Raw genomic sequence first — 110,013 nt, 5'->3', positions numbered from 1 at the left:
ATATGATTTAACTTATTAGAATTAGTTTAGAGCTAATGTTTTCAGTCACACCATAGTCTCCTTTTAGTCTGCAGGTGGCCATTTTGGAAAAAAATCAAAATTTGTTAATGTCATTAAAATTAAATGACATAAGATTTCAGAAGGTATCTATATAATTAAATACTTCAGTTTTCTAGAGTCTCCAGTCAAGTTACTTAGTATGTTAAAGCTGTGTCACTAATCTTAGAAGGGAACTAATAGTATCCTACCAGACGAACCGAGAATTGAAAAAAAAGTGTTTTTGAAGAGTGATTTAAGACTGAACAAAACGGATAAAGCAGACTTCAAGGTCATCCTAGTGGTCTTCATAGCAAGTTCTAGGCTGGAGAGATGGTTCAGAGGTTAGAACACTGGCTGTTCAAATTCTCAGCACCCAAATGGCAGCTCACAAGTGTCTTTATCCTGTCCTTTTGACTTGTGCAGTTAAATGAAAGGTTTATAGACATTCTCCAAATGTATAGACCCTGTTTAGATGCCTATGTTAACAAACCAACTACAGAACTTTTGAGCCCTCATGGGTTATTTAATATAAAGAAATGGTAAACAGTCTAACTCTTGAAGAAAAAGCAAGAGGTTTGTGGATTTGAACCTGCCTGAGCTACATAAGGCTCTCCCCCCTCCCCGTGATAGTTTATATAGAGCGTATTGGCACTATATTTGTATACTTTAAGATTCTAAACCTAAAGTGATCTTGAACTTGCTTCAGAGCGTGGTAGGCAGAGGAGGGAGGTTATCAGTACAATGCACTGATTATTACAATTGGTAGAAAATATCAACTAAGAAACCTGGGGTCATCTATAGCAGCTGGAGATGGAGCTTGGTGACTTCAGTACTTGCCTACAAATGTTTGTGAAGTCAATCTCAGTTCCCAGCACTAAAAGAAACATTCTGAAGGCAATAGCTCAGCAGATAAAAGCACTTCCTTATAAGCCTGACTTCAGTCCTCAGCACTCACATAAGAAACCAGATGTGGTGGTGTGGATCTGTAATCTTGGGAAGACTGGGAAGCAGAGACAATAATCATCTGGAAGTTAGCAGGCCAGCTATCCTGGAGTATGCTGTGTGGTGGCACAGATGAGACAACTCCATCTCAACAAGATGGACGGTGAGAACTGACTCCACAGAGTTGTCCATTGACATCCATATCCCTTTGCCCCAGAAAAAGAATGTGCAGATTTGCTAAAGGACTTGCCTTGTTCCACAGATCTCTGTTGTCACTCATAGCCCTCAATTAAATAAGGTTCAGTCCAGTCTGTGGAATAAGCAGGCCCAGAGGTAGATCAGTTCCAGAGATGTCAAGGTCTTCAAGGAAACTTCTCGCAGTTGATCCATGTTCTCTTTCTTTGAGAATGAGCAGTGTGAAGCTTTGGGAATGGACAAAATGCCTTTGTTCAAGTGCCAACCACAAGTAAATGGTTAGGGGTAATGGATGTACAGTGAAGTCAAGTCCCCTCAGTTGACATCACAGATCCCAGGGAGTGGGCTATGTGGAAGAGATGTCAGGAGAGTCATGGAATAGTAGCTCAATCTTACATACCAGTGCTGGGGTGTATAGCTCAGTTGTAGAATACTTACCTTACATGTGCAAGGCCCATGGGTTCATTGCCTACCAATGCAGAAACAAAAACTTAACCTTCCAATCTGATACAGAGAGGAACTTAAGGTTGGAGAGATGGTTAGTGGTTGAGAGCACTGATTGCTCTCCCAGAGGACCTGGGTTCAATTTCCAGCACTCACACCTGTCTGTAACACCAGTTCCGGGGAATCTAACACCATACCAGATGCACATAAAATAAAGTTAAATACTTTTTTTTAGAAAAAATAAAACAGGAACTTAGCATATTTGAGCAGTGTAGCTTAAGCAGACCTTGAAGCAGTGCTGCCTCCGCCTCTGGAGTGCTGAGATTACAGGTGTCCACCTCCTCCGCTAGCTTTTAAATCAGCACACATATTCACTAGGTTCTAATACTTAGTGGAAACTGATACATAAGTGGGACCCAAGATACAAAAATGGCATTTTAACAGATATGGCAGAGATTGACAACAGGAAGTCAAACCTCTGCTTCAGTAACTGGACTGTTATCACCCACCTATCACACGCTCTTCTCCACCCAGCCTCACAGGGAGCAAATGAAAAGCTGTCTTTCTAAACTGAAATGACCTTTCTAAAAAGCATCCTGAGTGTAGTACCAAGTTAGTGCAGTGACTGATGTAACTACAATTGAGGCTTTGAATGACCAAGTCATTAGCTAGCTTCCTGCCTTTTAAGATACTTGAGAAAAGTAGGCTAAATCCAAAGGCTTCACTGGAAATCTTCAAGGACAGACATATTTTGAACAGCCTTCCTAACCAACTTTACTACATCAAGAATATTTCAATCTATTCTACTACAGGCTATGTCTGGTTTAAAGGACAAAATGTGGGATGTAGCTTGGTTGATATTGAGTTCTAGACAAGTCTAGGACACAGGAGATCCTATTCTTAAAAATGAATGAAAAGTCTAGGGAGATGACTCTGCAGTTAAGAACTGGCTGCTCTGGAGGACATGGGTTTGATTTTCAGTACTCAGTCACAAACACCCAGCTGTAACTCTAGTTCCAGGGAATCTGATGTCCTCTTCTGGCTTCTAGGGGCACTGCACACTTGGAGTGCACAGACATGCAATCAGGCCAAACACCTATACATATAAAAACACTTAAAAAAAAGAGGAAATCTCCGATTGCTGACCCTAGATGACAAACAATTTCAAATTCTACCCTTCTGTGGTATTGGAGATGAAACCTATAACCGTGCTCATGCTGGAAAATTGCACTAACACTGAGCCACACCCCAATTCAGCCTATTTCTATGTTACTATCATCATTATTATTGTTTTTTCAAGACAGGGTTTCTCTGTGTAGTCCTGTTTATCCTGGAACTCACTCTGTAGACCAGACTGTCCTTAAACTCAGAAATTCACCTGCTTCTGACTCCAGAGTGCTCGGATTAAAAGCATGCACCACTACTGCCCTGCTACTTCTCTATTATTAAAACAAGTTTATCTAGATATTGAAGAGAGATAGTTATACCTAGTATGTGATAATGCATAATCTGATAAAATATTACTTGTAAGCAAAATTAATTTCAGCAGACTGAAGTAAATCCAATACAACAGTTTCCCTTATAAGCCCAGAAGATCTTACAATGCTTCTAGTGTGCAGCACATTATTGGGCTGGTGACATGGCTTAGTAGTTAAGAGCACTGGCTACTCTTCAAGAGAACCAGAGGAAACTCCCAGTACTTACATGGCAGCTTGCAACTGTCTGTAACTCCAGTTGCAGGGGACCTGACACCCTCACAAAGACATACATACAAGCTAGACAATATGTCATTTTAGAAAAAGCATACTTCTAAAGCTAACTGCCTTGAAAAAAGAGAAAGATAGTGGTGGACTTTGATTCTGCTGTTCCATTGCTGCTTCTCTGAATTAAAGGACATCAATCAGACTTCTTGATGAAAGAGCAATAGAACAACACAATCAGATTAGCTTGTTATTCAATAGCCATTTATTGTTTCTGTGTGCAAGGCACTGTATTAGGCGCTAGGAGAGAAAGGAAGACAACACAAACATGATCAGAGTGGACTCTGCTCTCCAGGAGCGCACAATCTAGAAAGAGAGACCAATTGCATACAAGTGACAGCATATGGAAAGTTGTGAGCACTTTTTCCCAGGAGACAATACAGAGGTTTAAAGTTAGACCATATCAGAGGCCTCTGGGTTCTTGCTACATTCTCCTCTTGAGTAGCAGGCATGAAAAGGGATATGACCCAGCATAGAAGCACCCAATGGTAGTCTGCACTGGCCAGGCCCTCAACACTAAAGCTTTTACAGCGGGCACAAGAAGACAGGAACTGAACTGGAGTTCAGATGTCCACACTCTGAGACCTGTCTCCATCTTGGAGATGAGAGTGCTAGAATGTAGAGCCTCACCGGTCCCCTGCAACGCTCATCACTGTACAGCAGCACTGTAGGCACAACCACTTATGGCCAGTGCTTGCTTCCTCATTTTCAGGGTTTATAGAAAACACCCCTTTCCAAAAATTCCAGAGGAATGACTCTCCCAACCCCTTCCTGGCTTTGATATACACAAGCAATGTGAGAGACAAAGGGGTTTTGTCTGTAACTAGTGTTTGAGAACAAAGTTTGGTTATTAAAGACTAGGCAGCTTGTGCCTGGCAGACAAGTGACAGCCCAAGGGTGCTCCATTCATTGCTTCCAGTCTGGGTGAAGAATACTTGGAGAAGATGAAACATTTTAGCCTAAAGTCCTTCACTACCTTGGAGCCACTTGAAGTATGATAGCCTGTCTCAGTTCTATGAATTCTCCAACAGTTCTGCTTGGGAAGCTTGAGTAACACTGACAGGGAATGGCAGGTGGGCTGTTAAGCAGAAGGTATCCCAGGGAGAAAAGTAAGAGAAAGGTAAACACAAAGTAACTGTAACAATGTTACAGCTTCTTAGCCAGTTCCCAGGCTGAAACACAAGATTACTGTTGGGAGAATTTCCATGATTTCAAAGTCCCAAAGATCCGAATTTATTTTGCATCCCATCCCAAATCTTTTTGTCCAGTGTAGACAGAGCACCTCTCCCATTCTGACAGGGAATCTCACTTCCTGGCTGGCTTGCTTCTACCAATTCTCACTCAGTAAGACAGGCAACATTTAAACATTTAATCTTCTGGGAAACCACACAATGTTTTACCACCAAGGTTCATCATGCCAAAGTTAACAGTCATGTTTTCTTAAGTATCAGTGCTTAAGATACCAACATTAAAGTGCAAATAGGACTGAGGAAGAGTTGCCAGATTCACGCTACACTGCAAGATATGATAAACAGAGTAGGCAGTTAATTGCTTCTGCCTGAGCCAGAGTTTAAAGAGGGCTTAGGTACTGCCGTGTGCATGCAGTGGCTTGTACTGGGTTTCCCAATCCACACAGTGATCAGGCAGAAGAAAAGGAGGTGAGATTAATTCTGCACCAAGTGAGCACTCACAGGTTGTTTCACTAACAATGACCAACCAGTTTCCTAATTCTGAGTGACTTCTACCAAATCACCTCTCCAAACCCATTAAAACGTATTACTAGAGATGAAATACAAACGGAACAATTATGATGTCTGAGGGTGGGGTGGGGAGGGAATCATGGAGATACAAGCTTTAAAATGAAAGCTCTTGATAAAATCTTGATTTTAAAATTTATTTTTCCTTTATATGCAGGAATTACATTGTACCTGGGCACATGCCTTATAAGGTTTCAAATACTGCAAAGAAATGTATTTTAAAATGTCATTTTCTGTTGAAAGGCTTAGCTGAAAAGTCCTCAAAATCCTTAAGCCACATTAACATGAAGTTGCCATGATATAAAGAAGGGGTGATTAACTTTCTTCTTTTGTTCAGGTTTTGCTCTCTGCTCTGGCTTTTCAGACTTCAAGACAACCCAGCTCATTTAGTAAGGGCTCTTTTAGGTGTGTCCTTTATCTCTTTGGCATGCAAAACTGGCACACATTCCTACCTCTACCAAACAGCCACAAAGGACACGAAACACCTTCATGAATCAGAAATCTACAAAAACTCAATTCATTTTTTGTAAATACTTTATGTGGTAAAAATACAGCAAAAATACTTTTTTTGTTCAAAGACCAAAATATATACTGCTATGGTCATGGTTTTAAGGGTAGTTTAAGTAGTCTCTGGCTCCTCAGTTGTGCAGTGTAGTGTAGGTTGGCTTTAACCCCGACTTCTCCAGCTTCAGTCATTTATCAAAGCTAGAATCATACTGTGGAAAGAAGAACTGGAATTACTAACGTTTCATTAGGACTCTCCTGGAATCCAGTCTATTCAGCCCTGCATCCCCCAGGCTCACTCACTGCAGTCACTTAAACCTAACAGCAATACTCAGATAAAAGCTTCTAATGTTTTCACTAAAACAGTAAACAAACTGAGATAAGAGGAAGAGAGTAAAATCTAAAATCAATTTGGTATTGTCATTAAAAAATAAGTAGGGGCTAGAGAGATGGCTCAGCAGCTAAGAACACTTCGCTCTTCAGAGGACCCATGTCAGGTGGCTCACAACAGCTACTTGTAACTCTGGCTTCCAAGGGCACCTGCACTCACATGCACATATCCACATGCACAAGCACTCACACACACTAAAAATAACAATAAACTCTTTACAAATAAAATATGGCCAGGCACATGCATTTAATCCCAGCACTGAGGAGGCAGAAGAAGGAGATCTCTGAGTTAGAAGCCAGCCTGGTCTACAAAGCAAGTTCCAGGACAGTCAAGACTATACGGAGAAACCCTGTTTCAAAAAAAAAAAAACAATAAAAATAAAATAAAAGCTAAGGCCAGTCAAAAACCACCACCACCAACCACACACGCTAACTCCCTATCCAGGTGTCTGCCTTGTGCAGAGTCCCAGCAGTCTGCTATTAACCCAGTAGTTTCTATTCACAAGGAGCCTTGGAAGCTGACCTTGTTCATGTTCCTGTGTGGTCTGGCTTGCAAGCTAGTAGTGATTAGTGAGCTGTGAGGACAGCAAGACCCAGGCCTCCCTCTTTCATTCTATATACTACTCCAGACTGTAACTGCCAACCTCAATGCTTTCACACAGGAATCTATGTGACATAAAGACAGGAAATACTCAAGAAAATCACAATGAAATATAATCCTTCAATGACAGGGATCAACCTCACTCTTGAACAACTGATCAAGATCAATCTTGAACAGACCAAAACTACTGCAATGCTCAGAAATAACCTTGGTGTTACTAACAAATAGGCTTATCAAACTTACTCAGTATACACTGCAGATTAAAGGCAGTTGCTAATATTTTGAAAAGATTTTTGAATTTACTATAGGTAATAAACTTAGGCACTTTACATGCACTTCGTTCATGCTATAATCCATTAGGTAAATTAGTAACAGCCCATTTCAGATGAAAACCCAAAGCACACAGAGGCTAAGAAGCACTTCCCAAATCTCACACTAGGTAGTAGACCCCAGATCCCACTAGGTGAACACTTGGACCTACAAGCCAAAGGTCCATTGGGCTCCACCATTCTTTAAACATGGGAACGTTTTTTCCAAAACTTTAATTCCATTTAACAATCCCTGAATGCCTGCTACTGTGGCAGAAGTGAGAGAAGCATAAAACCCCTGAAATAAAAGCTGATAAATTGGTAATACAATCACTTTTGAACAAAAGCATCCATTCCAACCCTTTCAACTATGAATGACATTCAGAGGTAAAGAAACAACAATGTGGCTAAAAATGACAAGCTTTTAAGCTAACAAGGAGAAAGGAAGGATAAAAAAGGGGAGAGCACTCTAGACAAGAATCACACAGGCTCTAAAGAATTACATCTTAAACCTGCCCCTAAAATGCTACTTCCACTTTTTTGTTTTCTTACTTGTTTGTTTTGGGTCTTTTGTTTTTCTTTTCAGTTCAGGGTTTCTCTGTGTAACAGCCCTGGCTGTTCTGGAACTTGATGTGAGGACGAATTCATAGACATGACCTTCCTCTGCCTCCCGAGTGCTGGGATTAAAGTTGTGAGCCACCACTGCCCTTGTTTTCTTGTTTTTGAAATAGTATCTTGTTATAACTTACTAAGTAGTCCTGGATGGTCCTGAATTTGTGATTCTGCTGACTCAGCCTCTCAAAGGCAAGGATTATAGATGTGCAACACTATTCCTGGCTAAAATAATGGTTTTTAAAAACCAGTATCTTGGAGCTGAAGACATGGTTCAGTGCTTAAGAGCACTTCTTGCTCTTGCAGAGAACCCAGTTTCAGTTCCCAACACCTATATGGCAGCTCCTAACTGTAACTCAAGTTCTAGGGGATCTGAAGCCTTCTTCTGAGCTCTAGAGCACCAGGCACAAATGTGGTACTCAAGCATAAAAGCAGGCAAAACACCATACACATAAAACTACAATAAATGAAAACCGCCGGGCGGTGGTGGCACACACCTTTAATCCCAGCACTTGGGAGGCAGAGGCAGGCGGATCTCTGTGAGTTCGAGACCAGCCTGGTCTACAAGAGCTAGTTCCAGGACAGGCTCCAAAACCACAGAGAAACCCTGTCTCGAAAAACCAAAAAAAAAAAAAAAAAAAAAAAAAAACCACAAATAAATGAAAACCAAAACCAAACTATTATCGTCCCAGAAATAGAGGTTCACACCTATAACACCAGCACTATGGAGATGAGATAAGAGGATTGCCTTAAGTTCTAGGTCTGACGGACTACAGTATGAGTTCTAGGATAGCCAGGGTTACATAGCAAGATCCGGTCTTAACCAAAACAAAACAAACAAAAACCTACAAACAAACACTTTAAAATGTTTTACTTATTGAGTTTTTTTTTTTTTTTTTTGACTGCATCTATGTCTGTGCACCATGTCCATGCCTGGTACCCACAGAGGTGAAACCGAAGCTAGAGATGGAGATGAGCCACCATGAGGGTGCTGGGACTTGAACCTGGATCCTCTGAAAGAGCCAGTGCTCTTAACCACTGAGCCATCTCTCCAACTCCCTTTTTCTATTATTTCTTCCCCCAACCCCCGTTTTTTTGAGAGAGGATCATACCATGTTGTCCTGGCTGGCCTGAACTCACTATGTAGGCCAACTCAGAGAACTGCCTGCCTTTGCCTTCTGAGTGCTGAAGTTAAAAGCATATAACACCATGCTAATACTATGCCTGGTAGAACAAGAGTTTCTAATCATTAGAAACACACACACACACTTCCATAGCTTTTTGTAATGGAACAGTGAAAACTCTTAGCTAGATTTTTTTTTTCTTCTTGGTTTTTCGAGACAGGGTTTCTCTGTGGTTTTGGAGCCTGTCCTGGAACCAGCTCTTGTAGACCAGGCTGGTCTCGAACTCACAGAGATCCGCCTGCCTCTGCCTCCCAAGTGCTGGGATTAAAGGCGTGCGCCACTACCGCCGGCTTTTAGCTAGATTCTAAGACAGAAGATGAATAGCAATGACAGTTTTAGAACCTGTTAATAGCCTCAACAGTGAAGGAATAGCTTAGGTATTATAGAAACCTCTTTTAGGTTAGATAGAACCCTAAATTAATGATATACATAAAAAAATCTCCGCAGACACAATAAATTCACATAATCCCCCCAAAGTTTTACAATGCCAGTACAAAATCTTACAGTACAGTAATACCTCATGAACCAAAACAGCATCCAGTATGCTGTAAAAAGAACTCTAAACTTACCTGTAGAGATACATGAAGAAACAGAGCAGGTAGAAACCAAGCTTGATCATGGCTTCTTTCATGTGTGACTTTAACTGCCCCCGATTGTGTATTTCTGTTGGATCAAACACTCCCATATTACCACTTGGCACCATAATGAACCTGATAAAAGATACATACATTAGAAGGAAATTAAATATCAGCGTGAATACTGAAAAACAGTAATCAACCTGCAAATGTAGACCAGTCCTTGCAGCCTTAAATTCAAACAAAATAGAGCAGTATAATGACATCTTGGGCTACCATTTGGCTTCCCTTTTTTCATTTAATTTTCTACCCACTAAAACAAATGTAGTAATAATACCTAGTAAATTCTGAGAACTCTTCACACATCATCTGTCTCTCTTTAGCTCTTTCTCATTAGATATAAGTTAAAAGAGGTTCCAAAACCAAATTAATGTTTTAAAGTTCTCAGAAACTTCTTAGGGTTTTTTTTGTGTTTGTGTGTGCGATGTACATGTGGAGGCCAAAGGTTGACATCAGGTGCTTTCTTCAGTTGCTCTCCACATTCTGTATCAAAGTAGGGTTTCTTGCCTGAACTCTCTAACTCAGCGTTTAGATAGCCAGCGTGTTCCAGGGATCACGTGCCTCCACCTGAGAGTCAGGATTGCAGGCAGGCCCAGGCCAACATGCCCAGCTGTTATTCATTTGAGTGCTGGGATCTCAATTTCAGCCGTCATGCTTGCATTTTGACCACAGAGTCATCTCTCCCTAGCCCGTTTTTCAGACAGGGTCCCACTCAAACTGGCCTCTAACTCACTATACAATCAGTCTAGCTTTGAACCTGAGGATTATTCTTTCCCAGCTTCTTGAGTGCCGAGATTCCAGGTATGTATCACCACACCTGGTTCTCAGAAACTTGTTAATGTAAACTGAGAAGGAAAACTATGCGAGAACCGACGCTTATGCCTACACTTCATCCAGACCGTGCCACGTGTGCAACACACGTCTGAACCCAGCCCCATAAACAGCCTCCTCCTGCTTGCACGTCCAGGCTTCTTGATTCTGTCGGCCTTGCCACATACAGTTTCTCAATGTCATTTCTGTGACATAAAAAAGCCTCTCTGAGCTTCACAAGATTTAAACTCTTCCCTAAATCCTACTGGCCTAACCATACCTGAATAAATACCTACAAAAAGCTTCCAAAAGATTAAAATTTAGAATTCCATTACCTAGTTCCTTGGTGATCCTTAAGGTTTTTTCCAACCCCAGTTCTTGCTCTCTCCTCTATACAGCCAGCATACTGAATTCTTGTCTTTTGTCACCCTTTATAAGATAACTCTTTTTCATTCCCGCTAACACAACCCTTTTCCAACAAAATGTTCTCTTCGTTCTCTGAACTGCATTCTCAATATACTGGCCCTTCTCTATTTTATACTCGTGAACACTTCTCTATTCAATACATACTGCTTATGAAAAGTCTCCCTCAAGTTACTCAAAAACATAAAATGTAGGGTGCACATGTGACTCAGTGGAACAGCTTTTTCCCATCACACACAAAACCCTGAGTTTAGCTGGTGGTGGACATACCTTCAACCCCAGATTGGGGGAAAAAAAGAGTGCTTATACAAGCTACAAATAAACTTTGACATGCTAAGAGGCCAGTCAGAAAAGACTGTGCACTCATCTTTATATGTGTCTTTCCAGAATCTGTAAATGTAGCAGTCAAGTAGATAGGGCTGTGGATGAAATTCAGTTGGCAGAGTGCTTGCCTAGGTTGCACAAAGCTCTGGGTTTGGTCCCCAGCACTAGTACATGCCTGATATCTCACCACTTGGGAGGTAGAGGTAAGAGAGATTCAAGGACATCCCTCATCTACTGTGCAGCTAGTTTTATGTCAACATGATTGTCTCAGGATTGCTAGTGCTGATGAAACACCATAACCAAAAGCAACTTGGAGAAGAAAGAGTTTATTTGGCTTATACTTCCATATCACAGTTCATCAATGAAGTGAGTCAGGGAAGGAACTCAAGCTGAGTAGGAACCTGGAGGCAGAAGCTGATGCAGAGGCCATGGAGGAGTGCCACTTTCTGGCTTGCTCAACTTGCTTTCTTATAGAACTCAGGACCACCAGTCCAGCGGTGTACCCATCCACAATGGGCCCTCCCCCACAAATCACTAATTTTAAAAGATGGCCCACAGGCTTGCCTGCCTTTGGCCTGATTTTACAGAGACATTTTTCCCCCTCTGAGACAGGGTTTCTCTGTGTAGTCCTGGATGTCTGGAACTAGCTCTGTAGACAAGGCTGGCCTCAAACTCACAGAGATCTGCCTGCCTCTGTCTCCAGAGTGCTGGGATTAAAGGTGTATGTCCCAATTACCTGGCTGACGAATGTTTTTCAGTTGAGGTTCTGTCCTCTCAGATGACTTTAGCTCATGTCAAGTTAACATAAAACTAGATGGTACACTGATACAAGATAGTCATTTCAGAAGAAGGAACGTCAATTGAGAAATGGCCCCACCAGATTGGCCTGTGGTGCATTTTCTTGACTAATGATGATGTGGGAGGGTGGTCCAGAGAAAGCAAGCCAGTAGACAGCACTCCTCCCTGACTTCTCCATTAGTTCCTGCCTCGGCTACGGAAAAGTTGGCCAGTCTTTGTAATTCTTTTCTATATTATTTAATCTGTACTGCAAAAACAAACAAAAACCTCAAAATAAACAAACAAAAAAATCCCAAACACAAATTGTGTACTTTGCAGGTACTAAAATGCAATTTTCTTTATTTCCAGTATTATAAAGACAAATAAAAGGCCGTATTTTCTCAAGCCTTTGACTATTCTTAGAAGAAAAGGATTTGAGACAGGGTTTCTCTGTGTAACCCTGGTTGTCCTAGAACTCATTCTTTTTTTTTTTTTTTTTTTTTGGGTTTTTTTTTTGGTTTTTTTTTTTTTTTTTTTGGTTTTTCGAGACAGGGTTTCTCTGTGGTTTTGGAGCCTGTCCTGGAACTAGCTCTTGTAGACCAGGCTGGTCTCGAACTCACAGAGATCCGCCTGCCTCTGCCTCCCGAGTGCTGGGATTAAAGGCGTGCGCCACCAACGCCCGGCCCCTAGAACTCATTCTGTAGACCAGATTGGCCTCAAACTCAGAGATCAACCTGCCTCTGCCTCCCAAAAGCTGGGATTAAAGGCGTGTGTTACCACCACTCAACTAGATTGCTGTGGAAATATACAGCAGTGACAACTAGTGTTTAACAAGTCAACTCACTTAGGGAGCCCCACTTGGCAAACTGTAGGGTTATTGACAGTGGATAACTAGTTGCTCCTGTCCGTGGTTTTCTCAGGTACCACTGCTATGCCTCCCTAATAAGAATAGTTGTGGGGTTCTTTCCACAGCCCTTTGGTGGTGTGTTTTATACTTATTGGGCACACATAGCTATGAATGGTCAGGAAGATGATCCTGATGAATAGAAATAATACTAGGATACTTTACATTACTCACACTGACAAAGGATTCTCAGTCACAAAGACAGACTTTTACATAGACAAGCTAACTTTAGAGCAGATTCAAAGCAGGCTGGTTGACCCTAGAGACATATACGCAAGGTCATTTTTCCATGAGTTGCTTTACTGATTCAACAGCAGAACTTGAAGCAACTTTAGACTGTATTTACTCCCCAACCTCAAGATTCAGCCAATTGTTTACTGTCTGGGAACTCTCACCAACTGAGAGCTGTGTAGGGCCATGGTTGCTCACTGTCCAGTCATTGTGACATTCCTAGCCTGAGAGAAACTACGTGACTTATCTTGGGTTTTGGGAAGAGGGGTCAGGCCCTAAAAATGTAACTTTATTGTCCAGAGTTTAGGTGTGAGAAGGCAGTGGAGGCAGAGAAGGAGTGGCGAGGCAGAGACATGCAGAAGGGGCTGCTGTGGGAGAGAGAAGTGTGAGAAATGAAGAAGCGTGAGACGCCAGGTGGGCAGTGGTGGTGCACACCTTTAATCCCAGCACTCTGGAAGCAGACAGGAGGATCTCTGTGAGTTTAAGGTCAGCTTGGTCTATAAGATCTAGTTCCAGGACAGGCTCCAAAGCTACAAAGAAACCCTGTCTTGAAAAACTAAAACCAAAAAGGAAGAGGAGGAGGAGGAGGAGGAGGAAGCAGCAGCAACAGCAGCAGCAGCATGAGAGAATGAATGAACGATAAAGAAGTATGTGTGAGGGAGTGAGTGTGAGGGAGAAAGAGCTATGTGTGGGAGCTGTTGCTCCACAGAGGAGCTGCGCCTAGGATCTGTCCAAAGTGCTGTATGGGAAGAGGATATGTAAATGAGATGTCTAACTATGTCTGTGTGGAGATTTGTAACTGTGTGGAGGCAAGGAAAATGAAGCTGTATAGAAAAGAGATGAAGAAGAAAAATGTATGTAAAAGATATGCAGTCATGTGATAGAGATATTGTAACTGAAATACATAACTGAGCAGGAGAGAGATGTATGTATGTAAGAGAGATTATCAACAGATTAAGATAAAGTAAAAGAGATTAGCTACCATCAGGAAAGTGTGTGCTTGTTCCTTTTTTCTTGGGTTACCAGCAGAAAGCATGTTTCCTTATTTACCCCCAGATAAAAAAGTCTAGCCCATGCCGCCTTGGTGGATTTTCCCACATACCCTGGTGCTGACTGGGAACTGCCCCCCAAAGTTAGCAACAGATCGCTCTTAAACACGTGACTGAGTCACGCAAACTACTATCTGTCCAATATACCAGATTAAACAATGATTTATTCTGATTTCATAAGTACTTTGTTGTTCTTTATTTTATTCACTGGAATATTTTGTGGGGGAAATGCTCTTAATTATTTTCTTTTATCTAGGATTTCATGTAGTGTAGGATGTCTTCAAACTCACTAACTGGCCAAAGCTAGACTCAAAACTCCTGATCCTCCTAATTCTACTTCCCAAATGTTGGGATTACTACCAGACATGTACCACCATGCCCAGCTGTTAGTTTCTTTCTTCTTTTTTTTTTTGTATTTTTTTTAATTTATTTATTTATTAAAGATTTCTGCCTCCTCCCCACCACCGCCTCCCATTTCCCTCCCCCTCCCCCGATCAAGTCGCCCTCCCTCCTCAGCCCAAGGATCAATGAGGGTGTTAGTTTCTTAAGAACTACTGTCACAAAATGGTAAACAAACTATACTTACCTATATATATTCCAAGTGGCAACAGGTAAGTTGAGAAGGAAGATGAACCAGTGCAACGAAACAAGCATCAGCACAGTGACAAGGGCGTGGCCAATCACCTCTGGTATTACCCACTGCAAGTGAAGAACAAGGCATTACACCTCTGATCCACCTTTCCTGTCTGAACATGACACAGAAGGTAAACTGACGAACGTGCAGAGAATTTTTAGCTTAGACTCAGAAACCCCAGACAGGGCTATAACTTCCTACCCTAGGCACATACGTCAGTTAACAGCTTTACAATGAAATCTTTACGTCTCAGTTCTATTTCACCCCAAGCAAAGTCTCAGACTCGTCCATAAGCCAGTCAGAACACCTCAGGAAGAAGCAGAGTAACACACACCTTCTATTCCAGCATCTATGCCAATATGCTAAAGCCTCCTGCTCTAAGTTAGTGTGGTTCGTATCCATATACACATACATGCCTTTTCAGTTAGAATGTTCATCTTCAAATATTTCTCCATTCCTTGCCTCCACCCCGCAGAAAAATTCCTCATCTCCATTTTCCCAAGGAAGCAAATGCCATTCAGAAAGATAAGATTAAAATAATTAGCGGGTGTAATCATAAGTGCCTGTGGTCCCAGCACTAGGAAGGCAGGGGAAATCACTGCAAATTCAAGGCCAGCCAGGGCTACCTAGTGAGGTGCTTCCTCCAAAACAAGAACAGAAGTTTTAAATAGGAGGTTGGTGAGATGGTTCAATGGTTAGTGCACTGGCCCCTCTTAGAGGGCCTGAGTCTGTTTCCTAGCAGCCATAGGGAATGCCCACAGCTGCCTATAACTCTGAGGGGATGCCTCTTCTAGCCTCCTCAGGCACCTGCACACATGTGGCATGAACTCACACAGACACATAAATAAAAACATTATTTTTTTTAAATCAGGGGAGAGGGCGAACGTAGTCCCTCACTACCACAAATTATGCAGTCGAGTTTCCTACATTTGGAGAAATCTCAGGGGTCAGCACAACCAGAGTGCAATGGATAAGCCTTGCCCTGGAATACCACCTTCATGATCATGGTATCTCCCCCGGCAGATAAGTATATAAATCACTTTTTAAATTACTAAAAAAAAAAATAGGACTGGAGAGATGGCACAGTGACTAAGAGTTCATCCTTACCAGCAGGTGGCATCCATCACATCAGGTAGATCACAACCCCATATAACTCAAACCCCAGTGGGAACTGACATCTCTAGCCTCAGCAGGCACCTGTACTCACTAGCACATATGGACATACACATAAACATAACTAAAAATAAAAGGGTATTAACTTGAATAGCAATGGATGACAGAAGATTACTAAGCAATGTCTTTAAAATTCAGAAAGAAAAAATCTTGCCACACTATAACCCCGTACTCAGATAGAGAATCAAGGATTCAAGTAAGATATGTTCAAACATTTCAGAACTCCAATTCCGACATGTTGGCTGTACCTCAAGAAGCTACTCCCCCAAAATGAAGTTGTAGCCAAGAAGGAAGACACAAGATTCAAGAAGCAGGGGCTCCACAACCAAATGAGAACTATGAAATAGCCTCAGAACAGCCAATCAGAGGGCAGAATGACATGCTGGCCTGAAAAAGAAATGGTTCGGGGCGGGGCAGGGAGGGGGGAATAGGGGATTGATACATCCTTTTAATCATTTACTAATTCATTTTGGGGGAAAGAAAGTAGAAGGGGTCTTTCTATGAAGCCCAGGATGGCCTCAAAATCATGGCAGAATTCTGGCCTCAGCCTCCTAAATACTGCCATTACAGGTACTGACTATCACAACCAGCATGATACCATGTAGAAAATAGTATCAAAGGGCGGTAAAAAGAAAACTAAGGAAATAAGAAATGTGACAATTATTCCCCCCTACACACACACACACACACACACAGCTTTTTCTCCCTTTGTTCGTTTATTTGTTTTTGAGACAAGGTTTCTCTGTGTAGCCCTGGCTATCCTGAATACACTCTGCAGCCCAGGTTGACCTCAAACTCTGCCTGCCTCTGCCTGCTGAGTGCTGGGATTAAAGATGTGCACCACTACAGGGGTGGGAGGTGGGAGTCTAAGGGACATATTAGCACTGACTACTCTGAGGCTCAGCAATGAAGACTTATATTTTTACAAGAGTAGGTCGTAATGACACAAATACTGAAACATCAACTTACTCTGAAAAGAACAAAAGATGGTACAACAAGCCAGGTATGCCACAACAGCAATAAAAATGAGGAAGCAGGTGTTTTCAGTAAGGGAATAACTAACAATCAACTCCTTTGAACCTTGTTTTTTCAATAGACTTAAGATACGAAGTAACAATGGTACTGTTTTTTAAGTCAAGCAAAAAGTGCCCCTCAATATAGTTTTACATGAAATTTTATCCAGAAAGCTTCTTTATCCAGCTCGTAAAATGGATCAGGGACAAATGGTTTTCCCCTATCTAGATTAAACTCCCCACTCAGAGAACTTATGTCAATATAAAGTTATTATACTAAATATGAAATGGCCTTAAAACAAACTAACTCACCAAGTCCATTTTTTCCCACAAACCACACAAGAAAGATCTTTCACTCAACAAAAGGCAGACTGAACATTTGTTCCATGAGTGGGAGGTGGCAGTATGGGCAAAGAAAACCAGAACAATCAGCCTCATGTAGACAAGAAGATCAGAAACATGCATAGGAAGAAACAATATTTAAAATCAGATCTAGCATAATTTCATGATCTAAAATACTGTAAAACACAGCAGTTCTAGCTATAACATTACAATAAATAGCTAGGAATCTAAAAGAAAAAAATGCAAATTCTGATGATCTATAATAAAACTTAATATGAAAAGAATTGACTTCAACCAAAAATGAGCAATGTCTTACCTTGTTTAATTTTGAGCAACATGATCTAGCATTAATGTAATCACATTCTAAATCAGACAATGTTATGATCTGATGGTTAAGATAAGGAATTATATACATAATTCTTGTGTTTGTACAGTCTATTATGTGCTCATGTATGCACCAGAGGTTGGTGCTGGCAATCTTCTACTTCTTTCCACCTTGCTTTTAGTCTCTGACTAAACCTGAAACTTGTTGTTTGACTAGACTGGCCAATAAGCCCCTGGGACTTTTCTGCTTCCACTTTCCCCAATGCTGGGGAGCAGAACTAGGTTCTTTCACAACAGACACTTACCCTAATGAGCCGTCTGTCAGGAGCACACAGACTTCCTGTTTAACAACCAAGCAGGCGGATCTCTGTGAGTTCGAGACCAGCCTGGTCTACAAGAGCTAGTTCCAGGACAGGCTCCAAAGCCACAGAGAAACCCTGTCTCGAAAAACCAAAAAAAAAAAAAAAAAAAAAAACAACCAAGCATTATATATGTTTCAGAAAGCAATTCCAGCACTCAGGAGACTAGTGGATTAGAAGTTCAAGGCCACCCTCAGCTACATAGTGAATTTGGGTATCAAGGGCATTACAGGATACAATTAACACTCTCTCAAAAAAAAAAAAAAAGGTAAAATTTAGTAAAAAGTAAAATGTTCTCAACCAAGTATCACCTCTTCATCACTTTCCCCACAAATTCATAACCAAACAATGCCAATACCACAATTAACACTATAGTTCAAATTCAGAAGAACCTCTTCCCAATAGTTTTATCTCCCAAACTCTCCTAGATTTACTCTGCAGATTCAGCTTCCTAATAAACTGTTGTATTTTGAGCTTCTAAAATAACAGAATTGCATGTGTTTATCATATATAACATGTTTCAAATAATATATACATTGTAGAATGATACAACCTGGCCAGGCAGGATGCATTATCTCACATGGTTACTTCTGTGGTAAAAAGCATGCAACTTTCAGTCTTCCAACTTTTCATAAACAGGATACATTGTTAACTGCGGTCACCATATGAATGCATTTCCCCTACTCTCTTGGTCCAGCACCTTATCTGTTCTATGGAGGTGCTCCACCATTGAGCCACACCCCCAGATCAACAAGAGTTCGCTGGAACTTATTTCTAGCAGAAATTGTGTATCTTTGACCTAAAGCACTTCCTTAAGTCAAAGTTTGCAGTGATGGGGCTGGAGAGATGGCTCAGTGGTTAAGAGCATTGCCTGCTCTTCCAAAGGTCCTGAGTTCAATTCCCAGCAACCACATGGTGGCTCACAACCATCTGTAATGAGGTCTGGTGCCCTCTTCTGGCCTTCAGGCATACACAGAAAGAATATTGTATACATAATAAATAACTAAATAAATATTAAAAAAACATTAAAAAAAAAGACCTTAAAAAAAAAAAAGTTTGCAGTGACTCACTACTGCCCTCCTCATTAATCTGATCTAACTTCCTTCCCTACCTGATTTCTTGCTACAGCCTAAAGCAACCATGGTGCTCTATAACCATCACCCAGAAATGAACATGCCTGCCCTGCACCTTGCTCGGGCCAGTACTGTAAATATCTGTCCCCTTTTCCCTGCAGGTTTCTTCACTACTCAAACTCCCCACACTCCTATAGTCTATATAGTCCATGAAGTCTATTCTGACCGTTCTCCAACTATTCTCTGTCACACTATTACTGCAACTATCCTACAACACAGTAATGTGTTTTCACCAAAATGCACCCTGAATGTGTAACCAATGTTAAACATTCCAGTTAACATATACATACATACATGATCTGGTATAGACCAAGACTGTTTTAGATGATCAAATCTAGTTTTCCAAATTGCAAAATAATAATAATAATAATAATAATAATAATAATAATAATAAAAAGCGTTTCAGATTGTCCAACAACTCTGGTTCCTTTTATCACAAGCTAAGCAGTGGTCATCAGAACTGCAGCAAGAGATGTTTACCCTTTTAGTCAGTTCCTCAAAGGTAATAAAACACAGGGCTCTTTTTATTAGAAATCATCAAAGTAAAAACTGATGCTAAATAACTGCAATACGGCAGACAGTGCTGGGTGTTTAACACAAGTTCTCATTGTGTGTATCTAGGAAACAAACATCTCCAATCCTAAAGAAACGGGTAAGAGACAGTGAAGAGCAATGATTTCTAATTCCAAATTTTGTCCCGTCCTATTAAAACAAACTGTTAATTCACAACAAAGTGGAAAATATACTCTGTGCTGCTATCCTAAAGTTGCACAAGATCAAAAAAGAGACTAAATTTGATCAGAAAAAGGGACGTGATTTTGAAGGAAAAAGGGTAACGTGCAAAAATCCTAATGCACTTTTCTAGTCATAGTTAATTACTTAAAACTGGACTGTGGGCTGGGCAGTGGTGGCGCACGCCTTTAATCCTGGCACTCGGAAGGCAGAGGCAGGCAGATCTCTGCGAGTTCGAGGCCAGACTGGTCCACGAACTAGTCCCAGGACAGGTTCCAAAACTATAAAGAAACCCTATCTCGAGAAAGAAAAAAACAACTGGACTGTGTATTACACTACAGCACAACACTGCTACAAGCACTATGATCCCCTAAGACCTGGAAGAGATGTAGCCACACAGCTACTACAGTGCTAGGTTGCTGAACATAATTTGCCGATCCGGAAAATATTGTTTGAAACCTTCATAGAAAGTACTATAGAAAACACTGACTTTTAACACGAGCAAGGTTTTTGTTTGCTTGTTTTTGTTTTTGTTTCAAAACGGGGGTCTAAATCAAATACAGTTACTGAATTTACAGATCTCCCACTGCCGAAGACAACCAAAAACAGTTTGTGGATGCTTCTGAAGAAACTCCTTTTTAAAAACTCTCTAAAGGGCCACACGTGAAGGAAGCACATCGCCGGTTCTTGGAATGAGTCATCTCCTGGGTGTGGGGAGTCCCCAGAAGCGCAGACACCCGCGAGGACAAAGGGGCAAGGGTGCTACCGGGGACGAGAGAAGGCGGCAAAACCTTCCGCCCGCCAGCACCGGCCCCGGGCTGCCTCGATCTCCCGGGGGGCACCTGCGGGCGAGAGCAGACGGAGGGGCGGCTGAAGGACGCTGGCTTAGGCCGGCTAAAGACCGAGCTCGGCTCCTCCGCTCCCGACCCGGGCCCGCGCCGCCGCCCCCTCACCCCACACCTGCCAGCGCCCGCCCGGCCCGCCCTCCGCCCATTGGCCCGGCGGCAGCCCAGGGGATGAGCGACAGCCCTAGCCCGTTTCAAGCAAGGATACGAAGTAGACAGAGAGGAAGATAAGCGCGCAACAGTCGAGGAGCGAGAAGAGGAACACCGCCGCCTCCATCCTCCGCCGCCGCTCCTCCCGTCAAACCAGCTCCGGGCCGCGCCGCCGGGACAGGCGGCATGCCGGGAGTTGTGGTCCAGGAAAGACTCCTCCCGGCGCGGTGCATGATGGGAAATGCAGTTCGCTATTCTCCCTCTTCCCTCCCCCCCACTCCACCTCAGTGGGTGACAAGCCTTTAGAAGCCAATTATTCACTCATCCATTTATTTAACTTGTGTTTTATGAACAGTCTACGAGGCACTGCTCTAGGCCTCAGAGATACAAGGAACAGAGACGAGTGTGCCACCAAGACTGCAGCTTGCATGGGAAGGGGTGGGGGAGACAGAAGGTAAACAGTATAGATTTAAAGCACTTCTAAGCACTGTGAAGGGCATGAGGAAACACCTGAACACCAGCCGAGACCAGGCTGAGGAACTCAGCATTGAAAACAATAGCATTGGGAGATTTGCAAGGGATTGAAAAAGTTCAAGAAATTGAGTTTTAAGAAGTCAAAGGAAGCCGGGCAGTGGTGGTGCATGCTTTTAATCCCAGCACTCTGGAGGTATGGCCTGGTTTACAAGAGCTAGTTCCAGGACAAGCTCAAAGCTACAGAGAAACGCTGTCTCAAAAACAAACAAACAAAAGCAGGACAAGGTCACATGCACCTTGAAAACATTTTTTTGTGTGTGTGGGGCGATTAGCTTTCTGTAACTTTTTTTACATTTCTAAATTTAGTGTATTTATGACTCGGTAGGTGCACACGTGGAGGCCAGAACTAACACCTGTAGGAGTTAGTTCTCTCCCTCTCCCACATAGATTCTAGGGACAGAGCTTGCACTGTCAGGCCCCTTTGCTTTCTGAGCCATCTTCTCAGCCCGTTTAACTTTTACCTGAAAAACCACCCAAGAGCTTTAAGACGCCAGGCGGTGGTGGCGCACGCCTTTAATCCCAGCACTCGGGAGGCAGAGGCAGGCGGATCGCTGTGAGTTCGAGGCCAGCCTGGTCTACAAGAGCTAGTGCCAGGAGAGGCTCCAAAGCTACAGAGAAACCCTGTCTCGAAAAACTGAAAAAAAAAAAAAGCTTTAAGAGAAGTACCTTGATCAGATTTACTTTAAAAATAATGGCCATTTGGTGTATTAAATGTGTGAAAAAGCAGAACGAGTTTATCAGTAAGAAGGTCACTTAAGAGAGAAGCTTGATAAGAGCATTATAAGGAAGCCAAAACAAACTGGATTTGCTTCACGTCGCAAATCCATAGACTCATTAAGGGTTCATAGGTCAAGGCTACAGTACAGTTAAGATTTCTGTACCAGATTATCACTATGCTCCCACTGTACCTTGCCCATGCCTCTATCAAATCAGCTCTCTGACATGTGTGTGTTAGTGTCTGCGAGGCACTGTTCTAGCCTTAGAGATGCAAGGAACAGAAATGGAAGGTGCCCACAAGACTGTACCTTGCATGGGAAGTGTTGGGGGAGACAGAAGGTAAACAGTGTAGATTAAAAGCACTTCTAAGCACTTGGAAGGGCATGAGGATTCACCTGAACGCCAGCAGAGACCAGGCTGAGGAATTCACACAGCATTGAAAATAGCATTGAAGATTTGCAAGGGATGGAAAAAGTTTAAGAAATTGAGTTTTAATCATAGGAGACCAGGCAGTCCTGGCACATGCCTTTAATCCCAGCATTCAGGAGGCAGAGGCAGGTGGGTCTCTGTGAGTTTGAGGCCAGCCTGGCTGGTCTATGCAGTGAGTTCTAGGGCAGTCACTACACAGAGAAACCCTGTCTTAAAAAACCAAAAAAGAAAAAAAAAAAAAGGCTGGAGAGATGGCTCAGTGATTAAGAGCACCGCCTGCTCCACCGCCTGCTCCTCTAAAGGTCCCGAGTTCAGTTCCCAGCAACCACGTGGTGGCTTACAACCGTCAGTAAATGAGATCTGGTGCCTTCTTCTGGCCTGCAGGCATGCATGTAGGCAGAATACTGTATACACAATAAACAAATAAATATTAAAAAAAAAAAAAAGAAAAGAAAAGAAAAAAAGAATCAAAATGGGCGGGGCCTGGAGGACCTGGGTTCCATTCCCAGCATGGAGGCTCACAACCATCTGTAACCCCAGTTCCAGGGGATCTGATGCCTTCTTCTTGTCTCCTCAGACACTGCATGCATATGGTGCTCATACAGACTTGCAGGCCAATCACCCACACACTTAAAAAAAACTAAAAAATTTTAAAAATAGGTTTTGAGAAGTCAAAGGCAGTCAAATATGCATGCTTAGCCAGTCATTCCCCACATATGATAAAAGGCAGCATATTTTGTTGGGTTTTGTACTCCTAGTACCTTCACTGTAAATAACTAGTGCTTAATAAAATGACTACAAATGAATATCAGAAGAGATTTCATTAAAAACAAACCGGGGGCTAAAGAGATGGCTCAGAGCCTAAGTGCACGTGCTGTTCTTCCAGAGGACCAGGGTTTGACCTACATGATAGCTACCAAGTATCTGTAACTAGAGTTCCAGGGGATTTGATGACTTCTGGACTCTGGGAGCACTGCAGCATGCATGGTGCACAGACATACATGCAGGCTGTAGTTGGACTTTCCCTTGGGTGACCAGTTCACAAATAACAACACAGAGACTATTATTAATTATGAAAGCATAGCCTTACCTTAGGCTTTTTCCCAACTAGCTCTTATAACTTAACCTGTTTCTATTAATCTATGTTGTCATATGGCTTGGTTACCTCTCCTCTATACTGTATGTCTGACTCGTTCCTGGTGTCAACGGTGTTTCCTGCAGGTTTGGATTCTAACTCTGAGTTCCTCTTTCTCCCATTAGTCTCTCCTGCCTAGCTATTGGTCGTTCAGCTCTTTATTAAACCAACCAGAAGGTGCCTTAGGCAGAGACACATCTTCACAATGCAAACAAATATTCCACAACGTTTCCCACTTTTTGTCTAATCAAAAAAGAAAGATTTTAACTCTAACATAGGAAACTACATACAATAAGAACAAGTATCAGGTAAAAATTATATTCACAATGTCCAGTCCATTTGTATTTAGCAAATTCAGAGAAAATACTTTAATTTATTTTTTCTTGGTGAGTCCAAAGTTTTATACCCAATTTAGTTTCTATCATAACTAAAGAAAACTGTAACTATAGTGCTGTGGTATATTGTACACTGTGAAGATGTATCTTTGCCAAGGCACCTTCTGAATGGCCGGGCGGTGGTGGCGCACGCCTTTAACACCAGCACTTGGGAGGCAGAGGCAGGCGGATCTCTGTGAGTTTGAAACCAGCCTGGTCTACAAGAGCTAGTTCCAGGACAGGCTCCAAAACCACAGAGAAACCCTGTCTCGAAAAACCAAAAAAAAAAAAAAAAAAGTTAATTTAAGTTAAAAGAGCTAGTTGGGGAAAAGCCTAAGCTAAGGCCAAGTCTTAATAATTAATAATAAACCAGGCTGTAGTGGTATACACCTTTAATCCCAGCAGTCTGGAGGCAGAGGCAGGCAGATCTCTGTGAGTTTGAGACCAGTCTGGTCTACAGAGCTAGCTCCAGGAAAGCTAAAGCTATTACACAGAGTAACCCTGTCTCAAAAAACCAATAATAATAATAATAATAATAATAATAATAATAATAATAATAATAAGTCTGTCTCATTATTTGTGAGCTGGCAGACTAAGGAAAGTCTGACTTTAGGAGGTAAAATACCATATACACAAAATAAAAATAAATGTTTTCAAAAATAAAAACAAACAAAATAAGACCTGCCTGAGCTGTCAAGATGACCAACTGGGTAAAGGCACTTACCTGTAAGTGTGAAGCCACATGGTGGAAGGAGAGAGCCATCACCTCTGGAGGACCTCTGTCCTCTCTATGTGTGCCATGGGACATACAGTGACACATGCATTGAGTGCATGCACACACTCACAAATAAACAAATGTATTTAACAATTAAAACTGGCTGGCTGGGGAGATATTCTGGTAGCAAAGACCACTTGTTCTTGCAGAGACCCACACTCATATCAGTACTCATATCAGAAGACTCACACTGCCTGTAATTCCAGCTCCAGGGTATCTAACATTCTCTTCTGGCCTCCACAAGCACCTGCACACATATACAGACACATGCAAGTAAAATAAAACCTTTTTTTAAAAATTAAAAAGAGGCCGGGCGGTGGTGGCGCACGCCTTTAATCCCAGAACTCGGGAGGCAGAGTCAGGCAGATCTCTGTGAGTTCGAGGCCAGCCTGATCTACAAGAGCTAGTTCCAGGACAGGAACCAAAAACTACGGAGAAACCCTGTCTCGAAAAATTCAAAAAAAAAATTAAAAAGAAATGACCCACATAAACTTCACCTCATATACATTCCCCAAGATGGAACAGAAAACCCTGAAGGTCCTGTATTGTTTGTTTGAAACAGGGTTTCATTGTGTAGCCCTGACTGTCCTGGAACTCAGGACCTCCCTCTGCCTCCTGAGTCCTGGGGTTACATTCATTACCACATTGGGCCTGTCCTGAATTCTTTATATGCTTTTTTTTTTATCCTAAGAAAGTGTAAAAGCTCACACCACAATCAACCACAATTATTAAATTACCATTTCCCATTATGATGATTTTTGTTTCTTATTCTACCTGAAAACTCAGAGCAAGGTTGCAATGTTAAACTATGGGGAATCAAAATTTATAAAAAAGGGGGGGGGGGCTGGAGATATGGCTCAGAGGTTAAGAGCATTGCCTGCTCTTCCAAAGGTCCTGAGTTCAATTCCCAGCAACCACATGGTGGCTCACAACCATCTGTATTGAGGTCCGGTGCCCTCTTCTGGCCTTCAGGTATACACACAGACAGAATATTGTATACATAATAAATAAATAAATATTTTTTAAAAAATTTATAAAAACGAAATGATTAGTATTAAAATGTCAACAGGCCAGGTATGGTGGTACATGCCTTTAATTTTAGCACTCAGGAGGAATAGGCAGATGGTACTCTAAACCATTCATGTCTACAGAGTGAACTCTAGGCCAGCTAGGGCTACAGAGCTAGACATTATCTCAATGAAGTTTTATTCATATACAAAAAAATAAATAAACCCTGCCGGGCACTGGTGCACATGCCTTTAATTTCAGCCCTCGGGAGGCAGAGGTAGGTAGATCTCTGTGAGTGTGAGGTCAGCCTGCTCTACAGAGTGAGTTCCAGGATAGTCAAGGCCACAAAGAGAACCCTGTCTCAAAACATAAAAAACAAACAAACAAATAAAAAGAAGCAAAATCTGGGGACAAGTGAGACGTCTCAGTGGTAAGAGCATGAGCTGTCCTTGTAGAGGACTGGGGTTTAGTTCCCAGCACCTACAGAGCAGCTCACACTCATCTGTAACTCCAGTTGCAGAGGATCCAACAGCCAGACACTATAGCGCAAATTCTAATTGGTATTAGTAATAAAAACCCAGAGTCAGAGACAGGCAATGGTGGTGCGCTCCTTTAATCCCAGCACTCAGGAGGCAGAGGCAGGCAGATTTCTGTGAGTTTGACCTGGTCTACCAAGCAAGTTCCAGGACAGCTAGGGCTATTATACAGAGAAACCTTGTACCAGAGACAGAAAGAGAGAGAGAGAGAGAGAGAGAGAGAGAGAGAGAGAGAGAGAGAGAGAGAGAGGAAAGTAAAAGAAAAAAAAAGAAAGGAAGGAAGAAAATGTCAATGGAGAAAAAACACCTCTGGACATTTCCCCAAGGTTATACAAATGGCTGATAAGCACATGAAAACTTCCAATATTACTAACCACTAAGAAAATGTAAATCAAATCTACAATGAAGTGATACATCTACTAGAATGGTTATTATGAAAAGAACAGAAAATACATGTTGATGAATGTTGGGGAATATTACTGTAAGGTGTGTTGCTTTTGTTTATACTGCATTTGTTTACCTCTGTGAAGCTGTTGATGCTTTGCTGATGAACATCTGATGGGCTAATAAAGAGCTAAATGGCCAATAGTGAGGCAGGAGCAAGGATAGGCAGGGCTAGCAGGCAGAGAGTATAAATAAGAGAACTCTGGGAAGAAAAAGGAGCAAGAGAACAAGGAACTGAGGACATCAGGGGTCAGCCACCCTGTTACACAGCCAGCCATGGAGTAAGAGTGAAAGTAAGATACACAGAAATAAGAAAGATAAAAGTCCAGAGGCAAAAGGTAGTCGGGATAATTTAAGAAAAGCTGACAAAAAAAAAAGAAAAAAGAAAGAAAAGAAAAGCTGACAAGATAGCCGGGTGGTGGTGGCGCATACCTTTAATCCCAGCAGGTGGATCTCTGTGAGTTCGAGGCCAGCCTGGTCTACAAGAGCTAGTTCCAGGACAGGCTCCAAAGCTACAAAGAAATCTTCTCTTGAAAAACCACAGAAAAAAAAGGAAGGAAGGAAGGAAGGAAGGAAGGAAGGAAGGAAGGAAGGAAAAGCTGACAAGAGGGCTGGAGAGATGGCTCAGGTTAAGAGCATTGCCTGCTCATCTAAAGGTACTGAGTTCAATTCCAGACAACCACATGGTGGCTCACAGTCATCTGGTGTCCTCTTCTGGCCTGCAGGTATACACGCAGGCAGAACACATAATAAAATTTTAAAAAGAGATAAAAAGCTTGCAAGAAACAGGCCAAGCTAAGCCTGGGCATTTGTAAGAAAGTATAGGCCTCCATGTGATTTATTTGGGAACTGGATGGTGGCCCCCCAAAAAAAACCCAAAAGAGTAAAACAAACACATTTGTTATCCATTGTTGTTGAGGCAGGGTCTCACAGGATAGCCAAGAATGGCTGGAACTCACCAAGTGGAACGGGCTAGCCTTAAACTTGCAGCCTCAAACTTCAATCCTGTTGCCTCAGTCTCCTGAATGCTGGGATTACAAAATGAGCCAAGGTGTTCCCTTGAATAATTGAAATTCTTTTTTTGTTTTGTTTTCTCAAGACAGGGTTCTCTGTAGCTTTGGAGCTTGTCCTGGAACTAGCTCTTGTAGACCAGTCTGGCTTTGAACTCATAGAGATCTGCCTGCCTCTGCCTTCTGAGTGCTGGGATTAAAGGCATGTGCTACCATCGCGGCCAATAATTGGATTCTTTTTTTTTTTTTTTTTTGGTTTTTCGAGACAGGGTTTCTCTGTAGCTTTGGTGCCTGTTCCAGAACTAGCTCTTGTAGATCAGGCTGGCCTCGAACTCCCAGAGATCCGCCTGCCTCTGCCTCCCGAGTGCTGGGATTAAAGGCGTGCGCCACCACCGCCCAGCCAATAATTGGATTCTTTTTTTTTTTAAACTTTTCATTTTTTTTTTATTTAAAAATTATTTATTTATTATGTATATAATATTCTATCTGCATGTATGTCTGCAGGCCAGAAGAGGGCACCAGACCTCATGATAGATGGTTGTGAGCCACTATGTGGTTGCTGGGAATTGAACTCAGGACCTTTGGAAGAGCAGGCAATGCTCTTAACCACTGAGCCATCTCTCCAGCCCCCAATAATTGGATTCTTATACATGTTGATGGCAATGTAAAATTTTATGCCTGCTATTGAGAACAGCATGACACTGGGAAATGTAAATAACTTCTTCACTGAGATTCCATCTCACTCCAGTCAGAAAGGCTACTACAAACAATTAACAACAACGGCTGGCAAGGACTTGGAGAAAAAGGACACCTTAGGTACTATTTATGGGAATATGAACTACTACAGATTGTAATGGGAAAAGTAAAATGCTGCAGGTTCCCGAGTGGCTGGAGTGGGCAGCACACCATGAGACCATGCTGCAGGTCCTGGAGCACGGACAGGCAGTGGGCAGGGGGTCCAGAGAGCAGCCAGTACCAGGCAGGGATGGTGCACGCAGGTCTCCTAAGGCGGCTGGACCTGGGCAGGGAGCCAGGCGGCAGGCGAGAGACAGATGGATGGATAGGCACGCCATGCAGAGTGAGGTTGGATATTTATTTAGTGGGTTATGGAAGGGAAGGGGAAGAAGGAGGGGAGAGGAGGGAAGGGAACGGGAGGGGACAGGAGGGAAGAGGAGGAGAAGGGAGGGAAAGGAGAGACAGAAGCTGCCTCTTCTTGAGGGAGTAGGAGAAGGAAGAGACTCAGGCTGCAAGCAGGAAGGAAGATCTGCCTGCCTCAGTGGAGGTGGAGGAAGTGGACAAGGCTTTTCTCTTAAAGGGACAGGACAGATCATTACACAGATACTATGGAAGACAGTAGGAAGATTCCTAAAAATATCATATGATCTAGTTGATCCACTCCTATATATATTCCCAAATGAATGTTGGTACACAAGAGATACCTACATAATACCCATATTTTATTACAACACTATTCCCAAGAGTCAAGTTGTGGAACCCACCTAAACATCCAAGACATGAATGGATACACACACACACACACACACACACACACACACACGATAGGATATTATTCTGGTATTAAGAAGAATGAAATTCGGAGGTAGAGATATAGTTTACTTGATGTGGCTCAATTGGTGGAGTGACTGCCTATCATTTATGCGGCTTCTGGGTTTGATATTCAGAACTGAAAAATAAAGATTGCCAGGTACGGTTACTGTGGTGGTTTGAAGAGTCCTCACAGCCTTGGGCATTTGAATACTTGTCCCCAGTCCTTGGTTGTCTGGGAAAGACATAGGTGTGGCCTTGTCACTGGAGTGTAAGCTTTAAGATTTCAAAAGATTCCTACCAATTTGACTTAGTTCAAGGCTTTCTGTTTATGGTTAGATAGGTGTGCTCTAGCTGCTGCCCCAGCTGCTGCCTGCCTGCTACCCTCTGTTCCACCATCATGGTTATCCCTCTGGAACACGAGCCACAAACCAACCCTTCTCTAAGTTAACTCGGCTGTGTGTTTCATAATAGAAAGTAAAAGACAACCCATTCTGTATTCTCAGTGCTTCTCCCTCATGAATCCAACTTTCTTAACAACCATTTAAACCTCATTGTAAATTACTCTTTGAACAATTTACCTTAAAAATAGACACCAATAACAACTCAGAGGCTCCTTTACATACCCACTGCAAAAACTCCTGCACACAATCCTCCCTTGAAAGCCATACTCACACGGTTTTCATCTTGTTCTTCCCCTGAGTATCTATTAACCACTGTGCTTAAGACTGTTAAAAAAGTATTTTTTGTTTTTCCTCGACAGGGTTTCTCTATGTAACAGCCTTTGCTGTCCTAGAATTCGCTCCGTAGACCAGGCCGGCCTGGAACTGAGAGATCCACCTGCCTCTGCCTCCCAAGTGCTAGGATTAAAGGCGTGCATCATCACTGCCTGGCTGTTGAAACTTTAATAAACTCCAATTCTGCTTCATATTGGTTCTTCCTGAAATTCTTTTCTCCAACAAAGTCAAGATTCTTGGTTTTGCCTGAAAAGACGTCTCTAAGGGAAAAACTCCTCAGGCTGCAGACTGAGTTCCACACATCCTGGGTTTACAGTGTGAGAACCCGTCTCAAAACAAAACAAAAAACAAAAACACGAACATGTTGCGGCTCCCAGCCTGGACTGTGACAAATTCAAACTTTTTTGTTTTGAGACAGCATCTTGCTACTTGGCCCTTCTGCCTTTGAACTCTTAGCAACCTTCCTTGCCTCGACTTCCCGAATACTGAAACTTAGCACGTGCCGCTAAGCCTTCTTTAATGTCAAATTTACTACTCGCTTTTGGGAGTCTGCGCAGCCACAAAAGTTGGTGTCCGTGTCCGTTTGCTCAGTTGGGAACCAATAAAGTTTAATGTCTTCAAAGCGGGCCTAGCCGTTTAGGCCCTGTTGGGCAATCCTGAAAAAGAACCGGGTTAGAAACTCGCGCGCACTGCCAGATCTTCCCGTTCTTCTTAGCAGTGCAATCCTCCCTACTCCTAGAGCTCTCGGGCTGAGGAGAAGGTGTGCGCGCGGGGCTGGAGGTGGGGGTAGGCGGTGAGGTCCGGGGGCACTTCCGGTGTCGGGGGACGACGCGTGCGCTCCGTTTCCGGTGCATCGGGTAAGGCGGCTGCCGCAGGCTTTGCAGCTAAGGTGAAGTGCCCACGGTTGGCCCCGGCAGCATGAAGCCTAGACCTGCAGTGTTCATAGACGGGAAGCTGAAGCAGCGGGTCATTCAGGTGCGTGTGTTTCCCAGAATACCGCGACTCGGCGTTCGCGCGGCTGCCTGGCGCCTCAGGCCGCGGCTGGGTTCCGGCAGGGTGCGTGGATGTTCCTACCGTGGACGCCGACCCCGACCTGCCCTCCGCATCGAGACCAGGATTCGACCTCCTCTTAAGTCGGGACAGGGCTTTTATTCCAGTGCCCTCGGTGCCCACAATTCAACGTTAATTCCAGAGCTTGCGGTTACTCTAGGGGAACAGTAAAAAGAGGGAGCCTGGGTGCTTTGCCAGTGTTTTCTTATTTTCATAGCTGGGGAGCTCTGTGTGGTGATATCAGCCTTCAGTGATCAGTGATGCCCTCAGCAGCACGAGTTGAGGGGAGGGAGAAATTTTCTTTTTCTTTGGTCTTATTGGGACAGCGTCGTACTGTGTAAGCCCAGCCTGGCCTGGAATTCGCTATGTAGGGAAACCAGGCCAGCCTTGAACTCACAGACGTCTCCTGCCTCTGCTTCTCCACTACTAGGTTAAAGGCTCTGCCACCACGTCCTGAAAGGCATGTGTATTTCTGTCCCCCTCCCCCCAGAGTTTTTCTGTGTAGCCCTAGCTGTCCTGGAACTTGCTCTGTAGTCCAGGCTGGCCTCGAACTCAGATTTCTGTCTGCATCTGCACCGCCACCACCCAGCTATCTTGAATTCTCTATATCCAACTTCCTAGTTATCTCTGCTCACTAATAGCTGTCTCCAGCTCCAGCTTTGTGAGTGGCAGAAGTCAAACATTTGCTGCTTGTTCATGTGTGTTTGAGGACATAGGGTGTATAGTAAGCCCTCACTACTTAAGATATTCTAGTGGCTAAGTATGTTAATTAAGCTGGTTGGGGGTGGCACATGCCCTTAATCCCTCCCAGCACTCAGGAGGCAGAGGCAGGGAGATCTGAGTTCAAGGCCAGCCTGGGCTACTGGCAAATTCCAAGACAGGCATGGATACACAGAGAAACCCTGTCTTGAAAAAAAAAGAAAAAAAAAAATCCAGTTACAGATTGTAACAGTTTTTTTTTTAAAAAATTATGTTTTTGATATGTTTTTATATTTTATGGTATACTTTATTCCTGAGGAATTTGCATAGAAGTATGTGTTGGAATAATTCAACCTCTTAATTTACTGACTGAAATAATATTTTCTCTTTAGTACCTCACCAGCAACAGATGTGGCAAATACGTAGACACTGGAATCTTGGCGTCTGATTTGCAAAAAATGTACAGGTAAAGAAGTGTACTTCTAAATCCTTGTTTTTAAATCCCTCTCCCCTTCCATTTTAAATATGTTATTTAAGTTTTCAGATGATATCAATGTCTGCTGGTGTTACCTTACCAATCCATTAAGCCTAAATCCCAAATCAGCTATACAAACATCTGTAATCATCTACTATACTCAGTGTTGATTCCTTTCCCTGGAGGAAATGCCTCCTTTTTTCCTTTTCTTTTCTCTTCAGTTGCCGGGAGATAGAGATACTGCTATATTCCTTCCATTTCCGTTTCATCAGAAAATTAAAAGCTGATGCGTGTTCTTCCTCAGCTCTCAGACTCTGTCAAGGAATGTGAGTCAGGCCTGGTGGCCATATCTATAAGCCCACCACCTGAAGCTGAGGAAGGAAGATGTCAGGTTGAATTAAAAGACAACCGTTGAATCTCTCAATTTATAAGCTAATAGTATTCGTACAAAGTTCAGTTCTTTTAAAAGTATTCAACATGGGTTTACGTCTGCAGCAGACAGGTCCCAGCTTAGGTAACTCAACTCGGGTTTTCTCACTGTCACGAATGAATGGCTGAACAACTGAGAGTCTTGAAGGAGCAGTAGGCTTTTTAGGGGGAATTGTTGTTTAAGCAAGAATACCCAGTAACTGTGCCCTCCCTCACTGATTCTCTTAATGCACTCCAGTCTTTGTGACTTAGGAAATGCCCCTCACAGGGTCACAGTTCCCTCTTGGGATGCCACTTCCACCACCATTGAAAACCAGTCTTCACATCTGTGCTAACCACAGCCATTGAAGGGATGTCTTTAGAGAACATATTTAGGCCGGGCGGTGGTGGCGCACGCCTTTAATCCCAGCACTTGGGAGGCAGAGGCAGGTGGATCTCTGTGAGTTCGAGACCAGCCTGGTCTACAAGAGCTAGTTCCAGGACAGGCTCCAAAAACCACAGAGAAACCCTGTCTCGAAAAACCAAAAAAAAAATAGAGAACATATTTATTTAACCTGATCTGACCACTTTCCTTTTTTATACCTGTTAATGCCCTTATTTTGTGTGGGTGGTACTTTCTTTTTTTGTTGTTTTTGTTTGTTTGTGTTGCTTTGCTTTATTTTGCTTTTTGAGAGTCTTAATGTGTATCCCTGGCTGGCCTGGGACTCACTTTGTAGACCAGGCTGGCCTCCACCTTACAGGGATCTACCTGCCTCTGCCTCTGGGTTTTGTGTTGTTAAGAGCCGGTTTTGTGCAGCCCAACTTTGCCTTCAAACTTGTAGCGAAGAGGGGCTGAAAGAGATTAGGTAGACACTGCTGGAATGACGGTTGCTGTCCTCGTAGCATAGAGGGCTGAAAGAGATTAGGTAGACACTGCTGGAGTGATGATTGCTGTCCTCGTGCAGGAGCCAGGGACAGGTAGAGGTCAGGGCGGAGATGCCGGCTTTCATCCTGTTCTTAGTTAACAGTTGTGGGTCCAGCAAAAACACCTTTCCTTTTTTTTTTTTTTTTTTTTTTAAATTAGAAAAATTACCAGTGGGATAGGGTGGTGGTGGTACCCACCTTTAATCCCAGCACTCGGGAGGCAGAGACAGGTGGATCTCTGTGAGTTCGAGGCCAGCCTGGTCTACAGAGCAAGTTCTAGGACAGGTTCCAAAGCTACAGAGAAATCCTGTTTTGAAAAACAAAAACAAAAAAAATCTACCAGCATGTTCCCTCTGTGTGTATACATGCATGTGTGCACATGTACATATGTCATGCCACATCGTGCATGTGGAGGTCTGAGGACAACTTTGTGAAGTTGTCTCCTTCTACCCTCTATGGACTTCAGAGATCAAGTTCAGGTGGTTTAGGCTTACATGGCAAAGAGCCCTACCTGCTGAACCATCTGCTGGCTCTCTCTTTGTTATAGTTGTGCCTGTGTTTTATGTTTTTAGTTAGTCATTTTCTAGTTTATCTTTTATTTATAAGACAAGGTCTTGTTATGTATTACAGGCTGTCTTCAAACTCACAGTCCTCCTGCTGTTGTAATAAGAGCAGCGGGGCTGCGTCTCTGGCACCCGGCCGCCCGCATGGCTAGCTTTATACCCGAAATAATTACATTTTAAGCCCTTTTAGGTTTTATGTGGAGTTTATTAGCACGTTGGGTGCCACTCTGTTGTAATATGAGCAGCGGGGCTGCGTCTCTGGCACCTGGCCGCCCGCATGGCTAGCTTTATACCCGAAATAATTACATGGAAACTGTATTTTTTTAATCACTGCCTGGCCCATTAGTTCCAGCCTTTTATTGGCTAGCTCTTACATATTGATCTAACCCATTTTTAATATTTTGTGTAGTATCACGAGCTGGCTTACCAGGAAAGATCTTAACCTGCATCTGTCTGGAATGGGAGAATCATGGCGACTCCCTGACTCGGCTTCTTTCTCCCAGCATTCTGTTCTGTTTACTCCACCCACCTAAGGGTTGGCCTATCAAATGGGCCTAGGCAGTTTCTTTATTAATTAACCGATAAAAGCAACAGATTAATACAAGACCCACCTCCATCACTCCTGCCTCGGCCTCCAGAGTACAGGGATTGCAGGTGTGTTCTCTCAGACCTGCCTTTATCTTTTTAATGTTATGTAGCTCTCTTGACTGAGTCCTAACTAAGCACCATTTAGGAAAGAATTAATCTTGGGCTGGTTTGGTTTAGTTATTCTTTTTTTTTTTTTTTTTTTTTTAATATTTTTATTTATTATGTGTACAATATTCTGTCTGTGTGTATGTCTGCAGGCCAGACCTCACTACAGATGGTTGTGAGCCACCATGTGGTTGCCGGGAATTGAACTCAGGACCTTTGGAAGAGCAGGCGGTGCTCTTAACCTCTGAGCCATCTCTCCAGCCCCCTGGTTTAGTTATTCTTACCTTATTGTCTGAGATACTGTTGTGCTCTGATTTCTTACATTTTAATATGCTTACATTTGCTTAATAAAGGCCTCACAACTTCAAGGTCTCCATTTAAATTAAGTACTTTGTTTTCTTGTTTTGTTTTTCTCATGCCCACCAGTTCCTGAACTACTCAGAGGCTTAATATTACTTATAAATGTTTGGCCGATGGCTCAGACTTATTAGCTGCTCTTACATCTTAAATTAACCATTTTTTATTAATCTATATATTGCCATGTAGCTGTGGCGTTGCCTCATTTTCTGCACGTCTTGCTTCCTCATCAGCTGACTGGCGTCTCCCAGACTCCCTCTGCTTGGGTTTCCCATCTGCCTCTATTCTGCCTTGCCATAGGCCAAAGCAGCTTTATTTATCAACCAATAAGAACAATAAGGATTCTATAGTGTGCAAGTTTAGTGGAATACATTTGTGAAAACTGTGCTAAAAAAAATTTTTTTCCCCAGTGTAGATTATGGCCGAAGAAAAAGAAATGCTTTTAGGATTCAAGTAGAAAAAGGTGAGTCTTTCACTGTTTGAGCAGAATTATCAACATTTATGGAAATAATTGTTTTAACTCATGGCATTTTATTGTTTATTTGTTTCAGTATTTAGCATCATTTGTAATGAGAAAGAACTTAAGAATCTTAAAGAATTAGAGGACAAACATCTAGCAAAAAGAGCAAGACAAGATGAAGAAGATGAGTAAGTATTGCAAAGCATTTTTTTTCTAAAGTCCCACATTCATATTCAGAAAACTTTCAGCGGCTCTTTTTGGCCAACAGTGCAATTGTACCTGAACATTTTCCTGCCTTGCATTGTCTGTTCTTCCAGTTGTATTGCTTGTTCTCTATCCCTAAAGATATTTGGACTGGCTTTCAGTAACTTGAGTATTCATTTCCACTTCACAAATCTCATTCAGCCTTCAAACATCTGAAGATGTCTTGGGCCTTCTTAGATCCCTTGTGAGTTTTCTCTTAACACTCGATTATAGAGATTTACTGTAATCTTTATATCATATGGCTTTGGAATTGTTTTCTGTTTTGTATTACCAGCACAGTTGTCTTGTCGTCATTGTTATTCTTTGCTTTAATATAATGCCAGGTATACTAAAAGATGGCAGAAATTTTAGTATTTAAATCAACTGTTATGGCTGGTGCACTTATGTTAAAAATGCAAATGTTTTTGTAACTGGATTGATGGCTCAGTTCTTCCAGAAGAGTCAGGTTTGATTCCCAGCACTCACATGACTGCTCACAGCTCTCTGTAACTGCAGTTCTCGGGGATATACATGCGGTGCAGATATATACATGCAGGCAAAACGCACCTGTACACATGAAGACAAAATTATGAGACAGTCCTTATATTTGATAGATAAGGAAGCTGATATTCCATGATATTAAGCACAGGGTTCTAAGTGGTTAAATGAATTTTTATTTTTAATTTAGCTTAGTTTTGAGACAGCGTCTTTCTGGGTAGTCCTGGTTATCCTTAAACATTCTTGGTAGATCCGGCTGGCCTCAACTCACAGAGATCAGCCTTTCTTTGCCTCCCACGTGTTGGGAATAAAGGCATACACAACCACACCTGGCTATTTAAAATGAATTTTTTTAAAATTTATTTATTATGTATATAGTGTTCTGGAGACCAGATCTCATTATAGATGGGTGTGAGCCATCATGTGGTTGCTGGGAATTGAACTCGGGACCTCTGGAACAGCAGTCAGTTCTCTTAACCTCTGAGCCATCTCTCCAGCCCCTTAAAATGAATTTTTAAATCCCACTTTCTTTGATCTCTTTTTCCTGAGATTTATTTTTATTATTATTTTGTTCGGTTTTGGTTTTTTGAGACAGCATTTCACTGTGTACTCCTAGCTATCCTGGAGCGCACTAGATCCACCTGCCTCTGCCTCCTAAGTGCTGGGATTAAAGGTATGTGCCACCAATGTGTTTTGATCCCTAGTTCCTCCTGGATTCTCCCCACCTCCCTTACCTGCCTCAAACAAAAAAATGAAAACAGAAGCAAACAAAAACTAGTAAAACAGGAAAAAAAAGCCAAAATAGAAAGGTCTCACAGAAAACTTGGAGTTTGTTTTATGTTAGCCAACTAACTCCTCCCAAAATGGGGCTTTCCTTGGAGTGTGGTTAATCTCCCCAGTGATACTCCCTTGCCTAGTAGCTTTCGATTGGAATTACTTCTCGTGCCCATTTCCTTTTCGGTGGTGGACTTTGTCCTGTTTGAACCTGTGCAGGTCCAGTGCATGCTGCCTTGGTGTCTGTGAGTTCATGTGTGCATCAATACTCTTGTGTCTGGAAGACTGTTTCCTTGGACTTATCCACTACTTCTGGCTCTTGCAATCTTTCTACCTCCTCTGCACAGATCCCTGAGCCTTGAGGGAGGGGTTTGGTGAAGACATCCCATTTAAAGCTGAGTGCTTCAAAGTCTTAACACTGCACATGATCCAGTTGTAGGTCTCTGTACTAATTCTCATCTACTATACAAATAAACTTCTCAAGCTGAGTGGTGGTGGTGCATTTCTTTAATCCCAGTACTCAGAAGCAGAAGCAGATGGATCTGTTTGAGTTTTAGGCCAGCCTCGTCTACAGAACGAGTTTCAGGACAGCCACAGCTGTTATACAGAGAAACTCTTGTCTCAAAAAAACAAAATAATAATAATAATAATAATGGAATAAGCTTCTCTGATGATGGTTGAGCTGTACACTGATCTGAGATTTGTATTGTTTTGTTTTAAATTATTTTAAGTTTTAAAAATTGTGAGTGTGTTTGTGTTAGGGGATGCCATGTATATGTGGGTACCTTTGGAGGCCCCAAGGGGGCATCATATATACCCTGTAAGCTGGAGGTAGAGGTCATTCATTGTGTTAGGAACCAACCTCGGTCTTACGAATGAGCAGCAAGTGCTCTTAACCGCTGATCCAGCTCTCCCTTTTTTTGTTGTTGTAGTTTTTGGGTGTTTTGATTTTTCAAGACAGGGTTTCTCTATGTAGCCTTGGCTCTCCTGGAAATCACTATGTGGATCAGACTGGCCTCAAACTCAAAGGATCCGCCTGCCTCTGTCTCCCAAGTGCTGGGATTAAAGGTGTGCACCAACCCCCACCCCACCCCAGCCAGCCCTTGGACTCATCATGTTTACCTTAATATACTAATTTATTTGAGATAGTAATTTTTTATGTTATCAGAGAAAAGCCTTCAAAACTTTCTCTCTCTCTCTCTCTCTCTCTCTTTTAAATTCCTTAGGTACACTGAAAGCTATTCTGATGATGATTCAGACATGGAAGATTACCCAGACCCACAGGTAAGTCAGACATTCTGTGAGCCCACTCCTTTTTTCTTTATTTTTTCCTTTCTTTTAAGATTCATCTTTTTATATATATATATACATATATATATATATATATATTACTGTTTTACCTGCATGTATGTATGTGCACCATATGCATATCTGGTGCCTGAGTTCAGAAGAGGGCATTGGATATCCTGGAACTAAAATTAGGAGCCATCATCATGTGGGTCCTGGGTGTTCTGAAAGAGCAGCCAGTGTTCTTAACTGCTGAGCCATCACTCCAGCCCCTAGTTTTGTTTTTCTTACTCATTATGATCCTTTCTTAGAAGAAAAATCAAAAATAGAATGAAGGACCTTGTTCATCTTTATCAATACGTAATTGAATGCTTTCTGTACACATTATCAATGGTTTAGTCCTCCTTCCAGTACTTACGCTTGTATAATTAGTTATATAAAGAAAAAGGAGGGCTGGAGAGATGGCTCAGTGGTTAAGAGCATTGCCTGCTCTTCCAAAGGTCCTGAGTTCAATTCCCAGCAACCACATGGTGGCTCACAACCATCTGTAAAGAGGTCTGGCGCCCTCTTCTGGCCTGTAGGCATACAAGCAGACAGAATATTGTATAATAAATAAATAAATAAATAAATATTTAAAAAAAAAAAGAAAAAGGAGGGAAAACAATAGCCAAAACTAAAGGCAGATTAGAATACTAAGGCAGGTAATAAAGAAATACACCAGTCTGTGTCACCTTTAATCTCAGCACTTGAGAGGCACAGGCAGGCAGATCTCTAAGTACAAGGGCAGCCTGTACTTCCTGCCAAGGAGGCAACATGACAGTCCTAAATATAAAGATACAGCAAAAATGTGCCAGGTTACTTAATGGTTGCTTCTTAGTTTATCCTTCCTTGGTAAATGAGGCTTTAAATTTATTAACAAAGTGATTACAGTACTCCATTATATTTGATCTAGTATTGAGTTATGACTCACTGATTACTGGTCCATTTTCATACCTCTTGATTTTATTTAATCACCAATTATGAATTGGCCTGGTTCTGTTACCTTAGAGTGGTTATAGTAGTTTTGGATAGTAAAAACTTTTTTGGAAATTAACTAATAACCTGTGTATTCTGCCTGTAAATGTGAGAGAAGTTGTTTAAAGTAAAATACACAAAGCTTCTTAGTTTAGGTACTGAAGCTTAATACTTCCTGAGTAACTTAAAATGAAATCATGTTTCTGCCAGTCAGCAAATCACATGAACAACTCCCTGCTGTCTTTGTATCGGAAAGGAAACTCTGACTCTGTTTCAAACACCCCGAAGTTGGACCAGAGAGAAGCCACCACTTCAACACCATTGCTGACTTCTAAAACGAGCGTCATGCCATTGAAGACCCCTGCCAGAGAATCTGAGGGAGGATGGTTTATTGACAAAACCCCAGGTGGAAAGAAAGACAGTCATCTGTTGGACCTGTCAGAAGACCAAAGCAACTTAAAGCCAGATTCTGAGATACAGGTATTTTCTTTTTCTTTTGCTTGTTTGTTTGTTTGTTGTTGGTTTGTTAGTTTTTTCTTTTCTTTTTGAGACAGACTTTCTCTGTATATCTTTGGCCATCCTGGAACTCACTCTGTAGACCAGGCTGGCCTCAAACTCACAGAGATCCGCCTGCCTTTGCCTCCTGAGTGCTGGAGTTATAGCTGTGCACCCCCATGCCTGGCTCAAGATACAGGCTGGCTCAAGATACAGGCTTTTTGGTTTTTTGGGGGTTTTTGTTTGTTTGTTTGTTTTTGTTTTTGTTTGTTTTTTTGAGATAGGGTTTCTCTGTAGCCTTGGAGCCTATCCTGGAACTAGCTCCTTTTGATCAGGCTGATCTTTAACTCACAGAGATCCACCTGCCTCTGCCTCCCGAGTGCTGGGATTAAAGACGTGTGTTACCACTGCCTGGCTAAGATACAGGTATTTTTTTTTTAAAATATTTATTTATTTATTATGTATACAATATTCTGTCTGCATATATGCCTGAAGGCCAGAAGAGGGCGCCAGATCTCTTTATAGATGGTTGTGAGCCACCATGTGGTTGCTGGGAATTGAACTCAGGACCTTTGGAAGAGCAGGCAATGCTCTTAACCACTGAGCCATCTCTCCAGCCCCAGATACAGGTATTTTTTTTTTTTTAATATTTATTTATTTATTATGTGTACAATATTCTGTGTGTATGCCTGAAGGCCAGAAGAGGGCACCAGGCCCCATTACAGATGGTTGTGATCCACCATGTGGTTGCTGGGAATTGAACTCAGGACGTTTGGAAGAGCAGGCAATGCTCTTAACCTCTGAGCCATCTCTCCAGCCCCAGATACAGGTATTTTTATAGTGACAGTATAGTTCCATGTGTTGGAGTATATGCAGTCTTCTTATTGAATCTAATATCAAGCAAATACTTAATTTGTTTTTTTTTCCAAGAATCACAACTACTTTGAAATACACAGAAAGCTTTATCATTTTTACTGCTTCTGTCATTATCCTAGTACAGGCCTCTATTGCTTCAACTGCTGAATAGATTCCTAAGTGTAGTCTGTCTACCTTTTGAGGAAGGAAAGTCAGCTGGTGGTGATGCATGCCTGAGTTCAAGGCCTTCCTGGTCTATGGAGCAAGTTCTAGGACAGCCGGGGCTACCTAGATAATCCCTGTCTAAAACACACGCATGAACACACACACACACACAAACACACACACACACTCATTCACATGGAGCATGTGGTGGTCTCAAAGTCTCATACTAAATTTGGGGCTTTCTGATTCTGTTAGACTGGTTGACTAGCAAGCTTCAAAGACCCTCTTGTCTTTGCCTCCCCAGCACTGGCATTACAGACTACCCCATGACACACAGCTTTTTATGGGGGTGGGGTAGAATTTGAACTCAGTTCTCATGGTCTTATGGTAAGGACTTAAAAAAAGTCTTTGTTTGATTTTGAAATAGGGTCTCTTGTAGCTTAGTCCAATGTTGAAATTTATGTCTAAGAAAGCCCTTAACTTCTTATAGATCCTTCTATTTTCATCATCAAAGTGTTGGGGGAATAGGTTTTCCTTTTATGTTATTATTGGGTCTTTCCCCAAATATCTTTCTTTGCTTTAAGCTGTAACTGTTCATCTATGGAGAACATAGGTAAGATATTGTTTATCTGTATTAAGTCTTTTAGAAAAGATTAAATAAATTTAACTGGTCAACTGGCAGAACCTAGAAAGAAAGGAAGGAAGGCATGAAAGAGATTGGCAATAGCTACAGCACAAATGTGTGTGTATATATTGCTGCCTTTGAAAACTATCTGTTAGCATTGTAATTTGAAGTACAGCTTATTTAAGTTTATATTTTCTCCCCAGAATTTAAAAGATTCTCTTCTGGAAAGTGATAAGAAAAGGAAAGGTAGGCCAAAGGGCAAAGGAAACAAAAGAAAGACAGCGGATCTTCAGGAAGAAGATGGAGAAATAGAAGCTATTCTGCAAGAGAAAGGTGAGTGGGTAGCAGTAGATGGCAGGGTTGAGTTTGCCTTGAGAGAGGGCTTCACTATTTTGAGTCGTTTTGAGAACTATTTGTGTGTGGAAATACCTAGGTGAAAACTTTTTTTTTTTAATCTAATGGAACTTTGGTAAGGAATCACTAATCTTTTCAACTTTTTTGTTTTTTACTAGCTAAAGCAAGGCGTGTAGAGTTGCAGATTTCCAGTGTGAAGTTTGAAGATGTTGGAGGCAATGACGCAACATTAAAAGTTAGTGCAAGTTGGGAAAAGGCATTGCATTTACACAAACAAAGCCTGTTTGGTTTTTTTTTGTTTTTTTTTTTTTTTTTTTTTTTTTTTTGGTTTTTCGAGACAGGGTTTCTCTGTGGTTTTGGAGCCTGTCCTGGAACTAGCTCTTGTAGACCAGGCTGGTCTCGAACTCACAGAGATCCGTCTGCCTCTGCCTCCCAAGTGCTGGGATTAAAGGTGTGCGCCACCACCGCCCGGCAAGCCTGTTTGTTTTTAATTTAAATAAAAAATTATGTGTATTGTTGTTCTGCTTGCATGTATGTTTGTGCACCACTGCATGCGTGGTGCCCTCAGAAGCTACAAGGGAGTGCCAGATTCCCTGGAACTGGTGTTACAGACAGTTTGAGCCACCATGTAGGTGCTAGGAAACAAACCCAGGCCCTCTGCAAGAGCAGCCAGTGCTCTTAACCACTGGGCCAACTCTCCAGCCCTGCATCTTTGGCTTTTAGTGTGAAGTGAATATAGAAAAGAAGACAGGGAAGGTGCAATGAACAAACCTGATCATTGAGGGTGCCAAGAGAGAAATGAAGCTTCCTGTCCTTTCAGAATCTTACTTTTAGTGTGTGTAAAGTACATGCTTTAAATGTTATACTGATCTGACAGTCCTAATAGTAATGACTACGGTTTCTTGGTGTCTCCTCTGTTATAGTCACTGTGTTAGTTAATTTTCTTGGTATTTTATGAGGTAGATATTTTTACAGTTCAGGAAAAAGAAGTATGGAGATACCATTTATTTACACAGCATACCAAAGCCAGGATTCAAACTCAAGTAGAAGCCTAAAGCCTGTGTTCTATCTAGTATGTTTTAGTGTTCCAAAAAGCAGAAGATTTTATTCTACTTTGACTCTTTCTGGTTTGGACTGAGGAAGACATCTTTTATGCTTATTTCTTGACAGGAAGTCTGCAAAATGCTCATACACATGCGTCACCCAGAGGTATACCAGCACCTTGGTGTCGTACCTCCTCGTGGAGTTCTCTTGCATGGGCCACCAGGCTGTGGGAAGACATTACTTGCGCATGCCATTGCTGGGGTAAGGCTAGTTGGTACTGGAGTCTGATTTTTTTGTTGTTGTTGTTTATTTTTCTCTTTGGTCAATTCCAATTAGCCCTGGTATCTTTATAGGAAGCAAATCTGATCTATAAGTAATTTCCCTTCCTCCTCCTCTCCCTCTCTTTCTTCCTCTCACATCATCTTCCTCATTGTCTTTGGTTTTTCGAGATAGAGTTTCTTAGTCCTGGAACTCACTCTGTAAACCAGGCTGGCCTTGAACTCAGAGATCCGCCTGCACCTGCCTCCTGAGTGCTGGGATTAAAGCATCCACCACCACTGCCCAGCTTCCTCATCGTCTTTTTGTTGTTGTTTTGAGACAGGGCTTCTCATTGAACCTGGATCACACTTAATTTGCCTAGACTGGCTGGCCAGGAAACTCCCTGTCTGTGCTGGGTTCCTGATGTGGAGCTCCACTGCCCAGCTTTTACATCAGTGGCGCAGCTCTAAAGCTCTAAGCACTTTACAGACTGAGCCATCCCCAGCCCCAACTTTCTTTTGTCACCTTTTCTCATGACACTACTTATGCTGTTTTTTTAATGAATACAATTATTGTGTTTTTGACAAAAATTGGGTGGAAAGCAAAATAGCATAACTGTAAATTACAAACTCTTTTTTTGGATTTTCGAGACAGAGTTTCTCCGTAGCTTTTGGTTCCTGTCCTGGAACTATCTCTTGTAGACCCGGCTGGCCTCGAACTCACAGAGATCCGCCTGCCTCTGCCTCCCGAGTGCTGGGATTAAAGGCGTGCGCCACCACCGCCTGGCAATTACAAACTCTTTTAAACACTTAGTTTACATTTTAGTTACCTCTCTTATCCTAGTTGTTCTTAAAGCAGCAAAATATTTTTTAAAGTATTTTTTTTCTTGGAGTTAAATTTATTTAAAATTTCCATTGTTTGTTTTTTTTTTTTTCCAACAACTTTATTTCATGCACATTGGTAAAACGATGTCAGATTCTCTTGAACTGGAGCTACAGACAGCTGCGAGCTGCCATGTGGATGCTGGGAATTGAACCCGGGTCCTCTGGAGGAGCAGTCAGTGCTCTTAACCACTGAGCCATCTCACCAGCCCCAAGATTTCCATTGTTAAAATGCCTTTCTAAAACAGTTTGAAATGATCACTTAGGCATGGTAATACACACCTGAAGTGTGTGGGGTAAGGCAGGATTGCAAACCTACCTAGCCTAGGCTTTAATTTTGTGTGCTTCTTCCTTGGATCAACTCCATCCACCCCTGTGCCCACAAAAAGACATTTATTTTGCAAAGTAAAAACCTGTCATGTCAAATTTTTCAGAAACTTACTTTATGGTAAAATGCAAAGTAATCCAAGGAATTTCAGCTAGCAGAATAGCATATTATTCTATCATCAATAGAGCATGCTTTCACTTTTCTTTCTTTTTTCTTTTTTAAATAAGCATTGGTGTCTTGCCTGCATGTATTTCTTGTTGAGGGTCTTGGTTTCCCTGAAACTGAGGTTACAGGCAGCTGTGAAGTGTTGTGTGGGTGCTGGGGTTTGAGCCCAGAACCTCTAAAGAGCAACTAGTACTCTTAACCGGTGAGCCATCTCTCCACCAAGCTCTCACTTCTTAAAAGAAATTTGATTTATCTTTTTAAAAATAAATTTATTTCATGGCCACTGCATAGCAGACCTTGGAACATAGTGTTTGCATTTATGTATTTGGGTAAATCCTAAGGTTTCTTTTAAAGTCAGGGTCTCAACACTGTTAGCCCAAAGCTTTAGTCTTCTAAGTGCTGAGATTATAGGTATAACCACTATAATTGGTGGTTAAAACCATAGATTTTAGTTCTTTTTATGGATTTATTTTTATTTATTTATATTTTATGTATAAGTGCTTTGCATGTACACCTGCACACCAGAAGAGGGCATCAGATCCTGTTGTAGATGGTTGTAAGCCACCATGTGCTTCTGGGAATTGAACTCATCTCCAGCCTTAGGTGTTTGGAGGTTTTTTGTTTTATTGACTGGGGTAGGGGAAGTTCAAGATAGTGTTTCTCTGTGTAGCCCTGGCTGTCCTGAAACTTGATCCGCAAATCAGTCTGGCCTCGTACTTAAAGAGATCCACCTGCCTCTGCCTCCTGAGTGCTGAGATTAAAGGTGTTTGCCACCACCACCTGGATGACTTTGTTTTGATTTATTTACTGTATTACATTTGTGAGTGCTTTGACTGCATGTATGTCTATGTACCAAGTGTATGGCTAGTGTCCATGAAAGTCAGAAGAGGGTATGGAATCACCTGGAGCTGGAGTTACTGACAGTTGTAAGCTGCTATGTGGGTGCTCTTAACTAATGAGCCCATCTCTCTAAACTTTTATTAGTGTTTGTCATTGTGCCCACACACAAAAATGAAATTCCTTAGGAAATTGTAGAGGCCAGAAAGTTGGCTCAGGGGGTAAAGGAACATCCTCCACGCTTGATGAGCCTGTGTTGAAACCAGAAACAAGTTGGAGGGAGAGAACCAACTTCTACAAGTGGTTCTCTGACCTCCACGTGTGCACAGTGGCACACACAGATACATACATTCATAGATGCATAGTAAGTAATAATTTTTTTAAAAAAACTTAAACAAAACACCCTAATTTTGATGGGGCAGATTGGATGGGGAAACTGTAGGGAGGTTAAATTGTGTTTACTCTTTAGTTACTCTTCTCCGTGTTTGTGCACAGGAACTTGACTTGCCAATTCTGAAAGTGGCCGCACCAGAGATTGTGTCAGGAGTTTCTGGAGAATCTGAGCAAAAGCTCAGAGATTTATTTGACCAAGCTGTGGTGAGTCAGCTCTTGCCCGTTCGGCTTTTCTAATGCTAGTTGCTTTATCCCACTCATGGGCTTCCTTTTGTAAAAAGGTTTAGTGGTAAAAATTTAAAGTGGGTTTTAATGATGCAGACTCGTGGCAAGTAATCTGTTTCATATGAGATCAAACAGGTAATGTTTTTTGTGCTGTTGTACCTGAGAGTTTAATATCCAAAACATTCTGTCCTTACGATATTTCATTCACTTTGTTTCTCTAGCTTATGTTTGACCAAACAACTTGCAAACAATAGGAGAATTATCCTATTTAGGATTATACAAGCACTGTAAAACTCAAGGATAATTGCTCTTTATTTGATTAGAGGGTAAAAAGAAATTCACTTACCAGAGGAAAGAAATTATAGCTCACTACAATTTCTGTTATTAAAATTTAAAAGAGGATATTTGGGTTTAGTTGAAGTTACATCTTCAGCATAGTATGGGTGTAATTGTCTGTATTCTGACTAAGAAAGTTGGAGACCAATTCAGGGTCATCACCTAGCATGGTAGGGAGGAGGCTATCTACTCTACCCTGTTACTCGGAGTAACCTGCAATGGTAAAAATACTCAACTCTCATGGAGTTTCTGATTGTTTAAATCAGAAGATTATTTTTTCTCAGACAGTGTGTTGATATGTTGTCTAGCCTGGTTTTAAATTCTTGGCCACACAACCTTCCTACCTCAGCCTCCTAAATGCTGTGATTATAGTTATGCACCACCATGCCCAGTTGAAAGATATCTTAGAAAACATTTAACACTGTGTCCAGTATAAAGCAAGGGTCCTGTAAATCATGACGTGTGCTTGAGCAGATAGGAGTCACCACTGTGACGAAAACTAAAAAGTGACGCAGAGTTGTTCTGTCGTGTTTCCTTCCCTACCTAACCTTTCAGACAGGGTCGTAGGGAACCCAGTCTGGTGTCTGATTCATGTGTAACTGTGGATGACTTTGAACTTAGGATCCTCCTGCTTCCACGCAAGTGTTGAAATGACAGTTGTGAACCACCACACTGTGTTTAATTTTGCATCTAAAATATATAATGGCTCATAAACATAACCATTATGACTACTAGAAGCTGATGTGAAATAGAGAAATGTGTTTTAACTGCAATAGTAACTAATTATTCATTTGTAATAAATGATATGAATATAAATTATAAAAACATATTAATTTTTAAAAATATTAGTTGCATGCCAGTCCCAGTTCCCTCTTCTACCTTCTCCCCGCCCCTGCATCTGCTCTTCGGATAGTGTAAGGCCTCCCGTGGGAAGTTAACTAAGTCTGTCCTATCACCTCATTGGGGTAGGACCAAGCCTCACCACCGCCACCAGTGCCTAGGCTGAGCAAGATATCTCTCCATAGAGAAAGTACTCCACATAGTCAGTTCATGCATTAGAGTTAGATCCTGGTCCCACTGCCCGTGGCCCCATATATTGCCCAAGCCACACCTTAGTCACCTCTATTAGGGATCCTAGTTCAGTCCTGTGCAGCATCCCCATTTGTCAGTCTGGTGTCATTGCGCTCCCCCTAGCTCAAGTCAGCTGAATCTGTGGGTTTCCCCATCATGGTCTTGACCCCTTTATTCATTTGTACTCTGGGAGCTCAGCCCAGTCTTTAGTTGTGGATCTCTGCATCTGTTGCCGTCTGTTTCTGGAAGAAGGTTCTAGCTTCTCTCGGGTTGTGGACTGTGGACTGCTTATCCTTTGCTTTATGTTGGGTATCCGCTTTTGAGTGGGTACATACTGTATTTGTCTCTCTGGGTCAGAGTTACCTCCCTCAGGATGGTTTTCTTTTCTAAATTCATTAATTTTTGATGAAAGTATAATCCTAGCTAGCCTAGAATATGCCATGCAGATCAGGCTGACCTGAAACTTAAAGAAGCCTGCCTTTGTCTTGCTGTGTTGTATTACCATGCCCAGCAAGAGAAATGTTTGAGACAGTATGGCCACAGAAAAGCACATACATATTCTTAGTCCTTTTTGTTGTTTGTTTTTCAAGACAGGGCTTCTCATCAGCAACTATGGAGCCAGTCCTGGAACTTGCTCTGTACACCAGGCTGCCCTCAAACTCACAGAGATCCGCCTGCCTCTGCCTCCTGAGTGCTGGGGTTAAAGGCGTGCATGGCCACCATCTGGTGAGAGCTTACATATTGATTACAAGCATGAGGCAGACAAAGCTAGCTGAGAATGAGTGTTTTTGATGCTTCAAAGTTTGCCACCTCTGACACACTGCTTCCAGCAAGGCCACACTTCCTAATCCTTCCCAAACAGTTCATCAGCTGGGAACCAAGTATTCAGATATGAGCCCATGTGTGTGTGTGAGTGGGGCGGGGGGCATTCTCATTCAGACCACAATGGAAAATTTTGTGTGTGTGATAAACACAATGCCAGACATGGATCCAAAGATAAACGGCACATTTAGGTCCTTAGTTCTGAGTTTAGTCTCTCTGTAAACTAGTACAGTACCTGATGCAGGTGTTGAATAAGCATGTGATTTTATATTTTTTTCCAACACTTCTTCCCGAATCCAAGTGAATAACAAACAACCTTTGTTGAGCTAGGTACTTCTTTTCTAAAATTAATCCTGTCCTTAGGCTAAATTCTGATTATTACCATTTATTCTTTCCCATTTAGTTTTCCAGGTCACTGACAGGAAATAATGGGTTTGCTTTCTGAGACTTTTACCTTTGTAACTGATCTAGCAGTTATAGGTGCTCTTGGCAAACATTGTCATGAGAAGATTGAGGAAGAGAGTCAGTAGTGATGGGCCAGGTGTCTGTCACTGTGGTGTCACATTGAGCTGACATTGTGTGACCTTCAGTTCGGTGTCACTGTTCTGACTCAGGAGTGGATTGAGGTTGTGAGCCTAGGTTTTTGTTTTTCACTTAATCCTGATTACTAAGTGTTTGTGCTAAAATGTATGTTTATAAAACTTACTATGTTAGCCTCTTCATTGTCATTGCTGTTGAATTAAAGTCTCAGTCTGGATTCCAAGCTGCCCTCAAACTTATAACAATCCTTCTACCTTAGTCACTGCTGGGATTACCAATCTGAACCACTGTTTTGCCCATTTTATCCATATTAAAGTGTACCACAGTGCATCACTTTTTTTAAAAAAATATTTCTTATTGTTTATTTATTTTATTTTATTTATTTATTTTTTTTTTTTTTTAAGTTTTTCGAGACAGGGTTTCTCTGTGGTTTTGGAGCCTGTCCTGGAACTAGCTCTTGTAGACCAGGCTGGTCTCGAACTCACAGAGATCCACCTGCCTCTGCCTCCCAAGTGCTGGGATTAAAGGCGTGCGCCACCACCGCCCGGCTTATTTACTTTATTTTATGTGCACTGCTGTGAAGGTGTCAGATCTCCTGGAACTGGATCTTCAGACAGTTGTGAGCTGCCATGTGGGTGCTGGGAACTGAACCCCGGGTCCTCTGGAAGAGCAGTCAGTGCTCTTAACCGCTGAGCCATGTCTCCAGCCCTGCATCACTTTTTTTAAAAGAGAAGTTTTTTATTATATTTGTTTATGGGGGTGGGGTGGCATACACATGTGCCAAGGCTGTATTAGCATGTAGAAGTTGGAGGACAGTTCTCTCCTACCCTGTGATCCCCAGAGTCAAACTCTGGTCATTCTTAGTGGAAAGCAGTCTTCCTTACCTACTTTTTTTTTTTTTTTTTTTTTTTTTTTAAAGACAGGGTTTTCTGTGTAACAGTTCTTGCTGTCCTAGAATTCCTGTAGACTAGACTGGCCTCAAACTCAGATCTTCTTGCCTCTGCCTCCTGAGTGCTGGGATTAAAGGCGTGTGCCACCACTATCTGGCCAAATTTTGACATTTTTATGTTAGAGAAAAAGTCATACCATTTGAGCAAACTTGTATTTTCTAGTTTGAAATTTATTTTTATTTTGGTTTTGTGAAATGGGATCTCCTCTAGCCAGTCTGGCCTGGAACTAGAGACATTGCCTAGGATGTCCTTGAAATCTTGGTCTTTCCAAGGCCCAAAATTAATAGCATGTGCCACTCTGCTTAAAGCTTTTAAATGTAGCATGCAAATATATCTGACTTACAGAAGAATTTCAGAAGGTATTTCAGAACCATGATGCATTCTGTTCTCAGAGTATCTGGTTCTCTTAGGACAGAACAATCAGAAGCATTTTTGTGAACTGCCTTTTTCATGGTTATTCTTTGATGACTGATCCTTGAGCTTTAAATTTTTAAAGAATACATAAATGTTATCTACCAATATAGAGAATTTATTTTATAGTCATATCTTTGTGTTATTTTTATTTCTAGTCAAACGCACCCTGTATTGTTTTCATTGATGAAATTGATGCTATTACCCCCAAAAGAGAAGTTGCTTCAAAAGATATGGAACGAAGAATTGTAGCCCAGCTTCTAACCTGCATGGATGGTCAGTTTAAAATAATGAATTTGTTTTAAGATAATATATTTCATAAAATAATGCAAGTCGTATGTGCATTTATGAACCATTTAAATAGTGAATCTCATAATAGGATCTTTTTTGTAGAAGATTTTCCAGTCATTTCAAATTGTATTGTACTCTGCCTGTGTATGTACGTCTATATGTGGGTACACATGTGTGTGTCAGGAGTGTTTACATGTGTATGTGAAAAGGGAACCCAGAGAACAATCTCAGATATCATTATTTAGGGACCATCATTAATTGAATTGGCTTAGTGCTTGCCAAATAAGCTAGACTGACTGGCCAGTAAGCCCCAGGGATCTGCCTGTCTCCATCTTTCCAGCACTGGGATTACAGGTGTGCCAGGTTAAATGCCTTTTGTTTTTCTTCAATGTGGGTTCTGGGAATTGAACTCAGGACCTCATATTTGTGTACCAAATAATTTTCTACCTAAGCTGTCTCCTCAACTCTGTAGTAATTAAATATGCATATATTATGTTGCTTTTGCTATCTGCAATTTCATGATCACATAGTACCTACTGTTGTCCCTTAAGAATATCTTTGGGGGGCCGGGCGGTGGTGGCGCACGCCTTTAATCCCAGCACTTGGGAGGCAGAGGCAGGTGGATCTCTGTGAGTTCGAGACCAGCCTGGTCTACAAGAGCTAGTTCCAGGACAGGTTCCAAAACCACAGAGAAACCCTGTCTCGAAAAACCAAAAAAAAAAAATAAATAAAAAAAAAAAAAGAATATCTTTGGGGGAGAAATAATAAAATCTTAATGTATTTTTATTTCTGTCTTTAAAAAATATTTTTTACCTTTGCTCTTGTGTGGTGGCAGGTACCTTTAATCCCAGCTCTCCGGAGGCAGAGGCAGGCAGATCTCTGTGTTTGAGGCCAGCCCTGTCTATACAGTGAATTCCAAGTAGCCAGAGCTACAATGTGAATCCCTGTCTCTATCCTCACTTCACAAAAAAAATACTTTAAGTTTGTATGTGATGGTTTTTATGTGTGAGTGCATTGCCAGTAGAAAACATAAATCCCTTATAGTTATAGGTCATTTTGAGCACCTAGGGCTGGTTATTTGAAACCAAACTAGGGTCTTCTGAAAGGACACTATGAGTTCTTAATTGCTGAGCCATTTCTCCAGCCCTATGTTTACCTCTTTTAACTGTAATAATATTCTTTAAGTTTACTCTGCAGAATTAAGCATTTCTACCATTGTTTCCTTATAGAGTTTGAGGCTAACCTGGCTGCATAGTGAATTACAGTCCAGCCAGGTATATATCACAAAAGCAAGAAAAGAAATAGAATATGTTTTGGTGTCATATTTCTGTAATCTGTTATTCAAGCACATAGAAAGCTGGGACAGGATAATTGCCATGAGTTGTAGGCTAGGTTGGGTTACATAGTATATTTCAGGCCCAGCTTTGTCTAAAGAATGAGACCCTGTCTCAAACAAACAAACCAAAAAAATACAAAAGGAAAGTTAATTTGAAATACTGCATAACATAATATGTATTACGAGTTTCTTATTGTGCCAATTTATAAATTACTTGTTGTATTTTACCTTTTGTGCAATGCCAGGGATTGAACCTGGGTCCTGGTGTGTGCTCTGCAAGCTCTCTACCATTGAATTACACCACTAGTACCCTATACTGTTTCATTTTCATCTTAAGTTTTCTACCATGTTTTTAAGACTTATAGTATGAGAAAAGCTTTTAATAGATTCTTGCTAATAAAATAGTAGGTCCATTATTTATAATGTACGTAACATTTGAATGCCATGTTATTTCCGAGGCAGGGTAGCCTAGACTCTCTCTGTTTAATTCTGGTTCAGCTGACAGAATATTTATGAAAGCTAAAACTGGTAGAATATTTGTGAAAGATAAAAGTTAAACCCTGTATTCTGTTTATTCCTGAAAATCTGTCTCTAAAATAAGCCAGAGCAACTTGGGATGTTCTATCCCACTGTCTGGTTCTCCCCTATTCTTGCAAGACAACATTGCTGCCTTCTTCCTCCCCGACTGCTGGGCCATTTACATTGTCTGTGTGTGCATTGCCTGTGCACCTGTGTGTTTTCACTCATGCTGTTGTTGTCTTAGAATTCCAGTAACGTTTAGCTCTGTTTGTAATACCACACTTGCCCGTCAGGCTTTTCTGTAGGGTTTGTTCCTATGAAACCTCATCTCCTCCTCCATTGCTCTATTACAGTGCTTGGTTTATCCTGATTGTTACTAAATTTCTTGAAACTTGTCTGACACAGTGTTTCCTTAATTATGCACTTCATAGTCCTTAGTAGACTGTTAATTGCAGCACAAAAGGCAGTCTTTATCTTCTTCACGCTTTTACTGTATTAGACAATGTTTTAAAGTATTTATATATTAAAGTATACAAATTCTAACCTTTAAATGATTTGTATAAACATTGTTGTCCTCAAATGTCAGGTGACTTGTTCTCTGCTCTTTTATGTTGATCCTCACTAGATCTGAATAACGTGGCAGCCACAGCTCGAGTTCTAGTAGTTGGAGCTACTAACCGACCAGACTCTTTGGATCCTGCTTTAAGACGTGCAGGAAGGTTTGACCGAGAAGTATGCCTGGGTATCCCAGATGAGGCTTCCAGAGAAAGGTATATTATCATAGAATGACGTTGTTTATATTCCAGTATGTGAGCTGAGCAACAGGTTTTGAAAATAAATAGTAAGAAATAAAATGTAGTGCATTCTATCTCTTGTCTGTCTCTCTCATTGGGTTTTGTTTGTTTTGTTTTGAGTAGTAGAGTAGAAATTTGGTGAATGTTGGAAACTGTTACATTTATAATGTTTTTTTGTGATGCTAAAATAGTCACTCGCTACTTTTAGGAAAAGTAGTAAATAATGGAGGGAAATCATTGCCTTAGAGGGACGGGAAGAAGAAAAGGTGGAGGAAGTGGTAAGAAAGCGCTGTTCTTAAAAGGTTCAGCACAGGTCTGTTCCATCCTTTCCTTCCCAGTGTCTGATGTCACTTTGTTTTTCTAAAAGTAATTATTAGTCAACAGTTTCTAAGATGTTAACTTCATAATTATTTGTATAGATAATAATTATGTTCATATGTATTCTTCAAACAGCTTATTATCAAGGTTTATTTACTAATACTTTTATATCTCCAACAAAATAATAATACTCATATTACTCATATTTATTTATTTGTAGAACAGTTGAGCAAAGTGGTCCATGCCTGTAATCTCAGAGCTATGATTCAATAGAGAAAGTAATCCCAGCTCATAGTGTCTTATGCCAACCTTTAATTTTACATGAAAATAATAATAAAAAAGTAGCTTACTTTATGTGTAAAATACTAACAGTGCTTTAGCTTTAAGATCTGTGGAGAGTAAATTAATGTAACCTAGCACAGTGTCCTGACCAGAGAACGGTTTTAGCGCTGTGCTGGGGTTGCACTCAGAGTTTGCTCCAGACTAGACCAGTGCTTTCTTTTTCACTGAACTTTGCCCCAGCCCTAGAAGATAAATTTTAAGATAACATGATAGTTTATTTTTCCTTAAAAAAATTTTTTTAAAAGAGTTTATTTACCCCCAACCCCGACAGGCAGTGGTAGCTCACACCTTTAATCCCAGCACTTGGAAGGGAGAGGCAGGTGGGTCTCTTGAGTTCAAGGCCAGCCTGGTCTACAAGAACTAGTTCCAGGACAAGCTCCAAAGCTACAGAGAAACCCTGTCTCGAAAAAACAAAACAAACAAAGTTTATTTAGTGTGTATGAGAATTTTTCCCACATGTGTGTCTGTGCACCACATGCATGCCTGATACCCATGGAGATCAGAAGAGGGCAAGAGGGCATCAGATCTCCTAGAAAATAGACTTACATACAGTTGCTAGTGGCCAGTGGATGCTGGGAATCAAACCCAGGTCCTCTGCAGGAGCAGCAAGTGCTTTAAACCACTGAGCCATCTTCTTACACACCCCCAAACTCGACCTTTTGTTTTATAAGAAATCTTCGACATACATGAAGGGAGAGCTGTTTTTTTTTATATAAAAAATATTTTTGAAAATTTCATACCTGCATGCAATGTGTTTTCATCATATTTATCTCCCAGTCCTTGCCCTAACTCCTTGCATATACACCTCTTCCTGCCCCATCCTCTCTCAACTTCATGTCCTCTTCCTTTTTTTTTCTTTTTAAAATAACCCAGAGTATATGCTTCCCATACACACATGTGGATAGTGATAGAAGTAGAGGCAGTTTATTAAAATAGAAAAATGGTACCGGGTGGTAGTGGCACGCACATTTGATCTCAGCACTTGGGAAGCAGAGGCAGATGGATCTCTGTGAGTTATAGGACAGCCAGGGCTATGTAGAGAGACCCTGCTAGTTAAAAATGGTATAATAGAAAGTAATGGTTGTCCTTAGCCATTCTGACAGGCGTAAGATGGAATCTCAGAGTTGTTTTGATTTGTATTTCCCTGATAGCTAAGGATGTTGAACATTTCCTTAAGTATCTTTGGCCTATTGAGAATTCTGTTTAGTTCTGTACCCCATTTTTTAATTGGGTTATTTAGAATTTTAATGTCTGATTTTTTTGAATTCTTTATATATTTTGGAGATCAGTCCTCTGTCCGATATGGGGTTGGTGAAGATCTCCCATTCAGTAGGTTGCCTTTTTGTCTTATTGACCATGTCCTTTGCTTTACAGAGCTTCTCAGTTTCAGGAGGTCCCATTTATTTATTGTTTTTCTCAGTGTCTGTGCTACTGGTGTTATATTTAGGAATTGGTCTCCTGTGCCCATGCATTGAAGACTACTTCCTACTTTCTCTTCTATGAGATTCAGTGTGGTCAGATTAATATTGAGGTTTTTAATCCATTTGGACATGAGTTTTGTGCGTGGTAAAGATATGGATCTATTTTCATTCTTCTACATGTTGACGTCCAGTTATGCCAGCACCATTTGTTGAAGATGCTTTCTTTTTTCCATTGTATAATTTTAGCTTCTTTGTCAAAAATCAGGTTTTCATATGTGTGTGGATTAATATCCGGGTCTTCGATTCATTTCCATTGGTCAACGTCTCTGTTTTTATGCCAATACCAAGCTGTTTTCCTTACTGTAGCTCTGTAATAGAGCTTGATGTCAGGGATGGGGAGTAGCTCTGTAATAGAGCTTGATGTCAGGGATGGGGATGCCTCCGGAAGTTCCTTTATTGTACAGGATTGTTTTAGCTATCCTGGGTTTTTTGTGTGGCCAAGGCAGTCTGTCAGTTTAAGGTTAACCTGTTGTGTATATCAAGTTGCAGGCCAACAAGAGCAACACATTAAAACACTGTTTCAAGGGGGGGGAAAACAAGCTTTTGGTGCTGAATAGAAGTATGGTTTGAGTGTAGAGGTTTTTTCTGATAAGTTCATGTCTTGTTTGCTCTGAAAGTGTCCCCATAAGCTATTTCCTCTACAATAATGCAAAACGCTTAAAAGTATATATATATATTTTAAAAGGCTGTACTTATTATATTCCTTATAATGCATAGCATAGTTCCCAATAAATAGATGTTTAGCAAAAGTTTTTCTGGATAAACTTGGGCATGTAGCAGTGACCAAGCATTTATTGAGTGAATGATTTTTCCATCTTATTCATGAGACTATCAGTAAGGATTAATATAGTATGAACTTTCAAATAAATAAGTTAGGAATTTGCTTTTACCATTAGACTGGCGGGTCTAAATTTTTTTCAACTGTCATTTCTACAGAATACTTCAAACTTTGTGCCGAAAACTGAGACTTCCAGAAACTTTCAATTTTTGTCACTTAGCACACCTAACGCCGGGCTTTGTTGGTGCTGATCTGATGGCACTTTGCCGAGAGGCAGCCATGTGTGCAGTCAATAGGGTCTTGATGAAGCAGCAGGAGCAGCAGAGTCCTGAGATGGAAGGGTTGCCCCCTAAAGGAGCCCAGGAGGAGAGGCGGGAGGCTGACCCCACTTCTGAAACACAGGTACTCTTCAGTGCTCTCTCCGTCTCTTTCTCTCTCTCTTGTATTTGTTTATTTTATTTATTTATTTGGATTTTCGAGACAGGGTTTCTCCGTAGCTTTTGGCTCCTCCCTGTCCTGGAACTAGCTCTTGTAGACCAGGCTGGCCTCGAACTCCCAGAGATCCGCCTGCCTCTGCCTCCCGAGTGCTGGGATTAAAGGCGTGTGCCACCACCACCCGGCCTTTTTTTTTTTTTTTTTTTTTTTTTTTTTGAGACAGGGTTTCTCTGTGTAATAGCTCTAGCCATTAAGACCGGGTTGACCGCAAACCTCCCAGGTGCTGGGATTAAAAGTGTGGGCCATCACTGCCTGGCATAACGCAGGTTTTCTAATCTGTAAAAATATAATTTCACAAAAATGCAGAAGCTCTTAAATTTCCCGATTTCCAGGTAGATAACGATATTTTCATGCACAAACTAGCAAATGCTATAAACTTTATCAGTGCAGAATGCTTTTTATGAGATTTACCGCGTGGCTCTACTAAGTAGAGCTGTATTTCATTTCATTTTATTTGGAATTTATTGTTTTATGTGTATTGATGTTTTACCTACATGTGTATATGAGCATGCATGTGTGCCTGTTGACCATGTTGCCCATGGAAGTAAGAAGAGAGCTTCTGATGCCCTGGGATTGGAGTTACAGATGGTTGTGAGCACTTGTGGTGCTGGGACTCAATCCCAGTCCTCCATGAGAGTGGTAAGTGCTCTCAACCACTGAGCCAGCTCTTCTGCCCCAGAACTGTATTTTAAAGCTCATTTTGTTCAAATTTAATTTTCATATGAATTTAATTTAAACTCAGGGCTTACTTTAATCCAGGTTTGGCCTGTTCGTTATTAAGTATTTATTGGGAGTGCCTCTTAAGTGCTCGATACAACAATGAAAAATCAGGGTCTGCATTTAAAGATCTTGGTAGAGTGAGACTATTGGGAAAAATAAGAGAGCACTATAAATATCAGAATTTCTTGAATAATAATACATTCAGCAGGTATGATACTGGTTGTTTGCCTGCATGTACATGTGTACACTGTATGCATTCCTGCTGTCTGAGGAGCCCGGAAGAGGACATTGGATCCCGCGGAACTGGAGTTAACAAACAGCTGTGAGTTGCCATGTGGTGCTCTGAATTGAACTTGGGTCCTGGAGTAGCAGCCATTGTTTAGCCGTCTCTCCAGCCTGAGTGTGGTGGTTTTAATGACAGCAGTTTGCTGCATAATCTTCCTACTTTGATAATCTGACTGAGTCAAACACAGGGTCTTTTATTTTAATCTTAGTAGCTAGTATTACCTTTCCTAGCACAAAGCACACAGTAAATATATCAGTATCATAAATCCATATAGATGTTGGTGACAGGATGAATAAAGAGCTAAAACAGAGAGATGGCTCCCTGGTAAGAGCTCTTCCAGAAGATTTGGGTTCAATTATCAGAGCCCACAGGCAACTCTCATCTGTCCTTAATTTCAGTCCCCGAAGATCCAACACCCTCTTCTGGCCTTTTCAGGCACCATACATAACACATGGCACACACTTAGATGTATGCAGAACACCTGTCCACGTGAATTAACCAATTAAATTTTGTCAGGTGATAGTGGCACGCACGTTTAATATCAGTACTTGGGGGGCAGAGGCAGGTGGATCTCTTATGAGTTGAAGGCCAGTCTGGTCTACAGATCAAGTTCCAGGACAGCAAGGGATTCACAGAAAAACCCTATCTCAGGGCTGGGGTTGAGGATGGGGGTTTTTTCCTGTCCCTTCATGATCTTCACAGAGCAAGCAATCTCCCTTTGGACTAGGAAAGCTGCCTACTGTGTATTTGATTTATAAGGCGTTAAGAACCTTATGAATTTATATTGTTGCCAGCACAACTTTTCTTTTTTCTTTTCTTTCTTTTCTCTCTCTCTTTCTCTTTTTTTTCCCTTTAATTGGTTTTTCGAGACAGGGTTTTGCTGTGTAACAGCCCTAGCTGTCCTAGAACTTGCTTTGTAGACCAGGCTGACCTCGAACTAACGAGAGATCTGCCTGCCTCTGCCTCCTGAGTGCTGGGATTAAAGGTGTGTGCCACCAACACCTGACAAGCATAGCTTTTCTTAAGTCGGCTGTTTTATGAATACTTAGAAATGAAATGAAATTGATGAAATGGATATCATCCAACTGCCTATGTTTGCATTATCTAACTCTAGCTTAAAATTTAGAAACATATTTAATATCAAATCAATCTGTCTTCTCTCTTCCTCTCTCTAACTATGACATGGCCTAGAAATTATATATCTTTTTTTTTTAAAGATTTATTTATTTATTAAGCATACAATGTAGTGCTGGCAAGTAAGGCACCAGGTCTCATTACAGATGGTTGTGAGCCACCATGTGGTTGCTGGGAATTGAACTCGGGACCTCTGGAAGAGCAGCCAATGCTCTTACCCTCTGAGCCATCTCTCCAGCGCCTATATTTATATATCTTGATTATAGTTGATTTATCTTTATTTAACCAGATATAGTATCTACTTAGAATGAAATGAATATATCTTATATAAAGGAGAAAGAAATTATTATAATACATAGAAGCTCATTAAAGTCACTGTAACATGTGGAATCTTGGAATAATTATTTAAATTGCATGTAACATTGTGGTTCACACTTTTTTCCTTTAACTTTGTCTTAAAGGATGAATTGCAAAGGCTGTTGAGGTTGCTAAGAGACCAAGATCCCCTCTCACAGGAACAGATGCAAGGACTGTGCATTGAATTAAATGATTTTATTGTTGCTCTAGCGGAAGTCCAGCCTTCTGCCAAAAGGGAAGGCTTTGTAACTGTCCCTAATGTGACATGGGCTGATATTGGCGCCCTGGAAGATGTTAGAGAAGAGCTCATTATGGCAATATTGGTAGGTATATCAGCTATCAGTATCACTGGTCATGAGTTAAGATCTAGTTTAAAAAAAAAGACCTGCATGCATGTCTACCAGATTATATTATTTAAAAAAAATTCAGACTTTTATGTGTATGAGTATTTTACCTGTGTGCATATTTGTGTACATGTGCATGCCTAGTACTGGCGGGCATCAGAAGGTATCAGATCCTCTGGAACTAGAGTTACAGATTGTTGAGAACCCCTCTTGTGGGTACTGGGAACTGAACTCAGGTTCTCTGCAAGAGTAATAAGTGCTCTTAACCACTGAGCCATTTCTATTGTTCCCAAATACATCTTTTGAAATGCAGCTTTACTGAGATATAATTTTATTTATAATTGGAAATTCAGCCTCAGTTGTCACCTTTTTTAAGTCTAACTGTCCCAACAATGAGATGTCATTCTCTTGAGATATTTCATACTCATTATTTTGGTTATATTTGGTTTCTATATAGTGAGTTCAAGGAAAACAAATTCTGGTTTCATACAAGACCAATTTGTATGAAAACCACCTTTGTGTCTTGGTTGTATTCAAGAGGATCAAGGCAGTTTTACACCCATGGAACTTTGGTTTGATTTTAGTTTACTTTCACTTTTCTGCTTATTGACTATTTTAATTTAATTATGATCCATTTAAGGGGTATGTACTACCAAAAGTGAAAGTACACTAGAATTGCAGAGAACAGGCATATGTGGCATTTGACTGTGTGCATAGTCTGCTGTCTCATGATTTCCTGGAGAAAGCTGTACCTGGATTTTCATAACTTAGAAATTTGGTTGATTTTCTAAAACTTGATTTTAGAATATTGCAGTAGTTTTTCTTGACCTGGGGTAATAACTCAGTCATCAGGTAAGATAAGGACCTAAGTTTGTATCCCCAGAAGCTATGTTAAATCAAATGCAGTAGTGAATGTCTATAACCATAACACTCCAAGAGGGAGACTGGAAGTAGAGACAGGAAGCGTCCCTGGAAGGCCAGCCTGCTAGATAAACATGACAGAAAAAACAAGAGACCTTGATTCAAAGAAGGTGAAAGGCAAGGACACACAATAGTTTGTCCTCCAGTCTATATACCTCAGCACGCACGTTATAATATAAAAAAAATAATGAAGCCAGGCAGTGGTGGCCTGCACCTTTAATCTCAGTACTCAGGAGGCAGAGGCAGGTGGATCTCTGAGTTCAAGGCCAGCCTGGTCTACAAAGCTAGTTCCAGGACAGGCTCCAAAGCCACAGAGAAACCCTGTCTCAAAAAACAAAACAAAAATAATGAAATATTATTATCTTTTTGCGTAATATGTTCTCATAAATTACACCTTAAGAACGGTGACTTTGGCTTAATGTGATAGTATAGTCCTTAAATCCCTCTTCTTAGGAGACAGATACAGGTGAATCTTTGAGCTTGAGACCAGCCTGGTCTACATGTCGAGATCCAGGCTAACCAGGATTACATAATGACCCTGTTTCAAAAAAGAAAAAGAGAGCCTTTCCTATTTGTCACCATGTACCTGATGTCTGAAACGAGTCAGCCAGGGGCTGCCATTTTCAGCCCTTATGATCTGGGTCGAGTGTAAAAGATGAGATGCATTTGAATATTCAATGTAAAGTGGATAATCTATAATGGATCACTGTTGGCATTGTTTGTTCTAGGCACCAGTTCGCAACCCAGACCAGTTCAGAACGCTTGGTTTGGTGACTCCAGCTGGCATCCTCCTAGCTGGTCCTCCTGGATGTGGGAAAACTCTGCTAGCAAAGGTATGGTAGAAGTTCAACTGCATACATTGCTTTTCTTGCCTTCAGGAGGATAACAAGGCTTGAATCATGACATGAAATACATCCTTTGTATACTTTCTGTTAGAAATCTGTTTTAGCAAAACTGATTTTTTTTTTTAATAAAATTTTCTACATTCTTATACCCCTCTTTAGAACTGAATGGGTTTTTTATTTATTTATTTTTAATTTTTTCAAGGTAGGGTTTCTCTGTGTAACAGCTCTGGCTGTCCTGGAACTTGCTCTGTAGACGAGGCTGTCCTCAAGAGATCTGCCTCCCAAGTGCAAGGATTAAAGGTTGTGTCACCATCGCCTAACTAACAAAATGGTTTTAATTTGTTGTGCCACCCTCATTCCTAGGAAAGAAGCAAGAAAAGGCGTTTGTTCCCTGAGGACAGAAAGCCTTATGTGTCTCTCCCAATTAGGAAACATTTCATGAACTCGCCAGTCATATTTGCTCAGGAGCCATTCTCATCTTTGTAGCTGCTCTTATTTCTTGCTTTTGTTCAGTTATTATAACTTGAATATTTTCACTGTGTTCTTTATAATATTTTTTTAAAAAAAGCTTTTCTCAATAGAGAATATATATTACCAAAATGGGAAAAAAAAACCGTTTATAATTCTACTACGCCTTTCTACTACCATTGTTTAATTTTGTAGTTGGTCCCAGGTATTTTTCTTTATACATAACAAGATACAATATATGCAAGATAATTTGTTTATGAGCTTTTGTTGGTGTAATCAAACACCTAAACATCACAAGGGGACATATTGCGCCTCGTGATTTCTGAGACTTTAGTCCAGTATCTGATGATGGCTCCATGTTTCTGTGCCTGTGGTGAGGAGAAGAAAATAGCAGAAGGTTAACAAAGAAAAGTAGCTTTCCGCATGGCAGCTGGGAAGCAGAGGAGAGAAGGAGACTGGAAATAAGATCGTCTTTCCAGAATGTGCCCCTGGTTACAGTAATGAGATTGAATTCTCTTTTCCTTGTGTAGCCTTGACTGTCCTGGAACTCTGTAGACCAGGCTGTCCTCAAACTCACGCTGCCTGACTCTGCCTCCCAGGTGCTGGGATTAAAGGTATTTACCACTACCGCCTAGCAAGATCGGACTATTAATGCATCAATTAATTTATCATTTAGGTCAAATCTTTTATGATCCAAATACTTCCCAAAATGCTGCTAGCAGAAAGCCAGGCCTTTAACATACAAACCTTTAGGAAATCTTGCGTATCTAAACCATAGTAATAATATATATATTCCATATTTCTAAAATGTAAAATTTCATTTAAGAAAATTTTTATGTTAAGTATAGGGAGTAGTTTCTTGCTGTATGTCCTGTATGTCCTATGTAGGCTGGCCTTAGACTCTTACAGATCACCCTCCTACCTTAACCGCCAGAGTGCTGAGATAATAAATGTGTATTACTGTACCTAACTTCAAATAAAAGGTCTTTATACACTTTTCTTGCTTAGTAATATTTCCTGAATACAGTATTTTTAGGTTTGTTTTTGTTTGTTTGTTTTTAATATTACCTGTGTGGTATGTATGCCGGGGGCCCAGAAAGATCAAGAAAGCATCAGAAACCTTGGAGCTGGAGTTGCAAAGACTTACGTACCTACTGCTGTGTGGGTGCTCGGAATCACAGATCCTCTGGGAAAGCAGCCGGTGCTCTTAACCCATGAGCGATCTGTCTAGCCCTTGAATACAATATTTTAAAGAGATGGTCAGTGAGCAGGTTAAGGCACTTGGCATCAAACCTGATTGCTTGAGTTCAATCCCAGGACCCACATTGTGGAAGGAAAGAACTGACTCTTGGGGCTGGAGAGATGGCTTAGCAGTTAAGAGCATTGCCTGCTCTTCCAAAGGTCCTGAGTTCAATTCCCAGCAACCACATGGTGGCTCACAACCATCTGTAATGAGGTCTGGTGCCCTCTTCTGGCCTGCAGGCATACACACAGAACATTGTATATGTAATAAATAAATAAATAAATATTAAAAAAAAAAAAGAACTGACTCTTCCACATTGTCCTCTGAGTTCCACAGAGTGCTGTAAAGCACGCACACACCACACACACACATATATATATATAAACATAAGTAAGTGTAATAAAAAATGTTAAAGGTTTTTTTTAATGCCTGTATTAGTTTTGCCATTGAGATGTTTTGTGGTTTATGATGATACAGATATGGTTGTACATGCCAGTAATACCAGTACTTGGGAGCTAGAGGCAGGAGGATTAGGAGTTTAAGGTTATCCCTCTGCTGCACATTGAGTTTGAGACCAGCATTGGCCATGTGAGACCTTGACTCAAAAGTCCCATTATACTATAATCTTGTGTTCACTGGTAATTTTATTAAAATGTAGTCCTAAATCATTTTTCAGTGACTAGAATGCATTTTTTTATAATTTTTATTTTTATTTTATGTGCATTCATGTTTTGCCTGCTTGTATGTGTGTGTGAAGGTGTCCAATCCTCTTGAATCTGGCCCTTTGGAACTGCAGTTATAGGCAAAATGCTGGGAATCAAACCCAGGTCCTCTGGAAGAACAACCAGTGCTCTTAACTGCTAAGCCGTCTCTCCAGTCCCAAGAATGCAGTGTTTTTAAAATACATCAAGGTGGCTTTCTAAAGGTTTCATCTTACAACTTAAGTTTGCAGTGGCCATTTAAAAATAGCTTAGCTGGGTGCCTGGAGAGATGGCTCAGAGGAATAGAGTACTGACTGCTCTTCCAGAGGTCCTGAGTTCAATTCCCAGCAACCACATGGTGGCTCACAACCATCTGTAATAAGATCTGGTGTCCTCTTCTGTACTGCAGGATACATGAAGAAACCTACATACATAATAAATAAAAATCTTAAAAAAAAAAGAAAAAAAAAAGAAAAAAGAAAAATAGCTTAGCTGACCTGGAACTCATTGTGCAGACTGGCCTTCAACTCATAAAGGTATAGCCTTTGTCTGCCTCCTGCTTGCTGAGATTAAAGGTGTATACATGCCACCACATCTGGCTTAAAATTTCTTTCAATAATTAGCATCCAATAAGTACAAAATATTTTTCCTATTTGTCTTATTTGTATCTTTTTGTTTCTTCTGGGTAGGCTGTGGCAAATGAGTCTGGACTAAATTTTATATCCGTCAAAGGCCCTGAGTTATTAAATATGGTAAGTTGTATGGCAGCAGCTACTTAATTAAGATAAACCATGATGAATTGGTGCTCTCAGATCAATTATGACACTGGAAGACTGAGTTTGCTGTAATATACAGGGTCTGTAAATGCTTTCTTGAATAAATCTATTAACCTACAAGCAAGTTTCTGTACCTTTAAAAAGTAAAATGATTTATTACAGTTAATAACATTAAAATGTATTCATGCTATTTATCAGACACTTCAAATGTTTTTATTCTTGAATATCCTTGTGAAATATGAATTGTTCGTGTGTGTTTGTGTGTGTGTTATATGTATTCATGTGTATAGAGGCCAGGGGTCTTCCTTATGTGTTGTTGTTTGGGACACTTCCACCTTGTGTTTTGAGACAAGCTCTCTTACTAGGCCTGGGGCTTATGAGACTATGCTACTGACTAATGAACCTTCTCTGCCTCCCTGGTGCCCAGCTTTTTCAGTTAGTGCTGGGAATTGAACTTGAGTTTTCATGCTGTGTGGAAGCACTTATCAACTGAGCTATCCCCAGCTCTGAGTTATTTCTCCTGATGTGCAGAACAGCGAAGGAATGCATAGTGTGGAGAAGCTTTGTAGCTGGCAGGGCTTGTCTATTGGAGTAGGAAGTGTTGAAATGCTGTGTCTTCTGCACTTACATCAAATTTAAGAGACTAAATTTCTTATTTCCTGCCACCCATATGTACAGAAAAAGGTTACTCAGTGTTTGTAACATATTTAGGCAACAACAACAGCAGTAGATTGTGTTAGTTTATTTTCTTGTCATTCTGACAGAATAACAAAATCAGGTCTGTTGAGGGTGGTGTGACCCTAGACCTGACAAAATAACAGAAACAACACGAGGAATTTATTTTCATTGTTGTGAAAGGTTCTGGCCACCATGGTAGAGATGGCATGGTGGGACAGCTTAGATTCTAACCCATGAGGTGGAGCCGTTCCACTCAGTTAATTTTCTCTGGAGACACCCTTAGACATCTTCTGAGGTGTGCTCTCCCCAGTCTCCTAGAATATTCTATATCCAGTCAAGTTGACAATGGAGATTAACATTATATTCATCCTGCTTGTTCAAACAAAGCTCTTTCTTTGGGTGCTAAGGATCAGATCTAGGGCTCTGGGCAAGCTAAGTTTACTCTCTCATTAGCAACTCCCATCTTTCATATTTTTCCAGTATTACAGATAAAAATCCCAGCCCCTGTCTGTCTGTCTGTCTCTCTCTCTCTCTCTGTCTTTCTGTCTTTCCTGGTGTGTTTGACTTTTCCCATAAAAGTTTATTCTTAGGTATTTCTTATGGGCTTTTATGTACCTGTGTACATTTATTTAGTTGTTTATTTTTAAATTTCTAGAGTATGATGTGTTATAAAGAGCCTTGATGGGAGTAGTTTGGTAGACGATGAAGTTGGAACAGGTTACAGCTAGATACTAAAGAGCCTTTATACCAAGCTAGAATTTAGATGCTGTGTTCAGAATAGATGCTAATGGATACATTAAATTAAAGCAAGAGTAAAGCATTTTGAAGACAAGATTTTTAAATTAGTATGAAATAGGTCAGGAATATAAGGAGTTATAGATTATGCACCTTAATGTATCATTATCATTCGGTTTGGGGGAAGAGAACAATACATTTGAGGCTTGCTGTAGACCCTCCTTAATCATGTGCCCCAGTCTCAGCTTCGGTGTTTGTTCCTAGTCAGCTGGCTGGGGTCCTTTTCGGCCTTTGTAGGCATGGTGAGAGGACTGAAGAAGCTCTTTTGTCTGACAGCAGTCAGGAGTCCTTGGCCTTTTGCAATAGTCTGTGTTAGAGTTTGCTGTGTGTCCATTCTCAGGAGAACCACTTCTGTTCCTTGTGCCATTGTTGCTGCTTCTGCCACTGCGTATGTGCAGGTATTTCTCTTCTGCACATACCAGTGCAGCAAGCTGTGTCTCTGGGTTTGCTTCCTGGCACACTTAGCTTCACTTCTGTCACTTAATGAAGTTTAAATCCATCCCTTTGGAACATTAGGCTAATCTTTACCTAACTTAAATTTATTTTTCTTGGCCATTTTGGTTTTTTTACACTCAATATTCCATTGCCAATGTATTGATCGCTTTCTTATGTTCCTATCTGACATTTTATCTCCCTAGCCCTGATAGCTTTTCTTTAAAAACGTCTGGTCTGGGGTCAGCAAGATGGTAAAACCAGCTAAGGTTAACCCTGAAGATCTGTTCAGTGCACTAGCTCCCTACCGCGTGCACCACCACTGCCAGGAGGCTGGCTATTTTTTAAGAGGGGGCTTTGCTGTGTAGTTCAGGCTGGTTTGAGATTGGTGATCATCACTCCATCTCACTCTGCAAATACCGAGATTATAGGAGTGTGCTACCACCTTAAGACAGCTAACTGCCTGTTTTTATATGTCAAAATGATTTAATACTAACAATTGCATATGGTTTAATCTAATACTTTTTAGAACTCTTAACATCTGTATGACTTCAATTTTTAAATACTTTTAAAAATTTAATTACAATATTTGATCCCTTCCTGAAATTTCCTCTATTCAACCACTCTGTGCCTCTCCTGTGTGTTCTCTCTCAAATTCTTGGCCTCTTTCTTAATTGTTGTTTAATGTTCCTAAATATATAAATACACCGTATCTACATGATATAAAACTACTCATGCTGTCGTTTGGTATTCAGCCCCAAGATTGAACTGAGTCTTCATTTTATCTCCTTTCTGTGTCTGTTCAGTATGTCGGTGAGAGTGAGCGTGCGGTGCGACAGGTTTTTCAGCGAGCCAAGAACTCAGCACCCTGTGTGATATTTTTTGATGAAGTAGATGCTTTATGTCCTCGAAGATCAGACCGAGAAGTAAGTATTGAAGATTTTTTTAATAAAAATTCATAAAAGCCACATTTGTGGAAACATGAAATTTTTTTCACCTGATTACTCCTCTTGCAAGTTGCTGACACTAGCACTGCGTGCCCCGTGTGGATCCTTTTAGAATTCTTTCAGTGTTTGTGTAGTTTATAAATGAGTATGGATATTATCTTGATGGTCTTATTTTTACCTGTTGTATACTATCCCGTGCCTAGCTTTAGCAGAATTTACTTGATAATGCCTTGTTGCAGATATTTATATTTTTTCTAAGTGTTTTTTTAAAAGAACTTTCTCAAACATTTGTATCTGCTATCTCTGTACACATATACAAGCAATGTGGGATAGAATTGGGGGAGTATGAATCACGGTTGAAGATGTATATACATTAGATTTAGATAATGTACATTAATATTAGGCTCAGATATTGAAACATAGTAAGTACTGTGTCATATTTTAAAGAATCTGTCAGTTATGTAATAACCAAGAACAGTATATTACATTAACCATTTCCCACGTCCTACCTAACCTCTTTCTGCCTAGCAATTGGCTATTCAACTCTTTATTAAGCCAATCACAGTATTCACACAGTGTAAGGAATATGCTTCAACAACCGTGTAGATTAGGATGACCTCAAACACAGAGATCCATCTTCCGCTGCCTCGCAAGTGTTAGGATTAAAGGCATGCACCACCACCACATGGCTAAAGTCGAGTGAGTCTTGATGTTATTGTGTCTAGATTATGATTTCTTAATTATTAGTACTATGTCACCAGAGAGTAATAATAAATCTCTACAAGTACATCCTTTTAAAAGAATCAATGGGGCCGGGCAGTGGTGGCGCACGCCTTTAATCCCAGCACTCGGGAGGCAGAGGCAGGCGGATCTCTGGAGTTCGAGGCCAGCCTGGTCTACAAGAGCTAGTTCCAGGACAGGCACCAATGCTACAGAGAAACCCTGTCTCTAAAAACCAAAAAAAAAAAAAAAAAAAAAATCAATGGGTTTAAGCACATTGCTTTGTCTATACATAAATTTATGTTGAAGGAAAGCAATTAATAATAGCATATCCATAGCACCACTTTTTTATTTTCTTCATTGTCTATGTAGTTTATTGCCATGTTTCCATATCTCCATAACCTTATACTTAACTTCCTAACTATTCTCTTAGGTGTTGTCCTGAATAGCCATACTTTGTACCATTCATTTCAAGAAAAAGATAAAATTCTTAATGTACTCAATGTTTCTGTATGTATTGCATTGAAATATGGGACACTTGACATAGGGAGAAATCTAGAGCTTAGAAGCTGAGTTTAGATTTGCCTAAATGGAGGTTATACTAAATACTACTAAATAATTCAGAAGCATAAGGTAGGTTTCATCTCTTCCCCTTGAGCAGAGCTAAGACCTTAAACAAGTGACCTCTTCTAAGCTTCAGTTTTTTTCATCTTGACTGAATAGCAGCTTTATTGGGGAATTCACTGATGATTGTGTTTTGCACAGTATCTGTATGTAGTGACTCTCTAAGAAATAGTCACTGGGCCCATCTGCCTGCCTGTCTTTCTTCCTTCTTTCCTTCCTCACTTCTTCCTCCCATCCATCCCTTGTTCTCTCTCTCTCTCTCTCTCTCTCTCTGTATATATATATATATATATATATATATATATATATATATATATATATATATATATAATATGTCTAAAAAGATCCTCTTTGTTGCTCATATTGACCCCATACTCCTAGATTTAGGTGATCCTCTTGCCTTAGCCTCTGAGTACCTGAGACTTCTGGGTTCAGTCACTGTAATCTTCAACATAAACTCTCATTCAAGTTAGTACATATATTCTGTGCAGAGGGGAAATGGAGGAAGGAGGCTGCTTTCTTTATGTTGAAGGGGATGTTTTATTTTCTGTAGACAGGCGCTAGTGTCCGTGTGGTGAATCAGCTGCTTACAGAGATGGATGGGTTGGAAACACGCCAGCAAGTTTTTATTTTGGCTGCCACTAATAGGCCAGGTAAGAAAGAAGAACATTACACAAATGCGTTCATAACATGAAGTAAATCCTCATACAGCTCTTGTGTATGCTGCAGTAAAAAAACATTGGGCTGGAGAGATGCCTCAGTAGTTGTGAACACTCACAAGGCTGCAAACAACTGTGCGTAACTCTAGTCCCAGGGGATCCCCTGCAAGCATGTGATGCACAGATATATTTGCAGGCAAAACACTGTACACATAAAATAATAATAATTTTTTTAAATTAAAGAAAAAATTTCTGATCCTCATGTTTTTTTTCTATTGACTTCTGTGCTGGTTGTTTTTGTTGTCAATTTGACACAACCTAGAGCCTCCTGGGAAGAGGGAACTTCATTTGTATAGTTATTCAGATTAGTCTTTGGCCATGTCTGTAAGAGATTATCTTGAGTGTTGAACTGTGAGAGGCAACCTCCCTAGGCAGATGGATAAAGACTGTATAAGAAAGCTAGGGCTGGAGAGATGAATCAGAGGTTAAAGGCACTTTTGATGCTCTTGCAGAGGACTCGGGTTCAGTTCCCAGCACCTACATCTGCTCACAGCCATCTATAACTTCAGTTCCAAGACAGCCTATGCTCTCTCTTGGTCTCTGGGTACCAGAGATACACAGTGTACATCTATACATGCAGCAAAAACCCTCATAAAACATACAAAATAAAAATAAGTAAATCTTTAGAAGAAGAGAAAGCTGACAATATGAACAGGTAAGCAAGCCATTAGCAGCATTAAGTGTAAGCCAAATAAATACTTTTTTCCCTAAGTTGCTTTTGGTCATCACAGCGATAGAAAGCACAGCCTTGTGTATACTAAACAAGTACTTTATCAATTATTGAGCTACAAAAAACCTCACTCTTTGTTTTTTTGTTTCATTTTGTTTTTTTGCTTTGAGACAGGATTTTTCTGTGTGATAGCCCTAGCTGTCCTGGAACTCTCTTTATAAACCAGGCTGGCCTCCAGAAATCCATGTACCTCTATCTTCTGAGTGCTAGGATTAAAGGCATGTGCCGTTACTCCCCAATAAACCCCAACATTTGTACTTTTTAATGTGTGTTGAGTTTTTGCCTGCATGTGTTAATGTACTGTGAAATTTAAATGACAGCAGATTTATATCAAAAGATAATAAAGGCTAGAGAGAAGTGTTACAATACTTTTCAAGAGCTGAAAAAAACTGTCATCTTAGAACTCTGTGTCCAATAAACATGTATTTTCTTTGTGTGTGTGTGTGTGTGTTTGGTTTTTTTATGACATGGTTTCTCTGTAGCTTTGGAGCCTGTCCTGGAACTAGCTCTTGTAGACCAGGCTGGCCTCGAACTCCCAGAGATCCACCTGCCTCTGCCTCCCTAGTGCTGGAATTAAAGGCATGTGCCACCCCGCTCAGCCTCAGAATACTTTCTTATGTGAAGAACTAAGAAAATTTGCCATGAGCCAAGATACTCTAAAAGACTAGCTAATCACTTTATAGTAGCACACTTGCCACATAGCATACAAAAGGCCCTCAGCTTGCTCTGTACTGCGAGGGGAAACAAGGGTGGAAAATAAACATCAGCAAAGAATAATAGAAAGGATGAAATGTAAGTGGATGCAATAGAGGAGAGTTTTCTGTGTGTGTGCGCAACTTTGCCTGCATAAACACGAGTTAAAGCCTTTAGTACCTCTTGCCCTCACTGTCTTGGTGTAAAGACTACTGAAAAAGATTTGGCTTACAAATGGGTTCTTGGTGGAAAAGTCAAAATTTTATATTTAGCCTCAGTGTTGTGGCGGTATGAAGCTCAGCCCTGTGCTGTAGCTACTCGGAGTCAGGAACACAAAGGAACATAAGACAGTTTTGATAAGTAGTAGCTTTTGATTTGTGTGGAAAGATATTTGTGCATGCATGTATGTGGAGAACAGCCCAGGGTGTCTTCCTCAATCTTCACCTGCATTTCAGATAGGATTTCTTGCCAAACGAGGAACTCACTATGGCTCGATTAGCTGACCAGGATCCTCTCATCTCTGCCTTCCCAGTACTGGTGTTATGGGCAGTTGCTGCCATACTTTGCTTTTTATATGAGTTCTGGGAATTTGAACTTAGGTCTTAGTTCTTGCATTATAAACATTTTACCAACTAAGTCACTGTCCCAGCCCCAGACCATTTGACTTTAACCGTACCCAATTAACCAAAAATTTTAGCTTTTTTTCAAAAAGAACTTTCTGTCTTTTATTAATTACATTTTTAAAAAAGAACTATTCTATTTGGCTTATTTTTATATTTCTCTCTTCTCTAGATATCATTGACCCCGCCATTCTGCGCCCAGGCCGGCTGGACAAAACACTCTTTGTAGGTTTGCCACCCCCAGCAGATCGTGTTGCCATATTAAAGACTATCACAAAAGTGAGTAAAAGAAATGGCTTTCTTTTGTTATGTTTATATTATTTAAAAATGTTTTTATTTTGGCCTTGCGGTGGGAGCACACGCCTTTAGTCCCCAGCACTGGGGGGGGGGGGGCAGTTCGAGATCTGCCTAGAGCTAGTTCCAGGACAGGCTCGATAGCTACAGAGAAACTCTGTCTCGAAAAACCAAAAACAAAAAAGCAAATAATTGAATTTTTAAAGATGTTTTTATTTTGTTTTATATATATGTGTGTGTCTGCATGAATTTATGTGCACTAATATAAGCAGTTGCCTACGGTCAGAAGGAATCAGCTCCTGGGGACTGGAGTGACTCGCAGTTCTGAACCTCATCATGTGAGTGTAGCACGAATAATAAAAACCCAGAGACAGATATTGGGGTTCAACCTGACGATCAGAAGAGCAAAGCAGCCAGCCACTGGCTCTTACTTCTACTTCAGACCAAAATGGCTATTCTGCCTCCATGACTCCTCAGGATGAGACTGAGCCTAAGACCTGTCTCCTCCCCTCTAGTTCTGGGATTAAAGGTATGCACCACTACCACCCTGGTTCTATGGGTGTGGCTGTTTTACTTTCTGATCTTCAGGCAAGCTTTATGAAAATACAAATCACTACAGGTGTTGGGAACTGAGCCCAAGTCTTCTGCAAGAGCAGTAAGTGCTCTTAACCACTGAGCCATCTCTCCGGCCCTTCCCATATTACTTTTAAAGTTATACCAGGTAGTAATTTAGGTTAGCTGATTGATTACTCTCTTTCTATAGCTTAAATGTTTGCCAGGCTTCCTTCTCCCAAAGTGAGCTGGTTTTGATCACTGAACACAATGTCCAGTCTCATTTTTCTACTCAAAATGAAGGTAAACTAAATGAAGAACTAAAGTTAGTATTAAACGGTGTTATGAGATATTACTGTAGTCATGTTCCCTGTGTCTTTAAATCTTTGATCATTAGATTCTGTCTGGAGTAGGACGTTTTGGAGGAAGTAAAACAAGTAAATACAGGTCCATCAGGAACATTCAAAGACACATTGAGACTTGAAGTCTTCATAATGACTTCTGGTTTTCCGAGTTAGCATAGTTAGCTTTGCTGTTGTTATTGTTACTGTTATTGAAGCTTTGTTGTTGTTACTGTTACTGTTATTGAGACGCTGGTCTCAGCACGTGGTCTGTACTTAGCCTGGAACTTGCTAAGTAGAACAGGCTGACCTTGAACTCATTGAGATCTGCCTGTCTCTGCCTCCTGCATGCTAGAATTAAAGGTGTGCACCGCCATGCCTGGCCTTCATAGTTTTTTTGTTTGTTTGTTTGGTTTTTGTTTTGGTTTGTTTGTTTTTTTTGAGACAGGGTTTTCTATATAGCCCTGGCTATCCTGGAACTTGCTCTGTAGACCAGGCTGGCCTCACAGATCCGCTTGCCTCTTCTTCCAGAGTGCTAGGACTAAAGGCATGTGCCACCGCTGCCCAGCTGGAAGTCATAGCTTTTTAAAGTCAGCCTGAAGAGGTCTCATTGTGTAACCCAGGCTGTCTTTCAGGTTGTTGCATTTCTGCTTTCTAGGTACAGAGATTATATATATGTGCCATCACACCAGCCGTACTTCATTTTAGATACTTACGTAATTAATGAAACAATCAGCACCTTGGTATTGCTCTCCTACTGCCCAGTGTTTGTTCCTTGTAAATCTTTGTTCAGTTTTGTCATGTTGGCATTCTGTGTAGTAGGCTTACTGTTCGTGCTGTGTTTCAGTAGACCTCGTACTCGAAGTAGCACTTTTGTGATAGTTTGATGTTTGCTTGCTTGTTTGTTTCTCCCAAATACACTTTCTAGTTTCTTTATTTTGGTTGATCCTATACCTATGTCATCATTGGGTTTATTCTACTTCTTGGTAGTTTATTCAACTGTATTACCAAAATTATTTTCAGATTAAGAATCGTTACTTTTTGTCTTTATAATCCAATGATAGGTTAGCTGGGAATAATTTTTTCCTACATCATAGAATCTCTCCATTGGTCTTTGTAGAAATTGTAATGTGATTTGTTGTCATTTGTTTTGTTTTTTGATGGTCTCATGTAGCATATAGTGTTACAATTTACTATGTAATAAGGTGACTCTGAATTCTGATCCTCTTGCCTCCACCCCCAAGTTATGGGATTATAGGCTGGATAACTTAGGTATAGAATGCTCATAGTTGCTCAAATATGCTGATATGTGAAGAAAATTATTCTGGGTCCTCATGAACAGACAGAGGATATGTTGAATTCTGTCTTCAGAGCATCCTGTCACCATCATGGTAAAAAGCCTGTTGGAATGAGCCAGAGCAAGCCAGGTTGTCTCTTGTCAGCTGCAGGACAGAACGCAAGCCCAGTTCATTAAGTCCAGTGTTAGGAAAGGTCACTCTGAGCAGATCCTGGGTCTGTGAATGCCAGCTTGACCATGAATAGAATTTAGGCATTCAGAAATATATATAAGAATTGTCCTCAGATAATAGCTGGTGAATTTGTTCCTTATGATTGAGTTTTTGATTAGAAAGTAGATTTCAGGTAAAAGTCTCTAATGGCTTATGGGATATATGTGGGAGGTTCGATGTGCTGTGCGACCGTCAAGGTTAGATTGGAAGATTCTTTTGAACATTAAAGCCTCTCATAGCAGCTCCTGCCCATTGGGCTGCTTCCCAGCCCCCAACTCAGTCTCCTCCAATATTGGTTGAAGATGCTTACCATGGTGGTGTTAACAAGGGTAACAAGATTGTCTTACTTTGGTGACCCTTGGAATGTTCCAGTCCTTCTGCATAATAAATCACTATGGTACAATCACCAGTACTATGTAAACAACTTTCCCCTCTGTCCTTCTAATTATATCACAGAATTATAGGACTCTTTTGTAGATGAGATACTAATTTGTTTTTTCAAAACATTTTAAAAACAAGAGTCCCTGGAGGCAGAGACAGGCAGATCCCTCTGAGTTCACGGCCAGCTTGATCTACAAAGTAAGTTCTAGGATAGCCAGGGATACACAGAGAAATCCAATCTCTGTCTTAGTTAGGGTTATATATAGCTCTGAAGAGGCACCAGGACCACGGCAACTCATAAATAAAAGTAATTGAGATGGCTCACTTACAGTTTCAGAGGTTCAGTCTATTATCATCAGGATGGGGAGCATGGACGCATGCAGGCAGGTATGGTGGAGCTGAGAGTCCTACATCTCGACTCAGAGACAACCGGAAGTTGACTGTCGCACTGTGTGAAGCCCCTACAGTGACACATTCCTGACAAGGCCACACCGCCTAGTAGTGTCACTCCCTTTGGGGGCCATTTTCTTTCAGACTGTCATATTCCACTCCCTGGTTTATATTGCTGTAATGAAATACCATGACCAAAAGGCAAGTTGGGGAGGACAGGGTTTAAGACTCAGCACTGCTGTTCACCACTGAAGGAAGTCAAGACAGGAACTCAAAACGGGGCAGATCCCTGAGGCAGGAGCTGATGCAGAGGCCAGGGAAGGGAGCTGCTTACTCGCTTGCTTTTTGGTCATGGTATTTTGTTGCAGCAATAGAAATCCTAAGACAGTCTTGAAAAACCAGGAAAAAAAAGAATCCAACAACAACAGCAAAAAAAAAAGCTATAGTGGAGCTGGTGAGATGGATCAGAGGGTAAAGGCACCGCCTCCAAGCCTGAGGACCTTCGTTTTCAGTCCTCAGAACCCACATGATGGAGGGAAGGAAACAACTCTTAGACAGTTCCCCAGCTTCCACCTGAATGCAGTGGCATGTATGCACCCATATAGCCACATAAAGAACTTTTTAGTTAAAAATTTATTTTTTGGATTTTAAAATCTTTCATGTATATGAATTGACTAGACATGCTGTGGCCATGGATGCCAGAAGAAGGTGTCAGATCTCCCAGAATTGGAATTATAGATGATTGTGAACCACCATGTGTGGGTACTAGAAATCAGACCGAGCTTCTCTTGGAAGAGCAGCCAGGGTGATTAGCCACTAAACCATCTCTTTAGCCTCTGCAAAAGTATTTTTTTAAAACTATGTAGTGTTTGATTCTGCCATGTAATCTACTTAGAATATTACTAAGCGTGATTTGTGTGTATAGTGCTTATGTTCAGTGTTGAAATTCTGAACTTTTCTGATTCTTGTCATTTTTAGCATCTGTAATTATGAACTGGGAGGAATTAGCTCCAGTGTCAAGGTTGGGTTTTAGATGAGGGATTAAAAAGCAAAATGGTTTTGTTTTTTGTTTTTTGTTTTTTTGTTGCTGTTGTTGTTGTTGTTTAAAAAGACATGTCATACTAATTTCTGACCTCTACATGAACATACAGAAGAAAATACAAACAAACAAATAAATAAGTACAACTTCTTTTTTTTTTTTTTTTGATTTTTCGAGACAGGGTTTCTCTGAAGTTGTTGGTGCCTGTCCTGGAACTAGCTCTTGTAGACCAGGCTGGCCTCGAACTCACAGAGATCCGCCTGCCTCTGCCTCCCGAGTGCTGGGATTAAAGGCGTGCGCCACCACCGCCCAGCTAAGTACAACTTCTTGAGGGTCCTGTGTAGAGCAGGCTCCTTTTGATCTCAACAAGTTGGGTTCAGTATTACTCTCCTTGCAGTCAGTCCTGTAACACAAATTCCTCCACTCCATGAGTATCAGTGGTTTGCCTTTACAGCTTCTTGCACATCAGCCTGCCTCTTACCCTAATTCTCCAGATTGAACTCAGTGCACTCTACATTGATTGTGGAGTTGGTTCTGCTCCCTTAGTCATCTGCCTTTCTCCTTCTTTAAAAAGTGATGCGCATGCATGAATCTTTAATGCCTCAAACAGAGCTCACTTTTCTCTCTTATTCAGAATGGCACCAAACCTCCACTGGATGAAGATGTAAATTTGGAAGCAGTTGCCAATGACCTTCGTTGCAATTGCTATACGTGAGTATTTAAGTCTCTGGTCTCTTACACTCCTCTGGAGTATAGTTTCTTCATCAGCAGCAAAGAAAAAGATGCCCATTTCTTAGGTTGGAAAAACTAATGAGGTTTCCTGTGTAGCACCTTATGTAGTGTCTGTCTGGCTCTTGTTGCTTCCTTCTCAGAGGACAGCTTACCTGTGCGTTTGGATGCTAAATTCCTGACATAGACTGTTGCTGTTGGTACTCAAGCTTCCCTGGCCACATTGTTACCCTTCACTGTTAGTTGTGCTTTCAGAATATGTAAAACATGTGCCTTTCACTAGATAGCATGTTCTTTAAGTACATCTGCACAATGGAGGTTAATCTGCATACATGTGCACATTGAGCCTTCAACAACAGCATGACACCTGATATTTCTATCATATTAAAGCCCTGTTGTTTGTCCCTAACATCTTTGGTACTTGGTATTTGCCCCTAGAGCAAGGGCCAGATAATACTGGACTTCCTACAAAAAAGTAAGGTGAGTCAGTGTTTCCATCGTTGAGGGCTTCAGCACTGTTGCTCAGCAGTGTAAACTTAACTTCCAAGAGCTAGTCGTGAATGGTAACATAGACACTTGATTATTTGATACCTGGAAATGATGTTTTGTTCGAAAGAATTTTTGTGGATCATGTTAAAGCTGAGTGTAGGAAAGCTCCAGGCAACACTGATGTTTCATTGCCTTCTTAGGACTATGCTGACCCAACCTGTGATTATTACTTGGAATAATTATATAAAGAAACTTTGTGTGTGTGTTGGGGGGTGTACACATTCATCCAGGTGTACAAGTGTCTGTGGGGGTCAGAGAACCTTAGGTGCTTGGGTGTTGTTTCTCAGAAGCCTCCTTGTTATTTGAGACAGGGTGGTTTTTGGTTTTGGTTTTGTTGTTGTTTTAAATACTGGAGCCCATACCTATTAGACTGAGCTGACTAAGCTCATCAGTGAACACCAGGGATCTGCCAGTCTGCTTTTGACTGGGTTTCTTTTTCTTTTTCCTTTCCTTCTTCTTTTTCTTCTTTTTTTTTTTAAATGTGGTTTTCATGAATTGAATTCACGTCATTGTACCGTAGCCTCTGGGTAGGTGTTTTATATCAACATTAATATCTATGGCTAAGTTTTATTTTTTAATTTTCATTGTATCATACTTTCCACAAATTCCTTTCTTTTAAAGGTTAAAAGTTCTCTAAATGAAAGCTAAAAGCTTTTTCCTGCTGTTCCTAGTCAGTTCGTCCCACCTTCATTCATTGTTTTTTCCTCATTGTTAAGTATATTATAATTGAGCATCTTTTAGAATACCTAAGAATGCCTAAGAACATGTCTTTTATTACAGGGGTGCAGACCTCTCTGCTTTGGTACGAGAAGCTTCTCTCTGTGCCCTGAGACAAGAAATGACCGGACAGAGGAGTGCGATTGGAACAGGTATGAGGCTCTCTGGGGTCTCTCCATTCTCGTTTATCAGTCTGGATATTTAACGGCCCTGCTGCCTTTCAGGTGATGCTTTTCAAGCATTTCGTAAAACAGTGTGTTGTAAAGATGCCTGTTGGATGAGACCTTTAGAAACTGCTGTGGAATATTATGTACACTCGACATGATAGTCGTTATTTAGTCCCTCTTAATAAGCAGATTGTATTCTGTCAGTGTACACAGTGATTAGATAGAGGCAGATGTGTTCGTTCTCTGCTGTTATCATGAGTTTGCTTCTTAACAATTTGGAAAATCTTAATTATTTTACTGAAATACAACCCACTTGCCTGTTAAAATTCAACCGAAATTGTAAAGAGTAAGAAATACCTAATTTTTCATATCAAGATTTTCCTTTGAAGTATAAAATCAGATGACAACTTTTATCGCTCAGTGACGGAGAATTTTCTTAGCATGTGCAAGGCTCAGGCTTCTTTTCCTAGCATCACAAAAGCCAGGAAGTCCAAAGACAAAATCCATATATTCTCTGATGGATGATATGATCCCTTTTCAACACATTTGTTGTTTACCTCACATTTTAATAGTATTTTCGGTGTTACTATTTGGGTATGTGTGGCCTAAAAAGATTCATTTGTGACCTGTATTCCAGCAATGCCTAGCCCTTACTCTGCCTAGGTGTCTCTGAGTGCTTCGTAGTGTACAGATGTGCTCTCATGGGAACTTCAAGTGTGTACTTGAGTTTAAAAGTCTCCTTTTAAACGTGTGTGTTTGTGTCTGTGGTGGTCAGGTGGGGGAGAAATGTGCACATGAATGCAGGTACCCTCAGAGATCACAGGGGCATTAAGATCCCCTGGGACTGGAGTTACAGGTGGTTGTGAGTCCCCTGACATGGGTACTGGGAACTGAATTCAGGTCTTCTGTAAGAGGAATGTGCACTTTTAATCCTGAGCCACCTCTCCTGCTCCACTTCCATGAATCTTAAAGCTAAATATTGTTATAGCAACATAGGCTTAGCATACTTAGATTTATTGGCACACATGCATATATTTATTAGGAAAGGGTATTTTTGGTTTTTGTTTACTAGATAATGTTAAGATTCAGTTATCAAAACTTCTTTTTTTTAGAAACTACATTCTGTTCCTTTTGGAAATTATTGATGATAGGCAAACTTAGAATATTTTATGGACAAAAATCAGAGCTTCATTTGGTTGTGTACCTGTAATCTTAATGCTAAAGAAGCCAAAGCAGAAGGATCTTAAGTTCATGGGTCACATGATAAGGCTCTGTTATATCTTCCTTGCTCCCACCTCCCACGCCATCATGTATGCTACTTTGTAAGCTGAATCTTACCACTTTCTTAGGGTATATTGGTGACTACAAGTTAGCAGGTCTTTTCTCATGTATTGGAGTTGCTACTCAATTTTCTGGTTGTTGCTTATATGCACATATAACGAATTCTGCCGTCTCTGCTTTGCTGTGGCTTTCATTCTTAGCTCCCTGGCCTTTAAGAGACTTTGTACCCTTGCCCAAACCATATCTAACCCTGCTGTCTAACTGATCAGTGACATGTTCAGCAACATGTAGTACTTTGTTTTAGGTAACTCGGTTATCCTAATATCTGTTTACTATTTTGAGTATAAATTGTTATTACTTAAGTTATCATGTTAACATTGTAAACCAAGTTATATTTTAACATTTAGCTATTTTATCACTTAACCTTATAAAAATTACAACCCTTTTAATCCAGTTTTGTGATATACATGTCTACCCTTAGTATTTTTATCTTAGAGAACATCTAGCCTTTGTTTCTCAGTAGTGTGATTTTGTGTTCAAGAATATACCCTAGGGTGGTAATACATGTTGCTAGTTATTTCTAGTTCTATTGGCCATCTCTACTTAAAATTCTACCTGAGACCACACTGGCCATTTTTGACTGAGCAGCCTAAACAGCTTGACTTCAGCTGTTTTTCTTCCATCCCAGTATCCCTAAGAGACAGAGTGATTCCCAGCAGTCCTGTTTCCCCAAATGAATGGAGAGATTCTCATTGACGCAGGGCTGGGGAGGGGCATATGTAAATGTGCTTGAATAGGTTCTCTGGTATCACCCGTCTCAGTCTTTCAAGTTAATGGGCTATACTGAGGTGTGTATTTGTGTGTTTCCTCCACAGGTGAGCTCAAGGTCAGCCATAAGCATTTTGAAGAAGCTTTCAGGAAAGTAAAGCCATCTATATCAGTAAAGGTGAGAAACTTTCCTCAGTGTCTTGAAAAGAGGACGGAAATTACATCTGTGAATAGGAACTTAGAAATTTTATTAATTTATTTTTTATTGAGCAGTGGTCTCTTTTTATATCCTAAGCTAGCCTCAAACTCATGAGCCTCCTGCTTCAGCCTTCCAAGTGGCAGAATTACAGACATGTGCCACACGACTCCTTCACTCACATGTAATAGCAGGCCAAAACTTTACCTGTCGTATTGTAAAATGGTATAGCTACTTGAAAGACCACAAAACATCTCTCAAATTTATTATTAAATAAAAAGCTTAGAAATTGTGTCTCTAATATGCTAAGTATAGGAATGTGTCTCTGTATGCTATTTATGTTACAAAGGTGAAATAATTGTAGTTTTGCTTATATTTCCAGAAGGAGAGGTTGCAGTATAGGAGAGGTTACAGTATAGGAGAGAGAAATTCTTTTGCCCTCTCTAAAATTTCATATATTTTGTTTTTCACGTTTACTTTGTGCACGTCTGCCTGTGCGCTCATGCCAGCCTGTTGGAGTCAGTTCTCGCCTACCACGTGGGGCCTGGGGTTAGTCTTAGGTCACCAGGCTTGGCAGCAACTGCCTTCATCCACTGGGCCATCTTCCTGGCCTAAGTATACATATTTCTAACACTTCATATGCATATTTTTTAACATTTCTGACCTTTTTGCCTATCCAGAAGGAAAATTTAATGGAATTGACTTTGTTTACTCATGGTTTTTGAATGTTGTTTGTTTAGGTTTGGGGTGTGTGTTGTGTGTTATTTTGATTTTGTTCGTTTGTTTGTTTTGGTATTTGAGACAGCCCAGGCTGATCTCCAACTTCTTGTCTAACTGAGGAAAACGTTGAATTTCTGATCCTCCTGTCTATACCTCCCAGTGATGACATTACAGACATATGCCACCACATACTTCGCTTTATGTGGTGCTAGAGGTTAAAGTCAGGGCTTTGTGTCTACCAGGCAACCAGTCTGCCAGAAGAGCTACATTCCCAGTCTGTGTCTGGTTTTCGAGGCAGGGTTTTACTCTGGCCCGGGCTGCCTTGAGCTCATGATGATTCTCTGTTGAGACTCCTGAGTGTGAGATTGTAGGCATGAGCCATCCCACCTAGCAAAATCAGCTTTTTTAAAATAGATTTTTCTTTTTTTCTTTACATTTATTTGTGTGTGTGTTTTGGCATTGGGGGTTGAGGGGCTGGGGGAGTAATACCCGTACCACAGCAAGCAAGCAAAAGTCAGATGTCTTAAGAGTTGTGTCTTCCTCTCATGCGGACTGTAGGATTGAACTCGGGTTGTTGGGTCTGGCAGTAAGCGCTTTCATCTTCTGAACTGTCTTGCTGGCCCCAGGATATATTCTAAATAGCTGGAAGTAAACAGAACACATTGTAAGTTTTCCCTTGGGATAAATAGGTAGGAGTAGCATCGCCATCTAACTCTGGGGGAGGTCAATATGGTGACAGTGACCTACTGCATACCTACTGGATTGACAGAACTTTGAAAGACTGGCTACAGCCAGGGAGTTGAGGATGTGAGATGCTAGATGTCTCATATTTTTTTTCTGGAAGCTGGAACAGTCACATTGGGAGCCATTCTGGCAGTTTCTTGGAGTGTTAACACACTTTAGAAGCATTTACTCTCGTCTCCTGTTTCCCTCCGGACTCAGGGTACTTTACAGGTCAGTGTCTCCTGGCCTGGTTTGCAAACTTCCTGGACAATGATGGAGATTGTGGCACATCCTAGAAAGGAGCAAGGCAGAATCACTGGGTCCACAGTGCCATAGACAAGAGTCGTAAACAGTAGAGACTGTTTTCTCCCTGGTCTCAACCAGACATCTGAGATCAAGGTGCTGTCTTGTCAGAGTTCTGAGGTTTCCATCCTGCAGGTGTCGTCTTCGTCCTGTCTTCACATGTCCTTCCGTTGTGCATTCTGTGTGCAAACTTCCTCTTGTACAATATCCCCAGTCCTGTGGGACTGAGGTTTTACCCTAACCACCTCTGCAGAAACCCTGTCTGCGGGGACAACCACACGCTGAGGTCCTAGGGGCTAGAGCTTCAATATAGAAGTTTGCTGGTCACACGTCTTACCCCATAACTGATTGATCAGCACTATGTGGTGTTTTCTGTCCTCACAGGATCAAATGATGTATGAAGCTCTGCAGAGGTCCCTCAGTCAGTGACATTTGCAGTACCTGGCATAGAGGTGTCCAGTGCATGGAACTCACCAAGAATCACCCTTACTCTGAAGGGTCTGTTCTCAGCCTGACACAGATGACTTCATTGTAAGCATTTTATTTTCAAATTATTGAGACCCACCTGGAGAAGATGATATTTTCCATCTGACCAACTTTGTGGAAAAACTACCTACCTCTTCATTAAGAAAAAGAAAGAAAAGGGGACTGATAAAGCCTTTTTCAAATAAAATTTTATTTTGAAATATCTTGATCATATATAAAGTTACAAAAAACTTTTCCTGAGAAGTGGTCACCTCACTCCTCATCACCCCAGATACACATTCATGTAGGTTTTCTGTAAACCAGGATATTTTCCTATATAACCAACTGGTCAAAAACAATGAGACATTGCTACTATTATCTAGTTCCAGCCGTCTTTCTCAGCTGCTCTAATGTCATTCCTAGTAAAAGGGTCTAGTCTAAATTAGCTATTCCAGTGTGTTAAGTCTTCTAGTTCTCTTATAGTTTCCAACAGTTTTTTTTTTCTTATTGGGTTTTTGTTTGGAAACAGTTTGTATGTATCCTTGGCTTGCCTGGAACTTATATTTAGCATAGGCTGGCCTCCGCCTCCTAATTGTTCTGTGTGCCCCCAAAGCCAGCTCTTTCGGAGTTCATCGGTCAGTGATTGGGTTCACTTAGTTTGCATCTTTTTGAAGATAGAGTAATAAACTGCACTGTCTTGGGTGGTAATGTAATTTCAGTATCACTTAAGACCATCACTCTGGTAACTGGATTCAAGTGCTTCTGATAGGCTTCCTTGTAGGAAGGTGTTTTCACCTCTTACATATGCATTCCTCCCTCACAAGATTCAGAGTATAATTTTTTTTTAATTTATCATTCATTTTCATGATTTGATTTTCAGATTGTCTCAGATTGTGTCTTTAGTGGATTTCTAAGATATTTTGTAAATGATTTTGTATCATGATTATTTCATCAAACCATTTAATTGTTGCTGTCTAAAACAGGTCTAATTACTTCATTTTCTTCCTAAGTTTTTATTCTATCTCATTGTACAAAGTCTTTGAGATTACTTTTAAGAATGTTATTGATGGGGCTGGAGAAATGACTTAGTAATTAAGAGTACATAGTGCTCTTTTAGAGGACCAAGTGTGATTCCCAGCTCAAAACTGCCTGTACTCCCAGCTCCAGGAGATCCTACACCTCCGGCTTCCATAGGCACCTGTGCTCACGTACATGCAACCCCCCCCCAACACACACTTTTTTTTAAAAAAAATAATACATATATATATATATTTTAATAAAAAAAATGAGATTGATAATGTGTTGACAAGATGGCCCAGCAGGTAAAGGTACTTGCTACCAAGCCACACAACCTGATTTTGATCCTGGAGACCCACATGGTAGAAAGAAAGAACTAACTCCTGAAAGTTGTACTCTGACCTCTGTGGGTGTGTCTCTCACACATACATATAAATATATAAATTGGAAAAATATGACTGAAATAAAATCAGGTTTACAAAGGTCAACAAGACTCATTTTTCTTGACTTCCGAGAAGTTTGCAGGTTCTAAACAAAATGACACTATTCAATGAAGGACATAAAGGAGAACGGTATTAGATCCCAGGAGACCAACAGAGGCTAGAAGAAAAACCAAACCAGGATCAGTAGAGGTAGATAATTGAGGATGATCGGGAAATTAGGAGTAAATGCCGGAAAGCCTTAAACAGTAAACCTGAGCAGTTGAGTCTGATGCTGTACTTACTACATGCCCAAAAGAAAACACCACCTGGCATATCAGAGGTCTTCTGATAACCAAATGCTGGGTCCAAGCACATTCTACTTGTGGTAGCCTGGACATAAATGCAGACCGTGTAAGGGCTGTGACACAAGTTGAACAGAAGTCAGTTACTGAGCAGAAAATAGATCCCAGCATTTCTGCAAATGACATTTTTGAACATGCTCTTTATACTGTTTGACACTCCTATGTGTTCTTATGGTGTTCTCAACTCAGTGAGGTCTGTTGACATCCTATTTTTTTATATCATTTTATAAAAATGAAGATTGAGATTTTTTTTCTATTTTTTGGGGGGGGGGAGGATTGAGACAGGGTTTCTCTGTAGCTTTGGTGCCCATCCCGGAACTAGCTCTCGTAGACCAGGCTGGCCTCGAACTCCCAGAGATCCGCCTGCCTCTGCCTCCCTCCCGAGTGCTGGGATTAAAGGCGTGCGCCACCACCGCCCGGCGATTGAGATTTTTCTAATACTACAGCCTAATAGTCTGGCTATCTAACTGCTGAAGAAAATCCATCCTACTGTTTAGAAACATCTGGAATTGCATCTATTGTCCTCACCAAAGATTTAGCCATCTTAAATACATTTTTGTAGCCAAATATGGTCCAAATATGGTGTCACATGCCTTTAATCCCAGCACTTGGAGGTAGACAGATGGATCTCCCAGTTCTAGACCAGCAAAGACTGTATCATGAAACTGTCTTTTATTTAAAAAAAAAAAAAAGTATATTTTGTGTCAGACACTGCTGACATGATGAAGGAGCAACCTCAGAAGAACTTTTTTGCCTAATTTGGTGTGGGCCAGATACTGCTAATTGTTCCTTGATACCCATTGTAATTTCCTTTCCCTTTTGTTAAGAAGAGCCTAGAAACCTGGGGTTAGTGAAGTTGTGGGTCGCAGAAGAGAGCATACTACCACCACATAGACTAGCATAGCCCCTAACTGCATTCTGGAGCATACTCTCAGATAAGTATAGCTCTCACCCCACATCCAAGAAGCTTCTCTTTGCAGCAGAGCCCATTACAGAAAACCACAACTGGCCATAGTGCAAAGATTAACTTGTTTGGTTCCCAGCCCAGCAGATACATCTACAGCACCACTCCTGGACCCAAGGCTCAGGGAATAGCAAGGAAGAGAGAGTGGAAGATTGTTAAGAGCCAGAAGATCAGAAGTCTGCTGTGAGATTGTGTCTCCTAGACACGACAAGGAAGCTACACCTGTGACACCCTAACAGTATGCTTGCCTAACAAGACCTGAACAATAGGCAGCTAAGGACTGCTGAGAGAGTTAGTCTCTCCCAGGGATGAGCCTCCCTAGTTGGTAATCCAATAAAAAGTGACCAGTCCTGAAATCTTAAACTGACCTAACAGATTGATAGGCTGTATTTGTGTGTGTGTGTGTGTGTGTGTGTGTGTAAAACAAAAGGCAAGCAGTTCAAGAGTGACTGGGGGTTGATGGGAAATGTCTGAGAAAGGGAAGGGGAAAGTGATATAATTTTTACAAAGTTAACTATGACCCAAACCTAACGATGATGTCATTGTAGTTTTTTCCTTTATAAATGCTGCATCCCTGAGCTTTGGATCAACAGTTCTTTGTGACAAGAGCCTGCTCTCTATATTAAATAAAGAACCCTTAGTTGGTCTTTTATATATATAGTGGTCTGTAACTTTCTTGTTTGGACTATAACAGATAAACTGCTGCTGGAAGCCCACAGCACCAGATCACACAGTTGGGGTAAAATCCTTCAGAGCCAGCTTTTACTGTTTTCAAGTTGATTCATCTCAGGTGTCCTGACCACTGCAGAATGTCACACATTAGATAAGAATTTCCTAAAGAGTTTAACCATGCAGGGATCAGAACTATGAGGTAGTAGGAATCCCAAGTCACAAGTCTTAACCTCCCTAGGATTTGAGTTTTAGATTATGAGGTAAAGAAGCAGTAGGGCAGTCTGGAGTGATAATGGCCTGTAATCCCAGCCTTTGTGAGGCTGAGGCTAGAGGATGTACCTGTTCCACGTCAATTTGGACTACATCATCTAGGCCTTCCTGGGCTACATAGTGAGACCCTGCCTCAGAACAAGAAAAAAAAACATAATGTAAAGCAAAATGAAAAAGTAGAGGTTTGGGTTGTTGTTGGTGGAGGTGGTGGTTTGTTTTGTTTCTTCATAGAAATAGCCTTTGAGCCAAGAGAACTTAGCATAGGTAAGGACTTGGCTGCACTTGGTTCCACCAGTGTCTACACAAAGGGAGCTAAAGAGGCCCTGGATTACCTTGAATAAAGACAACTTGGGCCTGTGTGATATGGTCGTCTGTTGTGAATGACTAACCTCCAAACCAAGAAACTGCCATTTGATGATTTGCCCATACAGGGGCAACTTGTGGTTAAGAATCTATGACCTCATTTACACACAGCCTGTCCATGCAGGCTAAGCAGATTAATTTAGCACTTACTATGTTCTATTAGCAGAGGCTGCTTGTTCATTTCCTGGCCACCTAGACCCAAAATAATCACACAAAAACTATACTAATTAAAACACCGCTCAGCCTATTAGCTCAGGCTTCTTATTAACTAACTCTTTCATCTTAAATTAACCCATCCCTATTATTTTGTATTTTACCATGAGGCTCATAGTTTACCGGTAAGGTTCCATGGTGGGCATCCGCCTTTCTCCTTCAGCAGCTACGTGGAATCTCCTTGATTCCACCTACTTTTCTCTATTTCTGCTTGGAATTCCTGCCTTGATCTATTCTGCTCTGTCATAGGCCCAAAGAAGCTAATTTATTGACCATGGTAACAAAACACATTTACAGCATACAGAGGGGAATCCCATATCACCTATCAAGCCTGACATGGTTTAGACAGCATCATTAGTTGGGGCTAGGCAGTGTTCCATGTGCTTTTAGTTCATTGAAGTTTCGCAACCTTAAGATGGCTGAAGACACCCACACTGAGTGCAAGCGTCTCAAGGGAATAAACCTCTAGCAGTACTTTCTCTTCAGAACACAGATTTATTATTAATCATGAAAGCTCGGCCTTAGCTTTGGCTTGTTTCTAACTAGTTCTTATAACTTAAACTAACCTATGTTCTGTCATGTGGCTCATTACTTTATCTCCGTACTGCCCATCTTGCTTCTTCCATGTCTGGCTGGCGACCATACCTTTCTTCTTCCCAGAGTTCTTTCTCTACCCAGAAGTTCTGCCTATACCCTTCTTTCTAGTTATTGACCATTCAGCTTTTTATTACATCACAGCAATACATCTTCACACAGTGTACAAATATCCCACAACATAAACCAGTCACCTGAGGTAGATGACAAACATTGAAGTATCTGCAAAGAAAGAAGAAAAGCTTTGGGAACAGAACAGCAGGAGACAGAATTCATTAAGTCTCAGCTTCAAGTGGAGGTGTAGACAGAAATTTCTGTTCCACCCAGTCCTGCAGTGGTTCAGTCCCAAAGAAACACCCAGAGGTTTATATTAGCTCAGGCTTATTATTAACTAGTTCTTACAACTTCAGTTAACCCATAATTCTTGTCTGTTTACACACGTGGCTTGGTACCTTTTCTTAGTGCAGTATTCTAATCTTGCTTCCTCTGCATCTGGCTGGTGACTGTGTCTCTTCCAGAATTCTCTTAGTCTGATGCCCCACCTATACTTCCTGCATGGCTACTAGCCAATCAGTGTTTTGTGTTTATTTGTTTTTGTTTTTCAATCAGTGTTTTATTAAACCAATACGAGTGACAAATCTGTACAGTATACAAAGCATTAACTCCTATCAGTTCCCCTTTTTTTCTTTTCAAAACAAGGCCCTGAATCTAATCTTTGTTTAACTTTTTTCCTGACCACTATAACAACTTGTAACCAACACACTAAACAAAGACAAACATCCATAACCCATCTTTGGAAATATGAGTATAGTTTTCTAGGTTACTTCCTGCTAACTAGGGGTGCTGGTAATCTTATGGGGACCTAAAGAAAATTTAGGATTATGCTTAAGTCCTGACTGGAGTATTCTTTGAGACTGGATCATCTCAGCCAGCAGCCTTGAAGCTGTTCTGGATGCAGAACTCAGAAGAAACTGCAACAGAGGTGCTTTGAAACATTGATCATCTGGTCCACCTGTTCCTATTGGAGATTATTTTCAGGGGGTCTTCCTTGATCAAACCTTATTTTTCTTAGCCAAGAATGAATCCACAGCAACTCATTTTCTATGGAAACAAAAGCAAAACCTCTTCTCCAAAATAATGTATCTTTTTACTTAAAATTTGAAGTCAAGGAATTTTCAAAACACATAGGTTGGATTAATCCATCAGCTTTTATAATCAAATGTCTTTTAGCAGATGTTGCTCCTTCCTCAGCAATCAAACAATTCAAAGACAACAATATACAGTATTCAGACTCTGTATATTTTTCATCTTTACATGGCTTTTTTTTTTTACTCTTTATTTTTTAAATTTTGTTTTTGGAAGAGGGTTTCTCTGTGTGTCTTTGACTGTCCTGAATCTCACTGTGTAGCTGTGTAGGCCAGGCTGGCCTTGAACTCAAAGGGATCCACCTGCCTCTGCCTCCCAAATGCTGGGATTAAAGGCATGTGCCACCACACCCAGTTACTCTATTTCTGTTTTTAAGGACTTTATCCTTTTTCTTTTCTCTCCCAAGCCTGTATATATTTTTAAACACACTGTAAACCGTTTAGAGGTTTTTGTTTTTGTTTTCCATCTGAATCTGTCTTTACTATATGTTTCTATATTTTTCTGAGCACATGAGTCTTTAGTTTGCTAAACAGCATGCTTAGGAAAAGTTGTGACTTTGGTGGCTGACTCTACCTCATTCCTTAATGTTTTGAGAATCTAGCTTCATGGTGGAGATATTGGCAGGAGCCACATTTATTGTCAGAACTCTGTGGAGTTTTATGTTCATCCCACCACCAAGAAGCCCAATGCCAGCTGCTCATAAAACCATTAAATTGTTTGGTGGCATAACCTCTTAAAATAGCTGTGAGGTTTTTGCCGCTAATGCTGAGTCAGGAAGACTCTCTTAAAAGAGCCACACCTCTGCTTGCCGATAGCAAACAGAGCTTATAGAGGAGGTAAGGGAGAGGGTTACCAAGAAGCTGCACTTGACTCTGTTCTTGTCTGTCTAGAATCCTTTTCTTGTTTAAGCTTTCTCAGGCTTTATGTGGAAATTCTTGCCAAATGTTTGGGCACCACTTGTAGATAGAAGTTTCTGTTGGGCACCAAATGAAGCACAATTAATAAAACTCAGAGAAATTAGGATTCAACTTGAAGATCCGAAAAGCAAAGCAACCAGGCATTGGCTCTTACCTCGACAGGCCCAAATGGTGATACTGCCTCTGGAATCTCAGAATGAGACTGTGGTAGAGAGCTGTTTTCTTTGGTTTTATAATCATTTCTAGGGCTGGGATTAAAGGTGTGCACCACTGATTAAAGGCGTGCACCAACCAGTTTCTATGGCAACTAGTGTGGCTCCTGGGATTAAAGGTGTGTGTTACCATTACCTGTCTGTAAGGCTGACCAGTGGGGCTGTTTTACTCTCAGGTCTTCAGGCCAGCTTCTACATGGGGCTTGCTCAGCTCCAGGTGAGGAGAGCAGAGAGAAGCACTGTGAAAGGCACTGAGAAAGCCTCAGAAAATAAGAGTACATTATACATCAGGAATTAAGTGTGTGTTCTGCATCAGGAATTTTTTTTTTTTTTTTTGGTTTTTCGAGACAGGGTTTCTCTGTGGTTTTGGAGCCTGTCCTGGAACTAGCTCTTGTAGACCAGGCTGGTCTCAAACTCACAGAGATCCGCCTGCCTCTGCCTCCCAAGTGCTGGGATTAAAGGCGTGCGCCACCACTGCCCGGCCTGCATCAGGAATTAAGAGTGTGTTCTGCATCAGGAATTAAGGATACCTTCTGCATCAGGAATTAAGGGTGTGTTCTGCATCAGGAATTAAGGGTACCTTCTGCATCAGGAATTAAGGGTGTGTTCTGCATCAGGAATTAAGGGTACCTTCTGCATCAGGAATTAAGGGTGTGTTCTGTATCAGGAATTAAGAGTGTGTTCTGCATCAGGAATTAAGAGAATGAGGGTAGTGGAGGGAGAGGTGGTTCAAGGACAAAGGCCACAAGACACAGAGGGGTGGAGAAGGAACAAGCCACTCCCCCCAAATCTCAACAGAATCAGAAGACAACACAGGGCTCCTCACTAAGCAGTTTGCAGTCTAACTGGGTAGAGATCCTGGGGTCTATAACACATACAGGTGCTGACTGGCGTAGTGATTTGTTCCTGTCACCCTCACACTTGGGTTTAAGGCTACCCTGGGATATAAACTGAATGCCACCTCAGTCTCAGATATAGAAGGGGGTCATGTCTAAAAACACTAAGCAAGTTTACAAACAAATACATTTGTGTTTGGAAAACCATCTCAGCACTGGACCAGCGTGCTGCAGGAAGCCATTTTGGAAAACCCGTGCTGAGTCTACAGATTAAGAAAGATTCCCTCCTTGCAGTGTTCATTTAGGAAACCCTGAGCAAGTGCCAGGTGTTTCTTCTTTGTGAGCTGGCCTGAGGAGTCCCTAGAAGTGTGTGTCAGCACCACAGAGTGCCATAATTTAGACCTGTGTCTGCACCATAGGCTGGAGTGGAGCTCTTGGTGCCAAATAGAGAGGCTTAGCTACCAGAGCTCCCGTGTAGGAAAGAGAAAGAGCAGCAATAGAAGACAAGGGAGTGAAGTATCAGAGCTGCTGTACCCTGCCACAACCACAAAAGCGTGAGGGTGCTGCGCCCTCTTGGGTGAAATGTTTGACAACTATCCTCTAAGAACCCTGGAGCCAGAAAGAGCACCCAAAGTGATAATGGGCACTGCCTGGCCCATGAACTGTACCATATGGTTTCAGGAAACAAATTCAGAGATCTATCCAGAAAGCTAAATACTATAAAGGATCCATTCTCATTAGAAGACACCAACTTAAAATAGCCAGTAAGTAGCACTCCTCCATGGCCTCTGCATCAGCTTCTATCTTCAGGTTCCTACCGTATTTGAGTCCCTGTCCCAACTTTCTTTGATGATGAAGAGTGTTGTAAACATAAAGGGTCCCAATTTACTTCTGGTCATGGTGTTTCATTGTAGCAATAGAAACTCTAAGATATACAGAGCCTAATTAAGTCAAAGACTAAATCAGATAGAGCAATTGAAATGTGTGCATATAGTGTTTTATTGTGTTATTCAGCCTTCTCTCTTCTTCCCTTTTGATTTCTTTTGCTATCTAACTTTGTAGATCATTTTTGTCCTTTCTCATATTCACCTCCTGTAACGGCGTAAATGAACGTCAGACAGAAGTTATAGTAAAATATTCAGCTTTAATTGGGGAAAGACTCACAGAAACCAAAGTTCCAGCGGAGAACAGGAAAGCAGAAGGGAAGGCGGGGAACATGCCCCGCCCTACAAGCAAGGTGATTGGCTGGGTCTCCCCTATAACCTCCTCTCTCTCAGCTATCAATTTAGGAGATGGATTGAAAACAGAATAAACTAGGCAGGCGGATCTCTGTGAGTTCGAGACCAGCCTGGTCTACAAGAGCTAGTTCCAGGACAGGAACCAAAACCACAGAAAAACCCTGTCTCAAAAAACAAAAAAAAAAAAAAGAAAAAGAAAAGAAAACAGAATAAACTCAATGAAGTAGAAAGAAATAATAAAGATAAAAATCAATGAAATAGAAGTGAAAAGAATAAGATAATCAATGAAACAGTTGATTTATTGAAAAGGTAAATAAGACTGACAGGCCCTTAATCAAATGAAAGACAGGAGCAAATCAAGAAAATTAGAAAAGGAGAGGATGATATTACTTTACAAGAGACATAACCCAATAAGCCCAGAGGGTCAATAAGGAATACCCTGACATCATGTATTCCAATATTTGGGACATCTAGAAGAAATGGATAAATGTGTAGAAATAGATGGCATATGAAAAATAAATCAAGGGTGTTTAAACAACTGAAGCAAATTAAAATGAGTAATAGAACTGAAGCAGTAATAAAAAGACTCCCCAAATAAAAACCCAGGCCTGAATAGAGTCACTGATTAACTCTACCAGGTCTTGTCTTTTGAAAAGAACTAATACTAATCTTCAAATAGTACGCAAAGCAAAGACATACTACCAAGCTCACTTTATGAAGTTAGTATTATTCAGACACCAAAACTGGTAAGTACCATCAAGATGATTATAAACTGATGAACCTTATGAATATGGATGTAAAACTTATCAATAAGTCAGACATGTGGCACATTCCTTTAAATGTAGCACATAGGAGTCAGAGCTCTGTGTTTAAAGCCAGCCTGGTTTACATAGTGAGTTACAGGCCATCCAGGGCTACAGAGTAAGCCCTGCCCAAAATCCGCAAAACAGAAATGAGACAAAACAAAACAAAACATCTCAATAAAATGCTTGCAAACTGAAGCCAATAATATATTAAAAAGATTTTTTTACCATGATCAAGTTGGTTTCATTCCAGGGATGAAAGGATGGTTTAACATATGCAAAATTAAAATGAAATATACAGCATTAAAAAATAGAGTTTTATGCTCAACTGAATAGATACAGAAAGGGCCTTTAGCAAAGATGATCATCCACTTCATGATTAAAAATTATGAATTTAGAATAGAAGTAATTTACCTCTCTCAACATAATATGGTAATTTATAGTCAGAAATAAATACTCTAGTCAAAAATACAGTAAATGAAGTAAAAACAAAAAAAAAAACCATTTGTAGTCAGAAATTTATGCCCCACCCAGTCCCACAGTCATTCAGTCCCAAATAAATACACAGAGGCTTATATTAATTATAAACTGTTTGGCCTATTGCCCAATCTTATTACTAACTAGCTCTTACAACTTAAATTCACCCATAATTCTTGTCTATGTTTAGCCACATGACTTGGTACCTTTTTTCAGTGAGTCATTCTCATCTTGCTTCCTCTACATCTGGCTGGTGACTGCATCTCTGCCTTTTCTCTTCCCAGAATTCTCCTAGTCTGGTTGCCCTGTCTATACTTCCTGTCTAGCTACTGGCCAATCAGTGTTCTATTAAACTAATACGAATGACAAATCTTTACAGTGTATGAAAGCATTATCCCATAGCAAGCATTTTTCTCTAAAATCAGGAATGAGACATGCCTGGTATCTCCTCTCTTCATTCTTATGTGATGTTAGAACTCTTAGCTAGAGTTAACAATAAAAATGAAACAAATTGCAAGAGGAAAACATAAGCAAAACACTTCAAGATATAGGCATAGTGAGTTCTTTCAGAAAAGAACTCTAATAACTCAAAAAATATTAAGCATGCATTGACAAATGGGATCACATAAACTTTTGAAGGGGACACATCAGATGAAGGGGAACATGAATAAAGTAATCCCACACTAGCTCTGAATAAGGTATAATAAGGGGTTCTTTATTTAAGGGAGGACTCACAGATCACAACGGGGAACAGGAATGGAATCCAGAGTCCAGGTGTGAGAACAGAAAGAGAGAGTGTGAGAGCAGTGGGCATGCACCTTTTGGTACTCAAAGCCAAGCCCAACCTTGTCCAGCCTCTCAAAAGCCATTGGCTGAAGGAGGTTTCCCCATCACCTCCCCCTTTTATCTAAATAAGAGGGTTCCAAACCCAATACAAAACTATACTGGAAGAACAGATAGCAAATATAAAAATTAGAATTACAATCAGCATAAACAATATTAAGCAAGAAACATATGCTAAATATTTTAGTAATTATTTTATCCTAAGGCGTCAAAGTCTTTTATTAGAAATGGCTTGGCTAAATCATAAGAGGAAAGTAACTACAACTATCTAGTCTTTGATGTTGGAAGGTCATTGGTTAAATAATAAAGAAACTGCCTAGGCCCATTTCTAGGCCAGCCCTTAGGTAGGTGGAGTAAACAGAACAGAATGCTGGAAAAAAGAAGCCGAGTAAGGAGTCGCCATGATACCCCCACTCCAGACAGACGCAGGTTAAGATCTTCCCTGGTAAGCCAGCTCATGGGCTACACAGAATATTAGAAATGGGTTAGATCAATATGTAAAAGCTAGCCAATAAGAGACTGGAACTAATGGGCCAGGCAGTGATTAAAAGAATACAGTTTCCGTGTAATTATTTCGGGGCATAAGCTAGCCATGTGGGCGGCTGGGTGCCGGAGACGCAGCCCCGCCGCTCTTATTACAACAGAGTGGCGCCCAAGCCATTTTTTGTTTAAACAGAAAAAGGGGAAATGATGGAGGTGGGTCATCTTTCTATCTGTTGTTTCATTGGTTAAGTAATAAAGAAACTGCCTTGGCCCCTTTAATAGGACAGAAAATTAGGTAGGCGGAGTAGACAGAACAGAATGCTGGGAGAAAGAAGCTGAGTCAGGAGTCGCCATGATTCGCCCACCAGACACAGACGCAGGTTAAGATCTTCCCTGGTAAGCCAGCTCATGGGCTACACAGAATATTAGAAATGGGTTAGATCAATATGTAAGAGCTAGCCAATAAGAGGTTGGAACTAATGGGCCAGGCAGTGATTAAAAGAATACAGTTTCCGTGTAATTATTTCGGGGCATAAGGTAGCCATGCGGGCGGCTGGGTGCCGGGGACGCAGCCCCGCTGCTCATATTTCAACAAGTCTTCAACCCCATTGAAGACCTGAGAAGGGAGATAATATTACTTGAGTAGGCAGAAAGTACAATCAAAATATGAAGTAGATGACAGAGAGACAACTGACTACCTGGGCAATCACCCAAAGTCTCATTTGTAACATTGGAGCAACCAACTTTGGCTAAGGTCTAGAGTAACTGACAGACCATTTTTAGAGGCAGGAATTTTTAAAACTGTTTTACCCTGTTTTGGCAAGGTTTGGCAGTCTTTTTCTTGTATCCTTCTTGTCCTGTGTGGAAACCATGCATTTTGTCAGTGGTCAAGACATGGGCAGTTCCTTGCCCAAAGGCCAGTTTTGTCAAGAAGAAAACAAACTCCAAGTGGAGCGTCTTCAGTGCTCAACATTCTCTCGGTGCTGCCAAAAGCAATCATGTCTCATGTCAAACAGAACTCTAAGTTATTTAAATGCCATATTCTACAGTTCTTTGAAGTGGTTGAAGACTACCTCCCTATGCAGAATACAATCTCTATATATCTAAATAACTTGATTAGTCTAACTATAAGTATGACAAGCATGGATGACTATTGACCTATAATATTTAATACCTATATAGCTCAAAGACTAAGACTTTATATTAGAATATTAAACAATCTTTAAACAACTGTGCAGCAAATGAGGACAATGGCCTCAGAATGTAAACAATGTATAAGTATCTTGATCAGCAGTAGAAATTTATAATGCAATGTTGGGCCTCATAAGGCCTGGACATGAGGCACAGTGTAACTAACTTCCTGAGCCTAACTTGAGTTTGGTGAGGCCTAGTGTAACTTCCTGAGCCTGGCTCAAGTTTGGAGACCTGTCTCTGGCTACCTGACCTAGACCCGCCACTTCCCAGCCACTGCTAACATGGCAGAATATTATTGGCCCTTATTCTTTACTCTGCCACCTCAACCCATCCCAAGCTTCTCCACCCCCATTACAACCCTATATAAGTTCCTGCCTGATGCCATTTAACGAGATCCTGCTTTGACAGACTCCCAACTCAGTGGGTGTGTTTCTCCCCCATGGCCAGGTGGGAGGGCTGGGTTGTTTGATGCTCACCATCCTGCTCAGCCACAGGGAAAGTCTGGTGCATCCAACTCTGCCCCGCTCTTTCTGCCAGAGAACTTGGCAATGCAATATGATAAATATATTCTAAAATTGTATTAATATACAAAATTTCTTAAACAGAGGTAGAAACATGAATGTATACAATATGACAAAATAACTTTGCATAGGTGTACAAATATTGTAAACAAAAATAGAAGCATCTTTAATATAACAAATATAATTTGAATTTGTATCAATATACAAGAATCTATACCACTGTAAATTGTCTATAAAGAATAGCTCACAAGTATTTATTCTATTATTCACTATTACTATTAGCGTGAGTAAACTCACACTAATCTACCTATTTAGATTAATCCCATCCGATTTCCTTTTTTTTGTGTGTGTATGTGAGACCCTTGAGTCCACGTTGGGTGCCAGGTGAGGGGGATGCACCAGATGAAGAGGAATTAGAGTAAAGTAATCTCACACTAGCTCCGAATAGGGTAATAAGGGGTTCTTTATTTAAAGGGGGACTCACAGATCACAACGAGGAACAGGAACTAAATCCAGCATCCAGGTATGAAAGCAGAGCTCTCTATACAACAAAGAAAACAACTGAGTGAAGAGACAGCCTATAGAATGGGAAGGAAAATTATCAACTGTATATCTGATAGGGGATTAATATCTAGAGTACTTAAATTTTTAAACATCGAAATATTCCCACAAAGGATCCAGTTGGTTAATGTGCTGATGAAATGACTGGACAGTTCTCAAAAGATGAACCACAAACGACTGAAGATCATATGAATAAAGGCTCAGTCTGCCTAGACGTCAGGAAACTCTAAGTCAAGGTTGTGCTGAGGTGGGATCCCACCCCAGTCAGAATATCATTAAGAAAACAACAAGGGCTGGGGAGATGGCTCAGTGGTTAAGAGCTCTTACTCTTACAGTGGACAGTAGTTCAGTTCCCAACACTCACATTGGAACTTCAGCTCCAGGGGATCTGAGCTACTCTTCTGGACTCCATGGGCACCCACACACTGTATGTATGTAATGTAAATTAGGGCACAACTATGGAGATAAGTGTGGGTTTAAAAAGCAAGACAACTAAAAACAGAACTCCCACTTGCTAGCTGTGCATTTAGCACTCTAAAATTATACAGTACATTCTTGTTTAAACCTAGACCAGACCACTCCTGGGAAAATGCCCACAAGTCTCTAAGTCATTGTACCACAAAGATTTGTTTGTTTGTTTATTCCTTTAGTTAAGGTTTAGGTATTAAAACCAGGGCCTGGATGATGTTTGGCAAGCGTTCTACCATTGAGCAATATTCCCAGCCTCAGGAAGCCTGTTCTTTTTGTCCAGGACGCCCTTGAGTTCCTTCTGCAGCACAGGAAACCTTGAACATGAGATCATCCCATCTCAGGCGCTGAATAATTTGGACAATAGGCTTGACCCATAAGACCAGCTTATAGCTGTTTACTGGAGAAGTGAGGTCTATAAGAAGGGAGAGAGGTCACTGGACACTGTTGAAGGGGACAGTGGGTGTCCTCTCCCTTTTTCGCACCTGCTAAATGGAAAGGACTCTGCTATGGTACCAAAGTCAGTGAGCCTCCAGTAACAGAAAGCAACAGGGCAAACCGCTCATGGGCTGAAAACCCCTAGAGCTCTGATACAGATCCAGCATGTCCTCTGTTCAGCTGATTCTTCCCGGGCGTTATGGCACTCATGTTTGTTATAATCCCATCGCTGGGCGAGGCCTGGCCCACAGGAGGAATGCTACACTTTGCTCATGGGCTTCGGGAAATGGTAAACCACACAGGGGCATAGGTGAGGAGGTGAGAGCCCCAAGTCGCAAGTCAGCCCCCCAGGACTAGATTTAGGGACATGCGTGTCACAAGGAAGTATGGTAGCGTGGAGCGCTAGCTGATGTCCCATTCCTGCTAAGTCCAAGGCTGGAGGCTCACCAACTCCAGCCCAGCCTGGGCTAGGGAGTGAGGCCCTGTCTTAAACAAAGGTACAGAAAAAAATGAATTACAAAAAAAACAAAGCAAGCACGAAAGCTGAAGCAGATAGTCTGGGTCTGAGGAAAATGACTGGAAGGAAGGGAAGAGAAGCCCCTCTGAGGAGCTAGATAATGGCTGGGTTGGCTTTCAGAGGAGGTTTCCTCTGGGGCTCAGACATCATCTGGGCAAGGCACCTTCTTGAGGAGTGGGTGGTTTCAAGCAGCTTGAGCTACCTTGAAGGTCCCTGGAAACCTTGCCAGATGCCGTTCCCTGTGGTCCACAGCCAGAGGAGTTGACTATGGCAGAGGTGCCAGGAGCTCCTGCTCAGCAGGGGGTCTACTAGAAATGGTGGCAAAACCAATAAGGAAAGACAGTGGAGCCTGAGGGCTAGTCTATGCTTTCCCAGTCTGAGAACTCCAAAGCCAGCTGCCACACAGAGTCATGAATATTCCCCACTGCTCAACCACCTCTCCCGGCTTCAGGAGCCAAGAACATTGTTCTCTACTGGAGTCACCTGCCACAGCGAGGAGACGGGGAGACAATAGCACCATGATTTTAGGACCACCAAGCTCTCCTAGAATGGGGCTCAAGAATGGTTGTCAGGGAGAGGCAGTTCAGCCTTGTCTGTCAGATGGTTCTGTCAAAGCCGCTGTAGGACAGCAGAGGGATAGTGGCCCAGCTGAAGCAAGTCACAGGAGGAACGCCTGCTCAGGGATCTCTACCTAAAGCTCTTTCTCTGACTTCTTGGAATACGGTTGTGCACATGAGACAAGTGACTAGGAGACACACGGAACAGGGACACACTCTAACATCCACTGCTAGGAAATCTCTCGACCCACCTGACCAGAGGAAACACTAGCCACAGATGCTGCCCAGCTGGGCTGGCCTTTCCGTGTGTTTGCAGCTGACTTTGCTGCCTCTCTGTGACTCACTTTTGCAACAGAAGGACAGAGTAAAGAGTTGTGACAAACGGCTCTTCAGAACCTGCGCGGACCAGTCTGAGCCTGGCTCCTCGCACTTTCTCCTTTCTTGAGCTGGCTCAAGCCAGGAAGTAGCAACATTAAGAGTGCAGAAGGCCTCTCTCCGTGGTCATGTCTTGTGATAATGCTGGACGCTCCTTAAATCTTATTCATTTTTGGCCAGCCTGGTCTACAAGAGCTAGTTCCGGGACAGGCACCAAAGCTACAGAGAGACCTTGTCTCAAAAACAAAAAAACAAAAAACAAAAAAAAACTTGTTCTTTTTTAAAATAACTTTTTTTTTGAGATTTGTTTATATGTGTGTTTGTTTTGCCTGCATATGTGTCTGTGCACCACGTGTGTGCAGTGCTTACACAGGCTCCAAGAGGGTGTTGAATCCCTGGAACTGGTGTTACAGATGACTGTTAGCCACCATGTGGGTGCTGGGAATCGAACCCAGGTCCTCTGGAAGAGCACTAGTATTCTCAACCACCTAGTCATCTCTTCAGCCCCAAATTTTACACCCTTTAATTTTTGTTTGATAGTATATTGTTTTGAGACAGGGTTTCTCTACCTAACCCTAGCTGCCCTGGAACTCACAATTATATGGACCAGGTGACCTCCAACTCAGAGAGCCACCTGCCTCTGCCTCTGGAGTGCTGGTACTAAAGGTGTGTGTCACCATGTCCGGCTGCCTTTTAATTTTTTTGATAATGTTGTTTCCTTAGAGACTTGGGAGCGGGGCAAGCCTTAACCTACTCTGTGGGGCTTTCTGGCTGTGGGCAAGTTCCTTGAACTCTGAGTATCCCTTTCCAGATCTCTTTTCCAGGCCTTTAAGGGTCCTCTTCCACACTGAGCCAGTGAGGTCCTCATTCATCCCCTAAGACCTGAGCTAGAGGATGGTGTGGGAGAGGTGGCGTGGCACCAGAGGGGCAGCACAGTTTCTGCTCAGGTACCTGCTCTCCTGTCTAGCCATCCGCTCAGGACCAGTGACCCTTAGTGCAAAGGCCTTCGGCACCGGTCTCTGCGCCTAAGAACCTTCTCTACCCTTTCTATTTCACAGAGTTCCAGTGCCCACGGTCAGCCCTTAGTGAAGAGGGGCTGGAGCTGATCAGTGTGCAGCTCTGCTTCCTTGCTGCTCAGAGAGACCTTTAAAGTCACGTGACGTGCAGGGAAAGGAGAAAATACAGTGAGTGTACTCATCCATGCAGACCGGAGAGATCGCCATTGGCCAGACAGTCCAGGAGTTGGCCCAGGAGTCAGGGTGGGGTTCCGTTTCCCTTGCCCACTGGGTGGCTTCTCCATGCCTGGCTGCGCCCCAGCCTGGGTGTTCCATGGTTCCTATGACTGCCTTTGCACACACTTCTCTCACTTTTCTGACCTATTTTCCACTCCCTTGCCCTTCCCTAAGGTATCTCTCTCGAGAAACCACTTATATTCTGATCCTTGTCTCAGGGTTGGTTTTAGTAAAACCGAAAAATTAAGCAATTGCGAAGGAAAGTATTCTTCGAAGAGAAGGCCTCTGAGCTGAGAACTGGGCATAGGGAAGGAGTTGGCCAGATTGGAACTGGTATGGGGGTGGGGTGGAGGAGGCCCTAATTTGTGCTAGTCTTGACCATGGAACAAAGGACTGTGTTGGGGCACAGCAATGGGTAGGGACGGGAGGACATGATGTGTAAGGAGGCAGGCACGAGTCAGATCCTGCAAGGCTACCCGTCACAAACACGGGCATGTGTACAACGCGTGCCTCTGTGGCCGGCCTGCCTTCTCTTTCCTTCTCAGCTTTCCTTAGTTCTATGACCCCAGGCTGGAGGCAGAAACAGCTCCACCTCTCGGAATGTGAGATGACAGAGTGGAGGAACCGCCATCAGTGTGGGTGGCTGCTTCCAAACTACTGAAATTCCGTCTTGGCTTTTAGACACCCAGTTCCCAACTAAAGACACCTCTTCCCAACCCCTTCTCTCATATGTGAGCAAGGGGGCTCTTGTGGATATGTAAAAGTGTATCATCACAGACAGTAGACAGGCCTTAAACTTAGAGTGAGGGTGGCTAGATCCGGTTCTGGTTCCCCACCACTGTAAGAGGAAGCTGGCCAACCTGAAAGAAGTCACTTCATATTTTGGATCCTCCTTTTTCTTTTCCTTTTAACGAGGACTAGACCATCCACTTTGCAGTGTGCACAGTAGAAGGAGATGCTGCCCTTAAACTGAAGCAGGATGCTCAGGTTCCCAGGGTGTGCATGCTCTGAAGCAGGATGCTCAGGTTCCCAGGGTGTGCACGCTCTGAAGCAGGATGCTCAGGTTCCCAGGGTGTGCACGCTCTGCTCTCTGTGCTTTTGAGAACAGAAGTAATAGGACGGGGGAAATGGGTAAAATGCTTAAGGTAGAAGCATGTAGATCCAAGTCCAAAACCCCCGTAAACTACCTAAAGCTGGGTGCAGCAGAGGGCGCCAAGTGAGTCTCCTCCCTGGGACCTGGAACACCACAGTCTCTGAGCTTTTCTAGTCCTTTTCATGGGAAGAGAATTTAAAGCTAAGTTTCCCCAACTACAAGTGTAACCCTATAACATAGAGAAAATACAGTGAAATACAAAAAAAAGGTAAATGCATTTTGATTGACAGCACATTTGGTTGTCTTTTTTTTATTAAAGTAAAATTTAATGGTAAAGATCCTGTAGTAACGTAGGCATTTCGTGATGTGCTTACAAAGTGATAGACATAGGTGAAGACCCCACCAGGAATGCTAATTCAACAAGCAAGCGCCCTGTAGGCAGAGGTGAGCACTGTAACCGTCAGACCAACTGAAAACCAGAGTGAATTCATTTTTTTTAATATTTATTTATTTATTATGTATACAATGTTCTGTCTGTGTGTATGTCTGCAGGCCAGAAGAGGGCACCAGACCTCATTACAGATGGTTGTGAGCCACCATGTGGTTGCTGGGAATTGAACTCAGGACCTTTGGAAGAGCAGGCAATGCTCTTAACTACCATCTCTCCAGCTCCCAGAGTGAATTCTTAATATCATGGAGATCTGAGTTTAATTTGTAGCAAGACAACTTCTGCCCATCACTGATCCTAAGTCTAATCAGGCAAAAAATCAGACTGGGAGGAGAGCTCATTTGGCAGAGTTCTTGCTGGGCATGTATGCTGCCCTCAGTTAAATTACCAGTGAGAGAGCCAGGGTGGGGAGATACTTCCACAGTGTTGGCTATTAGAAAGCTCGGAGAGGATTTTCTTTGGCTGTGATATTTAGTCCAGAATCTCGTTCCCTTTTGGAGGCCTCTTCATCCGTGAGTAGGGACTCAGGGTGTCATCCGTCACAAAATCATACAGTACTTTGATCCAGGAGCTGTGATGGGGAAGTTTATCGTAGTACTCAGCTGCTATTTTCCTCACCTGGAAGTGAAAAACACAGCAAGGTGAAGAGTAAGTGTTACTGAGGCCATGAGATGACAGGTGCATGTCTGACAGATGGAGGGACAAAATACCGAGCCAGTCAAAGGGCACCACCTTTGCTCATGGTTCTTCATGAATAAGGACAATCTACACATCATATGCACAGTTAGGATTCAGAAGTGTTAGAAGATGTGCAAAATCTATTACTTGGTAAAATAACTCAATTAAAAATCAAATCCCCGGGCTGGTGAGATGGCTCAGCAGTTAAGAGCATTGCCTTCTCTTCCGAAGGTCCTGAGTTCAATTCCCAGCAACCACATGGTGGCTCACAACCATCTGTAATGAGATCTGGTGCCCTCTTCTGGCCTGCAGGCATATATGCAGACAGAATATTGTATACTTAAAAAATAAATAAATATTAAAAAAAAAATCAAATCCCCTTGTAGCGTCATGCTGGTCTGATGGGCTTTGTTTAGATGGGTGTTTCTTTGCTTTCATTCTTTGGGAATTTTGTACATGTGGGCAGCATATTTCATAATATCAATCCCCTGATCTTACCAGGTCTGACTCTGCCAAAGTCTCCTTCCAACCGCATGCCTCCTTTTCATGACCCACTGAGTTATTCTACCAAGTAACAGTTTTTGCACATCTCGTAACACTTCTGAATCCTAACTGTAATGGCCAAATGTAAGAATCCAAGAAAGTGAACTTTAGTAAAATTAGTCTGTCAGACACTGGGTATACACTATGCTTTATGGTTTTTTAAGTGAATTTTTGTTTGATAATATAAACCAGTTTTCTTTAAAAATGAGCAAGTAAAGACTAATTTGGATCATATAATGATCAGAACTAAAACAGTAAATTGAAGCTTCACTTACCTGTGGAAGGCGGCTTCCAGGAATACTGGGGAAGTCATGGTGTTCATTATGATAGCCCCCATTGAACATGAGGAAGTTCAAAGGCCCATAATATGAGGTGGTGTCTTGCCTTTTTAATAATATGTAATGGTCAGCTATAAAATGCCCAGAAATTGGGTTCAAACCCAGGCCAAATAGGGAGGCTGCCAACATGTAGACTAAAGATTTGATTCCCCAAACATAGTAAATTATACTGTTAAAAGTGATCTGGGCCACAATATTGATAGTTTCCAGAGAAGTAACTGGTTTGGGACTGACAAAATAAGGTCGAAGGAAAATAAACAAAGGCTGGAAAACAACCCAGACAAGCTTCCTGAAGGTGGTGCAGAAGAACCAGCCCTCAAAATGAGAAGGGGCATCCACATCGATGCCATCAGCTCCAAGGTATCGATGATGGTCCATGTGATACATTTTATAGGAAACCGAATATGGAATCCCAAAAGGGAGGTTAGCAAACATTCCAAACCAGCGGTTCCACAGCGCCCTGTAGTGGCCAAAGGGGAAATTGTGGGAAATCTCGTGGATAGCCATAGTCATTGAGTGGTTAATGGAGCTACCAAAGACAAGGGACCAAAATAGGACCCATTTCCACTCCAAGTCTTTCACTAGGTAAAAGGAAGCCATGTGGGTGAGAACCATCGCAGTTATGATCCAGATCAGATTGGGGTCAGGTTTCATTAAGGATTTTATCTCTGGATACTTTGCTGTAAGAAAAAAAAACAACAACAACAAGAATCATAAGTGGCTAAAAATACAGTTATAATTACAAAAAAAAATAGTGAACATAGCTAAGAAATTATGATGGGGCCTGGGGAGAGAGCTCAGCTGGCAAAGCGCTTGCTGTGCAAGCATGAAGACCTGGGTTTGACCTCCAGAACCCAAACAAAAGCCAAGTTTGCTAGTATGATCCTCTCTCTCTCTCTCTCTCTCTCTCTCTCTCTCTCTCTCTCTCTCTCTGTTTTCTTTTTGGTTTTTAGAGACAGGGTTTCTCTGTGTCACAACCCTGGCTGGTCCTGAACTCACAGAGATCCTCCTGGTTCTGAGCCCCAAATGTTGGAATTAAAGAAATATGCCACCACTGCCCGGTACTAGCATGATCTTTTAATCTCCATGCTAGGGAGGCAGAGACAGGTGAATCCTTGGGGCTCACCGTCCAGTCAACATGTACCTGGTGCACACATATACACTTAGACACATACACATTAAGTAAAGCCTCCTAGCTCAATATTTTACTTTCTCTAAGGGTGTAATGACAAATCAAGATTGAATAAAGTATTCTATCCCTTGAAGAAACAATTATTTGTCATTTATCATTTAGTTAGTATTTTTGAGCATTTAATAATAAGATGCAAAACACTGTATGATATAATAAAGGAGCATAATTATTTATTTTCTAAATATTTTTGAATTTAGGTGGCAGACTTTGTGCTTGAGCAAAAGACACCCTTGTACATGTCAAATCTATCTTCCCCTTTCCCGCCTCTCCTCGATACACTTCCTAATCTTTAGCAACAGTGTTTCCATTTCCAAAACAATTTGTTGTTGCTTTTCCGTGTGAAGGAGCTGCGGTACTTACCCTTCCATATCTGCTGTTATTTGACATACTGACCTCTAGTTCCGTACATTATCTACACAGAATAGCATGTGCATAGTTCTGGTGCAAAAGTCAGCGAGGAATTGCTCCTCAGTCACTCTCCACCTTGTAGCTTACATTTTTAAAAGATACCTTTTTATTTTATGTGTATAAGGTTTTTGCCTGCATGTCTGTATGTGCACCACGTGTGCTCGGTGTACATGGAGGTCAGAAGAAGGCGTCAGATCTCCTAGAACTAGAGTTACGGTGGTTGTGAGCCATCGGGTGCATGCCTGGGTCCTCTGCAAGAGCAGGTGCTCCTACACTGAGCCATCTCTCCAGCCCTCTACCTTATATTTTGAGACAGAGCCTATCGCTGAACCTGGTGCTCACTGCATCTTTGTCAATGTTTAAGCAGTAACGGTTATTTTAGTCGTAGTGGGATATTATTCTGCAATATTGTTTACATTTCTCTGATGTCTAAGGACACTGGGAATTTTTTCATTTATTTCTTGGCCATTTGTTGCTTTGGTTTTTGTTGTTTACTTGTTTTGAGGAGTGCCTCTTCTTATCACTTACTCCTTTTAAACTTGGGTTACTTGGGTGTTTTGTTGTTGTTTTTAAATAATCCTCATGCATTCTAGATACTAGTCTTCTGTCACATGACCGGTTGGCAAATACTTTCCATTCCGCCCCTCTCACTCTGTTGATTACTCTCTGCTCTGCAGAGGCTACTTGCTTTAGTAAAACCCCATTTTTCAATTTTTGTTGTGTTTGCCTTCGAACTCCAATCCAGAAAATTGTTGTCTACATACAATCTTCTCTTGTCTCCCCTATGATTTCTCTCCGTTGTTTCTGGTCTTAACTTGGGTATTTGATGCACTTTCAGGTTTTATTTTGTTTTGTTTTGATTTGAGACAGGGTTTCCCCACATAACCTGACTGGCTTGGATTAAAGGCATGTGCCACCAAGCCCAGTTTGAGTCAGTTTTTGATATGTTGAGAGGAGTAAAATTTCAAAATCATGTATGTGGATACTTCCATTACCTTGTGTGTCTACTTCAATTTCTCATGAATATTATGTAATTTTCATTATCAAAGTTTATTATGTCATTGTTAAACTTTACATTACTATTTAAATATTTACAGCTATGGTGAGGGTAACTTAATATCTCTCTCCCACCAAGTTTATTTTTTGGGATATGGAGAAACTCAGGACTTTTAGTTAAACCTTAAAAAATTATTTTATGCCAGCTGGGCATGGTGAAGCACACTTTTAATCCCAGAACACGAGAGAGAGAGGACTGTAGATCTCTGATTTCAGAGCCAGCCTAATCTACACAGTCTAGATGTTATCAGAGCCAGCCTAGTCTACACAGTCTAGACAGTAATTCCTAGACTGCAGGGCTGCACAGAGAAACCCTGTCATCAATATGAGTGTTTGGCCTGAATGTGCATTGGTACCACGTGTAAGCCTCTTGCCCTCAGAGGCCAGAGAAGGGTGCCTTGATACCCCGGCACAGGAGTAACAGGTGTTCGTGAGCTGCTCAGAAGGGTGTCTGCTCCCCAGCACGGGAATAACAGATGTCTGTGAGCTGCTCAGAGGCCAGAGAAGGGTGTCTGCTCCCTGGCACTGGAGTAACAGGTGTTTGTGAGCTGCTCAGAGGCCAGAGAAGGGTGTCTTGATACCCCAGCATGGGAGTAACAGGTGTTCGTGAGCTGCTCAGAAGGGTGTCTGTTCCCCGGCACTGGAGTAACAGGTGTTTGTGAGCTGTCATGTCAGTACTGGAAACCAAATCTGGATCGTTAAATCCTCTTAACTACTGAGCCATATCTCCAGTCCCAGAGGTAAAGTGTTTTAAAAGATGGATTCTTGCTATGTTGGCTAGCTTGCATCGGCCTCCCAAGTAGCTAGTACGCAGGCGTTCACCACCATGCCCAGCAAATAAGCTAGCTCTCGGCTGCTGCCTCTGCGTTCTGCTGTGCTGTTGACTGGTCACGTCTAATAGCCTTATGTGGAGTCAGCTTTCCTGCATGTGCAGTTACCTGGCCAAATAGGACATTTGACCTTCCACCTTCTGCTTTCTATTTCCTGTCTCTCTTTGGTCCATTTACTCTTTCTCAGACTTCTTAGTATAATACCAAACTGAGCAGGAGTGGTAGCTTTGCCTTCTTCCTGAATGCGGAGGAAATGCTTTTGGCTCTTTCGGTAAGGTGTTGGCTGGGCCTCACACAGGCCGTACAAACAGTCAACCACTCAGCTACATCCCCAGCCCCATTCTCACAAATTTTTCGCCAAGCACTTCATGCACAATAGTTTACGTAGCATCTACTGCTAAGAAGTTATTTTGTTTTCTTTCTGGCATCGTTACCCTGTTTTATATAAATTTTGTACATTTGAGATTTGGAGGCGTGTCTGGTAGATAACTCTAGCGGTTTCATGAACTTCTTAGGAAGTGAATGATTTTTCTCTTGAAGGTGTGCCTTGAAGTGCCAGTTTGTCGTATAGTGTTGACTTTATTTCCATCACAGTATCCCTGTACCATCTGTGACTGTGAGTGGTGACTTTGGCACAGTGTACACTATACAGAGTCAGCAAGAGTCACTGCCCTCTGAGGTGTTGTGACACTGGGGACATACTCATGGTTCAAGCACTGTGTTGGGGTGTGGGGTCCTCATGGTGTACTTCTACAGACAGAAGAGGTGAAAAGCACGCTCTTTGCAGGCGGTCTAAACCGGGTTAGAATCCTCCCCCCAGCATTGAACTTCTCACTGCAGCTTCTAAAAGGCAGAAAAGTCAAAACCCTGGAATGAGGGGAGGTTAGGGAATGTCAGAAAGAACCCAACTCAGCTGAGAGGGAGGAACATTCCCTGTGAGCACAGAGGGTCCCAGTCTACTCTAGAGCTGTAAGACCTGGTCAGACTGGTTTAAAGCCCTAAACAACTTCCAGGACAAGCCAGGTGTTTCTGTATTTGGCTGTCATCTGTGCTCCAGTTTCTTCACCCTGACAGCCAGAAAGAATGAGAATTATCTATGAGCTGCCCTCGTGGTCCCAGGTTTGTGGTAGACTCACAAAGACAGGAGATGCAAGCATACCAGGACCTGTCCTCTCCAGGAAGCCCTGGGGCCCCTCACGGGAACTTCTCTGCATTGGTTCACATGTAGTTGGCTTCAGGGACCCCAGGATTTCTCCAGACCACTTCCTGTGCCTCACACTCCAGTGGCAGGCTGTTCAGGAAATCCACTGCCCACTGGACATCCTAGCTAGTGGATAAGGCCTGGGATGTCTCAGTCTGGAGATCCTTAACCCAAATCAGCAGGTTGGGTTGAGGGTGCCCATGCCCAGGGACCAGCCTCTGCCATGCATCCCCAAGGTTGTGAGCACCCTGAACCTAGCCTAGGCCTCTCCTTCTATTGGGAACCTGATCAGAGACCACACAACACACTCTGGTGCATAGCCACAAGATCTCACCCAGGATCTCGAGCCTCCTCTGCGCATGCGGCTCATCGGTGTCGACCCACTCAAAATCTTCCCGAGAAACGCTGCTCCCCATGGCTGGGCACGGACTTCTCTGGGTTCTGCACCACGTCCAACCTCTTGAAAGCAGAAGAGATAGAGACTGCTGCAGGCTCTGGTCTGCGGGTACCTGTGCCAGGTTGAGAGAAGTAACAGAAGGGCGGAGCCTAGCCCGCCCCGCCCCCTCACCTCACCCACCTCTCTCCCTGTCTAGCTCCTAGCTCTGGGGCCAGACGAGGAAGAAGTTTTTGCTAGGTGTTGGGTTCTGTGGCTCGTGAGCACCTTTGGGGTCCAACTCCTGCTCTCCTGCAGGTGACCAGTGTCAGCCCCTACTTCCCGCACGAGATGAAAAAGGAAGGCAATGTGTCTGGGTGGACAAGGCTGCTACTCAGAACCTCCTGGAACTAAAGACCTTGGGGTGGCCGCAACTTCACCAAGTCAGTTGGATCCCCTGCTTTAATTCATGCAGCAACCTGAACTCTGTTTAGTTTCCAAAGTGAATGATCAGCAGACCGTGTGTGTGTGTGTGTGTGTGTGCGCGCGCGCGGGCGCACACACACACACATCTGCTTTTTAAACTGGAAAGCTTCTCCCACCCAGAAGGAAAAGGCAGGCTGTGTGGCACTGAAAAGCTTCTAAACAAAATGGAGGGCTGGAGAGATGGCTCAGTGGTTAAGAGCATTGCCTGCTCTTCCAAAGGTCCTGAGTTCAATTCCCGGCAACCACATGGTGGCTCACAACTATCTGTAATGAGGTCTGGTGCCCTCTTCTGGCCTACAGACATACACACAGACAGAATATTGTATACATAATAAATAAATAAAATAATAATAATAATAAAACAAAATGGAAACATGATTCTTGTGAGAGGAAAGACGACATGGATTCCGTCCTTCCAATGTATGCATTTCTCTTACTGGCGTCTCTCACCAAGGTCATGAAGATCTTCATGAGGGGACCTTCCGTTTCAAAATCAACTACCACTTCTGTGCCCAAACAATTAACTAGGAGTAAGATTACAGAAGGATAGACAGTGTGCTTCCTAATAAAAGGACACATGCACAGCAAACTACACACTGCCCATGCTATGCCACATACCCGGGTCCCTGGATCAGACTGTCACTGTCTAGAAACTAGGGAGGACAGTGATCATGCCAGGGCACACCACAGAGATGCTCTCAGCCTGGGCCATCTATAGGGAGCACTACCCTACAAGAATTATAATCCAAGGAACATAAAGAAAGGCTTTCTAAAAGATGTACCAACCAGCTTCAATATGTTCGTCTTATTAAGATTCAGAAGCATTCTGAATGCCCCCACATTGGGTAGTATTGCTTTGCTGGGCAGTAGTGATGCATGCCTTTAACCCCAGCACTCAGGAGGCAGAGGCAGGCAGGCCTCTGTAAGTTGGAGGCCAGCCTGGTCTACAAGAGCTAGTTCCAGGACTGGCTCCAAAGTTACAGAGAAACCCTGTCTCGAAAAATTAAAAAAGAAAAAGAGAGAGATTCATATGCAAAGATTCCTAGTTTTAAAAACTTACCTGGCATTTAATTTAGATAGGCAGATGTGTTAGGATGTTAGTTAATGTTAAAAAGTTCACTGGGAACTGGACAGTGCTGGTTATGTCTTAATCCCAGCACGTTGGAGGCATAAGCAGGCAGATTACTATGAGTTCGATGCCAGCCTGGTCTATAGAGCTAGTTCTAGGACAGTAAAGGCTACACGAAGAAACCCTGTCTCGAAAACCAAAAAGAAAAAGAAGAGGAGGAGGAAATAAAGTGTAATGGGGATATAGTATTATAGTTATGGTTTCTCAAAAGAGTTCTTATCCTTTAGAAGTTAGGACCAGATAAATGCCAGGGAAAAGAGCCCTAAGATAAAACA

At 41.5% G+C, this 110,013-nt stretch overlaps 3 protein-coding genes and 1 non-coding gene across 6 annotated transcripts; 1 reads left to right on the top strand and 3 right to left on the bottom strand.

The window, feature by feature from the left end:
• Positions 1–3,571: 3,571 nt before the first annotated feature.
• Cnih4 (cornichon family AMPA receptor auxiliary protein 4) lies at positions 3,572–20,777 on the bottom strand. Its single transcript, XM_057770862.1, has 5 exons — positions 20,653–20,777; positions 17,368–17,436; positions 14,476–14,588; positions 9,306–9,446; positions 3,572–5,853 (listed from the first exon to the last, which is right to left on the bottom strand). Exons 1-5 carry the CDS (start codon positions 20,719–20,721, stop codon positions 5,826–5,828), a joined length of 420 nt encoding a protein of 139 aa, XP_057626845.1. The 5' UTR covers positions 20,722–20,777; the 3' UTR covers positions 3,572–5,825.
• On the bottom strand, positions 15,392–15,554 carry LOC130875259 (U1 spliceosomal RNA). Its single transcript, XR_009057193.1, has one exon. It is a non-coding gene; the product is annotated as a U1 spliceosomal RNA (small nuclear RNA).
• Positions 20,778–30,670: 9,893 nt separating the features above from the next.
• Positions 30,671–99,925, top strand: Nvl (nuclear VCP like). Of its 3 annotated transcripts, XR_009057155.1 has the most exons (24): positions 30,671–30,813; positions 31,980–32,053; positions 35,418–35,470; positions 35,559–35,655; positions 38,209–38,266; positions 39,494–39,763; positions 41,627–41,756; positions 41,936–42,012; positions 42,948–43,082; positions 45,786–45,887; positions 50,197–50,314; positions 52,810–52,954; positions 56,056–56,299; positions 58,994–59,212; positions 60,883–60,987; positions 64,101–64,163; positions 66,899–67,018; positions 68,937–69,036; positions 71,318–71,424; positions 76,285–76,361; positions 77,709–77,797; positions 79,969–80,039; positions 82,188–82,334; positions 99,790–99,925. XR_009057155.1 is itself a non-coding variant. In XM_057770512.1 (23 exons), the coding sequence occupies exons 1-23, from the start codon at positions 30,757–30,759 to the stop codon at positions 82,230–82,232; spliced, it is 2,556 nt and encodes an 851-aa protein (XP_057626495.1). In that variant the 5' UTR covers positions 30,671–30,756; the 3' UTR covers positions 82,233–85,668. The 3 variants fall into 3 exon arrangements, 2 of the variants coding, with proteins under 2 accessions (XP_057626495.1, XP_057626496.1); XM_057770512.1 differs by lacking the exon at positions 99,790–99,925 and having other exon boundaries at positions 82,188–85,668; XM_057770513.1 differs by lacking the exon at positions 99,790–99,925 and having other exon boundaries at positions 30,752–30,813; positions 35,423–35,470; positions 82,188–85,668.
• A 1,975-nt stretch (positions 99,926–101,900) lies between these two features.
• Positions 101,901–108,166, bottom strand: LOC130874921 (sphingolipid delta(4)-desaturase DES1-like). The gene is made up of 3 exons (XM_057770497.1): positions 108,085–108,166; positions 103,001–103,743; positions 101,901–102,122 (listed from the first exon to the last, which is right to left on the bottom strand). Exons 1-3 carry the CDS (start codon positions 108,164–108,166, stop codon positions 101,976–101,978), a joined length of 972 nt encoding a protein of 323 aa, XP_057626480.1. The 3' UTR covers positions 101,901–101,975.
• Positions 108,167–110,013: the final 1,847 nt, after the last annotated feature.

Source organism: Chionomys nivalis, chromosome 5 (genome assembly GCF_950005125.1).
Source record: "Chionomys nivalis chromosome 5, mChiNiv1.1, whole genome shotgun sequence".
NCBI lineage: Eukaryota > Metazoa > Chordata > Mammalia > Rodentia > Cricetidae > Chionomys > Chionomys nivalis.
Note: the sequence above shows the minus strand (reverse complement) of the source record. Positions and strands in the feature narration are given on the sequence as shown.

Coding starts and splice junctions, on each gene's coding strand:
- Cnih4 (XM_057770862.1), bottom strand. CDS start 20,721: ATGGAGGCGGCGGTGTTCCTCTTCTCGCTCCTCGACTGTTGCGCGCTT. Junction 14,589..17,367: donor GTTGCTCAAAATTAAACAAG/GTAAGACATTGC, acceptor CTTCACTTGCAG/TGGGTAATACCAGAGGTGAT. Junction 5,854..9,305: donor TTCTTCATGTATCTCTACAG/GTAAGTTTAGAG, acceptor TTCTTTCCACAG/TATGATTCTAGCTTTGATAA.
- Nvl (XM_057770512.1), top strand. CDS start 30,757: ATGAAGCCTAGACCTGCAGTGTTCATAGACGGGAAGCTGAAGCAGCGG. Junction 35,471..35,558: donor TAGGATTCAAGTAGAAAAAG/GTGAGTCTTTCA, acceptor TATTTGTTTCAG/TATTTAGCATCATTTGTAAT. Junction 39,764..41,626: donor AGCCAGATTCTGAGATACAG/GTATTTTCTTTT, acceptor TTTTCTCCCCAG/AATTTAAAAGATTCTCTTCT.
- LOC130874921 (XM_057770497.1), bottom strand. CDS start 108,166: ATGGGGAGCAGCGTTTCTCGGGAAGATTTTGAGTGGGTCGACACCGAT. Junction 103,744..108,084: donor GAGGAGGCTCGAGATCCTGG/GTGAGATCTTGT, acceptor TTTTTCTTACAG/CAAAGTATCCAGAGATAAAA. Junction 102,123..103,000: donor CTGGAAGCCGCCTTCCACAG/GTAAGTGAAGCT, acceptor TTTCACTTCCAG/GTGAGGAAAATAGCAGCTGA.